This window comes from Leucopleurus acutus (genome assembly GCF_964270905.1).
Source record: "Leucopleurus acutus genome assembly, chromosome: 2".
Classification (NCBI taxonomy): domain Eukaryota; kingdom Metazoa; phylum Chordata; class Mammalia; order Artiodactyla; family Delphinidae; genus Leucopleurus; species Leucopleurus acutus.
In genome coordinates, this window is record NC_139143.1 from 109,789,215 (window position 1) to 109,911,110 (window position 121,896).

The following is a 121,896-nucleotide window of genomic DNA, read 5'->3' on the forward strand; positions in this document are numbered from 1 at the left end:
TACAGAAGGCCAAGAGGCACATGAAAAGTTGCTCAACATCACTAATTATTAGAGAAGTGCAAACTAAAACTACTATGAGGTATCACCTCACACCAGTTAGAATGGGCCTCATCGGAAAATCTACAAACAACAAATGCTGGAGAGGCTGTGGAGAAAAGGGAACCCTCTTGCACTGTTGGTGGGAATGTAAGTTGATACAGCCACTATGGAGAATGGTATGGAGGTTCCTTAAAAAGCTAAAAATAGAATTACCATATGACCCAGCAACCCCACTACTGGGCATATACCCAGAGAAAACCATAATTCAAAAAGACACATGCACCGCAATGTTCATTGCAGCACTATTTACAATAGCCAGGTCATGGAAGCAACCTAAATGCCCATCGACAGACAAATGGATAAAGGAGTTGTGGTACATATGTACAACAGACTATTACTCAGCCATAAAAAGGGACAAAATTGGGTCATTTGTTGAGACGTGGCTGGATCTAGAGACTGTCATACAGAGTGAAGTAAGTCAGAAAGTGGAAAACAAACATCGTATATTAAGGCATATATGTGGAGCCTAGAAAAATGGTACAGATGAACCGGTTTGCAGGGCAGAAGTTGAGACACAGACGTAGAGAACAAGCATATGGACACCAAGGTGGGAAAGTGGCCTGGGGTGGTGGTGGTGGTGTGATGAATTGGGAGATTGGGATTGACATGCATATACTTATGTGTATAAAATAGATGACTAATAAGAACATGCTGTATAAAAAAATAAATAAAATACCAAAATTAAAAATTAAGATGTTGGGGGAAAAAAGATGACAATCAGCATTCTAAAGAAAATTTTAAAAACAGAAAACTACTAGAGCTAATCAATGAATTTGGTAAAGTACAGGATACAAAATTAATACACAGAAATCTCTTGCATTTCTATACACTAACAGCGAAAGATCTGAAAGAGAAATTAAGGAAACAATCTCATTTATCACTGCAGCAAAAGAATAAAATACCTAGGAAAAAACCTACCTGAGGAGACAAAAGACCTGTGCTCTGAAAACTATAAAATGCTGGTGAGAGAAATCAAAGATGACACAAACAGATGGAAAGATATACCATGTTCTTGGATTGGAAGAATGAATATTGTCAAAATGAGTATACTACCCAAGGCAATCTACAGATTCAGTGCAATCCTTGTCAAATTATGAATGGTATTTTTCATAGAACTAGAACAAAAAAATTTAAAATTTGTATGGAAACACAAAAGACCCCGAATAGCCAAAGCAATCCTGAGAAAGAAAAATGGAGCTGGAAGAATCAGGCTCCCTGATTTCAGACTATACTTCAAAGCAACAGTAATCAAAACAGTATGGTATTGGCACAAAAAGAGAAATATAGATCGATGGAACAGGATAGAAAGCCCAGAAATAAACCCATGCACCTATGATCAATTAACCTATGACAAAGGAGGAGAGAATATACAACGGAGAAAAGACAGTCTTTTTAATAAGTGGTGCTGGGAAAACCAGACAACTACATGTAAAAGAATGAAATCAGAACATTCTCTAACACCATACACAAAAATAAACTCAAAATGGATTAAAGACCTAAATGTAAGACTGGCTACTCTAAAACTCTTAGAAGAAAACATAGGAAGAACACTTATTTAGTTGAAAAACAACAGATTTTCACAACTGATATCTAGGTTATGATTTCTTCAGTTATTGACAATGACTGCCTTTCTAGGATTCCAGTCTTCCCCAAAGCTGGGAAGACAGCAATGTTGTTTTACCCAGGTTACTACAGTAGTCTCCCTGGGATTAGCAAACATTTTCTTAAAGAACCAAATCATAAATATTTCAGGCTTTCTGGGCCAGATGGTCAGTTACTCAGCTCTGCACTTAAGGCCTGGAAGCAGCAGTAGACAATATGTAAATGAATGGATATGGCTGTGTTCCAATAAAACGTTTTTACAAGCTCAGGTAGCAGGCTTTCTGTCCTGCTCCTTCTGTTTTCCATATTATAATCAGGGTATTCTTTCTAAATATCACTCCTCTGCTTAAACACTTGAATGGCTTCCCATTGCCCTTAGTCCAGATTCCTTAGAAGAGCTTCCTCTCCAGCAATTTCTAGCTCCTAACTCAATTTTTCAGCACAATTGAACTACTTTGAATTCCCCCCAAATTCCTGGTTCTCTTCCTTCCACAAATTTGCATATGCTGTTCTTTTACTTGGAATATTCTTCTCTCCCTGCAGCCACACTCACCATGTCTCCCACACTCACCAGGTTAGTTGATGTCTACTTATCTGTTTTTCAAGTTTCACATTAAATTCTCACACAGTGCTGAGATTACTAGTTTAATTGTCTGAATCTCCTGTTAGTCCAAGGCTCTGTAAGGACAGGAAATTGGTCTGCCACTCATCCATTGTATTCCAAGGTACTCTATAAATAATTGCTGAATAAATGGGTTCTTGACTGTTGAGGAAGGAAAAGACAAGAACCAACCTAAAAATGGAGAGAACCTTCAAAGGCTAATTGGTGGAGAATAAGCTAAGATTTGTTTGAACTGTTCCCTCTAATCCAAAATCTGCTCCTAGAGCATTTTCTGCTTTGCCATTATAGTTTGCAGAAAGGTTTAGGAAACATGCAATATGTCTTCCAGACTTTCTGATGTGGCAACCAAAGTCTTGAATGGTTTCACTTCTGCCTTGATCTCCAAACTTAATCTGTTCACCCTCTCTTTGGCTCCTAATCTCTTACCTCATATCCTGCTTACAGTCTTGTATACAGTGTCACTTTTTTTTTTAATTAATTAATTAATTTATGGCTGTGTTGGGTCTTCGTTTCTGTGTGAGGGCTTTCTCTAGTTGTGGCAAGCGGGGGCCACTCTTCATCGTGGTGCGCGGGCCTCTCACTATCGCGGCCTCTCTTGTTGTGGAGCACAGGCTCCAGACGCGCAGGCTCAGTAATTGTGGCTCACGGGCCCAGTTGCTCCGCGGTATGTGGGATCTTCCCAGACCAGGGCTCGAACCCGTGTCCCCTGCATTGGCAGGCAGACTCTCAACCACTGCGCCACCAGGGAAGCCCCAGTGTCACTTTATATCTGGTAATTCTCCTCTCAAGGTGATCTTGGCTTGCCTTTCTGACCAACACTCACATTTCAAATATCATGTGGTGGGCGTATTCTATATGCCAAGCTCACAGAACTTCTATAAGCCAGGCCTATAGGATGTAATCATTTAGTCCTTACTCAAGCCTCACAATAATGTTATAAGAGATTTCCTTTCCTTGGTCCCACTTTATAGTTGATGAAATTAAGACTTAAAGAGGTTAAGTAACTTGCCAAAGAAACAGAACAAATGGCAGAGCTGAGATGTGAGGGAAGAAAGTCTGACGCCAGAAATCACATTTCTAACCTCATACTACTCTATAGTTTCTCTCAGACCATGTCTGTTATTTCTTGTTGTTGTTGTTCTTTTTACCTCTCTGAATTCCTGTACAACCCCAGAAGTCTTCTGCAGTCCTCCTGCAAGTTTCATCCTGAATCTCACGGCTAGTGTGTTAAATCCAAGGTGATCGTAATAACTAACATTTATTGAGCACAGTCACTGTGTTAAGTGCTGTTCATGTTACTCATTCAACTTTCAAAGACCCTCATTAAAAAACACAAGGTTAGCTCTGTTTTGCAGATAAGGAAATAGAGGCAAAAAACAGTAAAATAATGTGTCCAAGGGCACACAATTAGAATGGGAGGACTTAGAATTTAAACCACAGTAGTCTGACTCCACAACACTTACTTCTGGGTAAGGAGAGAACACATAGGGAAGCAGATAACATAAAGAACTCTTCAAGCCTCATAGGATGAGGTTGAAAGTGTTGGCGAGTTTAATTGATTCAGGCTGTAATTATCCAGGATAAGACATTATAAGGATGACTTAATTATTTATTGCTGCCCAAACAAACTATCATCAAAGTTCATGGCTTAAAACGACAATTGTTTATTAGCTGACAGTTACGTGGGTCGACAATTTGGGATGAACTTGGTTGAGAAGTTCTTCTGCTGGTTTTGCCTGGGCTCACTCACGTGGTGACAGTCAGCTGTGGCAGCTTGGCAAGGGCTTGATGCTCCACAATTGTTTCTCTAGCGGTCAAGGCCAGCTTCACGGGCATACAACTTGTGCTTGGTTCACTGTTCTGCTATTGCTGTCTTAAAATTCTTAATAATTATGAAACAAGGGGCCCTACTGGGCCTTGCACATTATGTTGCCAGTCATGTTAGTGGTTGGTGCTGGATGTCAGCTGGGCACCTTTCTCCACGTAGCTTCTCATCCCCAAAGAGACTAGCCCAGGTTTCTTCACATAATGACAGAAGCTTTCCAAGAGAGTGAGAGCAAAGCCTGAAAGGCCTCTTGAGGTCTAGGCTCATAATTCCCATGTCATTACTTCTGCTGTATTTTATTGATCAAAGCAAGTCACAAGGCAAGCCCAGACACAAGGAAGTGGAGACCTAGAATCCACTTCTTGATGAGAAGAACAAAAAGTCACAATGCAAAGGAGCGTGTGTAGAGGGATGGGATGAGGTTGTGACCATTTATTGCAATCTATCACAGAGGAGGTACATGTTTAAGGAGATATGAAATCATTTCAGTCTTGGACATGTGGCGATTAAGGTTTCTCCTGTGATAAATCTATGCAGAGGTGTTCAGTATTTGGATAATATAGGTCTAGAATATAAAAGAGAATCCTGGTGGGACATACAAATTTGAAAGTTGTCATTATGCAGGTGATAGGTTTCTGAGTAAACAAATCACAACACCCAGGAAGACTGCATTAGTTCACGTAAAGGTAAACAAAGAGATTCAGTCAATCCCTCAGACCACCCAGATATCTAAGTGCACTCTTCTTCCCATACGTCTCAACCTCCCTCTCTAACAGAGACCATCTGTGGGCCTATTCATTTCCATAGCCAGCTCAAGGTCTACCATCTCTGGGGAGAGTACAGCCTTCTCCGTCTTGTCCAGATGTGGCAACATATAGTCCAATGACATATAAACCAAAAAATAGTTACTTGATCCCCACTTTCAACCCAATATGCAATGGTGGATCAGGAATAGAATAAAAACTTCCATTTGAAAAACGAAAGAATGGGAAACATATAGCAAGGAGTAATCCTTAATAGTTTTCTTTCCAGACAGAAATTTTTGCCCTGACATGGAAGAAGTTCCCTGAGGAACCCTTCTGGATGCCTTTTGTTATGTCTGAAGACCCCTGGGTTCACCCTCTGGTGAACCTTGTCCATCATTCACCAGGTTCAAGATTGAAGAGGATGTTGGAGACTATGCTCTCCTGGAGACTGCCTGAGGACACAAACAATGAATGGCTTTTGCAGGTCAGATTTATGGTTTCTTTAGTAATGCAATTTCCTCAAAAACTTAACAGGCTTTTGTACTATTCATCTCTAGTCTATGTGCCAGAAATGGTACCAAAGTTCTTTTCTGGATCTGGCTCTTAAACTAGCTTATTCTGTAGTTTCTATGCTCTACCCATTCCTCTTTTCATTGTTTTAATGGTGCCTAATTTGACGTAATCTTACAAAATAAGTGAGGGTAACATCCTTAATCTGATCTTTGCTGGAAGGCTATATTTCTTTCCTTGTCTGAGGAATCTTAATGGAAGGGCTTTAAGAAAGTCTCTGAAAAACAGTCTTTTACCTCCTGTTTGGGCTACAGAAATAGTTGGATTTTCCAACCCTGTGAGGCCCCAATTTTCTATACCCTTTATTTCCTTCCATTTCTGCTTGCAAACCCCTCATTTCTTATGTGAGCTCATTTCTTTCTCAAAAAATCTTGCTAAATTCAGCGAGAAGCAACCATCACACTTTTATATTCTGGTTCTCCCCAAATGCTTCCCCTAAAATTCAGCCATAGACGGAACATGGTCAGGCTTCCAAGTTGAGTAGGAGAAATTTCTACAATATTTTGCAATGGTATTACAAGGATCATCAGTTTTCCAGCCTGTAAGATCTGTTTCCTCACTGCCAATTGTCTGACTGTTAAGGTAATGCTATATGTTTTAAGATTCTATTAGAAGTTCCCTATTTCCAGGTATTAATTTTTGTATTAGAGTAAATGCTATATTGCTGTAATAAAGAGACCCCAGAAATCAGTGACATAAAGAAAATGGAAGTTTCTTTCCTGCTCATATCATAGTTGGGCCTAGACTGACAGGGCACTCTGTTCTATGAGGTCATTCAGGACCCAGATTCCTTCTATCTGTTATTACATCCTCTCCTACCATGTATTCCTCATCTTCATGGCTGCAGCTGGTCACAGACATGTCTATGGAGGAGACAGAAAGCAGTCCAAGACAAGCCATCTTCTTTTAAAAGGGTAAGGCAAAAGTTGCACCCATCACTTCTAGTTATATTCCACTGGCAAGAACCTAACCACAAAATCATACCTAGCTGCAAAAGAGGATAAGAAATGTAATCTCCAGTTGAGTGAACATGTGACCAGAAAGAAGAGAATGGATTTTATTATGACAACGATTGACCTGGGAGAAAAGATAGCCAAGGTTAAGAAACCTCAGAAATATAAAGCCAAAGTGGGGGGGAGGGGCAGTGGATAAATAAACATTTTGTTTCTTAGAAAGAAAATGATAGTCTGAAAAAGGAAGGAAGGAAAGGAAGGAAGGAAGGAAGGAAGGAAGGAAGGCAAAATCTAGTTGGTGGGTACCCAAGTTTCCATTTTATTATTTCCAGTTCTTTTCTGAATATGGTTTTTAAATAAAAAGGTTTTTAAAATTTATTTTAAGGGAATTAGACAGAGAAAAAGGGACCCCGGAAGAATATGAAGGTAGAATAATAGTGATATGAGGAGAATAGGAAGAAAATGGAGTAATGAAAGTCAACAGGAGAAAAATTTCAATTGCCTGAGAGAAGACAAGGAAAAACTAGAAAAGGAAATGTTCTTTGGATTTGAAAATCTAGCAGTTACTGGTGAATAATTATGGCAGAAGCTAAATTTCAGTGAATTAAGGAGTGAAAATGGACAAAGCAAAACATGACAGCAAGCATGGACTAGTCTTTAAGAACACTGACTTTTTAGGAAAGAAGAGATAAGATGGCAACTAGGTATAACTAGTTCCACTGGCACGTGGACTAGGATGAGAACCAGGCTCCGGGAGCAGAGTTGGGGCATTGGGTCCTAGGGACTAGGGTGGTCCACAGTTCTAGCTGCCCAGCATATACCTAACGTGCATCGTGAACAAGTACTAATTCAACCAAGCTCTCAGACACTCAGAAACTCTTTGGGTCAAGTATATTATAGAGGTAACCAGTATGCATAGGACAGTGTTATTCTAGGGCAAGGCCTGTGTCAATCCATACCTGACTTCTGTAGCGCTGGGAGGGCCATGCTTCTTCCATATGCTGAGAGGAGCCTACATATACTTGGAGTTCACCAAAAACAGGCTGCCTGGCTACACGTTCAGGATGACTGCCCCTCAACATCAGAAAAATAACTTTGCTCTGTGCACACCAGAAGGCTTCAGTTCCACGAAATAGCCCAGTTGCTTAAAAATAGACTGGGAGTGGAAAAACACTCTGGCAAAGGGATAAATGGTGTGGTTAAAGGCTGGAGTGCCATTTTAATGTGGTTGGGCTGTGTCTGACTGGTAGTTTAAAGGAGTTATGCTGAGCCAGGCTGACTGAGGGAGGGTTTTATTGATTGTGCTTTTATTTTTTAATGGGAGAGACTTGAACTTTATAGGCTAAGGGCAAAGATACAATGAGAGTCGATAGTTAAAGATTCAGGAGAGAAGGCATTACTGATGGAGGAAACTGACCATAAAGTTTTTGTTTAGTTCATAGCATCTTTTCAGAAAGGGAAATTTAGAGATTCTTTTAAATTTCTAAGTTAAGACACAGTTATTCCACAGTTCCCTAGGTAAACATTAATAAAGTATTACAAAGTGTTAAGACTTTCTCAGGTTCATTTAAGTTATCTTTTAACTTATTCCAAAACAAATATAACCAGCAAAGACCCCACTGGAGCACTGGTGTGGAGAAGGGAATCTTAAGTTTGGGAAATAGCTAAGTAATTTGAAATTTCTATCCAAAAAAGGTTTTTCAGTAAATTGTCAAGCCTGTTTGTAACAAATTCAGAAGGAATTCACAATGAATAGGGCACCTAATATAGATGAAAGATGAACAGGGCTTCCCTGGTGGCGCAGTGGTTGAGAGTCTGCCTGCCAATGCTGGGGACACAGGTTCGAGCCCTGGTCCAGGAAGATCCCACATGCCGCGGAGCAACTGGGCCCGTGAGCCACAACTACTGAGCCTGCGCGTCTGGAGCCTGTGCTCCGCAGCAAGAGAGGCCGCGACAGTGAGAGGCCCGCGCACCGCGATGAAGAGCAGCCCCTTCTTGCCACAACTAGAGAAAGCCCTCGCACAGAAACGAAGACCCAACACAGCCAAAAATAAATAAATAAATTTATTAAAAAAAAAAAAAGAAAGATGAACAGTATATTAAATAAATCATGGAGACGCAGAGAAAAAACCAGGTTAAAGAGCACAGCAAGAGCTACATATCCGCTGTTGTAAAGTATATTCATATAATATTTATACAAAATTTCCAAGAGAAAATAACACTAAGCTTTAGGTGGCACATCTGTAAATTTCATTCTTCTTATCCCCTTCTTCTTAACGTAACATATTTTCTGCATTAATTACCTTCCCTAAGTAACATCACTATATTCCCTGAAGCCACTAGCTGGCCACAGTACATCCATAGGAAGTCAAATCAGAGCACCAGCAGTGTAGACTTAGCATGGTTAAGGCCTTAATTTCCTCACCTACAAAATGGGGATAATAATAGTACTTAAGTTCATAGGACGGTTCTGAGAGGTAGTTGAGAAACTACATAAATGCCTACTAAACGGTAGACTGCATGTTTGATTGTGTATATAAATTTATTTTTTTTCATATACAGTTAAGGAATAATGTATAGTCAGATAAGAGTGAAGACATAATTTGTGTGTTTCTATCAAGGACAAAAAGCTCTACAGAAGCAGAAAAGAACTTGAGAAAAACAGAAAAAAGGGCAGATGTACAATGAAGAAGAAAAGATGGACTTGATGGAGGTGTTGGGCAGAGGCTTTGGTGGGGAGAGAGGGTTGGGATGAGCAGAACATTAATTCAACAGATTTCAAAGACAAGCGGTGTTACGTGCAGAAATAGAATTGTTTCTTTATAAGTCTAAAACTGAAAATATGGTAACTTTGAAAATTAAAGAAGCTACTTTTATTGTGTTTGTCATTAGTAAATGGTATAAGTTGGTATGACACTTACTGTGATAGTTTGGGAATGTAGATTTAAATAAGATTTTAATGTCTTGTTAAATTTGGAACTGATGAGGCATTTTGGGTGCACAAGGCTAGGGCAAGGGATTTATAAACATATCTGGAAAGGTTTATCTGAGATAAATGGACATAAAGTGAAAGAACAAAATTAGCATGTCTAGTAATTTCACTGTAAATTCATCTTAAACAAGGCTTGAATCAAGATATATATATATATATATTTATATGTATATGTATATATTTATATAAACTATATGGAGGGAGAGAGAGAGAGGCATACATATGTCTACCTATCTATCTATCTATCTGTCTAATCTAGTATCCTTTTTTAATGTACTTGGAGAAAAAGCTAGAAAACAGAAGAGCAATTCTTGACTGGCTTGTGAAAGAGCCACTTTTCAAAATCCTCTCCCTCCTATTTAGTTCTAATTTTATAAATGAAAAGTTGGGCATAGTAAATGATACTATATTTCTATCTTTCTTTCTTTAATATATAGCACAAAAGCTGGTGTAAATATACAATAAATACATTTAATGATACTGTAGGGAGCTTTTCTGAATCCTGACTACCGAGTCCTAGCTTTGTGACTCGGAGCAAATGATGGGATCTCTCTGTTATTGGCAAAATGGGGATCATCATAATGCCTACCACATGGGGGTGATGTGAGCATTAGATAAGTTAAATCATGTTCTCAGTGCTTAGCATATAGTAAGCACACAGTAAAATGCCGGTTAAGGATTATATAATGGCCTTCAAGGGTTAGTATTCAAGGAGTCCTAGGAAGTGGCTTCAACCAGGAAAAGGTCTTGACTTAAATATATATAAAGTATACTTGACAAGGAAAAAAAAGTCTTGGCTATAATTCAGATATTTGGGTTCTACTGGCACAATTTCTGTCACCCATCCTACCCAACCTTCCAGAAGATCTTTAATGTTAAAGCATACAACCATCAGTCCTGGTGGCCACAGCTCTGTCTCTGGCCCAGACTAAGAACTCCCTTCCAACTTTATCCTACCTTATCATGGGCAAACATGATGCTGATCAAAGTGGGTCTCCCTGGCTCTTGCAGAAAAGCTTCATTTTGCTTTACCACGCTCATTAGGACTGAAGATTGTTGAACTCTGGTGGGAACAGCCTAGCTGCCAGGCTTCCTAGCAGCCCACCCTCCCAGGCAGCCCATGAGAGCGTGAGAAGGTGACTTTGCTTTAGGAGGCTCTGGTAAGAGGTACACAGTTCATATAGCCAGGATCACTGTTAAATCACTGCTTGGGTGTTAACTGTCAACTGCCTTACCACTGTCCCTGCCCCGACCCTGGGTGCAGCACATAACAGGTACTAGTAGAACTGAACTGAGAGCCTGCCCTCACCCCTGTTTACTTCAATCCCCAGAAGGCTCCCAGGTGAGCCAGTATCATCCTGATTCTTATCTCTGTAGTTACTTGTAAATGCCCAAATCTGCCCCAACTCGCATTCCTCACCACCTTTCAAACACTTTCACTGCACCTCTGGACCTCCTGGTCTGTATCTGCAAAGTTCCTCTATATCTTCAACTTCTTTCTGAATGTCTTCTCCACTTTGCTGCATAAGCTGAACCCTTGCTCTCCCACATTTCCTCAATATGTTTCTCAAATAGTGGCCATTTGATTCTCACACCCCCACGGGAGGCAGGGAAAGTACCTCTCTTGACCCCTATCACTGCTTCCAAACCACTTGTAGCTTTCTCCTTCTTTCCAAAACTCCAGCTCCTTTGAAGTTCTGGTCATGCAGTTGTACCACCCTGTATCAGCATCCCTAACGGGATACGGATGGCACACGTGCATTAGGTTAATTTGAGGATGATTTACTAAAGGGACTGCAGCTGACCCTTGAACAACTCAGGGGTTGGAGGTGCCAACCTTCTGTGCAGTGGAGAATCCTAGCATCATTTATAGTCGGCCCTCCATATCCATGGTTCCTCCGTATCTGTGGTTCCATCCACGGTTCCTGCATCCACAAATTCAACCAACCACAGATCATGTAGTCCTGAAGTATTTACTATTGAAAAAACTTCATGTATAAGTGGATGCCCAGAGTTCAACCTCGTGCGATTCAAGGGTCAACTGTATTTACAAAGGTGTGAATGAGGTAGGGAAGGCACAAGGGATCATACAGTGACTCAGGGTTGGTAACAACGGAACTGTTACCACCCCTAGCCTGAGGGAACAAGGAAAGGGAGCTCTGGGACCCAGAAGGAGAGAGATGTGTAGAGAAGGCCACACTGAAGAGCAGAAATCTTCAGTTCAGGGGCACAGCCTCTCTCCATCCAATTTGCTAAGGATCCCCCTTGGCCAAACCCAGCCAGAACCAGAGAGCAAGGAAACCCGTTGATTTAATCCAGGTTTGGGCTCCCATGGCACTGAGTGGGGTGGAGAAGCGTGGATCTGGAAGGACAAATGGAACATATCTAGCTTATAATCAATGCTCTTTTTGGTTGCTGTCATCTTTCAACCTCTCTTTGAAGACTCGAGTTCCTAGCTCATTTTCTTCCTCTCTACCCCTTAGTGACCCCTAATGATCTTTTTCATCCATTCCTATTGTCATACCCTAAATACTACCACCACCAATAACACAATATTTACTTCAAGCATCCCACTCTCTGATCACCACCTCTTATATCTATAGTTCACTGACTCTAGTTTTTCATTGCAAGTTTTCAACTTTCTTTAGGCCTCCAGTCCACTGGCCTTATACTCTTCCACGATTCATCCACTGTCCCACCTCCACTTCCCTGTCTTCACTTTCCACTATGTCAAGAGGAAATTCCATGGACCTCACTCCCTTGAAAAGAACCTTCTCTCTTATGTAGTCACCTGTCAAAAATCTAACTGTGGTTAAAGCCAACTGTCTGCCTTTTCCAGTGGGGGGAAAAGACATAAAATCACGCCGACTGGTTTCTCTCTCTATTTGTTATCACAAGCTACAAATGGGCATCCCAATCTGCCCCGAAATCCTAGGCTGATCCTGGTGCGTATGCCAATTACTCTTCAAGGTGATTATTTCATACCTTCTTTCTTCTTGAGCTTCTCATACTCTTCTGTACCCCCAGTCTCCACACCCTTATCTATTCACCGCCAATTCTACAAACCTCCCAGGACCTGCATCCATGTCCCTGCCCTCCATTCTGTTACCGTGGAATAAGGGTCCCTCCTATCAAAGCCCAACTGCTCCCCTTGTGCTCAAGATTCCAACCCTTTTCATGTTTAAGATAAATGTTTTTTTCTCACCTAAATCAATTTCCCTTTATTGGATCATTTTTAACATCAAATAAATATGTCAGTTAACTCCTATCCTAAAAAAAAAAATCGTTTCCTTGATTACAAATTCTCCCATATTTTCCATCCAATTTTTCCATTCCCCTCCAAAGAAAAACTTGAAATGACTGTCTACAGACACTGCTTCTCTTCATCTCCCATTCTCTCCTCTGCCCATTTCTATCTGCCTTCCACAACCACCCTTCCATGGTAATGCTGCTCCTGTTTAGATCCCCAGTGACTAATTTGTTCCCAAGTCACCTAATGCCACGTATCAGCAGCATATGACATAGCTAACTGCACTCCCATTCTTGAATCATTTTCCTCCTGTGGTTTTTGTGGACACCATTATCTCCTGATTCTCCTCCTATCTTCCTGGCTTTTTCTTCTCCATCTTCTTCGCTGGCCCAGTCTTCTTGACTAGACCTCTAAATATTAATGACCCCAGACTCTTCTCTATCCTAAGCTATCCAATACATTAGCCATTGGCTAATGCCAGTGTATTTAAATTTAAAATAATGTAAATGAAATAAAATTAAAATTCAGTTCCTCCATAGCACTAGCCACATTTCAAGTGCTCAGCAGGCCATGTGTCTAGTGGACAACATGGACACAAAACATTTCCATCATTGCAGAAACTTCTGTTGGACAGGACTGACCTAAATTCCCTCCCCAGGTGATCTCACCCAGTCCCGTGGCTTTAAATACCATCTATATGCTGAATTCTAAATTTATACCTCTAGCTCTAACCCACACTTCAGATTTATACATAAACTGCCTATTTGACACAACTACTTGGATGTTTAACAGGTTATTCAAACTAATATCCAAAACAGAACACTTCATTTTCATCGTCTCCTCCCCTTTCTCTGCTCACAAAACCTTGTTTCTCTTCCTGTCTGTCTAGTCTGAGCAAATGACACCATCCAGCCAGTTTTGAAGCCAAAAATCTAAGAGCCACTTTGATTCCCAATATCTAATCCGTCAACGAGTCTTACTGACTCTATCCATAAAATATATCTCAAATCTACCCTCTTCTACCTTCCACTGTCATCTTCCTCGTCTAAGGTTTTAGTCTGGACTACTACTGTCATACAAGATCCCCTGCACCTAAATCCAGCACATAGCAGGTGCTCATTAAATATGCTGACTAAATTAACAAGTACAACTCCATTCAATAGTGCAAAATAATCTTAATTTTAAAAATATTCATGAATAATACTTGTCACAGAAACTTCAGAAAATTGATTTAAGAAGATAATAAAAATCACTTCTCAGGCAGACTTTACTTATGATTGGTATGGCTCAATACTATTATTCAGTTTATCCATTATTAATACATTTTCATGCTTTTCACACAGTATAATTTACCTCTGTGCATTTGTTAGCTGCACTGTCTGTGCAACTTACCTCCCCAAGAGAAATTTTAGTTGCTTCGTCCTGTTCAGTCCTGCCTTTTCTGATTAATCCAGTACATATTATTCACCTCTTAATTATATTCCGTGCCTGTCACAGCCCAGGACTCAGCTCACCCAGCAATTTGTGGGTGAATAAAACACTCCTGATTTATTGTGTTCAGGAGTTCCCAACTGTGTTCCTGTCTCCACCTGCCACCCAGCTCCTCCCTGCAGTCCTCAACTTCCTTGTCAGGAACACTGAACAGTTCGACCCTAGACTTAATTCAAAATAACTCAACCAATAACTCCAAACAATGTCTGCTATTCCACCCTCTTTGACTCTCTGCATTTACTGGCAGCCACTAAAATGCTTGATCACTCCCCATTCATTCCATCTACAACGAAGTGTGGTCAAACTGCTATTTCGTACAGACGCAGGTAATGACAGTAGTGAGGGGATGGGTACTAGGGAATGCAGGGTATCTTTTGGGGCCTAGAGACTAACATTATTAATATGCCAAACATCTGCATTGCCTGTGTCAGTTTACAACACCAGCTCAGACGCATTACCTTTGCAGCAATCCAAACACTATTATTTGCCTACCCAGCAATGATCTTTCCTCCACCCTCCCCCAACATCCTCCTGTCCAGGAGAATGCCTGTTTTGTTCAGTACCCACCCTCCACCAAACAGCCAGGTACCACAGGTGAGTTGTATGTCATCCTCCACCCTACCTCAGCCAGATTTGTGGTCTCATTCCTTTTATGAAGGGGCAAGTGATATAAATTTGGCCAAAAGGAGTGAAAGTCTGCTGTGGGAGGTTCTGGAAAAGGTTTCCTCACTCTTAAAAAAAAGACTCAAGGACAAGATAACCTCTTGAAATCTGGAGACTGCCCTGCCTGGATGTAAATTTCTGGGACAACTAATGTCTTCTTCTAAAAGTATGATGGGAGAGAGTCTTAGGCTGAAGCCATTGCTGGGAATGGCAGAGTGGGCAGATGAAATAAAACTACATCTTTTGTAATATTCTTAAACTGTTTTTCATACCGCGCCAGAGGCCCTACCTCTGGACTTGCAACTACGTATTTGTAAGCCCAGGGGATTCTGATTCCATCAAAATTTGAGAAGCATTGACTTCTAAGCCCACAATTATAAAATTTCTCCACCACTTACTAACACCATGCAGGATCTTAGTTCCCTGACCAGGGATGGAACCTGTGCCCCCTGCAGTGGAAGCGCCGAGTCCTAACCATTAGACTGCCAGGGAATTCCCCACTAGCTAACCTTAGGCAAATCATTTAACTTTTATAGAATCCTTTTCTTTACCTGTAAAGAGGGGAATAATATTCACCTTATAACGTTATTGTGAGGATATAGGGTTAAGAGGATTTGATAGAATACAGGAAGTATGTGAGGTCCATTAGCCAGAAAATGATGCTACAAAGTACCTAAATGTCTCCCAAACTTGCCTGCTGATAGAAATAGACACATTGGTTAGAGGAGCTGATCTCAGCCCTCTCCCCTGGAGATTCTGATTCAGGAGCTCCCTATTGTACCCTGAGAGGCTGCATTCTTTTTTTATATATAAATTTAGTTATTTTATTTTTGGCTGCGTTGGGTCTTCGTTGCTGCGTGCGGGCTTTCTTTAGTTGTGGCTAGCAGGGGCTACTCTTCATTGCAGTGCGCGGGCTTCTCATTGTGGTGGCTTCTCTTGTTGTGGAGCACGGGCTCTAGGCGCCCGGGGTTCAGTAGTTGTGGCTCGCGGGCTTAGTTGCTCCGCGGCATGCGGGATTTTCCCGAACCAGGGCTCAAACCCATGTCCCCTGCATGGGCAGGTGGCTTCTTAACAACTGCACCACCAGGGAAGCCCAAGGCTGCATTTTTAAAAGCACATTCTAGGATCTAAGCAAGTTTGAAAATCAAGGAAGTTTGTATTTGGCAAAGGAATACATGGCGTAAATTGCTATGCAGCAGCAGTTAGGGTTTCCAGTTTCTAAATCTACATCTGCCACTATTTCACTTGAGCAAGCTGTTTCACCTTTCTGGACTTGTTTACTCATCTGTATACTTGTCCTATCTAACCTACAGGTCCATTGGGGACTGAAGGCAAATTACACTTGGGGTGAAGGGGCTTCTCTAATCTCAGCCTTTTTATATTGCTACAATGTGGATTAAGTAAACATAAAAATAAGCAAAATTGGGATTGGGGGAGGTGTTGCCTTTGCGGTAAAATTAACTGAATAGGACGGTTATTTCTCTATCTCACTACCTTGAGCCACTGAACTTCCACTGCGCTTAGGAACATGGTGTAACTTGAGGTGATCACCCTCAGCTGGCTACTCTGGTCACACTGAGATCTGTGAAAAAGACTACAAAAATTAAAAATATGAGTGCCTGGGAAAGAGGAGAATTGTATGAGAACCCGAAATTCAATTTTTTGTACTAAGGTACCTTTCACTGGCAAGCACTTTCAGTTGCTGTGCAACAGAAACATTTCCCTTGGCACCAAAAAAAAAAAAGAAGGCAACGTATGCCACTGGCCTCAGGTGGAATTCACAAAGTTGGTTAATTTGGAACACCTGCTAACTTGGTAGGTCCTTTTTAGGGCGCCCAGCGGGCCTCACCTCCTCACGAATCGAAACCAAAACTCCTCCAGCGCTTTAATCCGCGAATTTCAGTTTACGCATGGGCTGTACGTGCGCAGACTCCCGCGGGGCACCCAGCGGGGTGGTCAGAGGCCAGGCTTCCGCCTCTGGCCCTGAACTCCTCCCACCGCCAACAAGCCCCGCCCACCAAGGGGCTCGCACTTCGAGTTTGGGTCTCCGCAGCGCCCGTAGTTTTGAACTCTCACCGCTCCTGCGGCCGGCGTCGGGGGATAGCACGCATGCGTCTTATCTTCGAATGGGTGGCACCCTTATCCTCGCGGCGGCTGCAGGAGCCGTGGCCGTGCTGCTGGCAGTGCGGCTATGGGTAGTGCTGCGTCCCCGCGCCGCTGTGCCCCGGCGGTCTCTCAGCCTCTTGGTGGTGGCTGGGTCCGGTGAGTATCCGGGCGGTGACTGGCGGGCTCGGGTCGGGTACTACAAACCCCAGAGTCCACCGCGGCGCTGTTCGCAGGACCCCTAGCGCTTTGTGCAGCGTTGCATGCTGAGATTTGTAGTTTCTCTGCGGGACTGGAGCGGGTCAGCCCAGGCTGGGCAAAATGCTGGTCTGTTGTTGATGTGGCCCAGGCCGCGTCTTTAATAACAAATGAGTTACTTACACTTCTCTGTAATTAAGCGTCTCTGTAGCGTATATTTTTCTAACAAATTATTAGTGAACAGAGAGGACACAGAAGCCCGTGATGCTAACATGCAATTTGCCTGAATAAAAACTGCTGTTTTGCATTATTAATCTAGGCATTTGGCATAATTTAGGAATCAGGAATACTACATGATAAGCGAGACAAAGCGACTTGTCACATTTATAAATATACATATACAAAACCCACAAGTATAGAAACAACAACCTGTGCAATCAGGTAATACAATCCAAACGGAGTGGGCCAGCTCTGTAGGCGTACCGCTTTAAATGGACGGCTCTGACAGAGCGATACATATACATGCTGTGTACATTCAGAAATGCCAGGAGATTGCATTCGGATAGCATAATATTTATAAGTATTAGCAAATGGTCTAAACTTATGTTCGCGTGTAATTCATTACTTTATTCACTTAATGTATTTTGAGCCACAGGGGAGGTCAGGCACTAAGCTAAGCCCTGGAAATAACAAAACTGACGAATACGACTTGCCGTGGCGTACTGACTATGTCCCAAGCAGTGTGAAAGCTGTGAGGACACAGCAGTGAATGAAATGGAGAATAGAAAACGAAAAGCAGAATGGGTACTTGCCACAATAAATGCTATAACCTGGGAAGTTAACACTGCTATGGAAGTTCACGCTGGGCGCCACTTTTTCTGAACTTGAGACAGGAAGCTTCCTGGAAGTCGTGATGTCTAAACTGAGACTTGAAAGATGACTAAGAAGTAGCCAGACAAGGGGGAGCTGGGGCTTTGAGGGCTGGGAGGGTGTGAAAAGAAGGCCATAGCACTTGGGATGACCAGAGGTGCGAGGGCACTATTGTACTGAGTTGGATGTGGGGAGGCAAGCCCCATGCAGATCGCGGAAGGGTATTTTAAACCCTGCTCTACAGAGCTGTTGGCACTACTCCACTGCTTCCTACCATGCAGAGGTTAGGACCATGTGCCTCTAAATGAACATAACACCAGAGTTGAATCACATCTCTGCCAGTTACTAATTTGATGGTCTTGTGCAAATTAGTTAACCTCACTGAGTCTTCTGTTTCCAGTTTGAAAAATGTGGGTTAGGAAGAGGCGAGGAGAAAGAAAGTTGCATTTTCATCAGAATTGTCAGGTAAAGCCTCCCTGGGGAGACGACAGATACCCAACAGCAAGGAGGCCAGAGTGGCTGGAGTAGACTGAGTAAGGGGAGAAGAAGCAGATGAGGTCCAAGAGGTAACAATAAGGGTCAGCTTACAAAAAGGCTTTTATTCCATATGAGAAGGGGAGCCCTTGGAGGGTTTTGAGCAGAGGTAAATAATTTGATCAACTCTTTTTAAGAAGATCAGTCTAGAGGCTGTGTTGAGAGTAGACTCAAGTGGACACTTGAATGGACAAGTGCAGAGAGGGGAACAGGCCAGGAAGCTTTGGTCATAATCCACGTGAGAGTGATGTGGTTTGGAGCAGGGTGCTAGCAAAAGAGGTGGTGAGAAGTGATTGGATTCTGGATATACTTTAAGATAGAACTGAGAAGATTTCATTCCCAAAGGATAAGTCTTAATAAAAACGTAAAATGCAAGATGAAGCTCTTATTATTTATTTATTCAGTAACATTTATTCAGTTAATTTTTCAAAGAATGTATTCAGTTTCCTTTTAAGGGAAAAGGGTTTCCTTTTAAGGAAAAAAGAAAAGACTGTTAAAGCAGGTAAAATGAAGTTTTAATAGCAGTGGAAGATGTATATGTTCGGATTTATCCGTAATTGTTCCAGCTCTGAAAACAAGTACCTACTTTGCAAACCACCACACTTTTTCAAAGTTAAAAACAAAAGTGATAAAATGAGTATAAGATGTGTAAATTGCTTGCCCTATATAAGAAGATGGCTGACAAGTTACAAAGTTAAAGCATGATTCTAATTCCTGTTATACTTACTCTCTGATGACTTTATTTCTCTATCTAATTCCTTCTGGGATCTAGAGAGTAATCATTCCCTTTTAATTATAAGAAAATATATGCGTTTGGAGAAAACACATAATTTGTTTGATTATCCTATATGTTCACTGTATCACTATTGAAAGCTTTCTTGCAACAGTAAGGGAGGTGAGTCGGGGGAGCTTTGTAGTGTGACCAGAGACAAGGAAGAGGTAACAAATGAGATGAACACAGAGAATGTTAAAGACATCAACCTGGCTGAGGCCAGGGGCTCATGCAGTTAAATTAAATAGGTATAGTAGGGCCCATTCTTAAGGAGTTTGATTGCTTTGCTTAATTGGTATATAGTTAATGTAATAGGTAAATGTTCTTTTGGGTTTTTTCCCCCGAAGGAAAACTCAGTGAACACAGTTGGTTTTAAAATTCATGGTTTTAAAATTAAAGTATGAAAATTTTGGAGATTGTACAATTTCAGAAATTGAACACACAGTTGTTGGGTGAAGCTGGTAAATATTTGAGACCTCTGTTAGGTCTGAGACCTCTGTTAGGAGCAGTTGAACAAAAGTCTTCCTTAGGAAGATCTGAGCCCTGGGAGTCAGTGCTCATGCCTCCCTGATGTTACTTCGCAACACCTTCAGCAACTGTCTTCCCATTTTCCGGCCTACTTTCCTGACCTTACTTCACTCTCCTCTTTCTTCCCAGTGTTCCCACCATGCCTTGATCACCCATCCCAGATCTTACCTTCTCCTGTCCTAATAATCCCACCCCCACCCAGTGGCCTCCCTACTCATATCTGTCCATTAGCTGCACCTTTCAAGTCATTTCAGCCTTTACCAGGGATCTCCCCTATGCTTAGGACATTGTTTTTTCATAACCTTTTGCTTGTTCCCTCCCCCAAACCCCATTTTAATTTTTCTTGCTGTCTTGCGTCGCTCTTTGTATATCTGTGTGTCTTGTCCCTTCCCCACCAGACTTCTTTTTTTTTTTTTTTCTGTACGTGGGCCTCTCACTGTTGTGGCCTCTCCCGCTGCGGAGCACAGGCTCCGCACACACAGGCTCAGCGGCCATGGCTCACGGGCCCAGCTGCTCCGCGGCACGTGGGATCCTCCCGGACCGGGGCATGAACCCGTGACCCCTGCACCGGCAGGCAGACTCCCAACCACTGCGCCACCAGGGAAGCCCCCCACCAGACTTCTTGACAACAGAATCTGTGTCTTATACTTCTTTGTACCTTCCTCAGGTAGTATAGTAGCACAACCTACTGCTGGTGCTGATTTTGTTTTTATACATTTATTATCCTCTTCCCCCATATAAAGGTAGTATTTATACAAGGGCATAGATTATCATTTCTAAATATTCCTTCTGTGTTTTGAGAAATACACAAAGCATAGTATTAGTATAATGTAGTCAGGTGGATGTGTCCATTACCGGTTTCTGAATCTCAAGCCTTCCAATATTTTTTTCCAGGTGGGCATACCACTGAGATCCTGAGGCTGCTTGAGAACTTGTCTGATGCTTACTCTCCTAGACATTATATCATTGCTGACACTGATGAAATGAGTGCCCATAAAATAAATTCTTTTGAAGGAAATCGAGCTGATAGAAACCCCAGTGCTATGGTAAGTGGTAATTTCTATGTCTAAGAAAAGTTACAAGTTATGTATTGAATTTAATTTTCTCTAGAAACAATCTCATGACCCTTCAGTGCCCTGCTTACACGATGCAGTCAACTGTTTATTGCTGATGAAATATAGTTCTTTTACTACCCAAATATAAAAACTGCTTTAAAATAAATCTTCAAATCAAAATGGTTGCTTGATTTCTTATATTCTCTTCTATTATTTAAATAGAGAAAATTGTTTCTCAGTAATTCCAACTGTGAAAATTGTTTTATTTATACTTACAGAAAGCATCCAGTTCACGTGCTTATTGGTTCTTCGTTAAAGTTGTTTTTCGGTGTATTACGTGTATTGATAATTTGATTTATCTATTACTACTTCTTCCAATTTTATCTGTACCTGCTTTTAAAATTACTTCTCTGCTCCTGGTTGCTCACTTCGTTTTAGCATGATAGCAGAATTTGGGGTAAATTGAAAAAAGTGGAACTACTTAATCAGGAAGGAAACTAGAGCTGTTCCTTGTTAGATCGTCTCCATCCATCCCTCTCTCTGGTACCTGCCCGGCCACAGGGCTCCAACAGGTAGTTCAGGAGTGGACAGGCGACCCAGCTCAGGCCACTCAAAGTGTTCCTCCAGGCTTTTTGGACTTGGGGACCCAGAAAATGAAAGTAGTCTTTCTTCAGGGGTTCAACTCTGTAAAAGAAAACTTGGAAGCTGCCAGCAGTCATGTTTTCACCTGCTGGCTAAAGACAGACTGCAGCTAGACAAAAGAATGAAGTTCATCCACAGGAAGAACAAGGTGGGAAACCAGATGGTGACTCCTGCCTTCATTGACTCCAGAGCTGCTTCCATATGGGCCCTGTCTTGGTGGTTCTTACGTTTCTTGGAAGTCAGGATCCACTAATATAACTCATCCTCCACTGACCTTTTTAGTTAGTTAAAGCCTGCTTTAGTTACGTTTTGTTCACTTGTAAACATGATCCCTCAATAACGCACTGCTAAATTGTGTTCTTGGAAAATCCACATCAAACAATCTTGGAATGCGCTGATGACTATTCAGCCGTAGCGAAATAAGTGGTATGTTTTTTCTTTGTGGGAGGTGAGCCCAAATCCTTCATTTCTGTTTCAGGACTCAATACTGTATTAGTTTCCTAGGGCTACTGTAACAAAGTACTACACACAGGGTAGCTTGAAATAAGAGAAATTTATTCTTTAATGGTTCCGGAGTCTAGAAGTCCAAAATTAAGGTGTCAGCAGGGCCGTGTTCTCTTTGGAGGCTCTGGGGTGAATCCTTCCTCACCTCTCCCTAGCTTCTGATGGTGGCCAGCAGTCCTTGGCATTTTCTGGCTTGTGTCAGCATTACTCTCGTCTCTCCCTGCATTGTCACAGGGCCATTCCTGTGTCTGTCTTCACAGGCCCTTCTTATAAGGACACCAGTCATTGGATTGAGGGCCCACCCTATTCCAGTATGACCTCATCTTAACTTGATTACATCTACAAGACCCTATTTCCAAATAGTCACTTTCATAGGTTCCAGGTGGACATGGCTTTTTTTTTTTTTTTTTTTTTTGCGGTACGCGGGCCTCTCACTGTTGTGGCCTCTCCCATTGCGGAGCACAGGCTCTGGACATGCAGGCTCCGTGGCCATGGCTCACGGGCCCAGCCGCTCCGCGACATGTGCGATCTTCCCAGACCGGGGCACGAACCCGTGTTCCCTGCATCGGCAGGCGGACTCTCAACCACTGCGCCACCAGGGAAGCCCGGACATGACTTTCTAGAGGACACTATTCATCCCTATATAAATATATACACTGGACTATTTCAGGAAAAGCCTCCTGTTTGACATAAAGCAAGACAAACTTTTTCCTTTTAGCAAGTGTGAAAGGAGAAAATAGTAGAGACTATTGAGTATGCCAATAATTGAGCCTTTCAGTAATGGGTGAAACATAATAGTAGCTTCATTTTACAAATGAGATAAATGAGGCTCAGAGACAAAAAAAACTCAGCCAAGGCCCTGCCAGATATGTGGGACTTACCTACATGTGTCTTCTCCCAAGCCTGTGCTTTTGCTGCACAGCCCACTCTCCCCCTTTTGTGTATTCTTTTACAATTCAAAACACTCAATGTGAACAGAATGCCTTGAGAATTCTTATCCAAGGCATCAGAGACTTAAAATGTCATTTAATCTCTTATCTTAGAGTATATATTAGAATTGGAGAGTTTATAGAAAATGATGGTAATTTTCTCACAATAATGTTAAAAGTCTTATAATTTAGCAGTGGCATACACTACTAGAAAAAAATATAAAGATCAAAGGATTACAAATTTTTTATTGTTTTTCAACATACAGAGTGGGTATCTTTGTTTTTACCTAATTATTAGTGTGCGTGTTCTTTTCTTCTTTCTGAAATTGTACCCAATTTGGAGGCTCCAGGTTTAATTTAACATACATATTGAATATTTCCCTCCAGGTTCATCACTGTATGTACCGTTTATTTGCTGAATTATGTCAGGATTTAGTGAAACATTTAGAAGATTGTTATGTACTGTGTATCATGATGCTTTAGAACCCAGTAAGTTGGATTTGATGCACTTTAATAAGAAAGCCAAAGATTTCAATTTTATAAGTGCCATTATTTTTTTCTTGTTATCAAAGTAACACCACAGTATAGGACTAAGCATCTCTGTTCGACCTCCTTCCTTTGTCGGTTACTTTCCTACTGGGGCAGTGCAACCCCTGTTAGAGAAAAAACTCTATCTCGTTTCTGAAATGGTCTGCTCATGCGTGAATCTAAAGCTGGGGAGAGTTTCTGCAGAGAAGCAGAAGAGAGCTGTTGAGGGCAGTAGAAGGAACATGACTGTTGTCCTTTGTGTCGACCACCCCTATGAGCCACACTAGGCGGACAGGAGGCAGGGTGGAGAGACACCTTCTGACCAAGCCTTATAAAGGGAGGAATACACTTCTTGTCCCTCTCTACACTTCAGCTAAGGGGACTTGTACCCGCAGCGTCCCTGACAGCTATCTTTTGTACCTACCGTGGAGCTCACCAGATTGGGGAGAGGAAGGGTCTAACTGAAGAAATCAATAGCGATCAATACATTTGCTGCAGAGCCCACGTCAGCCAAGAATACTGAACGCTCTAGACCTGCAGTGTCTAGTAGAGGAGCCACCAGTACTGACCCAGTACCATTTATTGAATAGTCCTTTGCCCACCGATCCGTGGTGCTTCCACCGTTAGATCAAGTTTCCATGTATGTATAGGTCTGTATCTGAGCTTTCTACTTTAACTGGTACATTTGTCTATCCTTGAGCTAATGTCAAGCTCTTTTATTCTTCAGAAGTATCTTTTTTTTTTTTCCCACATAGGTGTTTTTTTTTGTTTTTGTTTTTGTTTTTGTTTTGCGGTACGCAGGCCTCTCACTGTTGTGGCCTCTCCCGTTGCGGAGCACAGGCTCCCGACGCGCAGGCTCAGCGGCCATGGCTCACGGGCCCAGCCGCTGCGCGGCATGTGCGATCTTCCCAGACCGGAGCACGAACCCGTGTTCCCTGCATCGGCAGGCGGACTCTCAACCACTGCGCCACCAGGGAAGCCCCCCACATAGGTTTTTAAATTAGCTTTGAAAAATTCACAAAGAACTCTGTTGGGATTTTGGGTTGAATTGAATTGAATCTGTCCATCAGTTTGAGGAGAACTTACATCTCTTTGATGATATCTTCCTATCTGGAAACATCACCTTTCTCTCCATTACAGTATTTAGATCTCCTTTAATGCTTTTCAGTAACATTTCTAATTTTCTTCATAAGAGTCTGGCATATCTTTTGTTGTGTTTATTTCTAGGTACCTTGTATTCTTTTATTATTGTTGTAAGTGATATAACTTTTAATAATATTTCCTGTGTTGCAATATATAGAAATACAATTGATTTTTATAAAGTGATCTTATAAGAACCACCTGGCAACACCCTAATCCTAATTTGTACACTTTTGTGTTATTAATGAAGATAATCTTATCATCTACAAGTAGTAATAATTGTGATTCTTTCTTTGTAATCCTTACATCTTTTAGTTCTTTTTTCTCATTTTGTTATTAGAACTTCTGGAACGGTAATGAATAGGAGCCGTGTAGTGGTCATCTTTGCATTCTTTCTGCTTTAAAAAATGTGTTGAGTTTTATTTTAAATAATAGTTAGTTGTTGATTTTTATCAAATGTCTCCTCTGCATCTGAGATGATCTTATAATTTTTCCAACTTTTTCTGTTTATATGGACAATTACATGGTTATGAACTAGTCTTGAATTCCTGGAATAAACCCAGTTTGTTCATGGTGCATTGTATTTTAATGCATTGCTGGATTTGATTTGCAAACATATCATTTAGGACTTTTTTGTTTATGTTCGTGACGGAGATTGCCCTGTATTTTTCCTTTCTCATGCTGTTCTTTAGTTTTGGTATCAAGGTTACACTAGTCTCATTATGTGAGTTGTAGGGTATACACAACTTTTTGCTCTTTGGGGGAATTTGTATAAGTATGGAATTAATTGTTTTAAGTTTCTTTTTCTTACAGTATTATTAACTGCAGTCACCATGCTGTATTGCATCCCTATGACTTCTTTATTTTATAGCTGCAAGCTTGCAGCTTTTGATCCCTTCACCTATTTCCCTCACCCCCAATGCCCCAGCTCTGGTAACCACCAAATTTGTTCTCTATATCTGTGAGCTTGGGTTTTTTGTTTTCTGGTGTTTTTAGATTCCACATATAAGTAAGATCATACTGTATTTGTCTTTCTCTGTCTGACTTATTTCACTTAGCATAATGCCCTCAAGGTTCATCAAGGTAGTCACAAAGATTTCCTTCTTTTTTAAGGCTGAATAATATTCTGGTGTGTGTGTGTGTGTGTGTGTGTGTGTGTGTGTGTGTGTGTGTGTGTATCAATCACATTATATTCAGTATTTATCCATTCATCCATTGGTAGACACTTAGGTTGTTTTCATGGTTTGCCTATTGTAAATAATGCTTCAATGAACTTGGGGTAGTGTATATCTTTTTGAGTTAGTGTTTTCATTTTCTTTGGATAAGCATCCAGAAGTGGAATTGCTGGATTATATAGTAGTTCTATTTTTAATTTTTTGAGGAACCTCCATGCTGTTTTCCATAGTGACCACACCAACAGTGTACAAGGGTTCCCTTTTCTCCACATCCTTGCCAACACTTACTATCTCTTGTTCATTGTGCGTGTGTGTGTGTGTGTGTGTGTGTGTGTGTACCACATCTTCTTTATCCATTCATCTGTTGATGGACATTTAGGATGCCTCCATATCTTGGCAATTGTAAATAATGCTGCTATGAACATTGGGGTGCATGTATCTTTTTGACTTAGTGTTTTTGTTTTTTTCAGATATATACCCAGGAGTGGAATTGCTGGGTTTATAGTAGTTCTATTTTTAGTTTTTTGGGAAACCTCATACTGTTTTCCACAGTAGCTGCACCAATGTACTTCCCACCAACAGTGTAGGAGGGTTCTTTTTTCTCCACATCCTCACCAACAAATGTTATTTGTGTTCTTTTTGATGATAGCCATTCTGACAGGTGTGAGGGGATATCTCATTGTGGTTTTGATTTGCATTTCCCTCACGATTAACGATGTTGAGCATCTTTTGATGTGCCTGTTGGCCATCTGATGTCTTCTTTGGAAAAATGTCTATTCAGACCTTCTGCCCATTTTTTAATCAGGTTGTTGGACTTTTTTTTTTTTGATGTTGTTATATGAGCTGTTTATATATTTTAGATATTAACCCCTTATTAATCATATCATTTGCAAATATTTTCTCCCATTCAGTAGGTTGTCTTTTCATTTTGTTGATGGTTTCTTTTGATGTGCAAAAGCTTTTAAGTTTAATTAGGTTCCATTAGTTTATTTTTGCTTTTGTTTCCATTGCTTTAGGAGACAGATCCAAAAAAATAGTGCTAAAATTTATGTTGGAGTCTTCTGCCTATGTTTTCTTCCAGGAGTTTTATGGTTTCTGGTCTTACATTTAGGTCTTTAATCCGTTTTGAGTTTATTTTTTCTACATGGTGTTAGAGAATGTTCTGATTTCATTCTTTTACATGTATCTGTCCAGTTTTCCTAGTGCCACTTATTTAAGATACTGTCTTTTCTTCATTGTGTGTTCTTGCCTCCTTTGTCCTAGATTAATTGACCATAAGTGCATGGGTTTATTTCTGGGATCTCTGTTCTGTTCCATGGATCTGTGTGTCTGTTTTTGTGCCAGTACCATACTCTTGATTACTATAGCTTCATGATGTTGTCTGAAGTCAGGAAGCATGATTCCCCCAGCTGTGTTCTTTTTTCTCAAGATTGTTTTGGCTATTTGGAGTCTCTTGTGTTTCCATACAAATTTTAAAATTATTTGTTCTAGTTCTGTGAAAAATGCCTTTGGTATTTTGATAGATATTACATTGAACCTGTAGATTGCCTTGGGTAGCATGGTCATTTTAAGATTATTAGTTCTTCCAGTCTATGAACATGGTATATCTTTCCATCTGTTTGTGTCATCTTCAATTTCTTTCATCAGTGTCTTACAATTTTCCAAGTACAGCTCTTTTACCTCCTTAGGTAGATTTATTCCTAGGTATTTTGTTCTTTTTGATGCAGTTGTAAATGAGATTGTTTCCTTAATTTCTCTTTCTGATAGTTCATTGTTAGTGTATAGAAATGCAGCAGATTTTTGTATATTAATTTTGTATCCTGCAATTTTACCAGGTTCATTGATGAGCTCTAGTAGATTTTTGGTGGTGTCTTTAGGATTTTTTAATGTATCATGTCATCTACAAACAGTGCCAGTTTTATGTCTTCCTTTCCAATTTGGATTCCTTTTACTTCTTTTTCTTCTCTGGCTGTGGATAGGATTTCCAATACTATGTTGAATAAAAGTGGTGAGAGTGGGCATTCTTGTCTTGTTCCTAATCTTAAAAGAAATGCTTTCAGCTTTTCACCATTGAGTATGATCTTAGCTGTGGACTTGTCATATACGGCCTTTATTATGTTGAAGTATGTTCTCTCTGTGCCCACTTTCTGGAGAGTTTTTATTGTAAATGAATGTTGAAGTTTATGAAAAGGTTTTTTCTGCATCTGTTGAGATGATTGTATGGTTTTTACGCTTCAGTTTGTTAATGTGGTGTATCACATTTATTTATTTGCGGATATTGAAAAATCCTTTCATCCCTGGGATAAATTCCACTTGATTGTGGGGTATGATCCTTTTAATGTACTGTTGAAGTCAGTTTGCTAGAGTTTTGTTGAGGATTTTTGCATCTATGTTCATCAGTAATGTTGACCTGTAATTTTCTTTTTTGTAATATCTGTGTCTGGTTTTGGTGTCAGGGTGATGCTGACTTCATAGAATGAGTTTGGATGTGTTCCTTTCTCTGCAGTTTTTTGGAATAGTTTGAGAAGGATAGGTGTTGACTCTTCTCTAAATGTTTAGTGCATTTCACCTGTGAAGCCTTCTGGTCCTGGACTTTTGTTTGTTGGGAGGTATTTTTGTTATTGATTCAATTTAATTACTGGTAATTGGTCTGTTCATATTTGTATTTCTTCCTGATTCAGTCTTGAAAGATTATGTATTTTAAGGAATTTGTCCATTTCTTCTAGATTGTCCATTTTACTGGTATATAGTTGTTTATAGTCTCTTATGATCCTTTGTATTTCTGTGGAGTCAGCTGTAACTTCTTTTTTATTTCTGATTTTATTGATTTGGGCCCACTTTCTTTTTTTCTTAATGAGTCTGGCTAAAGGTTTATCAATTTTATTTATCTTTTCAAAGAACCCCCTCTTAGTTTCCTTGATCTTTTCTATTGTCTTTTAGTCTCTATTTCATTTACTTCTGCTCTGATGTTTATGATTTCCTTTTTCTACTATCTTTGGGTTTTGTTTTTCTTTTTCTAGCTCCCTTAGGTATAAGGTTAGATTTTTTATTTGAGATTTTTCTTGTTTGCTGAGGTGAGCTTGTATTACTGTAAATGTCCCTCTTAGAACTGTTTTTGCTGCATCCCATAGATTTTGGATCATTATGTTTTCATTTTCGTTTGTCTTCAGGTATTTTTTTTATTTCCTCTTTGATTTCTTCAGTGATCCATTGGTTGTTTCATAGTATAATATTTAGCCTCCATGTGTCTGTGTGTTTTGCAGTTTTTTTCTTGTAGTTGATTTTTAGTCTCATAGCATGTGGTCAGAAAAGATGCTTGATATGGTTCCAGTTTTCTTAAATTTACCAAGGCTTGTTTTGTAGCAAACCATGTAATACATCCTGGAAAATGTTTCATGCACACTTGAAAAGAATGTGTATTCTGCTGCTCTTGGATGGAATGTTCTATATATAACTATTAAGTCCATTAGTTATGTTGTGTCATATAAAGCTAGTGTTTCCTTATTGATCTTCTGTCTGGATGATCTGTTCATTGATGTGAGTGAGGGGTTAAAGTCCCTTACTGTTATTTTTACTGTTGATTTCTCCCTTTGTGTCTGTTAATATTTGCTTTATGTATTTAGGTGCGCCTATGTTGGGTGCATATGTACTTACAATTATTATATCTTCTTCTTGGGTCGCTCCCTTGATCATTATGTCATGCTCTTCTTTGTCTCTTGTAACAGTCTGTATTTTAAAATCTATTTTGTCTGCTATAAGTATTGCTACCCCAGCTTTCTTTTGATTTCCATTTGCATGGAATACCTTTTTCCATCCCCTCAGTTTCAGTCTGTGTGTGTCTTTAGATCTGAAGTGAGTCTCTTGTAGGCAGCATATATATGGGTCTTGTTTTTGTATTCATTTAGGCACTCTGTGTCTTTGATTGGCGCATTTAGTCCATTTACATTTAAAGTAATTATTGATATGTATACTCTTATTGCCATTTTGTTCATTGTTTTGGGGTTCTTTTTGTAGGTCTTTCTTGTTCCTTTCTTCTTTTGTCCTCTTGTGATTTGATGATTATCTTTAGTATTAGTTTTGGATTCTTTTTTCTTTTGTATGTGATATATATGATTATGATTGTGATATGATTGTTTTAAGTTTCTGATCTCTTAATTTCAAATGCATCTTAATTTCAAATGCATTTTAATGCATTTGTACTCTCCTCCCCTCATGATTACTGTTTTTGATATCATATTTTACAAATAATTGTTTTGTGTATCCCTTAACTGCTTATTGTGGATATAGATGGTTTTTACTACTTTTGTCTTTTAACCTTCCTGCTAGCTTTGTGCATAGATAATTTCCTACCTTTACTGTATGTTTGCTTTTACCGATGAGCTTTTTCCATTCATATTTTCATGTTTCTAGTTGTGACCTTTTCTTTTTTGCCTAGAGAATGTCCTTTAACATTTCTTATATAGCTGGTTTGGTGGTGCTTTTTTTTTTTTTGCGGTACGCGGGCCTATCACTGTTGTGGCCTCTCCTGTTGCGGAGCACAGGCTCCGGATGCGCAGGCTCAGCGGCCATGGCTCACGGGCCTAGCCGCTCTGCGGCATGTGGGATCTTCCCAGACCAGGGCACGAACCCATGTCCCCTGCATCGGCAGGCAGACTCTCAGCCACTGCGCCACCAGGGAAGCCCCCTGGTGGTGCATTTTAACAAGATTAATTTTTCTAATCCATGAGCACAGAATATCTTTCCATTTATTAGTGTCTTCTATAATTTCTTTCATCAGTGTCTTATAGTTTTCAGTGTGCAAGTCTTTCACCTCCTTGGCTAAACTTATTCCTAGGTATTTTATTCTTTTTGATGCAGTTGTAAATGGTATTGTTTTCTTAATTTCTCTTTCTGTAATTTGTTAAAAGTGTGTAGAAATGCAACAGGTTTTGCCTGTTGAATACAACAGGTTTTTGCCTGTTGATTTTGTATCCTCCAACTTTACTGAATGTGTCTGTTAGTTCTAACAGTTTCTTGTTGTAGTGTTTAGGGTTTTCTATGTATAATATCATGTCATTTACAAATAGTGACAATTTACTTCTTCCTTTACAATATTAAGTTTTGTATAACTTGTCTATAACACCACCTGGCCCTGATGTGTTCTTTTTGTTATGGTTATAGGACTTTGCAGGATTTCTGCTTCTTTTTAAATCAGTATAACTTAAGATATTTTTCTAGGAACATATTTAATTTTGGTAACCTTGCAAACGTATTGGCATTAATATTTTCAAAATATTCTCTTGCTATTTTTTGTAATCTGTGCTGTAGTGTTTGTGCGGTATGTCTTTTTCCATCTCTTTTGACTTTTGTTTGTCATTCTGTTTTAACTGTGTCTTTTATAAATGACATAAAGCACAATTTTAAAATTCAAAACTGAGAATCATTGTCTTTTAACAAGCATGTTTGGTATCTGTACATTTATTTTGATTACTAATATATTAGATTTATTTCTACTATTTTATTTGATTCTTTTTATTTACCATACTTTTCTTCAATTTTTTTTTCCTTTTCTGTCTTCTTTTTGGATTAATTGAGCTTTCATTGTCCTCCCTTTTCCCCTTCTCCTAGAATGGAAATTATTCTCTTATCTTAGCCATTTTCCTTAAACTGTTAACATGGATATCCACCTTAAAGTCAAAAACTTAATATCTCCAGCATCCTTCTGAAAAAAAAAAGCTTTTGGAATGTTTTAACTGTGAGGACCTCCTCCCATCATATTATTTTATTGTTTAGTGTTTTGGTTCTACCTTGTTTTTATTCCACTTAAATTACTTATTACTATTATTGTTTTATGCAGTTAGTAATTATTTAGATTTATGTAGTATTTTCTTTCCTTACCCTTACTGCTTCTTTCTTTTGGATCCCATGGTTTTTTTTTTTTTTTTTTTTTTTTTTTTTTTTTTTGCGGTACGCGGGCCTCTCACTGTTGTGGCCTCTCCCGTTGCGGAGCACAGGCTCCGGACGCGCAGGCTCAGTGGCCATGGCTCATGGGCGCAGTCGCTCTGCGGCATGTGGGATCTCCCCGGACCGGGGCATGAACCCGTGTCCCCTGCATCAGCAGGCAGACTCTCAACCACTGCACCACCAGGGAAGCCCTCCAATGTCTTTTTCCCAGAAATATATATTTTATTAGTTCTTTCATGGAAGGTCTGTAAGTGATTTATTCTTTCCATGTTTTTTGTTTGCCTGAAAATATGTTTTCGTTTTGCCCTCCTTTGACTGCATTCTGTGTTTAGAATTCTAGTTTGAATTTTTTCCTTCGTAGTTGTGAATTTAACATTTATTCATTTTTTTAAGACAAGTATTTATTGAATTCCCACTGGTGCTAGTGATACAATAGTGAATAGAATACAAATATCTCTGCCCTTGTGGTGACTATGTTCCAGTGGGGGGATAGTAAACAAGATAATTAAGTAAAATGTATAATATGTTAATGATAAATGTTGAGGAGAGGAATAGAGTAGGGAAAGGGAATGGAGAGTATTGGGGAGTTGAAGGGAGGTTTCAGTTTTGGGTAGAGTGGCTGGGAAAGGTGACATTTGAACAAGGACTTGAAGAAGGTGAGCTGTAAAGCAAACTGAGGGAAGAGAATTCTTGAAGAGGAAGCAATAACTGCAACGCAGGGCCCTGAGGTGGGGCTGTGCCTGGCATGTTTATAGAATAGCAAGGAGATCAGTGTGGCCAAAGCAAAGTAAGCGAGAGAAAGCTGAGTAGGTTATGAGGCCATGGAGGTCAAAGTGAGGATAATGGGGTCAGAGTTTTTAAGATCTTTTGGTCCATTTTTAGTCTTAGATTTTTTCCCCATGAGTGATGTGGGGAACCATTGGGAGTGTATAGGTAGGGGAGTGATAATCATCTGACTTATATTTTAATAGGATCATTTTGGCTGCTGAATAAACTCAAAGGGAGAAGGGCAGAGCAAGGAAAGGAGTTTGGGAGCTATTGCAGTAATTCAGGTGAGAGACCAACCTGGCTTGGACCAGGATGGCAACAGTGGATGTGTTGGGAAGTAGTGAGATTCTGGACATATTTTGAAGGAAGAGCTAATAGGATTTCCTGGCAGATAAGGTGTGAGGTGTGGGGGGGGGGGGGGGGAAATGAGGAGTGAAGAACGACATCCAGATTTTGGGCCTAAGCTACCAGGAAAATGGAGTTGCCATTCATTTACATGAGGAAGATTATCTGAGGGAGCAGGAGGGCTAATGTGGGATGTCTGTAACCATATAAACAAGGATGTGGACTGTGCAGTTGGATATATGAGCCTGAAGTTGAGGAGGGAGGCTGGTCTGGAATATGAATTTTGGAGTCATCTGTGTTTAAATGGTAGTACTTAAAACAGGAAACTGTGAGATCACCCAGGGATTGAATGTAGTTAGGAAATAGAAGACGACTGAGAACTGAGCCCAAAGCACTCTAGCTTTCAGGGGAGCTGTTACTGTCATGGAAATATCGACTGCCAATTTATTGTTCCTCTGTATGCCTCTCCTCCAGAACTGGGGGTGGGGTGGGGTGGGGTGGGGGAGCACTCAAACTCCAGCTCTAGGTTTCTGGCATCATTGTCTTCCTCCCAAACCTCAGTGTTACAGGCTGTCTGCTGCCGTTTCATTTTCTTCTTGTTTCTGGCAAGTAGGGATTTCCCTTCTTTTCAGTTCAGTAAAATAGTATTTCAATATATATCTTACAGAATTTTAATCCATTTATAGAAGGAGGGTTTGGGTGTTGGTTTAAGTCAGAGTTTTATCATATCCTCTGTTTAGATGCCTATTCTGCACTATTTGTGTAAATAGCACCCCCTACCCCCCCGCTTTTCCTCACTTATTTATTTATTTTTAATTAAAAGAATTTTTTTATTCATTTTTGGCTGTGTTGGGTCTTCGTTGCTGCACGCAGACTTTCTCTAGTTGGGGTGAGCGGGCACTACTCTTGGTTGCAGTGTGCGGGCTTCTCATTGCAGTGGCTTCTCTTGTTGCGGGGCATGGGCCCTAGAGTGCATGGGCTTCAGTAGTTGCAGCACGCGGGCTCAGTAGTTGTGGTGCACGGGCTTAGTTGCTCCGTGGCATGTGGGATCTTCCTGGACCAGGGATTGAACCCGTGTCCCCTGCATTAGCAGGCAGATTCTTAACCACTGCACCACCAGGGAAGTCCCGCCTCACTTTTTAAAATCTGGTGTAACTGTACCAACTGCAGTTTCCTAGCTGTAGATAATACTACTGTGGTTAAAGGCCTTGACCATCTCTTTATAGTTAGATTTTTTTCAGACCTCTTAAGTAAGCCCAGAAACTCTGTACCACTTTAAAGCATTATCAGTAATTGTACTCTGTGCCTGGGCAAGGTGTCTCATCCATATCTCTCAGAGCACTTTAGGAATAAAAGTACATCAGTTCCCACTTGGCTCTGTTAGAAAGCCAAACCCCACGTTTTCAGCACAAGCCTGCTCTTCCAGAAACATAAAGAAGACCTTCCCAGAAGTCAGAAGATACAAATGACCCACTGTTACTCACTTGGAGTTGCCCAAGTAGCATAGGAATTTTCTATTGTTTGGTTAATAAGTTATTCTGATATGGAATTAGTTAATTTCTAAATGTTTTTGCTAGTTTGTAGAAAAATATTTAAATGTTCATATTTGTCTATTTGTGCTAGATATAAATATACAGCAGATTTTAAAGCTAAATATTAAATTAATGTAATCTTATTAATTGAATGGTAGAGATGACCTACTTTTGTCACAGAAACTTCATTCACATTCCTCCTAATTCCTTTGATTCGGTGTATTCTTTTAATTATACTTAAAATCTTTAGGTACATAATTCATCTTATTTGTAGTTACACAAGAGTGAAGAGAAATAGTTATTCCTGGTGCACTTTCTAACTCCTCTATAGTCTGTGTATCTCTAAGTAGTTTAAGTAGCTTTTTAAGAGAAACAGGCATCTCTGGGGAGAAACATCTCGATCCCACTCAAATAAAGCAAGTGAGATTAGAAAGGTGAGGGGCAGAAAGCTAGGCAAAACAAAAAGCAAGCGAATGTTTAGCTGTGAAATTACTTATATGAAAAAAATATCTTGAAATGCCGTCTAAAGAAAATGTAATTTCCCCTGGGATTAGCTCTAAAGTAAAGAGTAGCTAAAGTAATATCTTTCAGGAAAATTGGATAGTAACCTTTCCAAATAGAACCAATTACCAGAGCTATATTAAATGACAGTAAGTGAAAAATCTCACCAGAGCTTTCTTCCTGGAAAGCAGTAGTCCGCTTGTTGGCCTGTGTTTCAGCAGGGACGTCCACCCCTTTGACACACGGTGGGAAATGAGACTCAGGGCATTGCACTGTAGCTTCTGGTTCATCCTTTATTTGCTTCTCTGTCTGCACCTCATTTGTTAACCACGTCGCTTGACAACCCTTACTCCTGGTGACTTCTGTTAGAGCATGAGTTGGCACCTTCAGATCATATCACTAAAGGAAAGAGTTCAGTGACGTTCGAATAAAACATTTTTAAAATGCACATAAAAATCAGAGTGAGGGCTTCCCTGGTGGCGCAGTGGTTGAGAGTCCGCCTGCCGATGCAGGGGACACGGGTTTATGCCCCGGTCCAGGAAGATCCCACATGCTGCAGAGTGGCTAGGCCTGTGAGCCATGGCCGCTGAGCCTGCGCGTCTGGAGCCTGTGTTCCGCAACGGGAGAGGCCACAACAGTGAGAGGCCCGCGTACTGCAAAAAAAAAAAAAAAGTCAGAGTGGGCTTTTTTCATATATAAAACAATAGAAGTTGTGAAAACTGATTTGAAGGGTTAAAAATTAGAGCCAACATTCTTTACTTCTGGGTCACTTAACTAGAGTTCTCACTCCTCTAATAATTAAGCTTATAATGTTTCACCAAGAAAGATTATTTTTTTGTTTATTTAGTCAAAAAATATTAAATGAGTGCCAATTCTGTACAGACACTGTGTTTATGTGGATATTTCAGCAAATCTTTATTGAATATGCCCGAGAATATCTGCCTCAGGACTGTAAGTGGTTATTTTTGTTTCGTTATGCTTTTCTTTCCAAAATTTGTTCGTTTCTTAATTGAAAAACTGTAGACAGCAAAGAAGCATATAAAGTAAAAAATGGGAGTTTCCTATAACCACTCCAACCCACTCTGTGGAGGGAAACACTGTACCAGCTTGAGTCATACCCTGCTGGTATCACTTTTTTTCTCCTGCTGTATATACATGTACTTATAACAAAATATTATGACATTACATGTACATATATACACATAACTACATAAACAGCATTGAGGGAGCAGAGTATGGCTAATTTATAAATCACACCCTATATATTGCTTTCACCTTTTTTGCATTTAACTTTATACCTTCATAGTTTTCCATGTTGGTACTTGTAGGTCTACCTTGTACTTTTTAATGATTGGATAGTAGACTGTAGTATTGATGTACCTTTTCCCTATTGCTGTTTTCACTTTTTCACTGAATACTGCAGTAAACATTTTTGTACTTATGTTATATACAGTCTGCAAGTATTCTTATAACTTTCCAAATTTTCTACAAATGTGGGTGTGACGTTGATTAAAAGAAAAATTAAAAACGAAAAGCCTAAATTAAGTACCTTGCTGACATGAAAGGGCATGTCACCCCATTGGCACTATAGCATTCTGGTAGTATGTTGATTGAATTCCTGTTTTGAGGTAAATGTAATAAACATGAAAAAGTATCACGTGGAGTAGAGCCTAGTGTAATAGATATCCCAAACTCTTGTTGTTATAATAAATAAATAAATAAAATAAAACCTTCCATGTGCTCTATTCATATTTTTCAGTAATTTGCTCGGGCCAGCAGTACTGAATGCATGTTATATGCAAACCCTACATGTGCTACAGTTGCTTTGGTCTCTCGCCTTCTTGTCGGTGTCACATTCATATTCATGACTGCCCACATTTATCGTCCTAAAACACTGCATTGCGCAAATAACCTGTTATTCTAACATTTAAAATGATTTCCTTAATATGAAAACGTGTGTTTGGAGGCAAAAGCCAATCTCCATTTGAGGCATTCTTTCTCCCTAGAATCAGAACCAAAAACAAGAATACCTGGCATTAGTCATCGATTTTTTGATTTGACCCTCCACCTAAGATGAAATAAGAGGTGTAAGTATTGAAAAAGAAGAAATAAAGTCACATATTCTATAAAGTATATCTCGAAACAAATTCAACTTAAAGACTATCAAATAAGAGAAGTTCAGGAAGGTGTCGTGTGAACGGAATATGCAAAGATTAGTAATGTTCTTATATGCCAGCAACTATAATAAAAGATCATGAGAAAAGATCCCTTAAATATTAAACACTGGGAGGGAGGGTAGACAGCAGAAGCAAGAAGAACTACAGTCCTGCAGCCTGTGGAACAAAAACCACATTCACAGAAAGATAGACAAGATGAAAAGGCAGAGGGCTATGTACCAGATGAAGGAACAAGATAAAACCCCAGAGAAACAATTAAGTGAAATGGAGATAGGCAACATTCCAGAAAAAGAATTCAGAATAATGATAGTGAAGAGGATCCAGGACCTCAGAAAAAGAATGGAGGCAAAGATCAAGAAGATGCAAGAAATATTTAAGAAAGATCCTGAAGAATTAAAGAACAAACAAACAGAGATGAACAATACAATAACTGAAATGAAAACTACACTAGAAAGAACCAATAACAGAATAACTGAGGCAGAAGAACGGATAAGTGACCTGGAAGACAGAATGGTGGAATTCCCTGCTGCAGAACAGACTAAAGAAAAAATAATGAAAAGAAATGAAGACAGCCTAGGAGACCTCTGGGACAACATTAAATGCAACAACATTCGCATTATAGGGGTCCCAGAAGGAGAAGAGAGGGAGAAAGGACCAGAGAAAATATTTGAAGAGATTATAGTCAAAAACTTCCCTAACATGGGAAAGCAAATAGCCACCCAGGTCCAGGAAATGCAGAGAGTCCCATACAGGATAAACCCAAGGAGAACCATGCCGAGACACATAGTAATCAAGCTGGCAAAAATTAAAGACAAAGAAAAATTATTGAAAACAGCAAGGGAAAAATGACAAATAACATACAAGGGAACTCCCATAAGGTTAACAGCTGATTTCTCAGCAGAAACTCTACAAGCCAGAAGGGAGTGGCATGATATACTTAAAGTGATGAAACGGAAGAACCTACAACCAAGATTACTCTACCCAGCAAGGATCTCATTCAGATTTGATGGAGAAATCAAAAGCTTTACAGACAAGCAAAAGCTAAGAGAATTCACCACCACCAAACCAGCTCTGCAACACAGGCTGAAGGAACTTCTCTAAGTGGGAAACACAAGAGAAGAAAAGGACCTACATAAACAAACCCAAGGGCTTCCCTGGTGGTGCAGTGGTTGAGAATCTGCCTGCTAATGCAGGGGACACGGGTTTGAGCCCTGGTCTGGGAGGATCCCACATGCCGTGGAGCAACTAGGCCCGTGAGCCACAACTACTGAGCCTGCGCGTCTGGAGCCTGTGCTCCACAGCAAGAGAGGCCGCGATAGTGAGAGGCCCGTGCACCACGATGAAGAGTGGCCCCTGCTTGCCACAACTAGAGAAAGCCCTCGCACAGAAACGAAGACCCAACACAGCAAAAATAAATAAATTAATTAATAAACTCCTACCCCCAACACCTAAAAAAAAAAAAAAAAAACCACTACATACCTCTCTCTCTCTCTTTAAATAAAAAACAAAAAAAACCCCAAACAATTAAGGAAATGAAAATAGGAACATACATATCAATAATTACCTTAAACGTGAATGGGTTAAATGCTCCAACCAAAAGACACAGGCTCGCTGAATGAATACAAAAACAAGACCCATATATATGCTGTCTACAAGAGACCCACTTCAGACCTAGGGACACATACAGACTGAAAGTGAGGGGCTGGAAAAGATATTCCATGCAAATGGAAATCAAAAGAAAGCTAGAGTAGCAATACTCATATCTGATAAAATAGACTTTAAAATAAAGAATGTTATAAGAGACAAGGAAGGATACTACGTAATGATCAAGGGATCAATCCAAGAATATATAACAATTATAAATATATATGCACCCAACATAGGAGCACCTCAATACATAAGGCAACTGCTAACAGCTCTAAAAGAGGAAATCAACAGTAACACAGTAATAGTGGGGGACTTTAACACCTCACTTACACCAATGGACAGATCATCCAAACATAAAATTAATAAGGAAACAGAAGCTTTAAATGATACAATATACCAGATAGATTTAATTGATATTTATAGGACATTCCATCCAAAATCAGCAGATTAGAATTTCTTCTCAAGTGCGCACAGAACATTCTCCAGGATAGATCACATTTTGGGTCACAAGTCAAGCCTCAGTAAATTTAAGAAAATTGAAATCATATCACGCATCTTTTCTGACCACAAGGCTATGAGATTAGAAATGAATTACAGGGGAAAAAACGTAAAAAACACAAACACATGGAGGCAAAACAATACATTACTAAATAACCAAGAGATCACTGAAGAAATCAGAGGAAATCAAAAAATACCTAGAGACAAATGACAATGAAAACACGATGATCCAAGACCAATGGAATGCACCAAAAGCAGTTCTAAGAGGGAAGTTTGTAGCTATACAAGCCTACCTCAAGAAACAAGAAAAATCTCAAATAAACAATCTAACGTTACACCTAAAGGAACTAGAGAAAGAAGAACAAACAAAACCCAAAGTTAGCAGAACGAAAGAAATCATAAAGATCAGAGCAGAAATAAATGAAATAGAAAGAAAACAATAGCAAAGATCAATAACACGAAAATCTGGTTCTTTGAGAAGATGAACAAATTTCATAAACCATTAGCCAGACTCATCAAGAAAAAGCGGGAGAGGACTCAAATCAATAAAATTAGAAATGAAAAAGGAGAAGTAACAACAGACACCACAGAAATAAAAAGCATCTTAAGAGATTACTACAAGCAACTCTATGCCAATAAAATGGACAACCTGGAAGAAATGGACACATTCTTAGAAAGGTATAACCTTCCAAGACTGAACCAGGAAGAAATAGAAAATATGAACAGACCAATCACAAGTAATGAAATTGAAACCTGTGATTAAAAATCTTCCAACAAACAAAACTCCAAGACCAGATGGCTTCACAGGTGAATTCTATCAAACATTTAGAGAAGAGCTAACACCCATCCTTCTCAAACTCTTCCAAAAAATTGCAGAGGAAGGAACACTCCCAAACTCATTCTATGAGGCCACGATCACCCTGATACCAAAACCAGACAAAGATACTACAAAAAAAGAAAAATACAGACCCAAATCACTGATGAATATAGATGCAAAAATCCTCAACAAAATACTAGCAAACAGAATCCAACAACACATTAAAAGGATCATACACCATGATCAAGTGGGATTTATCCCAGGGATGCAAGGATTCTTCAATATATGCAAATCAATCAATGCGATACACCATATTAACAAATTGAAGAATAAACACCATATGATCATCTCAGTAGATGCAGAAGAAGCTTTTGACAGAATTCAACACCCATTTATGATAAAAACTCTCTGGAAAGTGGGCATAGAGGGAACCTACCTCAACATAATAAAGGCCATTTATGACAAACCCACAGCAAACATCATTCTCAATGGTGAAAAACTGAAAGCATTTCCTCTAAGATCAGGAACAAGACAAGGATGTCCACTCTCACCACTATTATTCAACATAGTTTTGGAAGTCCTAGCCATGGCAATCAGAGAAGAAAAAGAAATAAAAAGAATCCAAATTGGAAAAGAAGAAGTAAAACTGTCACTGTTTGCAGATGACATGATACTATACATAGAAAATCCTACAGATGTCACCAGAAAACTACTAGAGTGAATCAATGAATTTGGTAAAGTTGCAGGATACAAAATTAATGCACAAAAATCTCTTGCATTCCTATACGTTAATGATGAAAAATCTGAAAGAGAAATTAACAAAACACTCCCATTTACCATTGCAACAAAAAGAATAAACTACCTAGGAATAAACCTACCTAAGGAGACAAAAGACCTGTATACAGAAAACTAAGACACTGCTGAAAGAAATTAAAGATTATCCCAACAGATGGAGATATATACCATGTTCTTGGATTGGAAAAATCAATATTGTGAAAATGACTATACTACCTAAAGCAATCTACAGATTCAATGCAATCCCTATCAAATTACCATTGGCATTTTTTAGAGAACTAGAACAAAAAATCTTAAAATTTGTATGGAGACACAAAAGACCCTGAATAGCCAAAGCAGTCTTGAGGGAAAAAAATGGAGCTGGAGGAATCAGGCTCCCTGACTTTAGACTATACTACAAAGCGACAGTAATCAAGACAATACGGTACTGGCACAAAAACAGAAATATACATCAATGGAACAGGATAGAAAGCCCAGAGATAAACCCACACACATATGGTCAACTAATCTATGACAAAGGAGGCGAAGATATACAGTGGAGAAAACACAGTCTCTTTAATAAGCGGTGCTGGGAAAACTGGACAGCTACATATAAACGAATGAAATTAGAACACTGCCTAACACCATACACAAAAATAAACTCAAAATGGATTAGAGACCTAAATGTAAGACCGGGCACTATAAAGCTCTTAGAGGAAAACATAGGAAGAACACTCTTTGACATAAATCACAGCAAAATCTTTTTTTATCCACCTCCTAGAGTAATGGAAATAAGAACAAAAATAAACAAATGGGACCTAATGAAACTTCAAAGCTTTTGCACAGCAAAGGAAACCATAAACAAGATGAAAAGACAACCCTCAGAATGGGAGAGAATATTTGCAAATGAGTTATCGGACAAAGGAATAATCTCCAAAATATATAAACAGCTCATGCAGCTCAATATTAAAAAAACAAACAACCCAATTCAAAAATGAGCAGAAGACCTAAATAGACATTTCTCCAACAAAGACATACAGATGGCCAAGAAGCACGTGAAATTTGCTCAACATCACTAATTATTAGAGAAATGCAAATCAAAACTACAGTGAGGTTCACCTCACACTAGTTAGAATGGGCATCGTCAGAAAATCTACAAACAACAAATGCTGGAGAGGGTGTGGAGAAAAGGGAGCCGTCTTGCACTGTTGGTGGGAATGTAAATTGATACAGCCACTATGGAGAATGGTATGGAGGTTCCTTAAAAAACTAAAAATAGAATTACCATATGATCCAGCAATCCCAGTACTGGGCATATACCCAGAGAAAACTATAATTCAAAAAGACACATGCACCCCAATGTTCATTGCAGCACTATTTACAATAGCCAGGTCATGGAAACAACCCAAATGCCCATCAACAGACGAATGGATAAAGAAGTTGTGGTATATATATACAATGGAATATTAGCCATAAAAAGGAACGAAATTGGGTCATTTGTAGAGACGTGGATGCATCTAGAGATGGTCATACACAGTGAAGTAAGTCAGAAAGAGAAAAACAAATACCGTATATTAACGCATGTATGTGGAATCTAGAAAAATGGTACAGTTGAACTGGTTTGCAGGGCAGAAATTGAGACACAGATGCAGAGAACAAACGTATGGAAACCAAGGGGGGAAAGCGGCGGGGGGTGGGGGTGGAGGTGTGATGAATTGGGAGATTGGGATTGACATATATACACTGATGTGTATAAAATGGATGACTAATAAGAAAAAAAAAATGAAAACAGGGAGCTGTTGGAAGGTTTTGCTCGGAGGAGCGGCCTGACTGCTGTTTTAAACGGATCACTCTGGTTGTTGTGTCGCAAATAGACTGTAGGGTTCGAGAGTGAAACCAAGGAGACCAGTTTGGAGCTGGTTGAAGCAATCCAAGCAAGAGGTAGTGTAGCTTACACCACTAGGGATAAGGAATAGGGGGAAATGGTTGGATTCTGGATTTATTTTTGAAAGTAGAGTTAACAATTTCCTGACAGATTGGATATGAGATGCGAAGAAAAGAGAGAAATCAAGCAGAACTTTGGAGTTGCCATCACTGACCCCGGAAAATCTGTCAGTGGAGTATCCTAGTCTCCAAGTGTCTTTACAAATAATATTTCATACCATCCAAGCGAATCAACAGCCTCTGCATTGGCTGGAGGAACCTGGATGCAACCTGGGATTCAAATGGGCGTGCCGAGGCCCTCCCTTTGCTAGTTTAAAACCATTTCCTAAGTCCTGTGTACTTGTACTCTGTCTCCCTTTTTTCTCTCCCCTCCCTGGCTCTCCCTCTCTTCCCGTCTTCCAACCCCAAAAGGTCCTTCAAGCTCCAGAAACATCCTAGAAAATCCTTCCAGGTGTTGAAGGACTTCTGTTATTGGACTCTGCTGCCTCCTCAGCCCATGTCACTGTTATTCCCTCGTGCTGCCACCAGGTGGCAGTGCACTGCTAAACATTGCACTGTTGGGACCTGCATTACTTCTCAGTAGAGAGGGGCTAGGGCTGAACTTTATTTATTTATTTTGTTTTCGTTTTGGTTTTGAGGTACGCGGGCCTCTCACTGTTGTGGCTTCTCCCGTTGCGGAGCACAGGCTCCGGACGCGCAGGCCCAGCGGCCATGGCTCACGGGCCCAGCCGCTCTGCGGCATGTGGGATCTTCCTGGACCGGGGCACGAATCCGTGTTCCCTGCATCGGCAGGCGGACTCTCAACGACTGCGCCACCAGGGAAGCCCAGGGCTGAGCTTTAGAATGGGCTGATATATCACAGACAAATCTGGCTTGGGGAAGATGAGGAGAGATTGTCTCCAATTCTTTTTTTAGAAACATCATATATCCTTGCTAGGGTTGATTTTCCTTTCTTGAGTTTGAAAAGGCTCTATATGGCTTTCTAGCAGTCTTTCCACGTAGAGTGTTTTTATTTAAAGACTTTATTCATCAAACACCTTGCTGAGGTTGTAGTACTGGTGTATTTGTTTTATATGCTCTTCTTTGTTCGAGACAGGTAGAACAGCTCCCTAGAAGCCTTCCCAAAAGTAAAATCCTTCTTGAAAATCAGAAGTGGATATTGATTGAGTAGTTTCTATATGCAGAATTTGGACTATGTTTTATGAAGAAGTAAGGAAAGGAAGTGCCCTTTGTGTGAAGTTTTTTGTTGCAATTGGAGAGGCAAAAGCATGAACACTGGAAACCTTAGGAATTAATTAATAAAAGTGTTACTGCGCAGTGCTAGTGACTAAAAAATAATAAAGGCACCAGGTACCTCTGGAGCCTGGAATGCACGGTGGGGCTGAAAAGAAGCCTTTTGGTTGAAGTCTGCCTATAGACCAGTTAGGTTCCCAGCCCCTCTGCCCTACGCTGATAGAAAACCCAAGATTTACCCACTGGAAAAGTTGAATAAAGAGGTTTTGGCTTTAGGAACAACAAGCCAAATTATGAATGGGATAAGAAATTGCTCTGAAAACCCAGGGTATAAGGAATGTAAATAACTACGCCTGTCTCCACAACACATACCACTAAGGTCTCCTTTCCAATCAGTTCATGTATTTCCCCCAGGTAGGGGATGAAAGATTAGCTTTGAAGAAAATGCTTTGCTCAGGAGAAGAGAACTATAGAGTCCAACAGTTGGGATTTCCCCCAATGAAGTGGTCAAGTCCTGACTATTTTTATCCTTTACTTGACAAGTTCTACCCAGCACACAGAGCTTCTGTCTTCCTTTTAGTGCCTCATTCTTTAATAGGAACCAGGGTTTCTCAGACTCGGTACTGTTGACTTTTGGGGCCACATAAATCTCATTGGAAAGCCGTCCTCTGCACTGTGGTATGTTTAGCAGCATCCCTGGCCTCTACCACTAGAGGCCAGTAGCACCCATCCCCTTCCCACCCCTCACTCCCAAAAATGTGACGGGTGACCAAAAATGTCTCCCGTCCTTGCCAAATGTCCTTGGGGGGAGAAATCTCCCCCTCTTCCTTGAGAACTACTGGTTTGAACCGGCATCCACAGACTACCAGCCATTGGAGGAAAGTCCCATTCATAAGAGAAAGCAAAACAGGGAAAGGAACTTTGAGAAAAGGAATGTGTGGGGCTGGGGGATGGGTATTAAAGGAAAGCAGTATCCTCAGAGAAATGAGAGGACATTGTGTCTTTAAAAAAAAAAATGAGATCTATTCTTTTTAAATCCTCACAGAATAAGAAAGACCTTTGGCTATTAAAATTGTAACTATAGGAATAAAAAAAATTGGAAGATCATATACAAGAGCTCTGTTGTAAATCAGAACAAAAAATAAAAACAATAGAGGAAAGGTAAGAAAATTAAATAATTAAACTGGATTTTGGCGGTGTACTATCTAAAAAGGACAAGGACGTGGGAAAAATTTTTTTAAAACAAGTGAACACCGAAGCAGAGTTCCCAGCACTGGAAGGACATAACCTTCAAACTAAAGGACTATCCCCAGCCGAGTTAAACTGTAGTCACAATAAGATATATCATCATACTATTTCAGAACTAGTGATAAAGAGAAGAATTCCAAAAACATCCAGAAAGGGGGTTCTAATGACATTCAGAATGACAGTGGAGAAATGTCCTCAAACGGATTCCCCATATACCCTTTCACAGAGGATGTGCTCCACCAAAACAAGGGAAACCCAAGAAGGAGGAAGACTCCAGTCCCAGAATCTGGGCGCCAGCCCAAGAGAGCAGCAAGGGGATTTCTCAGGATGGCAGTGAAGGGAGTTCCAGTGTGAAGACAGCCATGTTCAACAGGCCTCGAGAGAGAAAAGGCAGTGCTGCTTTGAATGCAGAGGAGGGAGTGGCAGGAGATTGGGAAAGCAGTTGGTTAAATTACAAGAGGAGAAATTATTTCAATTGTAGAAACCTGAGACCATCTTAGAGTGTTTTCAGTTGCAGAAAGGATTTAAGTGATCTGACTATCTTTTAAGGTTGTACAGAGAGGGTATAGGGATCATTTTGAGTTATGAATAGTGGTTCATTTTTGGTTTTGTTTGAACATTTTCTGTGTTTTCTAAGTTATAATTAGAAAACAATGCAAGTTTTTTTGGGGTTTTTTTTGTTTGTTTTTTTGAAGAAACAAAGCTGAGAAGAGAGAAAAGCCCCAGTGGAAGTAATAATTTTCTAAATAACCCACATATCATCAGCACTAATATTTTGGGACTAGTATAATTATATAATTATGTTTTGGAAGCATATTAGTTTTTCTTTTACTTTAATAAATAAGGATCTTTTGGTTTCATCTTTTAGCCCATATGTATGTATGATTCAGTGACAGTTTCGTGATTGCAGGGTTGATCTATCAGTACTTCTGAAATTAGCATGATGCGCTTCCATTTAACAACACCTGCTATTTTCCACCAGGTGGGCTGCTCACTTCACACAGTGAACTAAGACTGTTTAACTGCTGAGACTTCTGAATCTAATGCTAATGCATTTGGTATCTCTCTTTCCTAATTCCCAAGCAATTCTAAAAGAAATAAGTTTGTGAACTATGTAATTGCAGTTGTGGGGTTTTGTTTCAGTTTCTAAATTGTGTATTACAACTTATAGTTTAACATTTTTACCTTTTTAGTGTGTGACTAATGTATATATGCACTTTTCCTCTTTATAATGGACCTTAACTATATTCAGTTATAGGTAAAAGTTAAAAAAACATCTCTAATTTGGAAGATGATCATTCTAGATGTGTGAAAAATAGAAAGTATTTGAAATTTATTGCACATAGAGATCCTGTGATGTGGCTGTTTCAGTGAATAAATGATTATTTTCAGATAGATGTTATATATGGTTCTAAAGTATTTTAAGTAGCTTAATCTCTTAAATTCCTTCCCAAATCTTAGTTTTCTCATCCTCCATCTCTACAACAAAGGCATGTTAGGTTAAACTTTCTTTGAATCAGATCCTGAATTGATGGTATTGAAATAACTGTGAATAATGTCTTGCAGTTATTTCAGCTTTAAGGTAATTTGACCATTTTCCCTGTGCCAGTGAAATTTGTATGGGATTCTTACAACATGCAGAGCTAGTAACATTTTGCAATATGGTGCTATTGTTTCTCTTTTAAAGCTAATTAAAGACATTCTAATAACCAATGTTTGAATTTAAACATTTCCATAAATAGCGTATTTTTAAAATGAAAACTTATATTATGGGCCCAAACATACAATAATTTCTTTTTTGTTGTTGTCACAAAATCAGGATGTGGCCTGTTTCCTTTTATCCTTCCTTTTGCACAAATGGAGATTTTTTTGGTCTCTTTTAGCCTTTAAGCTCAAAGAAGTAATTCTGGAGCCAGTAGTTACAATCCTGCCAGGGACAACATAATTCTGAGCGCTACAAGTAGTGAGGATGACTGGTGGTGGTTTTAGTCAGGATTGACCAATGAGCTGAGTGATAGAAGAAAGCAAAAGTGGAATAGCGGGTACAGAGGGTGTTCACTTGTCCTTCAAGGATATGAAAGATGCTCGAGTCATGGTAGAGGGTGAAGTGCCATGAAGTGACCTGTGATGAAGGTTCCAGGCTGGGTCCCGCTGATAACCAGCTCTGTCACCTTGGGCGAGTTAGCCTCTCTGGACCTAAGTCTCTCACTGAAACAAGGAGGCCTGGCTGAGATCAGGGATCCTCAACTAGCACCCTTGATCCCACAACTGGCTGTCAAGTCAGACTTGTCAAAGACAAGCAAGGCCGCTGCTCCAGGCCAGGCCACCCTGGGACCTGTCAGCGCCTGCCTGGAATCTAGATTTCCCAACACTGCCTTTTCTGAGATTCCCAGTTGTCTTGCTCTGTCTGCCCACCTGCCAAGTGAATTCATTGCCCAAGTTCCCAGTACAAACCCCTGTCTATCCCATTTCAACCTGACAATTACCTGTACATATTCTCTAATACGGATATATTTTGTACTTAGAGAGTGTTTTACTGACTCACAAAATTATGCTCAAAACTGAACCACAGTGAATAACGATATGCTCTCAGTCTGTTTCCCCTTTTACCATTCACTCCCCTAAAAACCTGAGAGTCACCCCAAGCTCCCCAGCCTCCTTAAATCTCTGCTCCCCGCTGTTTGCCCTCTCCAGTCCTTCAGCTTAGTGTTGTAAGTATCCTTTAGGCCAGCAGTCCCCAACCTTTCTGGCACCAGGGACCAGTTTCGTGGAAGACACTTTTTCCGCGGGGGGCGGGTGGGGGCAGATGGCTCAGGCGGTAAGGCGAGCAACGGGAGCGGCCCACTCACCTCCTGCTGTGCGGCCCGGTTCCTAACAGGCCACAGACTAGCACCGGTCCGTGGCCCGGGGGTTGGGGACCCCTGCTTCAGGCCTTCACCGTCATTCCCCTGGCATGTTTCAGTGATCTCTCAAATGAGTTTCCTCCTCTGGTTGAGTTGCCACCCTTCTGTCCATTCTGTTCGTAACTGCCAGAGTGGTATTTCTTGAAAGCAGATCTGACTCTCCTTTTTTAACATCCTTCAGTAACTCCTCTTTGCCTTTAGATTTGAGTACATACTCTTTAGCATGGCTTTGAAGGCCCTACTTCTCCAGCTCCATTTTCTGCTGCTCTGTCCTCTTTACATGCCAAAATATAGTTCCCCAGATAATTCCATGCCATTTCATGTCTCTCTGCTATGAACACGCCAGAAGAACCTTTTTTCCTCCTCTGCTATACCTGGTAAATGTCATATTCTTCCAAGTTAGGTAAAGTATCTCTTCTATAGAGCCTGACTGGGTTTATCAAAGTATAATTCATCATTTCTTACTTGGTGCTAACATTATATTTAATAATGACGTCTCTTATCGTATCAGTCTCTCTGATTGCAATTATTTGTTGTCCTGTATTGTCCTACCAGACTGCAGTCAGTTCTTTATAAACGTCTTATTTACCCTTGTGCTCCTAGCCCAGTTTCTGTCACCTGGTAGGTGCTCTTGGGAGTATATCTGTGCTCACAATGAAGAATACAGTTCTAATAACCAGCACTGTAAAGACTTGTTGCATCTATGATTTTAATATCTTTTCCTTTTTAAGAAGAGGAAAGCAGTCTTTAAATTCATACCATTTTTAGGGACTTCCCTGGTGGTCCAGGGGTTAAGACTCCACGCTCCCAATTGCAGGGGGCCTGGGTTCAATCCCTGGTCCGGGAACTAGATCCCGCATGCCGTAACTAAGAGCCCGTGTGCCGCAACTAAAGATCCTGCGTGTGGCAATCCCGCGTGCCACAACTAAGACCCGGTGCAGCCAGATAAGTAAGTAATATTTTAAAAATAAATTAATTAATTAATACCATTTTAAAGCTAAAAGGAAGGGTATTTCAACTGCAAGTGACGTAAAACTAAACTCAAAACTGGCTTGAACAATAAAGAGCATTTTTTGACTTAACGAAATGGGAAAAATTCAGTGTTGTTTCTGGCAAGACTTGGTCCAGCTGCCCAGGGAGGCCACCAAGGATAGTGATGTGTCTGCTCTATCCTCTGCAGCATCCTCCTGTCAGGCTCCCCGGTGCTGCCTCCAGCAGCTCCAGGCTCTTCCCTCAGGGCAGCAAGAAGCATTAGCGCCTCCTGGCTTCATATCTTTGCACTAAAGTTCTAAGGAAGAAGAAGCTCTCTTACAGCATGTAGGAGAGGGAGAGGTGAAGCTTCTTTTTCCCAGAAGTCCCAGAAAATGTCTCCTGCCTGATGGTCTCCAACTGGGTTATATTCACATCTTTCAGCTAATCCTCATAGCCACAGGTGAGTGTTGTTCCATGGTGCTTAAGCCATTCCAGTCCTACTCTTGGAGCTACAGGTTAGGGGTTAAGGAGACAGCGGCTGAAACCCCACCAAAACCATCTGGCTGAGAATGTGAGCAAGGGTGAGTTACCCAAAGGAAACATTGGATTATTTCTTACAAAAGAAAGGGGCAATGAAAGGCTGGAAAGAGGAATACTAATATTCATTATGAAGGACTTTAGAAATCTTTTGTGCCAGACTCCCCTAAGTGTTTCAAGAACAAACTTCTTTTTTATTTCCCTGAAGCCTGAGACCTCCAGGCAAGGAAGAGCTTCTCAAGGTAAAGTGAGGAGTGGCCCCAAGTCGTGAGGCAGGCCTGGAACAGCGGTCTTTAAATTCATACCATTTTAAAGGTAAAAGGAAGCCTGTCTCTGACAAGACAGGCTTGAGAACCAGTAGTGGGGTCATGATGGCTAGTGGAGGATCTCTGATCTCAGCCAGGCCTCCTTGCTTCACAGTGAGAGACTTGAGGTCCAGAGGGGCTAACTCACCCAAGGTGACAGAGCTGGTTATCTGAGCAGGACCCAGCCTGGAACCCACGGCTCGTTCATCCCAAGACACTTCATGGTACCTCGTCATCACCTACGTTGAAGTGGGCAGCTACCAAGTTCTTGAAGGACATGCATATAAAAACTGCTTTTGGGTGGTAAATTATGGTCATCTTGATTTCAGAATGATTGGGTGAATCATCCAGCATGCTTTTACTATATATTGTACTTTTCATTATTTTAAAAAAAGTGGCTATGAAGGAAAACTGAAACCATTTTTGGTTGAATGAAATTTTACCATTTTCATTTTGTCTTGTTTCCAAGATTCTGCAACAGCGTGGCATTCACTAAATAATAAATGTATTGTATGTTTCAGTGTGTGGTAACAGCAGAGAATGACTTCATAGACCACTTGACCTGCTCTGTTGTGGTTTATGATGCCATTTGGATTCCTTGGTGGAATTATTTCCATCTGAATCACTATAAACTTCTATTTAGTTTGTCACAAATCTAAGGCCAGATATGTCTGTGGTTTTCAGCAGTGATGTAATTCTGAAAGATACTGTGAAAGTTACAAGTTGTCATATACTATTAGCATTTAACTCAGTGTTTCACATAATTCCAGACAAACTAGAAGCTTGAAAAAAATCCATTTCTCCGCATTATTTTTTTTTACTCTTAGACAGTCTACCTTTGCTGTCTGTCTTGCCACTGTGGGTTTGGTTATGCATCCATCAAGTACGTGTGGGGAACGCTGGGAGGCTCTGTGGGCATACACAGTAATGTAGCACATGGTCCCTGCCACTTCTTAATTAGGAAGCTTGTATAGATAGACAGAAAGGATGTTTCATTAACTACATGGTGGAGAGAGAATAAGAGAGAAAGAGTCTTTCTTCTCTTTTATATGACTGCCAATTGTGTGAAACAGACTGGATCACGTTGCAAGATGTGCACATACTGCAGGGTATACACATTGACCTGCACAGAAAGCAAGGACTCAACTAAAGCATACTTTCCCAGTCAGCTGCCAGGTAGGAGCAACAGCAAAACAACAGTTACCAGAAGGGACTTGGGGGCCTAAGGTTCAACAGAAAAGTCTGAAGATTTCTAAGCTCCCCCCCCCTTTTTTTTTTCTGGTTTTTTTCCCACAGAGAGGCTTGCGGGCAGAGGAGGGAGTCATTGGTGACAGTGGTAGGCGGGGGAGCGGTGCCAAACCTATAGCGCAGAGCAGGGCACAAAGCACAGAGAGGTGAGAGGAGGCCAGCGGCCCAATTCCCATAGAGCAGGTAGAGACACAGCACACTCGGGGTTGAATGCTGTGAGCTATAGGGCTGGTGAGTTACAAAGCAGAGAAGGGAAAGGAAATGGGTCAGGATGGGTGGTTGGCTATCACAGAAACCACAGGCAGCCGGGAGCACAGCTCCAGAGGAAGCTGGCTCAACTCACTGTGTGTTGGAGGGGGCAGGCTTCTCAGCAGGGAGGCACAGGCATCAGGAACGGCCTTCATGAAGGTGAGTCAGCAGCCTATTTCAGGACATGTGGAAAGCCTGGGTTCAGGTCCTAGCTCTACCACGTGCTGGCTCTGTCCCTGCGGGAAGGTTCAGATGCCTCACCTGTGAAGGTGAGAAGGTTCGATTAATTGGTCTCTTACATTCCTGAGATGTTATGAGATAAGGAGTTCGCATCTTCCCCAGCATAGACGACAGACTGAACTTCTAGAAACTGTAATGACAGTCATTGATCTATTCAGCGAGTAGGGATGAGCACCCATGACGTGTGAAACACCATTCTGCGCATCAGGATCACAGCAGGCAGCGAGATGAAGTCCTTTCCTCTCACGGAGCTTATGTTCTGGGGAGAGAGGCAGACAGCAATCAGACAAACTATAAATGAGCAAGTTAATTTGAGTTACCAATAAATTGCTGTGAAGATGGTAAAATGAGACAGTGCGGTGGAGGGCAGCCATGTTTTGGGGGTAGGGGATGGTGGGGGAGAACTGCATCCTCTCTGAGGAGATAATGTTCAAGCGAGAGCTGACTTGTAGGAAGGAGCTTCCCATGAGACAGTCTGGGAGCAGGGCAGACAGCTCAGAATGAGCAGAAAAGGCCCTCAGGAAGGAATGAGTCTGACACATTCAAACAGCAGAAAGAAGACCCGTGTGGTTGGAGGGAGTGAGCAGGGAGCGGCTAGAGACATAAGCCAGCGCCAGACTACATGGGACCTTGGAGGCAGTTGTACGAAACCTGGATCTTATCCCAAGTGCAGTGGTGAGCCTTTGGAGGGTTTTAAGCGGGAGAAAGAAAGATCTGCTGTACATTATAAAAAGATCGCTCTGGAGATTCTGTAAAGAATAAAATGAAGGGGAGCAAGAGAAGAAGCAGAGACGACTTGAGAGGCAATTGCAGTAGTCACAGTGAGAGGTGGTGATGGCTGGGACCATGAGAGTAGCAGGGATGTTGGGAATAGATGGGTAGGTAGGAGTGTGTGTAGAGGTTTTGGAAGAAGGAAACATGGGGACAGTTTTTATAGGCATACTGTTTTTATTAGTCTGTACCTCTGCCTTGAGGAAACTGCCCCTGACCCTCTTTTATGTCCTATTTATGGGATGCAGGACACAAAGGATGTTTCGTCCATCATTTTACCCACTGACCCCCATCACCAGACCCAAAATTTGGTTTCAGAGTGTCCCCCACCAGCCCTCGTCCCTGCCAGTCCCAACATAGATCTTCATGATCTTCACATCTATTCAGGAAACCTGTTTATGACAGGTTCTACTGTTCATTTGTCAGTTTCTGGCTTGGGAACACAGGAATAGCATGTTTTGGTGGCAAATATGATAGTTCAGTTTTGAGTTGTTACAGAAAAGCCTAGTGAATAGAGGAATACCAAAACAAGTATGTATTTCTTGCCCCAGTAGAATGGATTATTGAGGGCCAGTTTAGCAGCCCACAGTATTTCTAGAAGGAAGAGCTTTCCCTGGGTCTCTGTAAGAATCCAGGAAAAGACTGACCCTGCTTGGGTCATGTGGCCACTCTGAAACCAAATGTTGGGTCTGGAGATGGGACTCAGGGGGTAAAATGATGGATGAAGTATCCTTTGTGTCCTGCATCCCATTAATAGCACATAGAAGAGGATCAGGGACAGTTTCCTCAAGGCAGAGGTACAGACTAATAAAAACAGTATGTCTATAAAGGTGCCTTCACTGGGATTTCTCTAGATGCCACAACCCCTAGGAACGCCTGGTCATAGCCGAGCCTAAATTGTAGCTCTCTGAAACTCTCTCCCATTCCTTTGTCTTCAAAGGAACTTTAGTGACGACCAAAATACAAGCATTCTATTGATAATTTTTCTTCACTGACTTCTTTACATATTTGATTATCTTCTAAAACTATATAAAGTAATAAAAACTCTCTTAAGGTTTTGTCATGGCCTGGTTCTCAGTATTTCTTCTAGGTGATACAGGACATCAGATACCCTAGCACCCACTTCTGTGTATCAGGCATAGCTATTCTGAGGGCTCTGTCCCTATCAAGATGGCCCCAGGTTTCCCTCCGCTTGACTGCACCCCCGCATAGCAGGTTTAATACAGAACCAGTGGGCATAGAAGTTTTCAAGAAGTTTTAGGTGTACAGTGGAAGGCTCTGGTCGCGTTAACCTAGCAGACTCCTTTCCCTTTGTGCTCAGACCTCAAAGCCTCAGGACAGTCTTCTCTCTTGGACTTATTTTCTGGGGAGAGGACCCACAAGGGCTGAGAAGTTCCTTGAGGCCCTCTAGGCTGTGTATCTAGGACACATTGATGGGGAGGGCACGTTTGTCTTTGGTTCCTTCTCATCTCCCCTTAGGGTTTGGTGCCTCCTGACTCTGGCTGTTTATAAACTCTCAATACCCTGCTTTGCTCTGGCATTTTCCCTCTTGCCCCAGGAATTCCATCCGTTCGGTTCAACCCATTTATTGAGTGGACCTTACAAATAAGGCCCCAGGTTAAGCACTGTGAAATTACCTCCTTTGTGTCCTTTCTGCATTCCCAGTCTAAGAACATCTCAGGTAGGTGACAGGAAGATTGAGTTATTTTATATTAATATGCAAAAACATATTGAATCATTTATTCAATAAATATATATTGCGCACCAACTGTAAACCAAATACTCTTACAAGCACTGAGATTGCAACGATCAAAGTTCCTGGCGTTCTCAGGTAAGTTATATTCTCGTGGAGGTATCAGTAAATAAACATATAATATGCCAGTAGAGGAAATAGAGTAATTTTAAAACAAAAAGCAAGCTTGGTGATGGAGGAGAGAGGAGTGTGCGTACAGGTGGGAAGAGCAGGGTTATTTAGAAAGGTCAGTCGGGAAAGGTACCTCTGAGAACTGACTGGTGGGGGAATGGGTGGGAAGAGGCTTGGATTTGGAGAGAAGTCTCTTTTGGTAGGATTTCCAGTTCCCTGAACTTATTATCAAAACGACATAATGTGGCGAAGACTTAGATGGGGTTTGGAGGTATAGGCCTCTCTAGCGTAGAGCCATAAGCCAGAGAGGGGTACCATATGGACCCTGCCCCCCGTCCCTGGTCTCCTGCCAGTCAGGGTCATGGTTCTGACCCCTTGCCTGGCTCGATCCTCACCACCCGCATTTCCTCACGCTGGTCACCAACTCTCTGTTTTCCTGTTTATCTCACTGGTAGGACTTCCAGCTTGGCTTTCTTCGCAGCTACCACGTAGACTCTTGTCCTTGATGGTAATGTAGATTCTTGCATCACCTTGCCTTGGCCTATTCTGAGTAAATTTCCCTCCCTATCACGAGGAAGAACCTACTCTTTGCCCACCCTGTGGGTAACCATATACTTTATCATTTAAAGTGGGATACTTCTGAGAGCAGAAGGGAGCACTATTAATAATTATGCCAGGACTACAGACATAAACTGGGACCATCCTGTGTAAACTGAGTGGTGGGTCACTGTATGCATGAGGTCATTGGCTCAGTTAGCTCCAGCCCGCAGGTGGAGCCAAGACTCCCCTCCCCAGCCTAGCATCTGATCTGAAGGCTGAGGCTGGGCTCCTTCCATGGTGCAGCCAGAAGTCAGAAGACAGGTCATCACTCTTCAGTCATTACCTTGTTTGCTCACCCTCAGGCCTGTTTTTCTAGTCTCCATCTAGGAGGACCCTCAGGTCGCACCCCAGAACATGCCTCCACTAGTTTCCATCCTTCTGGGACTGGACTGGAGACTTCTAGAACCCACTTTCTCTGCTTCCTCAGGCTGCTCCCCGCGACGAGATGTAGTCTTTTCTTCCATGTCCAAGTCTAAGAGAGCTGTCTCCAGACCCTTGCGTAGGCCCTACCAGGCTTTTGTGTTTGCCTCTCTGGAGCTCAGATGGAGTCAGGGGAGCTGGGCTTCCAGAGCCAGAATCATGCTGACCACCCCTTCCAGCCCCTCAGGACACTAAAAATACCCAAAAATACTGTTCATTGCTTCTTTACATAGCTATAAGCAAAGAAGATGTGGTGTGTATATATATATACAATGGAATGCTACTCAGCTGTAAAAAAGAATGAAATAATGCCCTTTGCAGCAACATAGATGGACCTAGAGATTATTATACTAAGTGAAGTAAGTCAGAAAGAGACGAATACCATATGATATCACTTATATATGGAATCTAAGATATGACACAAATGAACGTATCTACGAAAAAGACTCACAGATATAGAGAACAGACTTGTGGTTGCCAAGGGAGGAGGGGGAGGGGAGAGGGATGGATTGGGAGTTTGGGATTAGCTGATTCAAAGTGTTATATGTAGAATGGATAAACAACAAGTCCTACTATATAGAACAGGGAGCTACATTTAGTATCCTGTGATAAACCATAATGGAAAAGAATATGTATATGAAATGAAAGAGAATATGTATAACTGAATCACTTTGCTCTACAGCAGAAATTAACACAACATTGTAAATCAACTAAACTTCAATAAAATAAAAATGTTTTTAAAGTTATATGCTCACAGCTTTAAAAGATTCAGGGGACATGGTAGACACCCATGTTTTTTTAAAGAAAGTATTACAGATACTAAGATCAGGCCTCAAATTTTTGAAGTAACACTGAAAAATCCTTTATAATGAGACCCTACTGGGTTATTTTCACTATAATAATACTGACATCTTATTGGGTTCAAATGTATTTTGTAGTGCAGGTCCACAATCTCTGATCTGAAATCCTAGAAAGCTCGGAAAACTGAGGGAGAAAAGAAAAGTTCCAAGTTTGTCACAAGTTTATTTGACAGTAAAACCTGGTTTGAGTTGGCACGAGGAGTATAGTCTTTATCCCACTTAGTGTGAATGTCCGTGTTTTGCTATAGAAATGTCAATATGTTTGGTTACTTCTCCAAACTTCAGCGGTGGATATTATGTAATATATGGTATATGTCCTCTATTACCTGTTCGAAATACTTCTGATCCAGAAGGTTTCTGATGAGGCATTTTGGCTCTCTAGTGCTGAAACCAAGCAAGGCCTCATGTACCCACAGTGCGGAAGGCCAGACTCTGACAGCCAAGAGTTTGCAGCAAAGTAAGGGTTTATTGCAAGGGGCCAAGCAAGAGTGTGGGAGACAAGCCTCCAATCCCTTCCCACTTGGTCTTTGAGTTAGGGATTTTTTTTTTTTTTTTAAAGGGATGAACAAAGGCTGGGACTAATCATCATCTTGTGACGTTTCTTCATCATAATCTCGGGAGTCGGGATGTTCTGGTTTATGAGGCTCAGACCAGGTGGTCCGTGGCTCACGGGTCTGTTAGCTCATCTTGCCCTGGAGAAACAACCTGGATTTGTATGTTAATGATGATATATATAATAGCAATTTTAGTGCATTAACGATGTTATGGACAACAGCAATTTTAGTCATCCGACTGTGGTGGATAAGTGTTCAGTTAGCACAGCATAGAGGTCAGAGGGGACAAGAAAGGGAATAAAGATTTGGATAGAGAGATTAATCATAAGCTCAGTAAGGAAACTCAGTGTTAGGGGGGCTCAGTTTCAGTACTGTTTTACCCATTACATGTTTTTAAATTAATAATCTCCACAAATTAGGCAAGCACAAACTTCCAACAAGATTCCTTACAAGTTTGCCCCCTTTTGGATACTGCCCCTTGTATGGTCTATAGTTTGGGAACTATTCAGTATTATTTTCTAGTTGAACATTTAGTACCTTAATCCTTTGGAAGAAAAAAAAACCATTGATATAATAAATGATTAATAAATAAATAAAAATAGTGGATAACATATTGAGTCCAGATCTTTCTTTCCCCACTGGTGTAGTATGGAAGGAAGAGGGACTGTCCATCATATATGAAACGGAGTGGTCACGTGTGCAGCCCATTTTCGTTTTTTCTTTTTCTGCGGTACGCGGGCCTCTAACTGTTGTGGCCTCTCCCGTTGCGGAGCACAGGCTCCGGATGCACAGGCTCCGGACGCGCAGGCTCAGTGTCCATGGCTCACGGGCCTAGCCGCTCCGTGGCTTGTGGGATCTTCCTGGACCGGGGCACGAACCCGTATCCCCTGCATTGGCAGGCAGACTCTCAACCACTGCGCCACCAGGGAAGCCCTCGTTTTCATTTTTATAGGAGCTACACAGATGCCCTCCTGGAGCATAACAGAAGCTTCCACACACAATCTCACACCTTTTTCTAAATTTGAAAAAACTTAGGATCAGTAGTTTTGTGTCTTGCACTAGTTTAGGAAAAGGTTTTTCTGTTCTTTTCTCTAGGAGCGTATTGTTCCTCAAGGCCAAAGGTGGGGGGATGGGGAGAGGAATGTATTAGGTTTTTAGTCCTTTACTCTCTGACTTAACGTTTGTGGTAGCCAGGCTGCAAGGAACTCCCAGTGATTCTCACCTTCTGGTATTCAGTTCCCTGTGTAATCCCTTCCACATCATATACAGTTTGTGGCAAACAGTTCCAGATTTTCTTCATGCAAATACTGATATGTGTACCATTGTGTATACAAACACACACAGCTGTGTGATTTGTTAATACATGCTGGATCATATTAAACATACTGTCCTGCAACGTGTATATTCACTTTAACAACTTATCTGGGCACATCTTCCATATCTGTTCATATAAATCTATGTCATTTGTTCATGTGTCTCCATATATTTTATTGTATGGACTCCTCCAATCCCTGTTGGAGGATATTTGGGCTGTTTCCAATTTCCACAAATACAAACAGTGATAAAGTAGATAGCATGTGGGTAAATCTGTGGGATGTATTTCTGGTAGCAGTAATGCTGGATCAAAAGCAGACACACTTAAAATTCTGATAGATATTCCTAAATTGCCCTCCCCAAAAGTTGTTCTAATGTATTTGCCCAGGGAATGTAAATGTCTATTTCCTTACATCCTCAAAAACGCTGAGTATCCACAGTCTCTACCAGCTAGGTAGGTGAAAAATGACTCATTGCTTTCTTTTGTGTTTAATTGTTAACAGTCTTTTCAAATGTGTATTGGCTGTTTGTGTTTCTTCTGTTTGGAATTGTCTGTCCATCTCCTCTGCCCATCTTGATACTAGGTTACTTATACTGATTTGTAAGGACTCTTTGTATGTAAGTATGTTAAGGTCTTTGCCTGAAACATATTTTATAGAAAATTTCCCCCAGCTTATTGTCAACACTGACTTTAACATTTTGAATCATATTCAGGAACTTTTTGTCATAACCCAGGGATGTGTGTTGTATAGAGCATGAAAAAGGCTTTATAACTTAGTTTAAAAATATTTCCAATGAAAATTAAAATTGAGAGAGCATTTCCTGTTTGTACAAATGTTAACTGTTTCTATGTTTAACTTCAGCATCACTGGCCCAGTTGATTTGCATTTTCACTCTTTCCTTCTAGTTTACCGAATACTATATTCACCGCATTCCCAGAAGCCGGGAGGTCCAGCAGTCCTGGCTGTCCACGGTACTCACCACCTTGTACTCTATGTGGCTCTCCTTCCCCCTGACTCACCGAGTGAAGCCAGATTTGGTACGTATGAGCATCGGAGGAGAGAGAAGGTCACTCTCCTGTGGATCCTTCATTAGTAACAGGACATATTGTTTTCTTGAACAGCTTCCATTCATCAGTGTGCCAGATACTATACCAGACCTTTTACCAGCATGTGCTAAAATTTATTTCAATGCACTTTGCTCAAAGAGGTGGGAAATTTGTCTTCCATTTCTAGCTATAACTTGAACTCTAAATTTGCCCTTTTCTCCCCTCTGTCTCATGGCAATAGGGACTAACCCAGCACTATCTTTAAGCAATTTGTGCTGCTAGCCACCTGTGGTTTCTAAGCCAACGTCATGTGCTTGCCTGTCAGCCAGAGAAGAGCCAGTTTTTTTAATTCCTTTTCAGTACTCTTTTTATTTTGTCAAAACTCTGTTACCAATACTCTGTAATGGCCTGTATGGGAAAAGAATCTAAAAAAGAGTGGATATGTGTATTTGTATAACTGATACACTTTGCTCTACACCTGAAACTAACACAACAACTAACACAACATTGTAAATCAATTATACCCCAATGAATTTTTTTTTTTAAGTTAGCGATCTAGTAGGCACAAAAAAACAGAAACAAAAACAAAAAGCTCTGTTACCAGAAAATGATATGCAGTGGGCAGAATGTCATACACACTCAAGTTTTTATAGGAAAGTAATACAGAAAATAGAAATGTGAAGGCTTTAGTGCACTGTATTAAACCTTACCTTCCTTATCTATAAAAGTCTTAAGTTCTCTGTGGTCTTTAGGATGAAGTTCTATTACTAAATGCTAAATGCACTTCAGTAGGCAAGGCAGATCAGCAGATATGTTATCACAGTAGTGTACACAGTACTTAAATAATGCTCATTCCTGTTTAAGGCAGAATCCATTAATCTGCATAGCCTTAAAGAAACCCTTTATTTGCTTTCCATATACATGAGTTCTGTCACAGTGGATGTTATTCTCATGAATAGTTGAACAAAAATGCCTTTAGCTACCATGATTTTGAAAGATCTCTATCAGTTTGGTCATTGCCTTTCACCAGCTGGATTGCAATTCAGGTCCCTCCCTTGGATGAGAATTTAAAAATCTGAATTGTCTACGTGAGTACTTTAGATTGTTTTTAAAAGCTATAATTTACAAACAGTGAAATGCATAGATCTTAAGTATATAGTTTGACCACATCTCTATCAAGATATAGAACATTTCCATCACCCCACCTGCCCCTTCCCAAGCAGCCACTTTCTGCTGATTTCTTTCACCATAGATTAATTTTGCTTATATTTATTTTTAAATTTTTGACAGAATAAGTTTATCTCACAGTCTCCAACCACATTTTAAGAGTGTGGAACTCAGATGTTTTCCTAGAAGATCATTACTACTCTTAAAGATTTAATTATTTCTGAAACTTAAGAGACAAAATGGAAGGAAGAAAAAAAGTCTTCACATTTTAAGCTGGAAATTTGGGGTTTACATTTACTAAATCACTGGGGGCATGACCACTGTCAGTGGCAGCAGCCATGTTGAATGTGGTGACTTTAGGACTCTAAGGTGTCAAGGTGAGAAGGAAGTAGTGACATGATGGCTGATGTCTGCTGTGGACATGGAGGAGCTCTGGTGACGGCCCTGCCTAAGTATTTTGATACCCTTGTAGTAGGAAGAGTAACTGATGGGGCATTAGGACACTTGGTCCCAGGCTCACTTTGGCTTTTATTTTATTTTAGTTCCCTTCTGGGCATCATTCTCTACCTTAAAACAAAAGGATTGGACCAGATGTCCTCTCAGTTTCCTTCAAACTTAGTCTAAAATTTTATGAGTGCCATAAATTTGCCTATAAAGAGTGGAAGGGAAAAAAAAGACTATTATGTTTCTAAAGGAATAAAAAGGGAAAAGCGGGGAAATGTGAAATACTTATTTCTGTTTTAAACTGAGTTTTGAAAATTATTTCAAACCTGAACATTATCCAGTCAGTTGCTTTGATGTGGCTGGCTTCACAAAATGAACTCCCACGTAATGAAATTCCCTTATACACACACACAAAGTTAATGGTTAAGAACAACATGCAGATCTCTCCTGTATTCATCCTTGGCTTTCTTTTTTTAAAATTGTAAATGGCACTAATTTCATTTTTCTTTTTGAATATTTTTGCCTTTTTTAAATTGAAGTATAGTTGATTTATAGTGTTGTGTTAGTTTCAGGTATACAGCAAAGTGATTCAGTTATACATATGTATATATTCTTTTTCAGATTCTTTTCCATTATAGGTTATTACAAGATATTGAATATAGTTCCCTGTGCTATACAGTAGGACCTTGTTGTTCATCTGTTTTATATATAGTAGTTTGTATCTGTTAACCCCAAACTAATTTATCCTTCCCCCGCTCCCTTCCCCTTTGGTAACCATAAGATTGTTTTCTATGTCTGTGAGTCTCTTTCTATTTTGTAAATAAGTTCATTTGTATCATTTTTTTAGATTCCACAAATAAGTGATATCATATGGTATTTGTCTTTGTCTGACTTACTTCACTTAGTATGTGATAATCTCTAGTGCTATTCATGATGCTGCAAATGGCATTATTTCATTCTTTTTTATGGCTGAGCAATATTCCGTTGTATATATATGCCACATTTTCTTTATCCATTCATCTGTTGGTGGACACTTACATTGCTTCCACATCTTGGCTATCATACATAGTGCTGCTATGAACATTGGGGTGCATGTATCTTTTCAAATTAAAGTTTTCATCTTTTCTGGATATATGCAGGAGTGGAATTGCTGGATCATATGGCAACTCTATTTTTAGTTTTTTAAGGAACCTCCATACTGTTTTCCCACCAACAGTATAGGAGGGTTCCCTTTTCTCCACACCCTATCCAGCATTTATTATTTGTAGACTTTTTGATGATGGCCATTCTGACTAGTGTGAGTTTTGATTTGCATTTCTCTAGTAATTAGCCGTGTTGAGCATCTTTTCATGTACCTGTTGGCCATCTGTATGTCCTCCTTGGAGGATTGTCTCTTTAGATCTTCTCATTCTTTTTGACTGGGTTGTTTGTTTTTTTGTATATGAGCTGTTTGTATATTTTTGAAATTAAGCCCTTGTCAGTCGCATTGTTTGTGAATATTTTCTCCCAGTATGTAGATTGTCTTTTTGTTTTGTTTATGGTTTCCTTTGCTGTGCAAAGGCTTATAAGTTTGATTGGGTCCCATTTGTTTATTTTTGCTTTTATTTCTATTGCCTTGGGAGACTGACCTAAGAAAACATTGCTACAATTTATGTCAGAGAATGTTTTCCCTATGTTATTTTCTAGGAGCTTTATGGTATCATGTCTTATATTTAAGTCTTTAAGCCATTTTGAGTTTATTTTTGTGTATGGTATGAGGGTGTGTTCTAACTTCATTGATTTACCTGCAGCTGTCCAGCTTTCCCAATACCACTTGCTGTAGGGACTGTCTTTTCTCCATTGTATGTTCTTGCCTCCTTTGTCAAAAATTAATTGACCATAGGTGCCTGCGTTTATTTCTGGGGGCTCTATTCTGTTCCATTGGTCCATATGTCTGTTTTTGTGCATCCTTAGCTTTCTTATGATTTTCATCAAAATTTCTTCTTTACTTCTTAAAAAAAAAAACAAAACCATTTTTAGAAACTATAGTACCATCAGACTTTAAATTACTTGAGTTGTCTGAACAACCAGGTGACTTTCTGCTTCTCTTTAACTGTATGCACCTGGGCCGGTAAGTCTGCTCTCCATTCAGCTGTCTCTGTGCCTCACTTTGTCATCTATAAAATATAAATAAAGTCACTTTCCTTGTTGTTTCAGAGCAAATGCTGAATAATAGAACATTTCAATGTTTTTTAAATGGAAATTCCATCCAGTATGTACTAGCTAACGTTTATTGAGCACACTTACATGTACCAGACCTAGTCCTAAGTACTGGCATTCATGCTGTATGAGGTGGGTAGTACTGTTATGCACATTTAATGGAGGAGGGAAGTGAGGCTTTGTGAGACAGGAAGTTACTTGCCCAGAGTGTATGCACAATCAGTAAATAACAGAGCTAGGTCTAGCATCCAGGTCTTTCTGATTCCAAAGCCCAAGGCCTTAACCGCTGGACTGTATGCCACCATTTCTAGCTCACCGTGGAAGATGTGTTCATTCATTCAGGCTAATTAAGAATCAGTTAATAGGGCTTCCCTGGTGGCGCAGTGGTTGAGAGTCCGCCTGCCGATGTAGGGGACACAGGTTCGTGCCCCGGTCCAGGAAGATCCCACATGCCGCGGAGCAGCTGGGCCCGTGAGCCATGGCCGCTGAGCCTGCGCGTCCGGAGCCTGTGCTCCACAATGGGAGAGGCCACAACAGTGAGAGGCCTGCGTACCGCAAAAAAAAAAAAGAATCAGTTAATAAATTACTTTTAAAATAAATTACATTAAGCATCACTCCCTCTAAATAAGAGTGTAAAATTTAAATAGATCCCAACAGATCAAATTAAGTATCTGCTTTAGTAGATTTAACAAAGCCTGATCTAATTGAATAATAATAATAGTATATATTTCAAAATTAAGTGTCATGTATATTTGTCAACATAGAATTTTTTTTTTCTTTTTTTTTTGAATGAGATAGTAATCAAAAACATCAGGTTGTTTTGAGGAAAAAATGTGTAAATCTGCTTGTTGAGTGTATATTGAAAGTCATGCTTGTTTCATCCAAGCCAATTATTAGACAAAAAGCATCTTAGAGGAAAGTTATAAACTCTGTTTTGGAGGCCTGAATCTAATCCTTAGTAATTGGAGTGGATGGTTTCTTTTTCTACAAGGGCATTAAATACTTTTTAGGTGGTTCTGGTGTTTCACATATCATACCTTTCAAGAAATATGGCTTTGCCAGGCATCCTGTGAATAAGAGTCATAAGATTATTCTTGAGTTTAAAAAGATAATGGGACAGAACATAGATCATTGGTTTTCAGCCTCCAGGGGTGGGGGAGGGACTGACTACAAAAAGACTTGAAAGAACTTTTTTGGGTGAGAAGCCGTTCTGTATCTTGATAGTAGTGGTCATGGTGGTGATGGTGGTCGATACTTAATTGTATGCGTTTGTCGTAACTCAGACTTGTACACTAAAAAGGGTAAATTTTACTCTGTGTAACTTATATCTTAATAAATATAAGTTTTAAAATGTGAATCATGGCCAAAAGCATCAAACCCTTTGGCTCGCAGTAGCTTCATATATGGCATGTACCTATCTTTGAGTAAAAGTGATTTGGTGAGTCATTGCTTGCTCCTCTCGGCACCTCACCTCTCCAGTGTTTTTAAGACCTTCTCTAAGTGGCACAAATACCGGAATCGAGTTACAGCATTTGTCTAAAAGTTCTAACATAAAATTCAGCACCTTTGCTGAATTAAACATCTGGGTCAGGGAGCATCAGTAGCAGCCAAAAATGACATAGTTTATCAAATGAACTGAGATTTCTCAGTTCATTTCATTTCAATTGCTTATTATTTTACGTTTGTAACCTTGGAAGCAGTAAATAGAGTTGGTCATGTTTGGAATGCTATGTTATATGTTTGATTTTAGGTGAGTCTATCATCCTCGAATTGTTGGTTACTGAAAGTCTATATTAAGTGCCTAACATGTACTACTTTTCCACTTGTATATCCAGTAGGCATCTGAAAGTTTCTTGGTTCAAGATAGTAGGTATTTCCTACTCTTCCCCATCTTGGTAAACTTGCTCCAGTCAAATCCTCAGGATACATCTTTGATTCCTCTCTGCCACACCTACTTCCCCTGTTCAATAGCAAGGCCTGCCAGCCATGTCTTCTCAATTTTCCGTGATTTCTGTCTGTTTCTGTCCATCTTTCTGCCCCAAGCCATGCAGCGCCACGCCACCCCCACTGCATAGCCTCTTAATTTGTCTGCCTATGGAAGGAAGTTCATGATCCCTCGCAGTTGCTTCACCACTTAGCAACCAATGTGATTTCTTTTATAACGTACATCAGATTCCGTTACTCCACACTTAAAATCATCCAGCGGTTTTCTGTGCTCTTAGAACAAAGTCCAAATTTCTCGGTGTAGCCTATACGCTCTAGCCCAACCTGCTTCTCTGACCTCTTCTCCTCCTCTCTTCCCCTAGTTTACTGTGTGCCAGCCAGACCTGCCTGTTTGTTTTTTTTGTTTTTTTCCAACAAACCCAGCTGATTCCTGTCTCAGAGCCTTTGTACTTGCCATTCCCTGTGCATGGGGCTCTTCACCCCTGCTGTAAACGTGACTGGTTCCTTTTTGTTCTCTGAGCTCAAATGTTACCTCTTCACAAAGGCCTGTCCTGATACTAGCCCTTCCTCCAGCTCATGTCCTCATCCCTCTGTCAGACTGCCCTGCTTTATTTTCTTCATAGTACTAATCCCATTTTTATGTATGTGTTTGTCATTCCATAAGAAACTGTAACTGCCTTGTTCATTATACTGATGCAACAGTGCCTGGCACTTGGTAGCCTCACAGTATGTATCTTTGATGAATGGTCCAGTCACTGTGCATGGGTGAGCTGTGGGCCCTTCCCTCAAAGAGCTTACACTCTAGTGGGGGAGACAAATGGGAAAGTAATTATAATGTAGTGTGCCAAGTGCCTTATGGTGGTAAGTGAAAATTGCTGTGGGACTATCACAAGAACTCAGTGGTTCATTCATTCACAGATACTTGTCAAGGACCCTACTCTGTGACAGGATTTATACTGTGTGTGAGAAGTATAAAAGTAAGTAAGCACAGTGGACAGCAGTCTTGCCCACAGCTGGGTGGTTGCAGTGTGATAGGTCCTCTTTGGGGAGCTGGACAAGGCTTGAGAGTGGAGATGACGTTTAAGCAAAGGTAGATAAGAGTTAATCAGTCAGAGAATAGGAAAAGGTCATTTTAAGAAGAGTGAAAGATTAATAAGTCAGTTGAGTGAGTGTCACAGACTGAATTTTTATTAATTAGCATTTTAAATATAATATTTTCTTGCTATTAGAAATTAATGGGATCTAGAACTTAAGACCTGAATGCAGTAGCAAGGTAGTCATTTTTATAAGGTTAAATATTATGGATACTGTTAAGATGGCGTTTTGGGCTTTTCCTCTATAAACCCCATAAACAGACTTCTTTTCATTTAAATCCAATAGAAGTTAAAGGAAATGGACACTTAAATGTTTTACTGATTTATCGTTTTCATTCATGTGACCGGAACACCTAAAAGTTGTATTTTTAAAAATTTTTAGAAAAATAACATTTATTGAACTCTCCCTATGTGTCAGGCACTATTCTAAGTACTTCGCATATATTAACTCATTTAATTCTCCTAACAGTTCTCTGACATAATACTCTTTACCGCCATTCTATAGATGAGGAGCTCAGAATCCAGAGAGGTCTAAGTAACCAAGGTCACAGAGCTAGTCAGAGTAGCATAATTCTAGTTCTCTTTAGAAATGTATCAGATTTGCCAGAATTAGATAACTCACTCAAAACTTAACTAGTAGTTTTTTTTGTTTTTTTAATGTCTGTATTGCAGCAGGCACTGAAAGGGATGAATAAAATATAGCTGTGTCCTCAAGAAGCTTATATTTAGTTAGCTTCAAGAAAAGTGGACTAAAGAAACAACAGGTAGGCATGAAATAGAGAGTAATTCTGTTGGTGGAAAAAAAGCTATTTAAAATCAGAAATAGTTTTTCCATCTCTTCAGCCTACAGCTTATTTTGGTGCTTGAGATTCTTTTAAAAAGCATTTAGAGGGGCTTCCCTGGTGGCGCAGTGGTTGAGAGTCCGCCTGCCGATGCAGGGGACACGGGTTCGTGCCCCGGTCCGGGAGGATCCCACATGCCGCGGAGCGGCTGGGCCCGTGAGCCGTGGCCGCTGAGCCTGCGCGTCCGGAGCCTGTGTTCCGCAACGGGAGAGGCCACAACAGTGAGAGGCCCGCGTACCGCCAGAAAAAAAAAAAAGCATTTAGGACTTACCTGGTGGCCCAGGGGTTAAGAATCCGCCTGCCAATGCAGGGGACACGGGTTCGAGCCCTAGTCCGGGAAGATCCCACATGCCGCGGAGCAACTAAGCCCGTGTGCCACAACTACTGAAGCCCATGCGCCTAGAGCCCGTGCTCTGCAACAAGAGAAGCCACTGCAATGAGAAGCTTGTGCACCACAACAAAGACCCAACACAGCCAAAAATAAATAAATAAAATAAAAATTTTTTAAAAAGCATTTGAACACATTTTTTTTAGCATTTTTTATTTTGAAATAATTATAGATTCCAAGGAGTTGAAGAAATAGTACACAACGTTCCATGTACACTTCACCCAGCTTCCACTAGTGGTGGTCTTATATAACCATAGTGCAATATCAAAATCAGAAAATTGATATTAGTACAATTCTGTCAACTAGACTACAAACCTTATTCAGTTTTCACTGTATTTGTTATGTGTTCATGTGTGGTTGTGTTTGTTTATAGTTCTATGCTGTTTTATCCATGTATCAAGATACATAACTGTTCCATCACTGCAAAGGAACTCCCCTGTGCTATCCCCAGTCCCTGTTCCATGGTAGCCACTAATCTGTTTTCCATCACTATACTTTGTCATTTCAAGAATGTTCTATAAATGGAATCACACACTATGGAACTTTTTGAGATTGACTTTTTTTCACTGAGCATAATGCCCTTGAGATCCATTCAGTTTTTTACATGTATCAATAATTCCTTTTTATTGCTAAATGGATGTATCACAGTTTGTTTAACCATTCATACATTGAGGGACATTTGAATTGTTTTCACTTTTTTGCTACTATGAATAAAACTACTGTGAACATACATGTACGGGTTTTTGTATAGACGTAAGTTTTTATTTATCTGGGTAAATGCCCAAGAATAAGATTGCTGGGTCTGATAGAAAGTTCAAGTTTACTTTTATAAGAAACTGCCAAACTATGTCCCATAGTGGCTATACCATTTTTACATCTCACCAGCAATGTCTGAGAGATCTAGTTTCTCTGCATTCTCTCTAGCATTTGGTATTATCAGTATTTTTTACGTGTGTAGGGATATACCATTGTGTTTTTAATTTGTATTTCCCTAATGGCTAATGAGGTTGAACATCTTGTCATGTACTTATTTGTCGTTAATATTTCTTCTTCACTGAAATGTCTGTTCATGTCTTTTGCCCATTTTCTAATTGGTTTGTTTTACTTTTGAGTTTTGAGAGTTCTTTGTATATGTTAGATGTAAGACTTTTGTCTAATATGTGGTTTAGCAAATATTTTCTCTCAGTTCATAGCTTGCCTTTTCATCTTCCTAACAGGGTCTTTCACAAAACAAAGATTTTTACTTTTGATGAGGTCTAATTATCAAATTTTCTTTCATGAATCGTACTTTTTTTTTTTTTTTTTTTTTGCGGTACGCGGGCCTCTCACAGCTGTGGCCTCTCCCATTGTGGAGCACAGCCTCCGGGCGCGCAGGCCCAGCAGCCATGGCTCATGGGCCCAGCCACTCCGCGGCATGTGGGATCTTCCCAGACCAGGGCATGAACCCGTGTTCCCTGCATCGGCAGGCGGACTCTCAACCACTGCGCCACCAGGGAAGCCCAATGAATCGTACTTTTGTTGTCACATCTAACAACTCTTCATCTAGTCCTAGATCCCAAAGATTTCCTCATGTTTTCTCATAATAGTTTTATAGTTTTATGTTTTACATTTAAATGTGTGAGTCATTTTGAATCAATTTTTATATCAGGTGTGAGGTTTAGATGAAGGCTCATTTTGCCTATGGATGCCCAGCACAGTGTGCTAAAAACAAATAAACAAACCTTTCCTTCCTCCACTGAATTGCTTTTCCCCTTCGTTAAAAATCAGTTGGAATTCTTTTTTTTTTTAAAAAAAGAAGTTATTAGTTGGGTGTATTTGTGTTTATCTATTCCTGGAATCTCTGCTGCATTCATCTCTGAGTCTTTTCCTCTGCTAATAGCACATTGCTGTGTTTGCTATAGCTGTATATAGTAAATCTTAACTTCTGGTAGAGTGATTTCTCCCACTTTATTTTTCTTTTTCAAAATTGTCTTAGATATTCTAGTTCCTTTGCCTTTCCATAAAAAGTGTAGAATAAGCTTGTCTATGTATACAACAGAATTCTGCTGGGATTTTGATAAGACTTGCATTATATGTATAAATCAGTTTTGGGGAAATTGACATCTTCACTATATTGAGTCTTCCAATCCATGGACATGGTATGCTTCTCTATTTATTTAGATCTCCTTTTATTTTGTTTATCCAAGTTTTGTAATTTTCAGCATCAAGATCATGTACATGTTTTTTAAATTAATATCTTGGTATTTTACGTTTTTGGAATAATTGTAAGTTATAAATGGTATTGTGTTTTTAATTTTGGTTTCTGCATGTTCATTGCTAACATATCAAAATACGACTGAGCTTTGTTTATCTCATATCCTGAGATCTTGCTTTTTTAAATAGATTTTCTAGACAATCATATGTCCTGCACATAGAAAAAATTTTATTTCTTCTCTTCCAACAAGTATATAATTTGTTTCCTTTTCTTACCTTATTGCACTGGCTAGGACTTCTAGTGTTATGTTTAATATGAATGATGAGAGCAGACAATTTGTCTCTTTTCCAATTTTAGGGAAAAAGCTTTCATTCTTTTACCACTAAGTATGGTGTCAACTGTAGGTTTTTTATAGATGCTCTTTGTCAAATTGAAGAACTTTCCCTTCTCTATTAGTCAGGGTTCTCCAGAAAAACTGAACCAAAATCAATGGGATAGGATTTTACTCAGCCTTTTTGTTCTATTCAGGTGTTCGGTTGATTGGATGAGGACCGTCCACATTAGGGAGGACAATGTGCTTTACTCAGTCTACTGATTCAAATGTTAATCTTACCCCAGAATACCCTCACAGACATATGTTTCACCAAATGTCTGGGCACCCATGGTCCAGTCAAGTTGACACATAAAATTAACCATTATAACCTCTATTCCTAATTTACTGAGAATGTTTTTATTAATGACAATAGAAAAATTAATGTATTAATGACAAAATGAACTTTGTTACAAGTTTTTTTTGCATTGATTGATACAATCATAATTTTTTGTTAGCTATTGATACAGTACATTACATTGAGTGATTTTCAAATATTGAAACAGGCTTGCATTCCCTGAATAAATCCCACCTGATCATGTTGTTTAAACATTTTTATATGGATTTCATTTGCTAATAATTCGTGTGAATTTTTATGATGATATTCATGAGGGATATTTGTCTTTGGCTTTTTGTTTTGTACTATTTTTGTCTGATTTTGGTATTGAAATTAAACTGGCCTTATAAAATGACTCATCCTCTTTGTTTTCTGGAAGAGACTGTTTAGAATTTATGTTAATGCTTTTTTAAATGTTCGGTAAAATTCTCCAGTGAAACCATCGAGTCCTGGAGATTTCTTTTTCAGAAGTGTTTAGCTACAGATTATATTTCTTTATTAGACATAGGATTATTCAGATTCTCTGTCTCATATTGGGTGAATTTTAGTAGTTTGTGGTTTTCAAGGAATTATTCCATTTCATCTAAATTGTCAAGTTTATGTGCACAGAATTGTAATGTTCCCAGTTGTCCTCTTTTACAGCTTTAGGATCTGTGGTTATAGCCTTGGTTTCATTCTTGATATTGGCAAGTTCTGTTTTCTCTCTTTTTATATTTGTCAGTCTTGCTAGAGACTTACCAATTTTATTGATGTTTTCAAAGAGTCAGCTTTTTGTTTCATTTATTTTCTCTTATCTTTACTATTTCCTTTCTTGTGGTTGCTTTGGGTTCATTTTGCCCTTCTTTTTCTAGTTTCTTAAGGTAGGGGCTTAGATTATTGATTGAAGACCTTTCCTCTTTTCTAATGTAAGCATTTAGTGTTATAAATTTCTGTTTCATCACTGCTATAGCATCATCCTACAAATGTAGGTATGTTATATTTTCATTTGGTTCTAAGTATTTTTTATATCCTTTGATACTTCTTTGACCCATGGATTATTTAGAGTGCTTTAATTTCTAAGTATTTGGAGATTTTTCTCCTATTATCTTTTTGTTATTGTTTTCTAGTTTGATTCCATTATGGTCAGAGAACATACTCTTTTCTTTATATATGTTAAGGTAAAGTGTTTTTTGTTTGTTTGTTTGTTTTTTGTGGTATGCGGGCCTCTCACTGTTGTGGCCTCTCCCGTTGCGAGCACAGGCTCCGGACACGCAGGCTCAGCGGCCACGGCTCACGGGCCCGGCCGCTCCGCGGCATGTGGGATCCTCCCAGACCGGGGCACAAACCCGTGTCCCCTGCATCGGCAGGCGGACTCTCAGCCACTGTGCTACCAGGGAAGCCCTGTTGTTTTATGATCCAGGATACAGTCTATCTTGGTGAATATATTGTCCATGGGTGCTTAAAAAGAACGTGTGTTCTGCTGTGTGGTGTGTTCTGTAATTGCCCATTAGATCCTGTTGCTGAATGATGTTACTGAGCCCTTCTATATCTTTGCTGATTTTCCATCTAATAGGTCTACAGATAACTGTGAGAGACATGGAACATTTCATTAGCCCTTCTAAAACCATGTCTAAATGGTCTCATTGATCTTGGCCCTTCATAATTCGTTCTATCCCCTTTTTCCCCTAGTGTAATGTACGTATTGATCCCACAGTCATATGAATTTTAAGTAGTCCTTGTAGTTCACTGTTTTGTCTCTCAAAACCCCAATATTTCTTCTCTATTGTGTCTTTTTAGTTTCTCCTAAAAGTAGGAGTCTTTGAATCGTTCTTTGAATAAGTGGGCTGATCTCATACTCTCTTGAAAATATATTCCTGAGAAGAAATTTGTCTGTTTCAAGGTGAGGAAGAGAACGTTGAATTTGTTAGGTTGCTGATCATTAAACTAAAGTAAGAGGAATGCTCATGTTGAGGGGGAAAGATCTGTAAAGTTCTTGAGGGTAAAGGCCATGTATTTGTGTGTTTCCCATGGTCCCTTCCTAGAAAAGTGCCTTCCACATATTTGTGGAATGACTTAAAAATAAATGAATGAATACTGAATGATGTGAGTCATCCCCAAAACAAAGACACCCGCTCCCTAAACTGGTATTCTTCTCAGGCTTTATTAAGAGTCTGAAAAACCAGAAGCGTTTCCCAAGTCTGAAGTGTTTGATTACTGGCTTCCTTCCAGCCTGGCTGTTGTTAAATGAAATACGCAAAGAAAGAACTCTGCGTGTAAAAATGAAAGCTAAGTTAATTTTTAATCAAGTAAAAAAATAAATTTCAGATTCTACATGTATAACAAACTGGAAAGAAATGGACCATTTCATCCTAATACTCTGCCTTTTTGCCTGAAGCTGAGGCTGATTTAATTCACTATGACAAATTTAGATGTATTTATTACATGTACACTCGTGCTTTGTATGAAAGAAAGCCATTATTTTACTTAGTCATTTTTTCCCATGTTCTGTATCCAGTTTGAGCTGTGAAATGCCTAAGTTCATAGCAGTAGCAAGTTGATGACATGGATAATGGGTTGTTGTCCATAAATGGGATACTATGATTTTTTCTTTTAATTAGGTATTTTCTGTGGTGAGCCACAACTGGATGGAACTGGGATTACCACTGTTTGCATAGTGTATAAAATTTTTATTGCCCTGTTGATTGACATGTGTTTCAAACATTAAGAAGAATCAATTAACTTCTTGTTGATATGCCAGAATCCTTACAGGAACTTTGTTTTTCCCCTTAATTGCTGTTGGTTTGATTCTCTTTATGTAATGACCTTCATCTGGTATTATATTTTTTGGTGATCAAAACCTTTATAGCATGTTCAAAGGAAACTTAGCTAGACAAAGAAAAGGTCAGCCGGCCCAAGATGCCTATCTATAAATGGAGTTAAGTGAGAATAAGATTTTTCAAGCCAAGTCAAATAAGAAACAATTAGATCGCAATCATCTACTGCTTCTTGTTTTCCAAGATTAATGAAATCATACTTGGGAGCCATTTGTTTAAGCTTGTTCAGTTCCTGTCCCTCTGTTGACCAGTCCTCTGTAACACATTAAAATAATACCAAGTGTTACTTTTTCCCAGTTTGTATTTCCCCTCCTTACATGTACTGTAAATTTAGCAGCTTTCATAAAGATACAGAAGAACCAGCTCTGTATTGTACGTTCATTTAGCGAGTCTGATGAAGGTCAGAGTCCACCGTGAGGAGTGATTTTATGTGAAAATCCTCCCACATATCTGGTTTCTTATGACTGACAAACTGCATTTCCCAGCTGCATGGTGAAATTGCCAGCTGTGCCACTGATACATTGGCTGGGTGACAACCTGTAGCTACTTCCATCCACAAATGAGGTATTTAATTTAAATGTTATGGTTTCTGTTTCACATTTTGAATGACCTTAGAACAAAATCTGTGTCAAAATTAGGCTGTATATTATCAGTTAGAGATGGCTTTGAATTATTTTTCTTTCTCTCCACTTTGGGGGAATTCTCTGAAGCTTGAAAATGATTTTTCTTTCTTTTCCGAGTTGATCCTTTTTCCACTTGGCAAACGTTACGTTTTTCCTCTCTGCAGAAGCCAGTGTGGCTTTGCCTACCGTTTTTCTCTTGTTTCGCTTTGCCTGCATCACTCTCTGAGTTGTCACTGTTTCAGCCCATTACAGGCACATATGAGATCTGGGCCTGGTGGGGCCTCTTCCTTTCAAGGTGAAAGCTAGTGTGTTTTCCTAAGAATAACAATGTGGCTACAGTGAAAACAGAAATAAAAGTTGAAGGTAAAGAAATTCAGTTGTGAAAGGATAAGAATAAGGGAAGCAAGCATGATGGAAACAAAGCTGTTTTCCAAGAAAGGACTGATACGTAATCAGAGACAATGAACTCAGAGAGACCTGGCCTTGTACAAAAAGGTGATGGGGGCACCAGTGGCTAAGTGAGAACAGAGGGTGGGATCAAGAGAAAGGAAATCTTTGAAATGATCTTCAATTTTAATAATGATTCCTGGAAGCAGCCAGTTTCACAGCCTTACGGTGCCTATTTTAAAGTTTCATGTGAATCAGCATAGCTCTACTTTTATAGTATCTGAAAATCACTAAAGTGCTGTTTTTGTTTAAAATTTTAAAAATCTCCCTTTGGTCCGAAGGAAAAAAGAAAAGAAAGGAGCACAATCAGAGCACAAATAATTGAGTATGGAATGTGAGAGCTTAGGAAGGGCTGCTGCAGTCCAAGTCAAGTGGAGTCATTAAAGATTTGGAGATGTCTGGAACTCGAGTTGGTGTGGAAGAAGTAGCTTGGGGAGTTTTTTGTTTTTTGTTTTTGTTTGTTTACTATTTTTATTTAAAATTAACATGTCAAGATTATGTTAATTTTACAGTTTTACAAATAGATTGATAATTTTTAAACCTAGTCTCTGAAATATTTTATAAAGTCAGCTGTAAGACACATCCTAGACAAATCTAAGACACTACTAGATTTCAAATGTGAAGCTAAACTCATCAAAGCCTTCAATAATTAAATAATCATTAAATGATTAATAATTATTAAATAATTTACATAAGCAAAATAATTAGACTGAGGCATCAGACATTTTAAAAGCAATCTAAAAAGCAGAGGAACAATATGTTTTTCAAAACTCAATGAGAGAAAGTGTAAACCAGTGATTTTATATTCAGCTAAAGTGTCCTTCAAAGACCAAGGCACTGAAAAAACAATATTCAGCACATAAAAACTTAAGGAATTCTGCATTCATCAGCCTTTCCTAAGGAAACTACTAATGAATGACATCAACCAACCGAAAGATTATTGGGAAGACTTCAGCAAAAAGACAGATGGTCAACATTTTAAATTCTATAAATGTACACGTAAGAATAAAACAGAGGTGGAATGAAGGTGATACGCTAATGCACAAAGGTTATGTATTGTGATAAATTTGAAATAATGCAACTGAAATATGAGAGAGAAAGAAAAGGAAAGAGAGAAATGAAAAAGCTTATTGTTGTACGGGCAATAGATGGACATTAAAAGATACTGAAAATAACTGATAAACCTGACAGTAAAGAATAAAATAATAAAACAGAAGCCCAAGCCAGATTTAAAAACCAATATAAAGAAAGAAAATTGCAGAGAAATATAACTCATAAATGTCAATTCAAAATCACTAAGTAAAATATTTGCATACAGAATCTGACACCACATTAAAGAAAATAATACACCATAATCAAGTGGAGTTTATTGCAGGAATATGAGGTTGTTTTAATGTAGTTAATCCATTAACATCATATGCCATATTAGTAAGTGTAGGAGAAAAAGGTCATATAGCTATATTAACAGATACTTAGCAAGTCTGACAAAATTCAACACCCATTATGAGCAAAATATTCAAGAAAATTGGACATGAGTAACATGAGAAATACTTAGCATGATAATATATAATAATATTTTATATATGTGTATATATATAAGAAGAAATGCAGGCAGTTTCTTATTTAATTGGAAAACACTGGAGGCATTTGCTTGGGGAGTTTTTGAAATTTGAATGCAAACTGTGAACTCCTTGAGGAAAGGTAAGATGTGTTACTCATCTTGGCAATCCTAGCACTTATTAAAGTGCTCGGGGGCATGTAGGATTTCAGTAAATATTGAAGGAGAGAAGTTGGGTAGGAGGAATATAGGAAGGAAAGAGAGAAGCTATTAAAACTTAGTGATGACTGCTTAGCACTTTTAAGGGGGTGGAAAAAATAGAATAGGGGAAAAGCATTGCATAACTGCTCCTTGGCTAACCTTTGCACCTGACTGAATTAATCCCTGGAATTCATCTAAGGATTTTCTTGATAGCACGTTTCTGAAGTGTTAAATATTGTCTTTGTCGAAGCAATCAAAAGGAAATGGCAAAAATTTCTCTTTCAACTCAAGCAGAATACAGTTGCTTTACTTTTTTTATTGAGATGAAATTCACACAACATAAAATTAACCATTTTAAAGTGTACAGTTCAGTAGCATTTAGTATACATTCATGGTGTTGGACACCACCTGTATTAGATTCCAAAACATTTTCATCAACAGTTGCTTTAATGCCTGAGTATCATGAAACCACTTAGAGTTTTTTACTTTATTTTATATTTATTTATTCTTTTGGGAGGTACACGGGCCTCTCACTGTTGTGGCCTCTCCCTTTGCGGAGCACAGGCTCCGGACGCGCAGGCTCAGCAGCCATGGCTCACGGGCCCAGCCGCTCCGCGGCATGCGGGATCCTCCCGGACAGGGGCACGAACCCGTGTCCCCTGCATCGGCAGGCGGACTCTCAACCACTGCGCCACCAGGGAAGCCCCTTTTTACTTTATTTTAAAAAGAAGACTGAAACCTAGTCAGTGTTTTCTAACAGCCTCTGGAGACTAAATGCCATCTTCTTCATAGTCTGTCTTTTAAATTTCTCATTTCCCTCCCCATGAATCATTGGGTAAAACTTACCTCTTCAGATTGGCATTTCCTCTTTGGTAGTTTGTTTTTTGGTGATTTCTTTTTCTCCTGGCCTCCTGGTATAATTCTTACTTTTTGTAACGTGAATACAGCGAAGCCTCCTGGTCAAGGATTTCTTTTTCTAGTGCTAAACATATTGGAAATTCAATGAGCTCCAGAAAGCTTATCACTTCTCTACATGGAGCATGAGATTTGAGATTCCGCTTATACCAGGACAGCATTCTATAGGAGATGTAAGTCAGGTGCTTCTCATCTTCCATGGATCCTTGCCACAGGATAAAAAGGGCAAACTCTGATTTTCTCTAAGACACATGGACAAATAATTATAAAAATATTCAAAAGGACCTTATAATCAGGGATGAGGAAACTGTGATTACTCTAGATTTACTAAAGGAAGGAATAAACACCTTACAAATTTCAAACGTTGTAGCTTACAGAAAAAGATATTTTAGCATTATTGTTTAGAGGAGTGAAAATGGTCCAATTAGAAGCAGGTTAGAGAGCTTGAGAGCTCTTTTAAAAATAGCAAAACATTCCCTGCTGATAAGACCTTTGAATTACAGAAAGAACATGTCATGACTGATCATTCCTTTTAAGAAATGTGAACAGCAGATTTATAAGTTTCCTATGTATATGATGTCAAAATTTCCATATTCTGCCGTAAAGAATGAAATCTGCAGTGGGGTCAGCTGTAGAATTGCAAAGGGCAGCAAATTCCATTTGTTAGCAGAATACCGTCTTGCATTCTTGGTCTTCCTGAAATCATACTTAAGCCATTTATACAAATCTTTGACAAAGCAGTTTTTAAAAAATGTTTATAGCTGACAGTTTGTGAAAACAGGTTTGCACTTATGGGCTAAATAATTACTTTTCTCTAAAGACAGGTGTGTCATGCTCAAATCAGTTGTGTCCACATCTTCAAAGCTCCAGATGCTATTTTTCAAAAGATTTGCTTACACAATACAGTATTTTGTAGATAAGTCTCATTAGTGGAGGCAGTGCCCACAGCTCAGGGGACTTAGTCTGTTGCTGTTTTATTATTCCCAAGCCAACTTTCCTGTTTCAGCTTTTCAAGGAGCCATGATTCATCTCTGTGAAGTCATACAGGGAGAAAAAAAAATCCCTCCTTGCTCAATACGAAGGGAGAAGAGAATTGGGGTGGGGTCGAGGCTGGGAGTGGGTGGGAGTATGGATTTCCCTCCCTCTGTGGGAACTAGGTGAGGCTTGTGTGTGGCGCAAACTTCCAGTCTTCAGGTCACGAAGAAGAGTTCCTCATTTTTGTTATATAGGTTTCATCAAGAATTCATTTTGAGTATTTGCTTTACATTTTTTTCTGAAAGTTTCCACATTATTGTTTTCTCTGGCTTGCATCCACTATACCTTGATCGTGGTAGAGGAGGAAATATGCCATACTGGGATATTTTTGGTTTGGGATGTTTTTGGTTTTGCTCTCAGCTTTGTGAATAATTAGGCATGTGACCCGAAGCTAATCACTTAGCCTGTCTGAGCTTAGCCTCTCCTCCAATCAAACAGGAATAATAGGAAGGCACAATAGGCAGAGCACAGATGTCAGATCCACTTGCTTTTGAACAGGCCACTCCCTCTGCCGGGAAGGTGATTGATTCCCTACCATTCAAAACCACTAACTCCTGCTCACCTGGTGTCTGAATGACTGGCGCTGGTTGGAGCTCCTGCACCTCATAATATCTTAGATATAGTGGATGCCCAAAACATATTTTTTAAATTATGATGATGACTTAGCTCTGAGAGTATTTCTGGGGTTCCTCATAGTTTATTTAAGGAACACCTGTCACCCATACACATGCATTCGAAAGCTTGGCTATCCTTCTACTATCCCGCCCTATACAGCAGCGTTCTCTCTTCTGTCTCTTTTCGTACTTTGACCTTTCTTTCTCTTTCTTCCTCTTTCTCACTCACACCTCTGCCCTCCCACTGGGATTCATGTTGATGGCCCCGGGGTTTGGCCCATTATCTTCCACTTTTCTCCGGCTGCCTTGATCAGCTTCTGCTGCAGAAATTCTTCTTCCCTTAGGTCTCTTAGGAGATAGAACTTTTTTTTTTTTTTTTTTTTTTTTTGGCTGTGCTGTGCAGCATGTGGGATCTTAGTTCCCTGACCAGGGATCGAACCCGTGCCCCCTGCATTAGGAGCATGGAGTCCTAACCACTGGACCACCAGAGAAGTCCCGGATAGAACTAAATTTTAAGTTTTCATAAGTCTCCCAGTTTTTTGTCCCTGAATTAGCACACTCATCTTTGTTTTAAGGGCTCTCTTACTACTGACTATAGGAAACAGATGGGTATTGACAAAAGTTGTAAGCATTATCAGAGTTAGATGTGTAAGAGCTTATGCATTACTGATAGACTTTATTCAAATAAAATGGCTAAGGTCTTTCTCAATGCCTTTTCTCTGTCTACTTCAGTGAGCCCTTTTTAAAATATTTAAGACTAGGCCTCCTGCGTTCTCTTTTTTTATCAGCTAATTCTGAAGCAAATTGATGATCTTGGATCACAAGTAGATACAAACATGTTTTGTCTGATTCACATAGCTGGTCGGCATTGGTACCACATGGTTGTTTCAGGTATTTCATGTTGCACAAAAATCCATATTTCTGGCTCTTTTTGAAAAATTGGAAGGGCAGGTGACTGCAGGGCAGGTATCACCTAGAGCTGAGTCGTGACTGCTCTGTCTGGGGTACATGCTCTCTTACCTCTGGTTGTTTCATTTATATAGGTTCCCTGAGCGGATTATGTGTGTGTTCAGCTTTCATGCCTTTCCCAGCAACAAAAATGGGTGGTAGCAGTGCGAAAGGGTGGTTTGTAGCCCTCATCCACGTGGGGGGCTAGATGCAGGCTATGCACATGAAGGCGGTGGGCTCACTGTGCACGGTGGCAAGACAAACCTGCCGCCCCTGAACCCTTCCTCCTTAAAGTCCTGGCTTTTAAAGTCCTGAGCAGCTGCCACTGCTCTTGTGGCAGAACTATTTATTAGATTATTTATATCCTGGTGGATTTCTGTATACAGCCATCAATGCGTGTCTCATATTCCCCCTCCTCTTTTTATTAGAACAGTCATATTAAGTCATTCCCTGGTGGGGAATCCACTTGTACTCTTAGAATCATAAACTTACACAGATAATACCTTAGCAATCATTTAATCCCACATCCTCTTTATAAAGTTTAGATAATAAAGCCAAGAGGGGGCATGCCTTGTCTCGAGTCTTAGAACTAATAGCAAAGCATGGATGAAAAACCCAGTTCTTCTCACTCCCAGCTCCAGGCTCAGCTCTAGACCACACTACAAATGAAACATAGATTTCTTTCCTCTCTAAGAGCAACCAAGTGTGTACTCTCTACATGAAACAAAGGAAATGGGCTTGGGCAGCATGTATAGTAAGGTTCAGAATCTAGGTCTGCCATTCTAATATTTGGGCAAGCTTAAGTGAGCTATTTGATCTCCATAAACTTCCTTTTCCTCATCTGTAGAACAGAGACCATGAAACCTACTTCATAGTCTTATGTGAATATAACTAGTATGTACACAAGGGGCCTCCATGGTAGGTTCCTAGGTCCTTCTCACCCCTTTATCACCAGGTTCAATATTCTCTTCCAAAAATTGAGAGGCTAACAAGGAGTTAATAAATATTTTTAAACTTAAGCCAAGGAATGTCTGCACAGTGCCCAGTTTGGATGACGTGGTATGTCTAACTGTTTTCATGTTGATTTTCATGCCACAGTGAGCCCCTTCAGGCATGAAAACAACCAAGGATTATTTGCTTCTCTGTCCTTTCCTTCTCGGCCCTCTTGTGTTTTCGTCACATACTCCAGCCTTTCTAAAAGCAGTCTGTCAGGTTCTCTCTCCTACTGGGCCACCGTTCAACGACATCCTTCTGAATCTGCCCCCTCTCAAGGAGGAGCTTGTGGGCATGGGCCTGATTCTCAGTTACACAATTCATATCCTCAATTTCTGGAAGCTTCTTCTGAGCTGTGTCTTGGACTATCAGTCCATCCAGATCTTTCCCACCTGTGAACTCCTCAGACTAACATTTCACTGTCACTGGTCATCTCACTTCCATTCATTTTCTCCTTCCCCAACTTACATTATGAGCACTTTAAGGGCCAAAACCAGTCTTCTGGCTGTATTATTATCCGCCAGGGAGCTTAGCAGTGTGTGGGTGCTTAGGGAGGTCTTTGATTAGTAACTGGATTGTAAGGAACTGGAAGACACCGTGACAAATACTAGCAGCTCCTGATCCCAGCTGACCCCAGAGTGCTGCACTGTCTTCCTTCTCTGCCAGTTAAATATCTCCTCCTCGGCCACCACCCTCTTTTCCTTCTTAGGTCCCACTCAGAGGTGAATGACATTCAGGGGACCCTTGAACTGCCTCCTGGATCACCTTTATTCCTGTGCCTCTTTCCCTCCCCACTAGCCAGGTGTGCCCCTTCCTCTTAGTTATCAAAGAGCATGGGGGGCTTCCGTGGTGGCGCACTGGTTGAGAGTCCGCCTGCCGATGCAGGGGACACAGGTTCGTGCCCCGGCCCGGGAAGATCCCACGTGCCGCGGAGCGGCTGGGCCCGTGAGCCATGGCCGCTGAGCCTGCGCGTCCGGAGCCTGTGCTCCGCAACGGGAGAGGCCACAACAGTGAGAGGCCCGCGTACCGCAAAAAAAAAAAAACATGGGAACTTGGACCTCCCCTCTTCTAAGAGTGCCGTGGCAAGTCTAAAACTGTGCAAAGCTCTCTTCATATTGAAAAGGATTGGGAAGCATAACTAAGCCTGAGGAACTTGGGTCTTCCTCTGCTGTCATTCCGCCAAAATACCCACTTGATTCTTAAGGAAAATGTTATTCGTTGAATTACTTTTTATTTTTTAAGAGGACCTGAAACTATCAATGCAGAATTGCTTTCTGATGCCACTTCTTAGGATCATAAAACCTAGATATCAGAGCAAGATTTTTTTACTGGTTATAATCTGAATCTCTATCCTTTGAAGTCATTTATTCCTGAATATGTTATTATTTTATAAACTTATTTACAAATAAAAAATTATCTGTAAATAAATTTACAAATAATTGTAATTTGTCTATAAATAACTGTAAATAAATAACTTATTTACAGTGGTGTTATTATTTTACATTGAATAACTGCTGTGAGCTGAGACCTGAGCTGGGCACCGTGGAAGAAAGAGGTGACCATGAGAAATGGGTGGCATTCATGCTCAGAAGAGTATATAATTTAGGAAGCAGGCACTGCCCCAAGTCCAGGATTAGGAAGGAGGGATCATGTGAACTGGGATCTGCACTGACGGCCTCAAGGTTCAAGACAGAAACACCAGTGTGATTATTCGGAGGTGTTTTAAATCCCAGGCGCTCTTTTGGTGGTGAGAGCACGTTAATGAGCCATTATCCCGTCGTTCACAAACCACGCAGTGAAGAATATGGCATAAGGCTTCAGGATGTCTGACAGCATAGTTCCAGAAGGCGGGAGCAGCAAATGTACTTCAAAGAACCCAGAACAAATAGCCCTTTAGGTCAGTTTTTAAATCAATAACAGATCGGGCACTACAAGAGGAAGCCTGTTTCCCAGCCAAACAGTGAACAATGCTAAAAGCCCCGCTCCCACAGTCTCTGGGGAGTAATTAGAACTTGTTCAGTAATCAGCCAATTTGGATTTCTGAGAATGATTCTAAACACAAAATGATAAAAGTTGGTAAAGTAAACTAAACTGTTGTTTCATAATCGAGTTTCATAATTTAATGAGAGAATCATAAAGTTAGAAATGCTGGAAGGTTTTTTGTTTTGTTATTTTTAAGGAGAAGTGATTTAAAGGCAATGCTATTAAAATAAAAATAATTCTAAAAATATATGCTGAAGCCTTTTATCTTACTGAGGACCAGAAACAGTAGAATATCCAAGTTGGAGTCTAGTCCTCATTAGACCAATAAATTAGTTTTGGAACTCTGAAGTAGTTGCTTGATTTCTTTTGTCTACAGAGCCAGTGCAGCTTTGGTGGATTGTTTGTTTTAATTGTTGGCAAAACGCTGTAAACATCCAGGTTCTGGTTGCTGTATTTTTATTATAATGCACAGGAAACTTCCATCAGAAGCATTAGAGGCTTAGGATAAATTGTAAATTAACAATAGTTTTTGGTCAAGTTCAAATATGGCCTGTTACTTATCCTGCATTGGAAAAATGAGACAATTCTATGATTACAAATATATGGCAACTAATATCTTTGATGAGAGGGAAAGATTCTCCTGGATTGTTTTTTGTTTTATTTTTTCATTTAATCAACAGCGCAGACAGAGTTGGACAATATCTTACCAAATTATACTTTTTCCTATGATGTCACTTTTGATCTTTAAGGTTCCTTCCAGCTTTGAGTCTTTGATTCACTGATTCTAATTTGATATACTAGGAAATTCCACCAAAGCAGGGCTGCCTGGTACAGGCCCTGTTGGCCCTGGAGTATAGATGTTCTCAAGGGGAAACCCAGTGTATGATGATGTAGTGTGTGACTGACCTGCAGAGAGGATTGCCTGATTAGAGGTACCTCAGAACTTGCCCTAACGCTGTCAGCATAGCCTTGGTGACCACCAAATCTGGCATTTGTATTTTTTTAGTAACAAATGTGGAGGACTCATTATTACTTAATGAGCAGCAAAATCTTACTGGGCTCTACTATAATAACTTGGTAGCTTTCTCTAATAAGACAATACAACTGGAAAATAGTTGATATAAGTTTAATTCCAACTATACTTCTCACCAAGTTGGATGGTATAGTATTTCCCTAAACTAGAGATTTTGGATTACCATGACATTCACCAAAAGATCCAAACCATGTTTACATGGAAGTTCATATGATGAAATAATAATTAAAATTCACTTTTTTAAAAACTTTTTATTTTATATTGGAGTATAGCCGATTAACAATGTTGTGATAGTTTCAGGTGCACAGCAAAGGGACTCAGCCATAAATATACATGTATCCATTCTCCCCCAAACTTTTTATCACTTTTACTCATCAGAAGTGAAGACTAAAACGATGATCAAATTTAGTTTTTGAATTTCAATAATAAGGAATAATAAAGAATCTTAATCCTGTTTTATATGGAAGTAATTGGTATCTTTAGGTTTCTAGGCTAATTTATTTATTTATTTATTTATTTTGCGGTACACGGGCCTCTCACCGTTGTGGCCTCTCCCGTTGCGGAGCACAGGCTCCGGACGCGCAGGCTCAGCGGCCATGGTTCACGGGCCCAGCCGCTCCGTGGCATGTGGGATCTTCCCGGACTGGGACACGAACCCATGTCCCCTGCATCGGCAGGCGGACTCTCAACCACCGCGCCACCAGGGAAGCCCTAGGCTAATTTAGATGCACCCCCATTCCTCATTCTTTTCTTTTTTTTGAATTTTATTTATTTTTTTATACGCCTCATTCTTTTCTGAGTTGGCTTTCTGATCATAGTGTGGCCCTCTGGCCACACAGTATTCTAAGTTTATGATAAGAACAATTCCTCTGACTTTATTCAATTTCTTTGTTTATATAATGAAGCATGTTGCTTGTTTATGTTTCTGCTAGGCCCTGTTGGAATTTTCTCTTCCAAATTTGTAGAACTTTTCTCTAAATGTGGAAGGATATGGTGATATATTTTTCCCTTCCAGTCAATAAGAACTTTCTTTTCTTTGTAGAACTTAGGAATGGCAAAAAGAACTAACTCATTCTTGTGGTATTTTCTAAATCCATAATACACAAATGAGTAGTGACATGGCTGATAGAAAGATCAGTATACTGTAGCTTGTTGTTTCTTTCTCTCACTTTTTTTTTAAGTAGATTTTATTTTTTAGAGCAGTTTTAGGTTTACAGCAAAATTCAGCAGAAGGCACAGAGATTTCCCATTTACCCTCTGCCCCCACAGATGCATAGCCTCCCCCGTCATCACCGTCCCTCACCAGAGTTGTACATTTGTTACAGTTGATAAACCTACATCGACACCTCATTTTCACCCAAAGTCCTGATATTTATATTATTCTTCACTCTTGGTGTTACACATTATATATTTTACAAATATATAATGACATGTATCTGCCATTATATTATCATGCAGCGTAGTTTCACTGCCTTAAACATACTCTGTGCTTTGCTTATTCATTCCTCACTACCCCAGCTCCTGACAATCACTGAATTTTTTTTTTTTTACTATCTTTATAGTTTTGCCTTTTCCAGAATGTCACATAGTTGCAATCATACAGTATGTAGCCTTTTCAGATTGACTTCTTTCAGGTGGTAATATGCAGTTAAGTTTCTTCCATGTCTTTCCATGGCTTGATAACGCATTTCTTTTTAGTGCTGAATAATATTCCATTGTCTGGTTGTACCACAGTTTAGTTATCCATTCACCTGCTGAAGGATACCTTGGTTGCTTTTAAGTTTTGGCAATTGTGAATAAAGCTGCTATAAACATCTGTGTACAGGTTTTTGTGTATACATAAGTTTTTAATCCCTTGGGTAAATTCCAAGAAGCACAGTTACTAGGTCATATGGTAAGAGTATGTTTAATTATCTGAGAAACTGCCAAACTGCCTTCCAAAGCTCTGGACCATTTTGCATTCCCACCAACAATGAATGAGAGTCCCTGTTGCTCCACATCTTCATCAGCATTTGATGTTGTCAGCGTTCTGGATTTTGGCCATTCTTATGGATTTGTACTGGTCTCTCATTGTTTTAATTTGCATTTCTCTAATGACATATGATGTGGAGCATCTTTTCACCTGCTTATTTGCTATCTGTGTGTCTTCTTTGATGAAGTGTCTGTAAAGATCTTTGGCCCGTTTCTTAGTCGGTTTATTCATTTTCTCATTGTTGAGCTTTAAAAGTTCTTTGTATATTTAGGATAACAGTCCTTTATCAGATATATCTTTTGCAAATATTTTTTCCCAGTCTGTGGCTTGTCTTCATTTTCTTGATAATGTCTTTTAAAGAATAGAAGTTTTTTATTTTAATGAAGTCCAACTTTTCAGTTGTTTCTTTCATGGATTGTGCCTTTGGTATTATATCTAAAAAGTCATTGCCAAACCAAAGGTTGTATAGAGTTCTGTGTTATGTTCTAGGAATTTCATGGTTTTGCATTTTACGTTTAGGTCTATGATCCATTTTGAGTTAGTTTTTGTGAAGGGTGTAAGATCTGTGTCTAGATTCTCTCCTTTTTTTTTTTTTTTTTGCATGTAGATGTCCAGTTTTTCCAGCATCATTTGTTGAAAAGACTGTCATTGTTCCATTGTGTTGCCTTCACTCTGTTGTCAAATATCAGTATTTATGTGGCTTTATTTCTGGCTCTCTATTCTGTTCTTTTGACATACTTGTCTCTTCTTTCACCAATACCACACTGTCTTGATACTATAGCTTTATTGTAAGTACAAAGTCATTATGTACTTATTGAAGTCAGGTAGTGTCAGTCCACTAACTTGGTTCTTCTTCAGTATTATGTTGTCTGTTCTGTGTCTTTTGCCTCTCCATATAAACTTTAAAATTAGTTTATTGATATCCGCAAAATATTGATAATTTGTTGGGAATTTGACTAAGATTGTATTGAACCTATAGATCAAATTGGGAAGAACTGACATCTTGGTAATACTGAGTCTTCCTATCCATGAACATGGAATATACATTTCATTCTTATTTGATCCTGTTTTTCAGAGTTTTATAGTTTTCCTCATATAGATCTTATACATATTTTGTTAGATTTATATCTAAGTATTTCATTGTTTGGGGTGCTGTTGTAAATGGTTATGTGTTTTTAATTTAAAATTCCAATTGTCCAATAGAAAAGTGATTGGCTTTTGTGTATCAACCTTATATCCTATAACCTTGCTATAATCACTTATTAGTTCTAGGAATTTTTTGTCATTTCTTTCAGATCATGTCGTCTGCCAACAAAGACAGTTTTACTTCTTCCTTCCCAATTAGTACACCTTTTATTTCCTTTTCTTATCCCGTTACATTAGCTAGGACTTTATAGTATAATGTTGAAAAGGAGTGATGAAAGGGGACATCCCTGCCTTGTTTCTGATCTTAGTGGAAAAGCTCCTAGTTTCTCACCATTAAGTATAATGTTAGCTGTAGGTTTTTTGTAGATATTTTTTATCAAATTGAGGAAGTTCCCCCTCTATTCCTAGTTTACTAAGAGTTTTTTTTAATCATGAATGGATTTGGATTTTATCAAATGCTTCTTTTCTCTATCCATTAATATGATCATGTGATTTTTCTTCTTTAGTCTGTTGTTGTGATAGATTACATGAACTGATTTTCAAATGTCGAACCAGACTTGCATACATGGAATAAATCCCACTTGATTGTGGTGTATAATTATTTTCAAACACTGTTGGATTCAATTTGCTAATATTTTGTTGAGAATTTTTGCATCTGTGTTCATGAGAGATATTGGTCTATAGTTTTCTTGTAAAGTCTTTGTCTGGTTTTGGAACTAGGGAAATTCTGGCCTTGTGGAATGAGTTAGGGAGTATTCCCTCCAGTTCTATCCTCTGAAAGAGATTGTAGAGAAATGGCATAATTTCTTTAAAATATGGAATGCTTTTTATTTTGCAATCATTTTAAACTTACACAAAAGTTGCAAAAATAGTAGAGAATTCCTGTATATCATTCATCCAGCTTTCACTGGAATTAATATCTTACATAACTATAGTACGGTTATCAAGACCAAGATATTAACACTGGTATAATAACTATTAACTAAATTACAGCCTTTATTTGGATTTCGCGAGTTTTTCCGTCATCATACTTTTTCTGTTCAAGATCCAATCCGAGATTCCAATCCTGGTTACTTACCAGATCTCCATCGTCTCTTCTAATCTCTGACATTTCTCCAATCTTTCCTAGTCTTTCATAACCCTTACACTTTAGAAACAAACTGATCAGTTATTTTGCATACAGAGACTACAGTTGTATGATTACATAGTGGGATTCATTCTTTCTTTATTTCTGAATGAAAGTTTGAGCTTTCTAAAGAAGACTGTATTTCGTGTTTGTGAAAACCCTGGTGTTTACATTTTAGCAAGTTGCAGTTATTGTCATGTATTACCTTCTTGGGGATCTATAGTTATTTGGAAACTCCTCCTTCACTACAAGGAAATGATGTATCCTCTGTTCTATTTACTACAGCAGTCTTTCTGTCTCCAGTAATGATATGTGAAGTATCAGGTGAGGAATAACTTTCTTATTGTAGAATATAGTTCCTAAATTAATAATTTTTTTAATTTTATAAGTTATCTTTAAGACCATTATGTAGGTTCCTCAGAAAGTTAAACATAGAATTACCATATGATCCACCAATTTCACTCCTAGGTTTACCCAAAATGATTGAAATCAGCGACTCAAACAGATACTTGTACACCAGTGCTCATAGCACACTAGCCAAAAGGGGAAAACAACCCTAGTGTCCATCAACAGATGAATAGATAACACAATGTGGTATATACATACAATGGAATATTATTCAGCCATAAAAAGGAATGAAATTCTGATACATGCTACAACATCTATACTTGAAAACATTATGCTAAATGAAATAAGCCAGACCAAAAAAAAAGACAAATATTGTTTAATTCCAGTTATATGATGTACCTAGAATAGGCAAATTCATAAAGAGTAGAATAGAGATTACCAGGGCCTGGGAGGAGGGGATAGTGGAGAGTTATTATTTATTGGGTACAGAGTTTCTGTTTGATATGATGAAAAGGTTCTAGAGATGGTTAGTTGCGATGGTTGCACACACTATAAATGTTCTTAATGATGCTGAATTGTACACTTAAAAATGGTTAAAAGGGTAAATTTTGTTATGTGTATCTTACCACAATTTTTAAAAAGCCTTATCCAAGTATTGCTCTCCTTCCCACCCCCCACTTATTGGATCATTTTAATCCAATACATATTTTTTCCATATTTCACAGATTAATTTTTTTCTGAGAAACCTTAAATAGCATTATCATGGTAAAGCTGACATTATAAAAACTGTATTTCATCCGTCATTAGAAGTTTGAAAAAGTTTCATCTGAAATTTATTTGAATGTGAATAAGATAAATTATGACACTAGTATTTGATTAGTTATGAAGATCAATAATATTAGAAGCATAAGCTTAGAGATTCATTTTATCCTATTGTCTTGGGTTTTGTGATTGACATTCACATAAAGTTTAGCCTCTGAATGATCTAACTGCAAAATGTACCACTCACATTCATCAAACCTCCTGACATTGTGCCTCGGATTCTCCAGAAGTAAGAAGGAGTGCAGATACCTGCTTGAATTGTAGGGAATCTAGGGGCTAGGGACGTATGTAGACTAATAAGCTCCAGACTCGTAACACCATTTGTTAGCTTGTTCAGTCTCATGATTGGCAGCACGATCAAGAAGCAGTTCTCAAAAGAAGAGAATACTGGGCAAAACAAAGATAGATATCTGCCATACCAGGTCATTTCATTAATTCATTCAACAAATATCTGTCGAGCAGCTGTTATATGCTAAACACTGTTCCGAGGGCTTGGGGTACATTAACTAACAAAACAGACAAATAACCCAGCTCTCACATAGTTTACCTTTGAGCTGGTCTTTTCAGCAGCAAAAGTGTATTGGAACTTGGGCAGCCAGCAGGTGTGACATAAAGTGCTTAAACTTCTGAGGCTAACCTGTCCCCTGTTTTTTGGTCAGTTAGTTGAAGTCTTTGCATTCAGGGTGGATAGCAAGCTGGCATTTATGTCCGAGTGATGTTCTTCTGCAGAGTTCTGCTGTAGCTTCCAAAGATTCAGACCAGTGGATGGTGTCACTGTGGTTCAAGAGTCCTTAGCATCTAGAATGAAGAGATGAGCTGGTACTGTTTCAGTCCGAGGGGACAGAACGTTGGTAAGAGCCAGTCAAGTTATTGCAAGGTTTGTCTCAGACCAAAATGGGATGAAAAATCAGGAGCCTAGATGGAATTATGCATGATGGGGCTCAAGCTGACGTTCACTAGACACACAGGAATGCAGGGGCTTTCCACACACACCAGGTCCATGCTTAATGCAGAAATACTAATTCCAGTTTACAGGCCAAGCCCCTGGAAAGGGTGGCACACTTGCCAGTCTTGGTTAGATTGACCTGGGACATTGGCAGATAAGAAATGACTATAAGATGGTGGTAAACAGATGCTATTGGCAAATAAAAATAATTGTTAGTGTTTATTAGCCAAACCCACATTTTCATTGTATCCTCAAAACAAAAACAAACTAGGAAGAAAAAGAAAGCTCTTTGAGATCAGAACTCTATTTGCGACTATTAAAAATTCAGATTTAACTTGTTTAAACAAAAAAGGAAAAATTTTCAATACTGGAAATACAATGATGATTAAGACAGATCTCCCCTGTTCCCTCCCCCATCCTGATCTCACTGTTTGGAGCAGTAACATTTTCCCCTTTTGGGGGGATATTAGGAAATACAGTTATATATTTCAGTGCTGGAAACCACATACAGTTCTAGGCACCACACTTTTAAAGGGCCACTGACAGATTGGAGCATGTTCAGAGGAAAATGACCCAATAGTAAGGGAACATGAAACCAAGTTATATGAGAAACAGTTGGAGGAAGCAGGGAGATTTAGCCGAAAGAAGAGAAGATTAACCAGAGAGTATTACAGAGACCACAGTTTTCAGATTCTGGCAGAGATGCTGCGTAGGCTAGGGATTCATCATGCTCTGCCCACTGGAGCCTCCCAGAACGAGGGCCACTGAGGGGGAGATACAGGAAGAACATCGAAAAGAACTTGATAAAAATCAACGCCATGGCAGAAGGAATGGACATCATTGGAGGCAGATACCAAGCCCCATATCTCTGGAATTATTCTAACAGAGGATGTCAGTCAGCACCTGCTCACATCATACCTACTCCATGGGCCTTCCCCGACCCTACATGGCCAGTTATACCTCTTCCCCTGTTCTTCCTTTGTACTTTTAGCTCTCTGAGGTGCTGCCATGGTTTTCCTTGTACTTTAGTTCCGTTTATATGTGTCTCTCTCACTAGTGATTCTCAACTCTTTCAAACTAATGTATTCTTTTTATAACAAATATAACACACCCTTCCCTATCCTGAAGTGAAATTCATAGTTAATATAACCCACCTACGCAGCACATAATTTCAAAAGTACAATATAATGCCCTGGTTGCAATTAAAGGTAGAAAGAAAAAGAAAGTAATTTGTAATCAAATTACATGTTTTACAGTATCTCCAGGTATGACCACACCAGGAGACACAGTAAAGTAGATATTTGGAATGTGGGAGTAGCACGATTAGGGCAGCTACAATGCAGACTGGTATAGGCACATTGCATGGGTAACTTTTCAAAAACTATGAGTAGGTTTGCTGCCCATGATGTAATATTCTTTTTCTTTTTCTCTTTAATTTTTTTCAATTTATAAATTATTTTATTTTAACATATGTAACATAAAGTATATCATTTTCATCATTTTTAAGTGTACAGTTCTATGGCATTAAGTACATTCACATTGTTGCGTAACTGTCACCACCTTCCATCTCCAGAACTTCTTCATCTCCCCCAACTCCTGATGTAATTTTCTTAAGTAGTGAACACTCTTGGTAAAAGTCCAAACAAAACAAAGTACAACAGTGTTCCTTCAGTTTCCATGGTAGTTCTATTCGGAAAAATTCAGTGTATATATAAAACAGGCAAAACAATTTTTGTTTTTCTTTGTCAAACGGAATTAGGTTCTAAGCTCAGATAATTGTAAACGGATTATCACCCGTATAGATGACCAGTGAGGTACAGGATAGTGCTTTGTTGTATGAAGCAGACTAAATATTGCAGAATATCTGTATCACTGGCACCTGTCCACTAATTGCAAGTAGCACCCCTCAGTCACTGTAACAACCAGAAATGATCTTGTTAGTTCCCTAATATATTACCGCCATTGAGAGCCAGACTGTACAGTACATGAACTCTGAAAAGGCAAGCCCCAGTTTTGTTCTGTTTTAACTTCCTTAGTACTTGGTACAAGAGGCTCTCAGTGTTCGTTAAAGTAGAGAGCGTAGTAGAGAGGATGCCCAGATATCCCTCAAGTATCTGTAACTCAGCTTTTCTAAAACTAAACAAGGTATCATCTTCCTCTTCTCTAACCCGCTCCTCAATCTGTCTTACTTCCTTTATTCTCAGTCTTTACAGTAGTCTTAAAAAGCTAGAAACTATGGATTCATCTCCCTCACTGTGCACATCCAGTGGGTCACAGGCCATCACTTCTGCTGTCCAAACAACGGCATCCTCTGTTTCCCCTGCTCCAACCTTCCTTTATATCTTCATCCAGACTATTATAATATGCTTGTTTGCTGGCCTCCATGGTCGCCCCCCTTCAAATATACCGTGAACTCTGAACATTCCATGGACATGCCAAGCCCTCCATGTTTGGGTAGTGTAGTTCCCTATGCCTAGAGAAACTGTTAGCTTTTTCACCTTGAAAAACTCCTCCTCATACATCAAGACCCAGCTTAAATGTCTCCTCCTTGGGTCCCAGACCTGAGACAGAATTACTCACTCTGCGTCTCTGTTCATATCTTGGTTGTGTCATAGTCTTGCGTTAACCTTTATTTGTTCACGTGCCTGTGCTTTCTGCCAGACTGAGAGTTCCTTGAATAGAAATCAGTTGCTCAGACTTTGGAGTCAGTGGCTAGAGTTTGAATCCTACATGACTTGGCGATCCTATGGTCTTGGGCAAAGTCCTTAACCTCTGGAAGCCCCAGTTTTCTTATCTGTAAAATGGGGATAATATACTGCTTATAAAGTGTTTAGAACAAAGCTTGAAATGTTAATCATTTTCATTGGCTTTATATCTGTCCAGCACCTCATAAGAAGCAAAACAGAGAGGGTGCTTTACCAGCTCTTTTGAATGAAGGAAGGACGGACTGCTGATATTGTCAGATTTGGAGATTTTATTGTTTAGTCGTGTTCAAACGGATGTTATATTTGGCACGTATAGCCGATTTTATCATGCATAAATTTATCCATGGAAAATATTCTTAAAAGAAAAAGGGGATCTGTTTTCTGCTCTGACTTTTTATAGGTTCATTAAAAAGCATTCATTCTGAAACAGTAATGTAAAAACGCTTGGGCTTGTAAAGTCCATGCCCAGTGTGGAAAACTATGTGCCTAGAAACTCCTGTTTTCTGGATTTTGACTTGCATTTTCCAAAACATGGAGTGTGGGGATTGTCACTTGTCTCTTATTCATCTGAACAGGTGAAGATCAGCGAGCACCTCTGGCATTGTTGAGCCAAACTCTGTGACTGTCCTACACTGGTCTCATCTTCAGTACAAAATATATATTCTTATTCAGCTTATGACTCAGTTGTTTGTTTTAAAAACTTTTAAGTGCTGTTTGCAGTGTAAAACCAAATCCTAAATTTTAAAAACTTCCATAGCTAATACTCTGCTAAATGTTTTCAATCCTGACATTTAATCTCCATGAACTGGAGCTCTCTGATTTCACTGTTTGCAGCTAGTAAATGTCACTCTAAACATTGTTGCTTTCACTCACACTTAAGCACTTTCATCTGCAGTGGGTGCAGTGTGTCAGAGAATTCTTTGTGTGCTGCTCTAGTGAGGGGAAAAAAAAGACGAAGTCCGGCCTTTAAACAGACTGAAAAAAACTGCTTGGAAGGCAGCGATGACCCTGTTTTTTATATGGTGTTTGTGAACACACAATCCTGAGTTCTACCAGATTCTCTTAAAAAGCAACTATATTAGCTCAGTCAGAACAGGGTCCCCGCTGAGGTCATACGTGGTTGCCCGCCAAGCAGCTCCTCCCTCTTTTGTGACTGCAGGGGGGTCGGTGGGGAAAAGGGGTAGAAGATGCGGTCATTCCTTTAATTTCACTTTTGCCTGCAGGAGGAATCTTGTCATCCTCTGGCTCCCCAAACTATTTTCAACCTGGGTGTTTTATTTCTTAGTTCCTGAAGGCTGCTGGCACACAGGACAGCCCTCACTTTTCATCATCTTGACAAGAAATGGAAAATCAGTTTGTGGCTGTTTTCATAGCTAGTGATTTACTCTCGTCCTTTTATCTGCCTCCACTTTATGCTCTTTGTTTGGACATACTTTTATTTCCTGTCTCTATGGCCTTTTGTTCTCCTGGGATTCTTCTGTTCATTCTTCCTTCCCCTGCCTCCTTCCCATCCTCCATTCCCTGAAATCCCTCTGGGCCTCATTCTCCCCTTGGTCCCCAGGCCCTTGCCCTGCCCCTTTTGTGCACATCCTGCTTCATGCTTGGCTGTCTGCCTTTCTCCTTCCTGGTCTGTTGCATGCACTGCTGGTGCCACCTGCACTGCTTCTGTCATCCTCCAGGTCCCTCTTCATGTACCTGAGGGCTCAGTCAGTACAGCGGACAACAGGCAGACAGGCTGAACTCGTCCCTAGTCACTGCTGTAGACAGATTATCAGCTAAGTTCTTAGGCAGACATGTGTTTTTAAGGTAGTTAATGCCTACACCAGCCTTTGTTTCCAGTTTCCTGGCAGCCATGCTGAAGCATGAATTGAAGCCTGGAAATAGAACACTCTACAAGAAGCACGGAAGTGGGAATTTTAGAAAACCATGGGCTCTTCTGTCAGACATAGATTCAAGTCTCTGTGGTTTTTTAGCTTTGTGGCCTTGGACAGATTCATTCATTCATTTAACAGATATTTATTGAGTGCCTCTTATGTGCCTGTATTTGGCTTTTCGGGAGCCAATTAATAGCCCTCTGTCTTCCTCTCTTATATTCTCAACCAATTGAGAAATAAGACAGTAGAAATCAAAATATTAGCTTTATCAACTGATGAAAGCCAGATTGGAGGATGTGGCTAATATATGCAGCCAACATGGGTTTCCGTCTCTGCTAAATTAGGCCACAGGCCCGCCTCTCTACTTAGCACACAAGCCAGGTATAGAGGATAGATGTTGAAGACAGACAAGCTGAAAAGAAGAGAGTGAAAAAAGCCCGGGGGGCCTGGCTGAGCTGTGCATCCTCAGCTGTTCTCCTAACCTAGTCACTGATGGGTAGGCCACTCCTCCCCCCAGGGAAGGGCTGAGTGAGAAGACCGAGCAGAAACTTCACTCCTCCTTCCTGGGACCTGGAAACTCCCTTCCTTCCAGGGAAACAGGAAGGTTGAGTGTTTGCCCTTAAAACTCTAAGTGGTATACTTAACCAGCGATTACCATAGGAGACAAAATAAATATTGCCGGTCTATTTCCTCACCTATAAAATATGAATAATCTTACCCATCTCTTATTGTGGCTGTGGAGACTAAGATGAAATGAGATACTGTTCACAAAGAATATGAGTACCTGTTAGCTGTCATTCTTTGACCAGGACCAGCCTAAAGTAGAATTAGTCATTCAGTGGCTTGATATGTCTTTGTTGCCCTCTATCTTCTCTTTTTGAACCCCGGTTTGGTCATTTTCCCCCTCCTCACTACTGCTTAAAAAAAAAAAAAAAATGGGAAGGAATACTGGTCCTAAAGCTTTTGATTTCCAGTAAGCACACTGGCCAGATCTTTTCTAACCCTGGCATATGTGTTACACAACTCATTAATTTGGACAAAGCAAGCATTTTGGATAATTAAGTCTACTTTAGAACTACAAAACTACTTGTTCCTGAAGGGTCACCAAAGTACAATACATGGCTACAAACAGGTATATTATTACATGAGAAATGTATGTCTTGATTCCTCACATTTATTATTATATTAACTTAAACGATATTCATGAGTTTCTCTATTACCATAGAAAATACTGCAGGTGAGCCTTGAAACCACAACGATGAAGGAAAACAGTACAGATAGTGAGCTTTAGGGAAAAACTTTTTTTTTTTTGCGGTACACGGGCCTCTCACTGTTGTGGCCCCTCCCGTTGCGGAGCGCACGCTCCGGACGCGCAGGCTCAGCGGCCATGGCTCACGGGCCCAGCCGCTCCGCGGCATGTGGGATCCTCCCGGACCGGGGCACGAACCCGTGTCCCCTGCATCGGCAGGCGGACTCTCAACCACTGCGCCACCAGGGAAGCCCCGGGAAGAATTTTTAATTCAGGGTATTTGGACTTTATTTTGAGGGCAGCAGGAAGCCACTGATGATAAATGCTAACGGGGTCAGATTTGTATTTTAGGAGAAAGCCATGTACCAGCACTACGAGAGTGAAACGGAGGAGAGGGCGGGGCATGCAAAGCAGGGAGGAGGCGAACCAGGTGAGAGGGGAGTTGGCCCACACCAAGTAGTGGAGATCAACAGCAGCGCCCAGATTTAAGAGGCTTTAGGAGTAGAATTGGCAGGGTTTGGGTGAGAAGGGGGAAAGAGAGAAATGTATCTGGTAAGAGGGCTGTTTTCTAAAGTTAAAATAAAAAGAATTCAAACGGCAGTGCTGCCAGAGGCCCTTCCTCAGCAGGATTAGAGGGTTAACATGGGGAATCCAGCCTGAGAGAGTCAGAGCCAAAAGAGAGATTAACTTGGCCAGTAAGAGGGGCTGGACCAGTCCCCCAGGAGAGAGCAGAGAAGGAGCCCTCTGGCAGGTTAAAGCTGCAGGGTATGGCATAACAGATTTGCCTTCCACTAACGGGAAAGAGAGAGGAGGAAAAAGGAAGGCAGAAAAAGAAATAAGCCAAAGTGTTGGGGGCTTTGGGGGGCCACTGTCAAGAGTGCCATGGTGTTGCAGATTCTCCTGCCTCGTGCATAGTTATGTCAACCATTCACACAATAAGGCACATGAAGCCTTATTTCAGTTTTTCCAAAAAACAGGTCTCACAAAAGTACTTAGGTGGATACTAAGCTAGATGTTTTTTGTATTGTGAACTATATTTTCTTTGGGTTTTTTTCATTGCATTCTTTTATTGCATGGGATAGAGAGAATTCAATCCCTGGGACAGGCTCTCTCCTTGTAGTATGTTTTTATAGGATGCTATAGAACTTTTCAGTTTTAAAACAAGGGTCTGAAAACAGTAAACAAGAAAAGATCAGTGAATACTTTTGCAAGGTGGAAGGGGAAGGAAAGGAGAACGACTTTATGGCTTTAGAACAGTCCATGATGTTCTTCTCTCACCCTTTTATATCCATAGACTGTATTATTTGGACATAGCACTCTGTACCCCTCATAACAGAGCAGTATTGGGCATATCCATGGTGAACATATATTTTAGTTTTGTAAGTGATTACATAAAACAATGGAAAACTATTTTCTCTATCTGTTTAAAGACTAAAGTTTTTCCCGCCGTTTCCTAGTTTTTAAAGACTCAGTATTGGAGCGGGGAATTTTAACTAATGACATACTATAAAAGGGTTTTGTTCAGTATTTGTAGAGGCAATGTTTAAAACCATTGTTTTTTCTGAGGTATTTTGTTATGTTAAACTGACCACAACTAGAGAGACCCAGCAGTGAATCAGCAATTTCTGCCAGCTCCCCTAAGATTTTTGCTGTGCGCCGGTTTTGTGCAAAGTGCTTGACGGGCTGAATGCAGTGCCACATTTCTAGATTGTGGGCTCCCTGATTGCTTACTCAGCTTCCCAGGCCCAAGTGCTGAGAAAAATGCCAAGCATCATTATAATACCTGTTGACCGTAAACAGACTGCCAGTTACTTCTCCGGCAAAAATGAGTTTACTTGGGATCAGCAAAGAATTGCAATCTGAAGGTCTGCAACCGTGGTCAACTATGCGCAGATCCCTGCTGCCAGGCCACAAGGAGAGGGGAACTCTTTTAAAGAGGGGAAAAGGAAGCTGGAAGGGCCATAGTAAACAGAGTCCATCGGAGGAGTTGGAAGAAGAGTGGCTTTTCATTGGCTGAGTTGTGAGCTTATTTATTTATTTACTTATTTATTGCAGTGCACGGGCTTCTCATTGCAGAGGCTTGTCTTTGTTGCGGAGCACGGGCTCTAGGCGTGCAGGCTTCAGTAGTTGTGGCTCATGGGCTTAGTTGTGGCGCCCGGGCTTAGTTGTTCCACGGCATGTGGGATCTTCCCAGACCAGGCTCGAACCTGTGTCTCCTGCACTGGCAGGCCGGATTCCCAACCGCTGCGCCACCAGGGAAGTCCCGGGACATAACTATTGAATTTATGAATAAATTTCCTAATAGGGTCATACAGCTGAGACCACGCAGAATGATGGGTTAGTGGTAGTTATTAGAATTACAACATGGATTTTAAACATACTTGATTATAATTAACATCAAATTTAACGTTAGCATCTGTAACATGTGTGAGTGTCTGGCTCCAGTTCCCCTCCAGAATTCCCATTGCCAACATTTCCCCGGACCAGAGGGAGCCTAGTCTTGTTTCCGCACCCAGCTCTCTGTTTCAAAGACTCAAACCGCAGTGGGTCAGGTGGGGGAGGCTGAATGGGGTTAGACAGCCAGTGGGGGTAGGAGTCATGAGCAACAATGAACGAGTGGCATTAAGGGCTGCACGGCGCTTACTCTCCGTGGAAACGCTCTGTCACAGTCAGGAAGTGTGATTTAATCCTGGTGAAGATAATTCCATTTTATACCCTGAATGGACTGTCCCTCTAACAGAATTTTATTTTCAGTCTTGCCCTGGGAAGCCCTACCAGTAATAATTCGGTGTACATTATTTGCCCTGTTAGCTGAACTGTACAAAATAGGGGGTTGATTCATCTGCCATCCCACCTCCTTTTCCCTTAAAAGGCTCTTAAAAGAGGACCTGAGAACCTGCTGCCCCAACAGAAGATGCTTGGACTGTGGCCCAGCAGTGCCCTCGGCAGGATTTGTGGGAGGAGAGAAGACTGCAGTTCAGTCAAAAGAGCCACTGTTGATCTTGAAAGAACATGAGCCATACAGATGACACAAGGATTCTGTTCCCCCTTCAACTCTAAGACCCCTCTTTTGGTCTTTGTCGTGAAGCAGCGTTAGGCAGAGAGACTAAGAAAAATAATAGCAGCAAATACGCATAAGGGACTTGCTGAGTTCTAAGTGCTTGTCAAGCTCTGTTTCACTTAATCCTCACTATAATGCTATGTGGAAAGCACTGCTTGAATCCTCATTTTACAGATGAGGGAACTGAGGCACAGAGAGGTGAAATAACTAGCCCAAGCTCACACAGGTAGGAAGCAGTGGAGCCCGGATTCACTCCCGGGTGGTTTGGCTCCAGGGTCCATCCTCTCATCACTGCCCTTTCCCTGGACTGTCAATGACTCAGATACCCCATCTTGTTTACCATAAGACAGAAGCTTGTTTCAAGAAACGGTGATGGGGGGGCGGTGCTCCACATTTGAATTAGAAAACCTTCAGGTTTGGTATTCTCTCCATAGTGGTTGAGAATCTCTTCTTAACAAAATTTGGCTTCTGGTCAAGCAAGATGTTTCCCAGATCACCTGCTGGATTAAAAGCTGTTGCCCTGCCCTTAAGATGACTCTGGTAGAGGACTCACTCTGGTGCTACTGACAGACTGAGCCCCACCACTGAGGCCCTGCTTGTCCAGCCCTCCCCTCCCCAAAGACCCAGACTGTGATGCAGAGAAGTGTGAGCAAACCATTCTCCACGTCTGCAGAGATGCTCCTTCAGCACCAGTGGGAAGGGGCACCTTGACAGCTAGGGTGACTTTGAGTAGCAGAGGATATGCCGCCTTGCCACCTCCCTACTAATGTCCCTTTCTGCCATCCTTCAGGTGCCTTCCTTCCCTGTAACCTGTCCTTATTCTCGCAGTGTTGTCAACTAATCATTTTTAAAGAATTAACAGATAATTAAGGAGCTAACTTCTAGTCTTTAAGATAGGACTCCTCCCAGGGATGCTGGCTCTCTAAGAGGGAGTCTCTAGATCTAGACAACAGAGGGAAGGAGGGGCGTCATGGTGGAGCTCCTCAATTCCTGGCAGTTCTCACTGCTATTAGGAACCTCAGGCTCACTGAAAAGCTCTTCCAGATGAGTTCAGCTGGGCTGCTTGTCCCCGAAGTGGTTTTGAGCAGGATGAGAGAGAGGATGGCCTTGGATGGCTTACCAGTCCCCACGTTTCCTCCGCCGCTGCTTTCTCCCTCAGCACACACAGACCCCTTTGCAGGAAGGTAGACAAGGCGCCACTTACGAAGAGTGCCAGCCCCCTTCCTGTGGTGGTGGGCAGAGGTTTCCAAGTGCTAATTTGTACTGAAACACCTGGCAGTTTGTTTAAAATGCATATTCCCGGGCCCCAGACCCAGAGATTCTGATTTGGAGAGAATCTGCATTTTATTTATTTATTTATTTATTTATTTATTTTAAATTGAAGTATAGTTGATTCACAGTGTTGTGCCCATCTCTGCTCTACAACAAAGTGACTTAGTTTTACACATATATACCTTCATTTTAAAAATATTCTTTTCCATTATGGTTTATCCCAGGAGATTACATATAGTTCCCTATGCTATACAGTAGGACCTTGTTGTTTATCCATTCTAAATGTAATAGTTTGCAACTACCAATCCCAGGTTCCCAGTCCAACCCCCTCCCTCCCCCAAGAATCTGCATTTTTGACAAGTATCCCTGGGTGAATGGGATGTGAAGGCCTGCAAAATACTAACATGGGAGTCACTTCTCTACCTGCTGGTTTAAAGGGGTCCTCTCTGAATAAAACTGGGACAAACCTACCACTTCTCTCAGTTCCTATCAATGCTCCTGTCTTCTAAGAGTATAATAAGAGAGAGTCGTTAGTACAGCCAAACACACCTAGCAAAACTCAGCTAAGCTTGAAGGCAATAAAAACCTCCAAGAGACACCCTGATTTTGACAAGAAGTGTCATTCTACTTCTGCAAGTTACCAATGGAGTCAGGTGCACCAATGCTAAGATCTTGATAAATGCATGGTGGACGATGAAAGGGAAACACCTTTTGAATGCCTGAATGTGCAGAGTGAAGCACATGTTCTATGGAGAACCCTGCCCGTTCATTCTAGGTGTGGAATCCAAGCTCGGCTCCAGAGTACCATGTTCTTTAACCACAACGAGGTACAGCTCCTTAATGCATCTCACTCTGTTGGATTCTATCTTCTTGCCTCCATTTCATTGTCTGTCTTTGAGCATCTATGTCTACCTCTCTTTTCTACACACACAACCAGAAACTCACAAACAAGTGTTTTTATGTATCCTTTTGGTTTAGAATTAAGGAATTAGATACTCCTCTATAAAAAAAATTTGTAAGCCTTTTTTAATACTGCAAACATAATCTGTACATAAAGAAATTATCTAAGGAAAACTGCTGACTAGTTTTCAGTTCAGCAAGATAGCAATTTTATTCATAGGTAGATGTAAAAAAAAAATTAGGGAAGGATCACGAATAAAATACCACTTATCTGCCTAAGAGAGGGCCTTGACAGAAGTCAGGAGTTACATAATTGCTTGGAATCCGAGCCAGTTCTTCCTGTTTAGAAAGGATACTCCCTTTTCTTTTGAAAATGTTAACCATTTGCCCCCATTTTATCTGCTGAAAAGCTTTCATAATCCATCTTAGTCCAATGGCATGTTATAGTCTGCCACTAATTTCTTTATTAAAGCTATAAAATATTAATAACAATTGCCAGAATTTTACCTTCAATTAAACTCCCTGTGTCACATCTGCCCTGGAGCCTACCTTGCCTTCAGCCCACTTCCAACTAATGCTGGTCCTGACTGACAGGTGCAGGACCAGGATGGGGGACAGGAGAGCCCCAGGCTTGTTTTCTAAAGCTGGTCTGAGTCTCAGCTGTGTGATCTTTCATATGTCACTTAATTGCTCTGGTCTTGAGTCTCCTTGTCTAAAAAATGAGGATAAAGACATCCACCTCAAAGGGCTGTTGTAAGGTTTAAGAAAAGGCTCATTACGCAGAATGCCACACTTACGCTCTGGGCCTGGCAAGTAGTATGTGCCCTGTGAATGTCAAGGTCTCCGCCTTCCTTCTCAAGCTAAAGGGCAAGGATTGAACTAAGTGACTCCTGAGACTGCATCTAGCGTTAGCAATCAGGGCTTCTGCGAGAGCTGCTGAGTATACGGTGTGGGGAAAACAAAAGGAAAAATTACTGGATTACTAGGATTCAAAGACCTCCGTGAACACATTTCAGAGTGTTGAAAATACAGTGAAAACACAAAAAGACCAAGAAGTCAGGAAGTCGTCACCTTGACCGTTTGGCCCAGAGAACAGGAAAACTAAAAGATCCAGTTTCCTCAACTGAAAGTAGAATCAGCCAGGAAGGTTAGGAAAACAATGTTTGGCTGGCCTGACGTTGATCTTTAACGATGGTGCAAAGTAGGTACAGCTTAACCATTCAGAGAAAAAAAATTTTTTTAAGTTTTAATTTTATCTATATATCTTTTATGATGGATCGTCAGGGCAAGAAAATCAAATGTCACCCCAGTGTGGGCACCGACAACCTCTGAGCTCTTTCGCCTACTCTGCACTTACAGCTGGAGGAGCCATAAACATACATGGAGTGGCCAAACTGTGTGGAGCCCTGGGTCTTGTAGGATCTTGTTAACATGCATTCAGACTACAGGTGGGCATCCCAGAGTTGGTGGAGGGGACACTGGAGTCTGCTGTCTGTGTGTCTCCACGTACGTAACTTCCACCCCTGTAACTCAGCCCAAACGCAACAAATCAGGATGGTCGCGGAAGGTTGGGAAGTCTAGTTTCCCCATACAAGGGCAAAATAGCCGACCCTTGTTTTGAAATGAACAAGATCAGGCTTACTCACCAGGTCATCAGGCTTGTTTACCGTGTTATGGCCACGGACTTTCATGGCCATTTGGCTGAGAAGGACACTACAGTGGCTCCCCAGATCCAGAGCAGGGGAGCTCAAGAATCTTTCACTCATTCACACGTGTGGAAAAAGAGAAAACACCGCTCCGGGTAATCAGGCTCCTTCCGTCATTTTTTTACATAAGCATCACGTGGAGTGTATCAGGCAGAGCAAAAAATATGACTTGAAGATAAAGAGGCTAAAATGGATGGTTGGGTCAGTCTTACAAGGTACCCTCTGAAGGGTAGGATAGATCATGCCGGGTCAGTGCCATGTCTGTGACAGAGTGAGGGACAAGCCTTCTGCCACATAGTACTCTTAAGAATTTGAAAAATGCCACAAGTATTCTACTTGACTTTTGGATGGATTATAATAATAGCTGGGACTTCCCTGGTGGCGCAGTGGTTAAGAATCCGCCTGCCAATGCAGGGGACACGGGTTCGATCTCTGGTCTGGGAAGATCCCACGTGCTGCAGAGCAGCTAGGCCTGCAAGCCACAACTACTGAGCCCACGTACTAAAACTACTGAAGCCCACGTGCCTAGAGCCCGTGCCCTAGCAACAAGAGAAGCCACCGCAATGAGAAGCCCACGCACTGCAACGAAGACCCAACGCAGCCAAAAGTAAAGAAATAAATAATTTAAAATACATATATACATAATAATAATAGCTACCATTTATTGAATTTTTACCATGGGCAAAGCACTATGTTAAATGCTTTACATGTGTTATCTTATTTGATCTCCACAGCAATACTAAAAAGTAGATATACTGTCTTCCCTGTGTTTATATTTGTTTCTGGTTGGATTACCATTCCCCACCCCTGACATTCTCTACCTTACTGTTGCTAATTCCCAAGAAGGAGAATACATTAGAACTTACTGCCCACCTCCCCTGAAGGACCATCAGGACCAGTCTCATCTTGCCCTTATATATATGTCTCTGTTCACCTTATTCACCACAAGAAGTTCAAGCCCCTGAGAGAGAGTGTTACCTGGACCTAACAGCTCTGTTAAATTATAATCTGTCTCAAGCCCACACCCCTCCCCAACCTCCTAAACCCTTTTTGCTGGCCCAGACTTATGGTCGGTTCACAAAATCTACATCATCTTCTCTCCTCCGTCTTGCTCTAGTTGCTGTCAGATTTACCCAGAATACCATACCACTTCATCAGTTACTGGCTTCCAGCTCACCTCCTCCCAGATCTTCTTTGACCTCCATATCTCCCTGTTCCCTTATCCTACTTTATATTATATAAACGTATACCTATTATTTTTAGTCTTCCCACTGGAATGTAAACTTTGTGAGGGCAGGGACCTTTGTTCACTAGTAGATCCCTAATACCCAGAAAGTACCTGGCATATTATCTTTGCTCAGTACCTATTTCTTGAACAAATGAATCCATGAATGAGAAAACTGAGACATAGAACGGACTGCTCACGTTGCTGTTAAGCAGACAGCCCAGATCTGTGTGACTGCAAAGCCCTGGCCCATAAGCCCCATGTTGCTCGGCTCCCTGATGGATTATGTGAATGCAGCAGGAGCAGGAATATTCTGGCTGACTGGGAGTAATCAGTGTTGGGGTGTTGGTATAAGGGACTTACCAATTGGGCAAGATCCTACAGGGCCAAAGTTTACTGTTCTTTATTTGATCACATTCTATGATTACGTGATTTAAAAGAAAAATATATATTTGGTTATTCAGATGACCAAAATATATTTTTTGTATATATTTGGTCTTCATCCACAGTTCCTGACTCACAGCTCCTAAAACCCTTGGAATTTCCTAAGTGATGAGAGCAATAAAGGTGCCTGTTAAGTTAATGAGGTGACTTTCGGAAAGGACCCAAGAATGGGGACTGGTTACCAGTGGAGCCAACTGTGTCATTAAAGGGTTGGAACTTCAGTCCCACCCCCAGCCTCTACCTCTGGGGAGGGGAGAGGGCCTGGAGGTTGAATCAGTCACCGATGGCCAGTAGTTTAATCAATCACGACTATGTAATGAAGCCACCATAAAAACCCAAGAGGACGGTGTTGGGAGAGCTTCCAGGTTGGTGAGCGTGTGGAGACTTAGGGAGAACGGCACACTCTGAGAGGGCGTGGAAACTCCCCCCCCTTGCCCCGTACCTTACCCTATGTATCTCTTTATCTGGCTGTTGGTTTGTATTTTTTAATATCCTTGGTAATAAATCAGTAAGCTAGTGAGTAAATGGGCCTTCCTGAGTTCTGTGAGCCATTCTAGCGTATTAATTGATCTCAAGGAGTGGGTCGTGGGAACCTCTGACTTATAGCCAGAAGTGGAGGTAGCAGCCAGGGCTTGTGACAGGCATCTGAAGGGGGAGGGCAGTCTTTGGGACTGAGCCATTAACCTGTGGAATCTGATTCTATATCCAGGTAGGTAGTGTCAGAATTGAGCTAAATTGTAGGACAACCAGCTGGTGTCCAGAGCACTGTTTGTTGTGAGGCAGCCTACACGTGCGCACGTGTACACACGTTAGAATTGGGTCCAGTTGTTATCAAATGAAATGCAAGTAACTGATATTCGAGGAGCCAGCAATAAATTCAGCGTCTTTACAACGTAAGCCATTAGCCTAGATAAAAACAATTTATAACTTTACTTACCTTTTTGATATGATTTAAAAGAAGATGAAAGCTATGCCTGGGTAAGGACAAGTAGGGAAGGGGCTAGGTGGACTGTGACATGTTCAAGCAGTGAAGCAACTGAGGCCTGTATAGCAACATGGAAGGAAGAGTGGTATACTTGGAAAAGTAGACCTCAAGATGCTATACACACAGCGATGACAACTCTGAAGACTCTGTGTGTTAGCAATAGAATTGTAAGAGACCTTGAAGTTCACAAATAGTTGGTGATTCCAGTGTTTAGGGCTTTATTTGGTTATTTCATGTTGGTCTTGATATTTAGATATTCCTGTTTAACTGTTACTACTCAGATGATTAAATACACATAAAAAAGAAGAAATACAGTGTACCGTAATGTGAGCCAAGCGAACACGTCATCCCATCTGCTCTGCGTCCTGTTCCTTCCTGCTGTCCACCTCCACTGAGCGCTGACATTCAGTGCTGCCTTTCCTCAGGCTGCACTCCCAGCCTTCCGGTCCTCTGACGATATCCTCTACACGTTATAGACCACCTGCCCTCCAACTGCATTTTCTTCCTCACTCTCTTGATTACTCACAGATGCTTCTCTATCCAGTTTTCTACGGCTTTTATCCCACGGCTCTTGCCCTCCTCCTCTCTTGGATGACGACTTTTGAGTATCCTTTCCCTACGCCAAAACACTCACCCTGGGTGCTTTTTGCTGCCTGGTCCTCATCCTTGTTTCACTCTGCCTCTTCCTGTGCTCACCGTGCAGCGCTCTGAGCCCTGCTTGAGGAAATCCTGTGACTGTTCTGACGTGACCTGTTCCTTCTCTAACTCTGCATCTGCTGCTCTCAAAGCCTTTGTTTTTTTCCATACCAGTCAGGTTCTTGGTAACGAACCATAAAAATCCACTCTGGCTGACTGAAACAGAAAAAGAATTTAGGGAAAGATTATTGAGAGCTCTCGGAGTTACTGGGAAAGCTAATGAAATAGGATTAGTAAACGTGGAGGGACAAGGTGGGAGCTGAACAGCTAGAACCACAGCCCAAATTCCATGGCCTCAGAGCTGCTTTGGGGGAACAGTGCTGCCACCACTGCTGGATAGTGAACAGTGTAGCTGGCCCCGCTGGTACTGGATGCCAGACTCTGCCAGTGGCACCTTTGCCACCAGAACAGATTCTCCTCTGGCCTTGCTTCTCTGCACCACCAGCACCTGATCAGACCTAGGCAGAAACATCTGGCCAAGTCACGGCCCATCCACTAGCTGCAGAGGGAACACAGAAAGGAGTATCTCACTTGTGAGATGGGCTCTGCCTGCTGTCACAACTCATACAGTGGGAAATCACTCAGTTTCCACACAGGAACAAAAACAAAACAAAACAAAAGGCCACATGGCCCATCCCCAACTCAGGACAGTTGTTTTATTAAACTTTCTACAACTTCCTTAAGTCCTTGAAGCTGTTTCTTCTGACTTCTCACTCAGCAAGAACTCTGGAACACAGTTCAATGCAAAATTAAAACCTTAGGGGTCACAGATTTATATACAAAAATGTTCATAACAGCATGATTTAGAATAGCAATAAAAGGAGTCAGCCCGAATTTCCAACAATAAAGGAATAGTTAGATGAATTATGAGATATCCATAGGATTAAATATATGCAGTCATTAAAAATCATGAATTTTAAAAACTTTCCACAACACACAAAAATATAACACTTCAAAAAAACACTTTACAGTATTTATATATAAGCTCTCAGATTATATATGTGCATACGTGAACATATTTTATAGTGAAATATAAATGTGTATATGAAGATAATACACCAAAATGTTAACAGATTGATGAAATTAGAAGGATTATTATCTTCTTTTTGCTTTTCCGCACTTTTCACATTGAGCTGGAAAGTTATAAATATTGAAAGAAAAATCCGTTGAGGGCAAACTTCCTGTGCCACCGTTTTTATCCTTTGTCATGTTCTCAGAAGGTACATTTTTTCCCAAACCAATCTCAAACTAAATACTCTGAATTCTTACTCTTTTCTCCTGGTGTTGAAAGAACTCACTTTTTCTATATCATCAGTTCCTCCCTCACCACCAGTTCGTTCCCGCAGTCTTTATGTTCACGTATAGATCATTCGTTCCATTCTGTAAGCCTTTCCCAGCCCTGTTTAGTGCACCCAGCTCCTATCTGAGCTTTCCCTCCCTCATGCTCATCTTCCCCTCCCCGTATTTTAGCTCAGTGATTCACAGAAGTAGGCATCTCTGGGGTTTCCATTACCCTTCTCTTACCCAAATCTGAAGATTTTGTCTCTGTCGGCTAAGGCAAGTGACTTTGTGATTTTCTTATTTTCTAAAATAAGAAGGATGCATTTTTGGGCTTCCCTGGTGGTGCAGTGGTCAAGAATCCGCCTGCCAAAGCAGGGGACATGGGTTCGAGCCCTGGTCCAGGAAGATCCCACATGCTGCAGAGCCCCTAAGCCCATGCGCCACAACTACTGAGCCTGAGCTCTAGAGCCCACGAGCCACAACCACTGAGCCCGCATGCCACAATGACTGAAGCCCGCACACCTAGAGCCTGTGCTCTGCAACAAGAGAAGCTACCACAATGAGAAGCCCGCACACTGCAACGAAGCATAGCCCCTGCTCGCCACAACTAGAGAAAGCCCACATGCAGCAACGAAGACCCAACACAGCCTAAATAAATAAATAAATAAAAATTTTAAAAAGAAGAGGGAGAACCTTCAAAATAGCAGAGGAATAAGATGAGGAGATCACCTTCCTCCCCATAAATACATCAAAAATACACCTAAATATGGAACAAATCCTACAGAACACCTAGTGAATGCTGGCAGAAGACCTCAGACTTCCCAAAAGGCAAGAAACTCCCCACGTACCTGGGTAGGGCAAAAGAAGAAAGAAAAAATAGAGACAAAAGAATAGGGATGGGACCTGCATCTCTGGGAGGGAGCTATGAAGGTGGAAAAGTTTCCACACACTAGGAAGCCCCTTCACTGGTGGAGACGGGGAGTGGGTGGGTGGGGGAAGCTTCGGAGCCACGGAGGAGAGTGCATCAACAGGGGTGTGGAGGGCAAAGTGGAGAGATTCCCGCACAGAGGATCGGTGCAGATCAGCACTCACCAGACTGAGAGGCTTGTCTCCTCGCCCACCGGGATGGGTGAGGGCTGGGAGCTGAGGCTCAGGCTTTGGAGGTAGGATCCCAGGGAAAGGACTGGGGTTGGCTGCGTGAACACAGCCTGAAGGGGGCTAGTACGCCACAGCTAGCCGGGAGGGAGTCTGGGAAAAAGTCTGGACGTGCCTAAGAGGCAAGAGACCATTGTTTCAGCGTGCAAGAGGAGAGGGTATTCAGAGCACCGCCTAAACAAGCTCCAAAGATGGGCATGAGCCGCAGCTCTCAGCACGGACACCAGAGATGGGCATGAGATGCTAAGGCTGCTGCTGCAGCCACCAAGAATCCTGAGTGCAAGCACAGGTCACTATCCACAACCCCCTGCCCCCCACCCCCGCCAGGAGCCTGTGCAGCCTGCCACTGCCAGGGTCCCGTGATTCAGGGACAACTTCCCCGGGAGGATACACGGCATGCCTCAGGCTGTTGCAACGTCATGCTGACCTCTGCCGCCGCAGGCTTGCCCCTCATTCCAATTATAACTACCATACCGCTCCCTCTCCTTGGTGTGAGTGAGCCAGAGCCCCCTAATCAGCCGCTCCTTTAACCCTGTCCTGTTCGGATGGGAACAGATGTCTGAGGGCAACCTACATGCAGAGGTGGAGCCAAAACCAAAGCTGAACCCCAGAAGCTGTGTGAACAAAGAAGAGAAAGGGGAATCTGTCCGTGCAGCCTCGGGAGCAGTGGATTAAGTCCCCACAATCAACTTGAGGTACCCTGCATCTGTGGAATACCTGAATGGACAATGAAGCAACCCAAAATTGAGGCGGTGGACTTTGGGAGCAACTGTAGACTTGGAGTTTGTTGTCTGCGACTGACTTGTTTCTGACTTTTATGTTTATCTTAGTATAGTTTTTAGTGCTTGTTATCATTGGTCGATTTGTTTATGGGTTTGGTTTCTCTCTTCTTTTTTTTTAAATGTTTTTTACCTTTTTTATTTTAATAATTTTTTTATCTTTTTATTTTAATTATTTTATTAAAACATTTTTTTTCTTTCTTTTCTTCTCCCTTTTATTCTGAGCCGTGTGGCTCAGAGGGTCTTGGTGCTTCAGGCTGTTGTCAGGCCTGAGCCTCTGAGGTGGGAGAGCTGAGTTCAGGACATTGGACCACCAGAGACTTCCCGGCCCCATGTAATATCAATTGGCGAGAACTCTCCTAGAGATCTCTGTCTCAATGCTCAGACCCAGCCACACTCAACGACCAGCAAGCTCCAGTGCTGGACACCCCATGCCAAACAACTAGCAAGACAGTAACACAGCCCCACCCATTAGCAAAGAGGCTGCCTAAAATCATACTAAGTTCACAGACAGCCAAAACACATCACTGGACACAGCCCTGCCCACCAGAAAGACAAGATCTAGCCCCACCCAACAGAACACAGACACCAGTCCCCTCCACCCAGAAGCCTACACAAGCCACTGAACCAACCTTATCCACTTGGGGCAGACACCAAAAACAATGGTAACTACAGACCTGCAGCCTGCGAAAAGCAGACCCCAAACACAGTAAGTTAGGCAAAATGGGAAGACAGAGAAATATGTAGAAGATGAAGGAGGAAGGTAAAAACCCACCAGACCAAACAAATGAAGAGGAAATAGACAGTCTACCTGAAAAAGAATTCAGAGTAATGATAGAAAAGATATCCAAAATCTTGGAAACAGAATGGAGAAAATACAAGAAACATTTAACAAGGACCTAGAAGAACTAAAGAGTAAACAAACAATGATGAGCAACACAATAAATGAAATTTTAAAATTCTCTAGAAGGAATCAATAGCAGAATAACTGAAGCAGAAGAACGGATAAGTGACTGGAAGAGAAAATAGTGTAAATAACTACTGCAGAGCAGAATAAAAGAAAAAGGAATGAAAAGAATTGAGGACAGTCTCAGAGACCTCTGAGACAACATTAAACACATCAACATTCACATTATAGGGGTCCCAGAAGGAGAAGAGAGAGAGAAAGGACCCGAGAAAATATTTGAAGAGATTATAGTCGAAAACTTCCCTAATGTAGGAAAGGAAATAGCCACCCAAGTCCAGGAAGCACAGAGAGTACCATACAGGATACACCCAAGGAGAAACACACCGAGACACACAGTAATCAAATTGGCAAAAATTAAAGACAAAGAAAAATTATTGAAACAGCAAGAGAAAAGTGACAAATAACATACAAGGGAACTCCCATAAGGTTAGCAGCTGATTTCTCAGTGGAAACTCTACAGGCCAGAAGGGAGTGGCATGACATATTTAAAGTGATGAAAGAGAAGAACCTACAACCAAGATTACTCTACCCATCAAGGATCTCATTCAGATTTGATGGAGAAATCAAAAGCTTTACAGACAAGCAAAAGCTAAGAGAATTCAGCACCACCAAAACAGCTCTACAACAAAGGCTGAAGAAACCTCTCTAAGTGGGAAACATAAGAGAAGAAAAGGACCTACAAAAACAAACCCAAAACAATTAAGAAAATGGTCATAGGAACACATGTATTGATAATTACCTTAAACGTGAATGGATTAAATGCTCCAACCAAAAGACACAGGCTCGCTGAAAGGATACAAAAACAAGACCCATATATATGCTGTCTACAAGAGACCTACTTCAGACCTAGGGACACATACAGACTGAAAGTGAGGGGATGGAAAAGGATATTCCATGCAAATGGAAATCAAAGAAAGCTGGAGTAGCAATACTCATATCAGATAAAATAGACTTTAAAATAAAGAATGTTACAAGAGACATGGACACTACATAATGATCAAGGGATCGATCCAAGAAGAAGATACAACAATTGTAAATATTTATGCACCCAACCTAGAAGCACCTCAATACATAAGGCAAATGCTAACAGCCATAAAAGGGGAAATCGACAGTAACACAATCATAGTACGGGACTTTAACACCCCACTTTCACCAATGGACAGATCATCCAAAATGAAAATAAATAAGGAACACAAGCTTTAAATGACACATTAAACAAGATATACTTAATTGATATTTATAGGACATTCTATCCAAAAACAACCTAATACACTTTCTTCTCAAGTGCTCATGAAACATTCTCCAGGATAGATCACAATCAAGCCTTGGTAAATTTAAGAAAATTTAAATCATATCAAGTATCTTTTCCGACCACAGTGCTATGAGACTAGATATCAATTACAGGAAAAAAAAACTGTAAAAAATACAAACACATGGAGGCTAAACAATACGCTACTAAATAACCAAGAGATCACTGAAGAAATCAAAGAGGAAATAAAAAAATACCTAGAAACAAATGACAGTGAAAACACAATGACCCAAAACCTATGGGATGCAGCAAAAGCAGTTTTAAGAGGCAAGTTTATAGGAGTAGAGTCCTACCTCAAGAAACAAGAAAAATCTCAAACAACCTAACCTTACACCTAAAGAAGTTAGAGAAAGAAGAACAAAATAACGCCAAAGTTAGCAGAAGGAAAGAAATCATAAAGATCAGATCAGAAATAAAAGAAAAAGAAATGAAGGAAACAATAGCAAAGATCAATAAAACTAAAAGCTGGTTCTTTGAGAAGATAAACAAAATTGATAAACCACTAGCCAGACTCGTCAAGAAAAAAGGGAGAAGACTCAAATCAACAGAATTAGAAATGAAAAAGGAGAAGTAACAACTGACACTGCAGAAGTACAACGAATCATGAGGGAGTACTACAAGCCACTATATGCCAATAAAATGGACACCCTGGAAGAAACGGACAAATCCTTAGAAAAGCACAACTTTCAAAGCCTGAACCAGGGAGAAATAGAAAATATAAAGAGACCAATCACAAGCACTGAAATTGAAACTGTGATTAAAAATCTTCCAACAGGGGCTTCCCTGGTGGCTCAGTGGTTGAGAGTCCGCCTGCCGATGCAGGGGACACGGGTTCGTGCCCCGGACCGGGAGGATCCCACATGCCGCGGAGCGGCTGGGCCCGTGAGCCATGGCCGCTGAGCCTGCGCGTCCGGAGCCTGTGCTCCGCAACGGGAGAGGCCACAGCAGTGAGAGGCCTGCGTAACGCAAAAAAAAAAAAAAAAAAAAAGTCTTCCAACAAACAAAAGCCCAGGACCAGATGGCTTCACAGGTGAATTCTGTGAAACATTTAGAGAAGAGCTAACACCTATCTTTCTCAAACGCTTCAAAAATATAGCAGAGGGAGGAATACTCCCAAACTCATTCTATGAGACCACCATCTCCCTGATACCAAAACCAAAGATGTCACAAAGAAAGAAAACTACAGGCCAATATCACTGATGAACATAGATGCAAAAATCCTCAACAAAATACTAGCAAACAGAATCCAACAGCACATTAAAAGGATCATATACCATGATCAAGTGGGGTTTATCCCAGGAATGCAAGGATTCTTCAATATACGCAAATCAATCAATGTGATACACCATATTAGCAAATTGAAGGATTAAAAACCATATAATCATCTCAATAGATGCAGAAAAAGCTTTTGATAAAATTCAACACCCATTTATGATAAAAACTCTCCAGAAAGAAGGCATAGAGGGAACTTACCCCAACATAATAAAGGCTATATATGACAAACCCACAGCCAATATCATTCTCAATGGTGAAAAACTGAAACCATTTCATCTAAGATCAGGAAAAAGACACGGTTGCCCACTCTCACAGCTGTTATCCAACATAGTTTTGGAAGTTTTAGCCACGGCAGTCAGAGAAGTAAAAGAAATAAGAGGAATCCAAATTGGAAAAGAAGAAGTAAAACTGTCACTATTTGCAGATGACATGGTACTATACATAGAGAACCCTAAAGATGCTACCAGAAAACTACTAGAGCTAATCAATGAATTTGTTAAAGTACCAGGATACAAAATTAGTGCACAGAAATCTCTTGCATTCCTATACACTATTGATGAAGAATCTGAAAGAGAAATTAAGGAAACACTCTCATTTACCATTGCAACAAAATGATTAACATACCTAGGAATAAACCTACCTAAGGAGACAAAAGACCTGTATGCAGAAAATTATAAGACACTGATGAAAGGTATTAAAGATGATACAAACAGATGGAGAGATATACCATGTTCTTGGATTGGAAGAATCAACATTGTGAAAATGACTATACTACCCAAAGTAATCTACAGATTCAATGCAATCCCTATCAAACTACCACTGGCATTTTTCACAGAACTAGAACAAAAAATTTCACAATTTGTATGGAAACACAAAAGACCTCAAATAGCCAAAGCAATCTTGAGAAAGAAAAATGGGGCTGGAGGAATCAGGCTTCCTGACTTCAGATTGTACTACAGTAATCAAGACAGTATGGTACTGGTACAAAAACAGAAATATAGATTAATGGAACAGGATAGAAAGCCCAGAGGTAAACGCACGCACATATTGTCACCTTATTTTTGATAAAGGAGGCAAGAATATACACTGGAGACAAGACAGCCTCTTCAATAAGTGGTGCTGGGAAAACTGGACAGCTCCATGTAAAAGAATGAAATTAGAACACTCCCTAACACCATACACAAAAATAAACTCAAAATGGATTAAAGACCTAAATGTAAGGCCAGACAGTATAAAACGCTTAGAGGAAAACATAGGAAGAACACTCTTTGTCATAAATCACAGCAAGATCCTTTTTGACTCATCTCATAGAGAAATGGAAATAAAAACAAAAATAAACAAATAGGACCTAATGAAACTTCAAAGCTTTTGCACAGCAAAGGAAACCATAAACAAGATGAAAAGACAACCCTCAGAATGGGAGAGAATATTTGCAAATGAGTCATCGGACAAAGGAATAATCTCCAAAATATATAAACAGCTCATGCAGCTCAATATCAAAAGAACAAACAACCCAATCCAAAAATGGGCAGAAGATGTAAATAGACATTTTTTCAAAACAGATATACAGATTGCCAACAAACACATGAAAGGATGCTCAACATCACTAATCATTAGAGAAATGCAAATCAAAACTACAATGAGATATCACCTCATACCAGTCAGAATGCTCATCATCAAAAAATCTAGAAACAATAAATGCTGGAGAGGATGTGGAGAAAAGGGAACACTCTTGCACTGCTGGTGAGAATGTGAATTGGTGCAGCCACTATGGAGAACAGTATGGAGGTTCCTTAAAAAACTACAAATAGAACTACCATATGACCCAGCAATCCCACTACTGGGCATATACCTTGAGAAAACCAAAATTCAAAAAGAGTCATATACCAAAATGTTCATTGTAGCTCTATTTACAATAGCCCAGAGATGGAAACAACCTAAGTGCCCATCATCGGATGAATGGATAAAGAAGATGTGGCACATATATACAATGGAATATTACTCAGCCGTAAAAAGAAACGAAATTGAGCTATTTGTAATGAGGTGGATAGACCTAGAGTCTGTCATACAGAGTGAAGTAAGTCAGAAAGAGAGACAAATACCATATGCTAACACATATATATGGAATTTAAGAAAAAAATGTTATGAAGGACCTAGGGGTAAGACAGGAATAAAGACACAGACCTACTGGAGAACGGACTTGCGGATATGGGGAGCAGGAAGGGTGAGCTGTGACAGAGCGAGAGAGAGGCATGTACATATATACACTACCAAACGTAAGGTAGATAGCTAGTGGGAAGTGGCCGCATAGCACAGGGATATCAACTCAGTGCTTTGTGACCGCCTGGAGGGGTGGGATGGGGAGGGTGGGAGGGAGGGAGATGCAAGAGGGAGGAGATATGGGAACATGTGTATATGTATGGCTGATTCACTTTGTTACAAAGCAGAAACTAACACACCATTGTAAAGCAATTATACCCCAAAAAAGATGTTAAAAAAAAAAAATCAAAACTGCGATGAGGTATCACCTCACACTAGTCAGAATGGCCATCATCAAAAAATCTACAAGCAATAAATGCTGGAGAGGGTGTGGAGAAAAGGGAAGCCTCTTGCACTGCTGGTGGGAATGTGAATTGGTACAGCCACTATGGAGAACAGTATGGAGGTTCCTTAAAAAACTAAAAATAGAACTACCATATGACCCAGCAATCCTACTACTGGGCATATACTCTGAAAAAAGCATAATTCAAAAAGAGTCATGTACCACAATGTTCATTGCAGCACTATTTACAATAGCCAGGACATGGAAGCAACCTAGGTGTCCATCGACAGATGAATGGATAAAAAAGATGTGGCACATATATACAATGGAATATTACTCAGCCATAAAGAGAAAGGAAATTGAGTTATTTGTAGTGAGGTGGATGGACCTAGAGTCTGTCATACAGAGTGAAGTAAGTCAGAAAGAGAAAAACAAATACCGTATGCTAACACATGTATGGAATCTTAAAAAAAAAAAAAAGGTTCTGATGAACCTAGGGGCAGGACAGGAATAAAGATGCAGACGTAGAGAATGGACTTGAGGACACGGTATGGGGGAAGGGTAAGCTGGGACAAAGTGAGCGAGTAGCAATGACATATATACACTATCAAATGTAAGGTAGGTAGCTAGTGGGAAGCAGCTACAGAGCACAGGGAGATCAGCTCAGTGCTTTGTGACCACCTAGAGGGGTGGGCTAGGGAGGGTGGGAGGGAGATGCAAAAGGGATGGGATATGGGGATATATGTATACGTATAGCTGTTTCACTTTATTATACAACAGAAACTAACACAACGTTGTAAAGCAATTGCACTCCAATAAAGATGTTAAAAAATAAATTAATAAATAAAGGGTTTCAATAAAATACAAACAAAGAAAAAAAAAGAAGGATGCATTGTTAAGCAACTTACCTATAAGGCTTCTTTATTTTTATTTATTTATTTGTTTTTGCGGTAAGCGGGCCTCTCACTGTTGCGGCCTCTCCCATTGCAGAGCACAGGCTCTAGATGCGCAGGCTCAGCGGCCATGGCTCACGGGCCCAGCCGCTCCGCGGCATGTGGGATCTTCCCAGACCGGGGCACGAACCCGTGTCTCCTGCATCGGCAGGCAGACTCTCAACCACTGCGCCACCAGGGAAGCCCCTGTAAGGCTCTTCCTGTGACTCCTGAGTAGTTCTGCATCTCAGTGGTTACTGCCTTCCTCATCTCCACTTTTACCTGTCTACATAATGGAACCAGTATCCTATATATGGAAGTGTTGGTTTTGACAGAACCTGTGACCTCCATAGAGACTGTCTTCCCAAGCCAGCTCAGCTTTGACAGTGGGCTCTAGTTCTCCAGCTTCTTGCATGGCCCTGGAAGCTCAGTAAAACCTTGCCTGCAGCTGGGTTCCTCAGTTTGTTAGCTCTCTCCAGCATCCTGCTCCACCAGCCAGAGGCTGGTGTCCAAAAGTCTGGTTTTCAGGCCAGTGTCTCAGAGTTGGGCTCCGCTTTTCTGTCCAGTCTCTTTAGATTACAGACTAGTTGGACTCTCCATCTGGCTTTCAATCTCACCTTCATATGCTTGGATCACCCTCAACTTTATGGTCTCTGACTTTCAAACCAACCTAGAACCCCAAAGGTCTTGGCCCGTATTCTGTGTATGGGGTTCCTACTAGGCTAAGAATTAAGTTCAGACTACCCTAGTTAAATTTGTCTTTTCATGCATGCCGATGTCATGTCTCAGCCAACAGGACTTGACCTGTGGTGACCCAAATCTACAGAACAACAGTCCTCTTGTAACTCTTCTTGATCCTCGATCGGGCTCATCTAGCCTCATGACTTCATGTTTATTTTAGCCCTGACCTCTTGCAGTTTTCTAGACCCATAATTTATATTATCTTTAGTACATCTCTTGGATTTCCTGCTCTCAGAGAAGTTTATTGATTTGCTAATTCATCCAACAGGCACGTATGAACACCTACCGGTTGGCACTGCAGACAGTCGGGGCTTAGTCAGGGAGTTAGACAAAATAAAGGGCTGTGTCAGGATGCTTTTTATTGCTAATGACAGAAGTCCTGATTCAAACTGGCTTAAGCAAAAATGGAATATATTCCCTCACATACCTGGCAAGTCTAGGGGTAGATCTGGTTTCCTTCAGGCACAGCTGGATTCATGGATCTTGAATGCTATCTTTGGGACCTGGCTTGTCTTCATCTCTCAGCTCTGCTCTCTTCTGCTTTGTGATGGCTTCATTCTCAAGCCCTCCACATGGTGGCAAGATAGATGTTACCATTGCCAGGTCCACATTCTCCTAGGTGCCAGTACAACAGAAAAGGTACTGCTCTCTCAGTAGCCCCAACCAATGTCCCACTACGTCTTGCGGTTTCTCACTGGGTTATATGCTCTTCCCTGAACGGATGACTTTGGCCAGGGCAATTCGATGATCTAGCTGGTCAGACTGGAGTCCTATGTTCTCTCCTTATAGTTGAGCGTGGAGTCAACTCTATTCAAACATTTAAGTTGAGAGCAAGGGATACAGTGGTTCCCCTGAGGAAAAGGCGATGGATCTGAGATAGTAAAAAAGTTTTGAGTTGTCAGTCACAGCCATTATGTTCACGATAAATGTGTATGATACAGCTACAAACAGGGTCAAGTCTGACAGAGCGAACGTTTGACTTCATATATGATAGGCAAAGGAGTCCCTCCTCCCTTATCCTGCAATCCTTTTCCTTCCTTCCTTTCAGCAGAATTTAGTGAGTGCCTATTTTGTTCCAGGTTCAAAACACAGATTGTCCTAGAAGTTGACCCTGCTTATAAGGAGCTTACAAAGTAGTGAGGTAGAGAGTTAGTAAGAGCAGTGCACCCACATTTACTGAGAACTTATGTTTTAAGAAATAGAAATATGAAGAGTATTTCTGTGTTTTTTATAAAATTAAAAAGACAACTTCAACCATTATATTGTTTAAAGTCTTTACCCAGGCTATCTCAGTAAATTCTAGTTTGTTTAGTGCTTGGAATAAGTCTCTCTGGTATGCTCCATGAAATAATAGAAACTCCATAATCCCCAATTTTTAAATTTTTGCCCAGGCTACTGTAAAACTCAGAGTTAAAAACCTGTGGTTAATTAAAAGAAGCTTTCCTTTGCCTAAGTTTTCCTTAAGATTTTTTTTTTATATACTTGGTTTAGGGTTTTGTGATTTTATTGTTTCTGGGACTTTTGTAGTAAGGTACCTCAAAATAGAGATACAACAGAGATAAACAAAATACCTTTAATTTCCACTTTTACCTTTTGCCTCTGATCTATGGCAGGTTATTAAAGCATCTCCCACCAGTGCCCAGTCGCTTCCCCTCTTGTATCCAGACATCTCTATTAATGTATTCACAGCTTGTGTATAGCAGGCCGATCAGACACTGAAGGGAACACATGTGGATATGTATATTTTTTTTAAAGGCAACAAACATGAAAATATTTTTGTGACATTCAAGATCCAACATGCAACCTTTATATTATCTTTTAGCTGTAGGTTTTATTTTGTTCTGTACTATGGGAAAAAAAATTGAGAAAAGCAACACAGATAATCTGAGGATTAGGGAATACATGAACACAGTGGTTCTCTCCTGGAGAGTTGGCAACGCCTGGAGACATTCTTCATCTTCTTGGCTACTGGAGTATTGTGGGTAGAGGCCAGGGATACTGCTAAACATTCTACGATGCACAGGACTGGCCCCACAAGGAAAAAGAATCCGGTCCAAAATGTCAATAGTGCCGTTATTAGAGAAACCTTGCATTAATAGGATTTTTAGAATTCTAAATCCTGAAAGGATTCAGAACAATCTTGTAACTTAGGCTTCAGACAAAACTAGAAACAAATGAGACTCAAAGAATTATCAAATCCTGGAGCTAACAGGAAAGGTCATCTAGTCTGGACTAGGTGTGTGATCAGTCAGCTGGCCCAGTCTCTCTGTGCCTCAGATTCCTATTCTGCAAAAAGGGATATGAAAGCTTGCCTCAAATGATTGCTGTGAAGATTAACTAAAAGAATACATGTCAAATGTTCAGTACAGTACCTGACCACGATGTGTTGTTGATAAATAGTGGTAGTGAGAGCTGAGGTGGTAATTACGATTACCGTCGTCCGGGGTCACAGAGCTAGTACACAGCTTGTTTAACCCCGGACTCCCTGTCCCATTTTGTTTCTTTTATGCTCCATTGAGGGTCTATGAAGAAAGGTTATAGGGGCAACTCAGTGGGGATTAAAGAGCACTGGCCTGGAGAGCAGCTTAGTAGCTGATACTTCAGGAGAAAGTCTGAACAAAATTTCTTCATAAAAGACAGGCAGGGGATTTAACTCGTAGGTGGGAGCTAAGGGAGACTAAAAAGGATTGGTTCCTACCTGAAACAGGCTACTGTCTCTGATTCCAAAGCTCTGTGAATGGTGTTCCAGGTGGTCCTGCCTCCAGGAAGGGCAGGGCTTGGTTCACATGACCTTTACCAAACCGTTACATCCCTCACCTTGTCTCACAGCTCCAACAGACATCTGTTGGGGAAGGTCCCTGCAATGCTGGGATGCTTAGACAATATTTCTGGGGACCCTTTCATCTCTAAGATTCTCTGATGTCTGATAAGTTTTGTGGGCCTTGTGCTGGAGCGATCATGTGACATTGTAGGTAATACCCAGTAGGCGTGTGTAGACAACCACGGATCTCCTGTTTTATGACTTGTGGAGTAAAAAATGCTTTATTAGATTGTACTAATTCAGTCAGCACGAGCATATGATTGAGATGTTGTGCAAAATGCTTTTTCTCCTCTGAGAATAATAGTAAATTATCTTACCAACAATTCTGTGTAATAGCTTTCCCCTCATTTTCTTAAAAAACTTATAAAAATTCTTTGCAGTTACTCTATGAGTTAAATTTTTATTTCTCTTATTAGGTTCACCAACTAAATTGTTTTTAATCAGTGGCTTTCTATAAAAATTAACAGAAGTCAAAAGCATTAAAACTCTCGGGATCACAAATGTGGATTAAATTCTCTTGAGGGAAAATCTCATTCCTTTAGTAACCTTCTCTCGAATATCCCATGTGTTGGATTGAACTCCTACAGTGATTCTACCTCCAACAAAAATATTCTACATAATTAGTCATTTAAAGACATTTTCTCCTATATCTTAACATGTCAGTCCTCCAACTATTAATTAGATTACTTTAAAAAATCAACACGAACAAGTCAATATATGAGAAAACAGTGAATCACAACTCATTTTATCTGTTTTCCATATGTTTGTGTGACATTCAAGACCCACAAAGCAGTCGGAGAAGAGCAACACGCGCCCATCCCGTGGGTGCTGGCTGAGCACCGGGCACTGTGCGCACACGTCCTGTGGCTCAGGGCAGGCCACCCAGGTGCAGAGAAGTGGACTGATTTGTCCCAACTCACACAGTTGGTAAGCAGGAGAGCCGACAACACAGCCCCACCTGGCTTCTAACTGCACGAGTTTGCTACAGGCCGGATCTTAACAAGGAATCGCTCAAGACTTAGCATAATAAAAAAATCCTCCCTAATTCTGGACTGTTTTTCATTTAAAATTAGAGCAGTATTCTGTGTTTTTATTTGACCTTCAACTTTTTTTTTTTTCAAGGTGTTATGTAACGGACCAGGAACATGTGTTCCTATCTGTATATCTGCCCTTCTCCTTGGGATACTAGGAATAAAGAAAGTGATCATTGTCTACGTTGAAAGCATCTGCCGAGTGGAACATTTATCCCTGTCCGGAAAGATTCTGTTTCACCTCTCCGATTACTTCATTGTTCAGTGGCCGACTCTTAAGGAGAAATATCCCAAATCTGTCTACCTCGGGCGAATTGTTTGATGAATGACAACTTACTTCTTTAGAATTTTGCAGTCAACAATATTTACTATAAATGGGGAACAAAAAACTACATGTTTATGTAAAAGCTTTTGAGAATCCTGAGAATTATTGGTGGTCAAGAGTAGAGAAATGTATAAGTAACCCAGTGAGGAAACTGAGGTTGCTTTTATAAAACAAACATTAATAAACCATTAAGTGTTTATGCCTCTGTGCTCCAAATTTCTGTTCTATATAAAGGTGTTTACCACTACCTGCAAGTTATCTTCTGACTTGTTTTACTAATACTTTACTAATATTTTCTAGAACTAAATATAGAATTTGTATGATTAGCCACATTTCCTGTTCTACAGCTTTTTTTTTTTTTACAGTATTCTGCATTATAGAAAGAAAAAGAAAAATATTTCTTAGTTTTTGTTCAGACACAACAGGCTTTATTTCCTGTATGGAAACAGAGAGGTCCCTAGTGAATCCTTTCAGCATAAAGGAAGCAGTTATATTAAATTGGCTTCATGACAGTTTGCACTCCACAGGCTTCCAGAACTGAGCGCATAAACCAGTATCTGTTTTTATTCTTTCGTTTTGCTTTGTGAGTAGCTGGCCTTACTCCAGGATATCTTTTAAAATCTTTTGTTTGTTAAAATAAATGAAAAGGTGACTACTGTCATACGAGTAAAAACATGGTTCTGTTTATCAGGGCCGAACTCTCAAAACATTTTTTTTAATGTTATGGTAAATTCACGATTTTGTGGCTATAGCTATCTCTGGCATTTTAAGATGTGTAGGCTCAGGAGGGTATATATTTACTTAACATTTACTTAAGTGCTTGTTGTATGCCAGGTGTTCTTCTAAGCACTTTTCAAATATTAGCTCATTTAACTCTAATAACAACTCAATGAGGTAGGGACTGTAATTTCCCCCATTTTACAGATGACTTTCCAAGCTCATAGGACTAGTAAGTGCCAAATCGAGAATTCGAGCCCAAGCTTAAGAGCAGAGCCAGGATCATGGACATGGGGCCT

The 121,896-nt window shown here is 40.4% G+C and overlaps 1 protein-coding gene across 1 annotated transcript; it reads left to right on the forward strand.

Annotated features, from left to right (window-relative positions):
- The first annotated feature begins 16,887 nt into the window (after positions 1-16,887).
- On the forward strand, positions 16,888-121,079 carry ALG14 (ALG14 UDP-N-acetylglucosaminyltransferase subunit). The gene is made up of 4 exons (XM_082834603.1): positions 16,888-17,075; positions 20,713-20,864; positions 58,963-59,094; positions 120,647-121,079. Exons 1-4 carry the CDS (start codon positions 16,940-16,942, stop codon positions 120,875-120,877), a joined length of 651 nt encoding a protein of 216 aa, XP_082690729.1. The 5' UTR covers positions 16,888-16,939; the 3' UTR covers positions 120,878-121,079.
- Positions 121,080-121,896: the final 817 nt, after the last annotated feature.

Coding starts and splice junctions, on each gene's coding strand:
- ALG14 (XM_082834603.1), top strand. CDS start 16,940: ATGGGTGGCACCCTTATCCTCGCGGCGGCTGCAGGAGCCGTGGCCGTG. Junction 20,865..58,962: donor ATAGAAACCCCAGTGCTATG/GTAAGTGGTAAT, acceptor CTTTCCTTCTAG/TTTACCGAATACTATATTCA. Junction 59,095..120,646: donor ACCGAGTGAAGCCAGATTTG/GTACGTATGAGC, acceptor TTTTTTTTCAAG/GTGTTATGTAACGGACCAGG.